This window comes from Gobius niger, assembly GCF_951799975.1.
Source record: "Gobius niger genome assembly, chromosome: 21".
In the NCBI taxonomy this organism is placed as follows: Eukaryota; Metazoa; Chordata; class Actinopteri; order Gobiiformes; family Gobiidae; genus Gobius; species Gobius niger.
In genome coordinates, this window is record NC_136872.1 from 17,553,008 (window position 1) to 17,697,186 (window position 144,179).

At 41.7% G+C, this 144,179-nt stretch overlaps 6 protein-coding genes and 2 long non-coding RNA genes across 9 annotated transcripts; 5 read left to right on the forward strand and 3 right to left on the reverse strand.

The window, feature by feature from the left end:
* The first annotated feature begins 1,827 nt into the window (after positions 1-1,827).
* LOC306980474 (protein translocase subunit SecA-like) lies at positions 1,828-7,831 on the forward strand. Its single transcript, XM_079579869.1, has 2 exons — positions 1,828-1,862; positions 4,182-7,831. Exon 2 carries the CDS (start codon positions 4,204-4,206, stop codon positions 7,747-7,749), a length of 3,546 nt encoding a protein of 1,181 aa, XP_079435995.1. The 5' UTR covers positions 1,828-1,862; positions 4,182-4,203; the 3' UTR covers positions 7,750-7,831.
* Positions 7,832-9,864: 2,033 nt separating this feature from the next.
* Positions 9,865-23,676, forward strand: LOC306980630 (protein translocase subunit SecA-like; the record flags this gene model as incomplete). The annotated part of the gene is made up of 3 exons (XM_079580056.1): positions 9,865-9,921; positions 19,224-22,415; positions 23,667-23,676. Exons 2-3 carry the CDS (start codon positions 19,246-19,248, stop codon positions 23,674-23,676), a joined length of 3,180 nt encoding a protein of 1,059 aa, XP_079436182.1. The 5' UTR covers positions 9,865-9,921; positions 19,224-19,245.
* On the forward strand, positions 16,261-24,158 carry LOC306980569. Its single transcript, XR_013794030.1, has 2 exons — positions 16,261-16,401; positions 24,010-24,158. It is a non-coding gene; the product is annotated as an uncharacterized lncRNA (long non-coding RNA).
* On the reverse strand, positions 16,410-116,906 carry ndrg2 (NDRG family member 2). Of its 2 annotated transcripts, none has more exons than XM_079579959.1 (16): positions 116,902-116,906; positions 36,013-36,099; positions 33,027-33,068; positions 31,426-31,531; positions 30,830-30,950; positions 30,593-30,655; positions 29,261-29,321; positions 29,092-29,178; positions 28,812-28,868; positions 27,954-28,057; positions 27,835-27,873; positions 27,692-27,743; positions 27,505-27,552; positions 27,390-27,425; positions 27,225-27,276; positions 16,410-16,646 (listed from the first exon to the last, which is right to left on the reverse strand). In XM_079579959.1, the coding sequence occupies exons 2-16, from the start codon at positions 36,085-36,087 to the stop codon at positions 16,483-16,485; spliced, it is 1,107 nt and encodes a 368-aa protein (XP_079436085.1). In that variant the 5' UTR covers positions 36,088-36,099; positions 116,902-116,906; the 3' UTR covers positions 16,410-16,482. The 2 variants fall into 2 exon arrangements, with proteins under 2 accessions (XP_079436085.1, XP_079436084.1); XM_079579958.1 differs by lacking the exon at positions 16,410-16,646 and adding an exon at positions 25,229-26,566.
* hnrnpc (heterogeneous nuclear ribonucleoprotein C) lies at positions 111,016-115,432 on the reverse strand. The gene is made up of 7 exons (XM_079579968.1): positions 115,009-115,432; positions 113,714-113,786; positions 113,585-113,632; positions 113,314-113,501; positions 113,107-113,214; positions 111,706-111,845; positions 111,016-111,535 (listed from the first exon to the last, which is right to left on the reverse strand). Exons 1-7 carry the CDS (start codon positions 115,247-115,249, stop codon positions 111,446-111,448), a joined length of 888 nt encoding a protein of 295 aa, XP_079436094.1. The 5' UTR covers positions 115,250-115,432; the 3' UTR covers positions 111,016-111,445.
* Positions 116,907-116,913: 7 nt separating the features above from the next.
* LOC306980567 lies at positions 116,914-120,043 on the reverse strand. The gene is made up of 3 exons (XR_013794028.1): positions 119,920-120,043; positions 118,956-118,989; positions 116,914-116,981 (listed from the first exon to the last, which is right to left on the reverse strand). It is a non-coding gene; the product is annotated as an uncharacterized lncRNA (long non-coding RNA).
* Positions 120,044-123,891: 3,848 nt separating this feature from the next.
* On the forward strand, positions 123,892-124,720 carry LOC306981011 (GTPase IMAP family member 9-like; the record flags this gene model as incomplete). The annotated part of the gene is made up of 1 exon (XM_079580557.1): positions 123,892-124,720. One exon carries the CDS (start codon positions 123,892-123,894, stop codon positions 124,624-124,626), a length of 735 nt encoding a protein of 244 aa, XP_079436683.1. The 3' UTR covers positions 124,627-124,720.
* An 11,927-nt stretch (positions 124,721-136,647) lies between these two features.
* LOC306981012 (GTPase IMAP family member 9-like) lies at positions 136,648-137,340 on the forward strand (the record flags this gene model as incomplete). The annotated part of the gene is made up of 1 exon (XM_079580558.1): positions 136,648-137,340. The coding sequence occupies one exon, from the start codon at positions 136,648-136,650 to the stop codon at positions 137,338-137,340; it is 693 nt and encodes a 230-aa protein (XP_079436684.1).
* Positions 137,341-144,179: the final 6,839 nt, after the last annotated feature.

Here is a 144,179-nt window from a genome sequence, read left to right on the forward strand (position 1 = left end):
CACAGCTGCTGGGTAGTGTTATTGGGCCAATCAGACACAGCTAGCGGCTGTCCAGAGCCAATCAGAGGCATCGCTTCCCCGTCCTGCATTAAATAAAACTCGCCGCCGGTTTACAGGAAAGATTAGTCTCATTGGTCAAAGAGACTGCACTGGGGATTCTGATTAGTGTCTGTGATCAGCAAAAAACAATGTTTGTTTATGTTTATGTTTATTTGTTCATTTGAGCAGTTAAAATTCTGCTCAAAAGGAGTGGGCCGAAGCAAAAGCTTATAGACGCCCACCCCGAAATCATTACAATAAAAGTGTATATCACAACAATAGTACCAAAGAACATATTACAAAGTACTAGAGCCTTGGAACACAGCATGCACACACGTGAACACAACGTACCCGTCTGTGATTTAACACATTATAATACAATGATACATTAAGCAACATCATAATTGGATTTGCCTCCTTAGCAAGGAACCTGTTACATTTCAAAGTGGACCACCCTTACAAAGCACTTAAGGGAATGTTCATGTATTTAACAGAATTTAGCAGAAGAGAAGCGCAGCACAACTACAACAGTCTTGTTACATATACAATGTTTGGTACAAAGCAAGTTACAAACGGTGAACGATTGTCAGTCGAATGGTTATCAATATTATCAATCAATGCCAATAAATTATGTAATATGTAGTAAGTATTTAAGCCCTGCATAGTGTAGTGCGTTAAAAAGCCAGGGTGTCGAGCGGGCTAGTTGAAGAGGGCGTTAGCTCCCCATCAACAAACCCCCACCCAGCTGCCCTAACATCTGTTATTTTTTTTATTTTTTTTAAGAAGATGTTCCTTTACTGTGAGGTGCATTAAAAGACGAGGTTCATGAGCCCGTTGGGAGGGGCCTCTCAGCAGATTTGTAGCTCGCCTGCCCTACTTCTCTATTTGCAATTATAAACAATAATAATACTTAAACAATACTTAAAAGCACTTACATTTAGACAAATTATAGACCCAGGCTGTAATTATATGCAATCTATAGAGTTGTAAAACATTTAAACTTTACCACTGTTACTTTGAAATATCATAAAAACTACTTACTTGGCGATGTCTTGTTCAGGGGTAGTTTTCTTGGTCACGGGCTGATTCTTCTGTCTAGTCAAATGTGGGCCTATCGTGGCCCAAACATGCTTTGAACAAAAAGTCATGCTTTTCCTCGGATATACAGGTCTTTGGGATCCCCAGGACATTTTTAGAAGAACTGCCAACATTTTCAGTATTTTGTCGTATTTTAAAAGTGTTTGTGTTGTGCGTAATTATATTTCTCAAAATCCTTTGGGACCCCGTTGCGGTTTGCAGAATGTCTCTCCCCTCTCTTCCCCTCCTGTCTCGCTGAGGTACCTTATCAAAACAAAAAGTGGTAATGGAATGACTCACAAAAACAAAGCTTTTTGATTCATATTTATTTTCACTTTAACTCTGCTGATTCCGAAGGCAAAAGACGTGGGGATCAACAGCACAAAAAACTGCTGATGCTGCAAAAAAAACAGATTCTATCTTTAGGTGAGTTTAAAAAATTCCATGAGTCTCTTGCCAATATTTGTCTCAATAATAAACTTGTCATGGTTGGGTGAAAGACAAACCAAAAGTGAAAGTACTTCTGTACAGTGTATTGTTTTATGTGGGGTTTACCTACATGTTCGTGCAAACCACATGAACACGTGGTTTATTTGAAACTATGGGCATTATCGTAAGCAGCTCTGTATGTGGCACCATCTCATGATCATGGGGCGGCGCCAGCGATAACCAAAACATCTTATGGCATAAAAAGCAAAGGTTCTTCTGCCAGATGCACTTCAGCTACCTCCACTCTGCAACCACAGGTCAGTAACCATCATATTATATAAAAGAATAAAAGCAATTATATGTTATCAATTTCTAATAAAAAATGCATCATCAAATAAAGAATTATTTTAGATTATAATTATTTATTTGACAACCTAAATAAACCTTTTAATGCTTTTTACTAAAGGGACTATACAGAGTTTAAAAATGCTAAAATTATGTATTTTCCTCCCCCTGCATGTTCCAGCCATGTCCTGATGTGTAGAATGAGCTCAGACTTATCCACCACAACTGCCTCTAAAATACTGCACTATCACTCAAAAAGGTGTTAATTCGGGTTAAGTGCCGTCATTCAAGAGGTTGATATAGAGACTGCAGTTACGCATTAGACCTGAAGTGGCAGTAGTGAGCATAAAATGACGAACTTGCATCTAGCCCCTTTAAGTAAAACATTGAATTTGAGTCCTACAAACCGGCGGAGGTCCACAAATCCAGCCTTCCATGTTGTGTTATGTTGTGTTCAAAGGCAGCTAGCGCTCACTTACATTTACTCAAGTACTTTCTGCAGTAGAGTTGTACCACAGTAGCCTACTTCATACTTTTACTGAATTAATGTTATTCGGAAGTATCAATACTTGAGTATCATGTGAGTGAAGATAGTATTTTGACTTATTCTTTTATTTTTTTTACTCTTTGCCACGCTGCATAACATTTTACCCAATGAATAGAATAAAATACGAGAACTTATTTTTATTACACACATTTCTATTGTTGAAAGATACATTTAAAATATGAACAAATGAAAATGTGTTAACTGTGAGCGGCTCACCTCACCGATAAGGTAACTTTACTGGGTATGTTTCCAGCTTGTTTTCATGGAGATGTTGACTAAACACAGCCAAATATGTCCTCATCCAAATCCATTCTTTGATTACCCACTGCAAAAGTAGCATTTTCTGTGTCAAGCTGGTCATTAGGAGCATGTTTTGTATTGCTGGTAACAGTACAGTTACATAGTGTGCTTTTAAGTAATTATTTAGATGACTACTTCTACTTGAGTAATATTATATAGTAATACGATTATTACCTTGCGTTAATTTTTTTCACTATTCCACTCACCACTCACCTTTATTCACACATTCACTGTGTGTTTAACCTTTTACCCATGTTTTTCTTTCTTTCTTTCTTTCTTTCTTTCTTTCTTTCTTTCTTTCTTTCTTTCTTTCTTTCTTTCTTTCTTTCTTTCTAGCCCAGCAATGTACAGGAACAGGAGGCTTTATGCAAAAAAGAATGGTCAGCTTTACCATCAGAGGAAATAAAGAGGCCCATATAGAAATATCAGAAAAGAATCCAAGCTGTCATTGGTGATAAAAGGGGCAATACACAGTATAAAGAACTGGGGTGTGTAAACTTTTGATCAGATCATTTGATCAGATCAGATCATTTAAGCAGTTTCTTTTGTTTCTTTGTTTATTTATTTATCAGGACAGTGTACAATTACATTTTGCTCGAGAGCAAAGATGACTGTACCAGACTATAGCTTCTCAAGCTAATTTCCATCTGTAGTCCTTAAGGGAAAGTGTCATATACATATTTTGTCATTATGACTTAAAAAGAGAAAACTCAGGTGTTTGACCACAACTGGCTTCGCACAACCACTAACAGTCTGTCTGTCTGTCTGTCTGTCTGTCTGTCTGTCTGTCTGTCTGTCTGTCTGTCTGTCTGTCTGTCTGTCTGTCTGTCTGTCTGTCTGTCTGTCTGTCTGTCTGTCTGTCTGTTCAAAGATAGACAAGGTGTTTGTACTGGTATATGATTATGATCTCTGGCCGGCCTATCCTCATCAACAGAAACAGAAAACAAAAAGCAAAGCACATTAAAGCTCCACCGGGCCGCTCAATTGTTTGCAAATGTACTTTTAGCTGAGCAATGATTTTACTGGAAATCTTAAAAACTTGTTTGTTGCGTATGTGTATAACTACTCAACCTTGTTTAATGACCTTACAAAACATGTTGGTATTCTGTGTGCAGCAAGCCCCAAAAATAGTCCAAAATAATACTTGCCAGCTTTTAACAGGGCATGTTTTTGTAGAGGGGACCATATGAGCACTGAAATTATCTGATGTTGAACTGGTCCATTAACATTGTCTGGACTTCTCAAAGAGGTTGTAACCACAAAGCAGTACTTAGAACCCCTGATCTTTTTGTGAACAATTTTAGCGCATTCTCACTTGTTTACATAAGTAAAGCTTTATGTATAGTAGACATATTAGGTTTCAGAGAATGACTGTTTACTTAAAGATTTCCTTTGTAAGTTATATTTATTACAATAATAATATGTTGTGTCTTGCACTTTTTAGGCACAAAATCAGAGCCTTCAAGATGTCTGACAGAGATCCATTACTCCAGCTCTTAGAAAGAGTCCAAATGGTGGTGCCTCTATCTTCTGACCACACACACGAGATCCTGACCAAGCTCCAAGGACTAGTCTCAAATGTTTCCTGGAGTCCAGCCGAGGTTATTGAGCTGTTTGAGGCTCTGCTGAAGCGGTTTGACTCTAAAATGACAAAAGACAGATCTGACTGTCTCTGCATGGAGCTGTGGATTCTGAAAATGTTGCACTGTATTGAGATCAATTATATCACTCCCAGCTGGAAGTCTGGAAAGACATTAGTGGAGCTGTTGGGAGATACAACTAAAACAGACGACCAACTGGAACAGATTTTAGGTGCTGATCCTGAGAAGACACTTGATGAAATAATTGAGGAAATTGAGCAACAAAAGCAAGTGGACAAAAAGCTTCTTGATGATGTAAAAGAAATCGTATCTGAAACTTCTCTAAACTCGCAGGTCAATAAAAGTAGTTTCAGTAAAAACAAACAGCTAAAGGAAGTCCTTCAAAGTCTGGTCGCAGCAGTGAAGAAGACACAGAAAATAACTCCCAGACTGACTCAGATGGTGAGCTGGAGCCTCATGGCTCTGTCGGCAAAAGGACGGCTGATTCAGGTCAGCACGGGTGAGGGCAAGACCTGCATTGTGGCCATGTACGCTGCTTACAGAGCTCTGCAGGGGCACAAAGTGGACATCATGTCCAGTTCTCCGGTTTTAGCCAAGCGAGACTTTAAAGAGTGGCAAAGCTTCTACAAAGAACTAAAAATAAGCGTGAGCTGTAACATCAGCAAAAGTAATGCAGATCTAAAAAATTTTTATAAATGTCAGGTGGTTTATGGAACTGCACAGGAGTTTGCTGCAGACTGGTTGAGGCACCACTTTGGCAGAGAGGACATCCGCACAGACAGGCCTTTCCAATGTGCCATCGTGGACGAAGTGGACTCTCTAATGCTGGATAAGGGGGACCACACTGTTTATTTGGGCTGTGCAATGCCTGCATTGTCGCACTTGAACTCACTCCTCGCTCACATATGGGACACTGCTAACCAGTACACTAGGGAAGGCCCAATCACACTTGGACCTAAAGTCCTGTTTCATCAGGTTATACTTGACAGACAGTCACCTGGTGAAGATGATCTCATCACTGTCCTGAGAAAGGCAGAGAACACAGGTCTCATAGAAAAGGGTTCTTCTAATGCTCTCAAGAAAGACCCAAGTCTTTTCCCTCAAATAACTGCAAGCATTACCCCTGAGAAACTGGCAACCTTCTTCAAAGCCATAGAAGGTGAATATACGACCTGTCATTTTGTTCTTTACAAACAAGACAATGGCTCAATCAGAAAAGTTGGTCAATTTCCATTAAGTCATGATTCACAAACTCAAATATCCCTGTTGTTACACAACGGAGGCGTCTGTCAGTATATTTACCACGACCAAGAGAGTCTGATCAAAGCAGCCAAATCAGAAATCACAAGCACTCTACATTTTACACCATGTGATGTGAGACACAGAACAAATAACTGCTATGTGCCAGGTTTTCTCCGAGATATGGTTGAGTCCAGAATAGAGCATTGGATAAAAAATGCTTTCCATGCCCAAACCATAACAAAGGACCATCAATATGTTGTAGAGAGCCATGGAGTGGTGCCTGTTGACTTCTGTGGCACTGGTGTATTAGAAAATTCCATGCAGTGGACAGATGGTCTGCACCAGTTTCTACAAATGAAACATCAAAATAAGCTCAGTGACATGTCAGCAGTCACCAACTTCATGTCCAATGTGGGCCTGCTGCACATGTACAGAGACCAGATCTTTGGAGTGACTGGGACTCTAGGCCAAAGAGCAGAGACTGAGACCCTACAGCAGATTTACAACGGCATCACCGCTTGTTACATTCCCACCTTCAAACGCAGGAAGCTTTTTGAGGTGGAAGGAGCAGTTGTCAACAATGAAGAACAATGGCTGCAGAGGATCTGCCAAGTCATAAGAGCTCAAGTCAACCCCACCGCTTACAGGTCTGAGAGAGCTGTGCTGGTCATCTGTGAAACCATCGGCCGCGCCAAGGCCATAGACAAGGCCCTGGGTCCCTCTGTCCAGAACAAAAGACTGTACATAAGCAACAACGAGGACAACAGAGCCATCACTGACAATGAAATCAAAGCAGGACAAGTGATCATTGCCACTAACTTGGCTGGAAGAGGGACGGACCTGCGGGTTTCTGCCCCAGTGAAGTCCGCCGGAGGGCTTCATGTACTGCAGACGTTTCTGCCTGCAAACGCCAGAGTCGAGGCTCAAGCTTTTGGTCGAACTGGGAGACAAGGGAGTCCTGGGTCTGCTCAGCTCGTCATCTGTTCCTCTCATCTCAACAAATTACTCGAACTACTGGTGATGGCCCAGTGTCTCCTGTCTGTACTGGGAGACATGGTCAGTCCCATAAACGTTTATAAAGATCTGTTTAAGATGCAGCTGCGGTTACATTGCAGTGGCCAGAGGGACAATGTCATGTCTGAGACATTGTCTGGGATTCTGATCAGTTCATCCGACACTGAAATAAAGCTGGCTAAAACTGTAAGAGATGAAAGTGTGGCAGAGGAACTGAAGGATTATTTGGAGAGTGGAATTCCAAAGATGAAGATGAAGCAAGAGCTGTTCAGTCAGTATTTGGTCTTTATCAATGTATTCTATCAAGAAAGCAATAATCAGCCTGCACAGTCCGATGTTTCTGCGCTGCACGAGTTCTGGTGCCTGTGGCTTCTCATGAACATCAATGATAAAAGTTCAAGCGACACCCTAAAGACAAAATTGGCTTCAGATCTGGAGACAGCCAGAGAGACTCTCAGACAGAGACGGTCTCCACTGTCAAACCTGCACCACTACACTCTGTTTGGAAATGAGCTCCTGACCAAAGGCCACTTTGAAGCCAGTATCCAAATGTTCACAAAGGCCATAGAGGCGGACAGCTGCTGGGCAGCCATCGCATTTTACAACCGTGCCTTAGTACGTCTGATCCAGCAGAACAGCAACCAGGACCCAGACTGCATAGACCAGGCTCTCAGAGACCTTCATCACGCACTGAGCTCTGTGGAGCTCTACTGCCACCAAAACGACATAGTCTACAGATTCTCCAAACCACACCTGGGGGCTGTGCCACAGGCCGCTCTCACCCGGTTTGACCATCACCAAAACATGAGATGCAAAGTCTTTCTGCATTTTAGACAGAACATTGAAGAAGCCATAGTGAAGCTTACCAGGGCCAAAAATATCGGTGGCCATGTGAAAGTTGAGACAAACCTTGTGCATTTTATGGCCCCCCTTGTCGATTACATTCCACTTTTAATTCTTTCGACAGAGTCGGTGAGTCTTCTCCGATCTGCAGACGAGCTCAGTATTCAACAGTTCAATAATCATTCAGCTCTGGACAAATTCCTCGAATTTGAGTGTCTGAAGTCTTTAGGCCTGACCACAGTGTTTGTGTTAGACACTCGCTTTTCCCTTAGTGGCTTCTTCTCAAAAATAGGAAGGACTATATTACATTAAAGAGTAGGGAGGCATCAGGTACAACTGTTAGTTTCTACAACTATGCAATACAAATCACGTCTACATCTATATCGACTGTATATGTTTTGTGTATATATTTACTGCATTTCTATATTTGCCTTTTTACAATTTAGGAAGCAATATTTTCTCCAAGGCTCATTGCTCATCTGTTTTGTTTGCATTGTTTCAAATTTGCATAATTTCTCTACAATTTCTGTATGTACAATTATATATTTATATGTATATACCGGTCATTTCTTCTTTCTTTTTTTTTGCATTGTAAGCATTTTTATCATTTGTGTAATATTATATGACATTTAAAATGCACACAACTCTATGTGTTATGCCAGATCTAAACAGTGAAGACAAAGACCAAAGTTGTGTTTTCCATAAGCCTTTATTCATATTATAGTTGCTTTTTTGGATGGTCATTGTGTTACACAGAAAAATTAGCCACACAAGTAAATCAGATTTTATTCTCATTTCGTTTCATGTTTTTATTATTATTTATTTATATTATTCTCCCTTATTAGAGCTAATGCTAAAAAAGTTACACAAGAACTAGTTAACTAACTTTGTGAACACATCAGGACAGTAAACATACACTTTTACAGAAAGGAGAAAAATCAAACATGGTGAGCGGAGAATTAACATGATACAAGTAAAAATCTGAAGACGAACGAAAGAAAAACTGGACACAGTTCACAACCGCACTGTCTCGCTCAACACACAACCAGGATGTACCTATAACGTTCTCTACAAAATGTCACTCTTTAGGCTCCTTTCTGTCGTTTTATTCGGCATTAATTCCCAAAATGCAACGTCAGGACTTACAATGTGATGGTACGCAGTGGTTTTATGATATAACCAGTAGCACCATATTAAGTATTGGCTGGTCTTGCAGTGCACCATATAGTCTACAAGAGTAAGTTGCCACTCAAAGTTTCCATCTGTGGTGCCCCTTTATAAGCAGTTGAGGATGTTGATGAGATGACTTTATGTTACTATATTTGAATCACTGGCACCCCCGTCTGTTCACTTGAGGCATAGCTCTTTACAAATGTCTTCAATCAATGGGCTGAAATTAATTCCAACATCACAAGTCTAGTTCAGACCAGTTTTTGTTGTTATGAAGTCAATCAAGGTGAACGAAATACCTTATTCTGGGCTTATCCAATAGCAATCAGTTCATTTGAATAACAAGCTATATCTGAACACTGGTCAACTAAAGCAACCATTGTATTTAATGGAAAAAATAGTGTGCTTCTTCATCTTTCCCTTCTCACCCACTCACTCTCGCTCTCAGCTAAATACCATGTGCTTAATCGAATCATGGTCTTCAACAGGACACCTCCATGGTCTGGGAGGGGCTGGGGGGCATCTGTCCACCCTGTGAGCCCTGGGAGAGCGTGCGGAAGTGAGAGCACCTCCCTTCCATGGAGTAGGAGGACGACATGGAGGTGGTGCGTGAACGGGACAGGCGCGTCATGCACGAAGACGCCACTGTGGAGACAAGCACATTGGGAAAAGTTTTTATGAGGACTGTGCATTACTCAGTTCATTTATTAAAGTTAATTACGTTTTTTGTGTGTGTGCGTGTAAATATTGCATACCTGTGTCTCAAGGTAAAAGGTTAACATGTTCAAATGTCTTCCTCCTTTTCTCGCTGAGGTGCCTTATCAAAACAAAAAGGGGTAATGGAATGACATACAAAAACAAAGCTTTTTCATTCATATTTATTTTCACTTTTTCTCTGTTGATTCCGAAAGCAACAGACATGGGGATCAACGGCACAACAAGCTGTTGATGCTGCAAAAACCCACAGATTCTTTCTGTAGGTGAGTCTGGAAAATCCCATTAGTCTTTTGTCAATATTTGTCTCAATAATAAACATGTCATGGTTGGATGAAAACAAAGAAACAAGCAAAAAGTGAAAGTATTTGCACAGTGCATTGTTCTATGTGGGATTTACCTTTTACATATTTGTGCAAACCACACGGTCACATGATTTATATGAAACTATGGGCATTGTCGTTGTGGCCCCATCTCATGATCATGAGGCGGCGCCAGCGATAACCAAAACATCTTATGGCATAAAAGAGCAAAGGTTCTTCTCATTCTTCATTTGACCTCTGCCAGATGCACTTCCACACCTCCACTCTGCAGCCACAGGTCAGTAACCCTCTTATTATATAAAATAATTAATAATTTGAAAAGAAAAAAAGAGGCCTAAATTACTATTTTTTTTATATATATAGCCAGAATATTGTTCCTTAAACAAAATCATGATTCTCCTTTTTTGTCTATATAATGCCAGTCAAGACGGTTTTAAAGTAAAACATTGAATTTGAGTCCTACAAACCTGCAGAGATCCACAGCAAATCCAGCATTCCATGTTGTTTTATGTTGTGTGTTCAAAGGCAGGTAGCACTCAGTTACATTTAGAGTTGTAGCAGAGTTGTGCAGTGTAGGTACGTTATACTTTTACTTGACTAATGTTATTCTGACGTATCAATACTTGAGTATCATGTGTGGAGAGAAGACAGTATATTGACCTATTCTTTTTTTTAATTTTTTTTTTAACTTAAGCCACACCATGTAACATTTTTACCCAATAATAATTATTTAGATGACTACTTCTACTTGAGAATGAATATGAAGTTATGTGACTATTACCATGTGTCAATATTTTGACTGTTCCACTCACCACTCACCTCTAGCTTGCAACCCTGTGTGAGTTACCTTTTCCCTATGTTAATTTTTGATTGTTTTCTTTCTTTCGTTCTTGCTTTGTTTCTTTGTTTCTCTCTCTCTCTCTCTCTCTCTCTCTCTCTCTCTCTCTCTCTCTCTCTCTCTCTCTCTCCAGCCCAGGAATGTACAGGAACTGGAGGCTTTTTTGCCAAATGGCCAGCTCTACCATCAGAGGACATAAAGAGGCTCATCCACAACTACTACAAACAAATCTAACCTGTCATTGATGATAAAGGCAGCAATACACAGCTTTAAAGGTCATTATGGTAATTTCTTTTGTCATTATGATTTAAAAAGAACAGACTCAGATGTTTGACCATAAATGGCTTCACACAACCACTAACTATGAGTGGAAAAACACTTTTGGTGTTATCTTTATGAAAAATTGCAAAAAAAATAAATAAATAAAAAATTCTGCCAATTTTTGAGCACAACTGTCTGTCTGTCTGTCTGTCTGTCTGTCTGTCTGTCTGTCTAGGGTAAACTTGATTATAATCTCTGGCCGGCCTATCCTCATCAAACAGAAACAAAAAGCATAGAAGATTAAATCTCCGGCAGGCCGCTCAATTGTTTGCAAATTTGCTTTTGGCTTAACAGTGACATTTCATGTTTTACTGGAAATCGTAAAAACATATTTGTTACGTATATGTATAATAACTATTTAACTTTATTTTATGACCTTACAAAACATGTTGGTATTCTGTGTGCAGTGAGGCCCAAAAATAGTCCAAAAATAATACTTGCCAGCCTTTAACAAGCCATGTTTTTGTAGTGGAGGCCATATGAGCACTGAAATGATCTGATGTTGAACTTTTGGTTTCAGGTTGTAGCCACAAAGCCGAACTGAGAACCTCTGATCTTTTTGTTTTTGTGAACGTTTTAACATATTCTCACTTGTTTGTACATAACTAAAGATTTATGAACAGTAGGAATATGAGGTTTATAGAGAATGAGTGTTTATGTACATAAAGATTTCCTTTATAAGTTATATTTAATACAATAATTAGTATTGTCTTTTTGTAGGCACAAGATGACAGCTTCCAAAGTGTCTGACAGAGATCCATTATCCAGCTCCTAGAAAGAGTCCAAATGGGGGTACGTCTATCTTCTCACTACACAGACGAGATCCTGACCAAGCTCCAAGGACTAGTCTCAAATGTTTCCTGGAGTCCAGCCAAGGTTATTGAGCTGTTTGAGGCTCTGCTGAAGCGGTTTGACTCTAAAACATTAAAAGACAGAGTTGACCTAAAGATTCTGAAAATGTTGCACTGTATTGAGATCAACTATATCACTCCCAGCTGGAAGTCTGAACAGACAAAGACATTAGTGGAGCTGTTAGAAGATACAACTAAAACAGACGACCAACTGGAACAGATTTTAGGTGCTGATCCTGAGAAGACACTTGATGAAATAATTGAGGAAATTGAGCGAAAGCAAGTGGACAAAAAGCTTCTTGATGACGTAAAAGAAATAGTATCTGAAACTTCCCTAAACTCACAGGTCAATGAAACTAGTTTCAGTAAAAACAAACAGCTAAAGGAAATCCTTCAGAAGCTGGTCGCAGCAGTGAAGAAGACACAGAAAATAACTCCCAGACTGACTCAGATGGTGAGCTGGAGCCTCATGGCTCTGTCGGCAAAAGGACGGCTGATTCAGGTCAGCACTGGTGAGGGCAAGACCTGCATTGTGGCCATGTACGCTGCTTACAGAGCTCTGCAGGGGCACAAAGTGGACATCATGTCCAGTTCTCCGGTTTTGGCCATTCGAGACTATAAAGAGTGGCATAGCTTCTACAAAGAACTAAAAATAAGTGTGAGCTGCAACATCAGCAAAAGTAGTGCAGATCTAAAAGAATGTTATGAATGTCAGGTGGTTTATGGAACTGCACAGGAGTTTGCTGCAGACTGGTTGAGGCACCACTTTGGCAAAGAGGACATTCGCGCTGACAGGCCTTTCCAATGTGCCATTGTGGATGAAGTGGACTCTCTAATGCTGGATAAGGGGGACCACACTGTTTATTTGAGCTCTGACATGCCTGCATTGTCGCACTTGAACTCACTCCTCGCTCACATATGGGACACTGCTAACCAGTACACTAGGGAAGGTCCAATCACACTTGGACCTAAAGTCCTGTTTCATCAGGTTATACATGAAAGTCTGTCTCTCACAGAAGATGATCTAATCACTGTCCTGAGAAAGGCAGAGAACACAGGTCTCATAGAAAAGGGTTCTTCTAATGCTCTCAAGAAAGACCCAAGTCTTTTTTCTCAAATAACTGCAAGCATTACCCCTGAGAAACTGGCAACCTTCTTCAAAGCCATAGAAGGTGAATATACGACCTGTCATTTTGTTCTTTACAAACAAGATAATGGCTCAATCAGAAAAGTTGGTCAATTTCCATTAGATAGTGATTCACAAACTCAAATATCCCTGTTGTTACACAGCAGAGGCGTCTGTCAGTACATTTACCACGACCAAGAGAGTCTGATCAAAGCAGCCAAGTCAGAAATCACAAGCACTCTGCATTTTACACCATGTGATGTGAAACACGGTACAAATAACTGCTATGTACCAGGTTATCTCCGAGATATGGTTGAGTCCAGAATAGAGCATTGGATAAAAAATGCTTTCTATGCCCAAACCATAACAAAGGACCATCAATATGTTGTAGAGAGCCATGGAGTGGTGCCTGTCGACTTCTGTGGCACTGGTGTATTAGAAAACTCCTCGGAGTGGACAGATGGTCTGCACCAGTTTCTACAAATGAAACATCAAAATAAGCTCAGTGACATGTCAGCAGTCACCAACTTCATGTCCAATGTGGGCCTGCTGCACATGTACAGAGACCAGATCTTTGGAGTGACTGGGACTCTAGGCCAAACAGCAGAGACTGAGACCCTACAGCAGATTTACAACGGCATCACCGCTTGTTACATTCCCACCTTCAAACGCAGGAAGCTTTTTGAGGCAGAAGGAGCAATTGTCAACAATGAAGAACAATGGCTGGAGAGAATCTGCCAAGTCATAAGAGCTCAGGTCAACCCCACCGCTTACAGGTCTGAGAGAGCTGTGCTGGTCATCTGTGAAACCATCGGCCGCGCCAAGGCCATAGACAAGGCCCTGGGTCCCTCTGTCCAGAACAAAAGACTGTACATAAGCAACAACGAGGACAACAGAGCCATCACTGACAATGAAATCAAAGCAGGACAAGTGATCATTGCCACTAACTTAGCTGGAAGAGGGATGGACCTTCGGGTTTCTGCCCCAGTGAGGTCCGCCGGAGGGCTTTTTGTACTGCAGACTTTTCTGCCTGCAAACGCCAGAGTTGAGGCTCAAGCTTTTGGTCGAACTGGGAGACAAGGGAGTCCTGGGTCTGCTCAGCTGGTCATCTGTTCCTCTCATCTCCCCAAAACACTCAAACTACGGTTGAGGGTCCAGGGTCTCCCGTCGCAACTGGAAGACACGGTCAGTCCCATAAAAGTTCATAAAGATCTGTTTAAGATGCAGCTGCGGTTACATTGCAGTGGCCAGAGGGACAATGGCATGTCTGAGACATTGTCTCGAATTCTGATCAGTTCATCCGACACTGAAATAAAGCTGGCTAAAATAGTTAGAGAGGCAAATGTGGCAGGGGAACTGAAGGATTTTTTGGAGAGTGGAATTCCAAAGATGAAGATGAAGCAAGAGCTGTTCAGTCAGTATTTAGAATTTGTCAATGATTTCTATCAAGAAAGCAATAATCAGCCTGCACAGTCCGATGTTTCTGCGCTGCACGAGTTCTGGTGCCTGTGGCTTCTCATGAACGTCAAAGATGACAAAGATCCAAGCGACACCCTAAAGACAAAATTGGCTTCAGATCTGGAGAGAGCCAGAGAGACTCTCAGACAGAGACGGTCTCCCCTGTCAAACCTGCACCACTACACTCTGTTTGGAAATGAGCTCCTGACCAACGGCCACTATGAAGCCAGTATCCAAATGTTCACAAAGGCCATAGAGGCGGACAGCTGCTGGGCAGCCATCGCATTTTACAACCGTGCCTTAGTACGTCTGATTCAGCAGAACAGCAACCAGGACCCAGGCTGCATAGACCAGGCTCTCAGAGACCTTCATCACGCACTGAGCTCTGTGGAGCTCTACTGCCACCAAAACGACGTAGTCTACAGATTCTCCAAACCACACCTGGGGGCCGTGCCACAGGCTGCTCCCAACCGGTTTGACCATCACCAAAATATGAGACGCAAGGTCTTTCTGCATTTTAGACAGAACATTGAAGAAGCCATAGTGAAGCTTTCCAGGGCCAAAAATATTGGTGGCCATGTCAAAGTTGAGACACACCTTGTGCATCATTTGGCCTCCTTTGATGATTACATTCCACTTTTACGTCATTCGACAGAGTCGGAGGGTCTTCTCCAATCCGCAGACCAGCTCAGGATTCAACAGTTCAATAATCATTCAGCTCTCGACATTTTCCTCGAATTTGAGTGTCTGAAGTCTTTAGGCCTGACCACAGTCTTTGTGTTAGACACTCGCTTTTTCCTTCCTGGCTTTTACTCAAGAATAGGAAGGACTCTATTAAAGTAAAGGCTAGGTGGGCGTCAAATTCACAAAACAAATATTAGTTTCTACGTCTATGCAATCCAGATCACGTCTACATCAACTGTATATATTTTGTGTATTTACTGCTTTTCTTTATTTGCCTTTTTACAATAAGGAAGCAATATTTTAACTCTTCTCCAAGGCTCATTGTTGTCGGGAGCACCTCAGGCAGATTCATTAGCTCCACCAAGTGAACATTTGTTTTGTTTGCATTGCAATAAATTTACATATTTTCAGTGCAATTTCTGTATGTACAATATATGTATATACCTGTAATTTCTTTTCTTTTCATTATTAGCATTTTTTTTTAAGGGAAAATTGAATGATGTTCATCATTTGTGTAATATTATAAGACATTTAAAATGCGCAAAACTCTATGTGTTATGCCAGATCTAAACAGTGAAGACAAAGACCAAAGTTGTGTTTTCCATAAGCCTTTATTCATATTATAGTTGCTTTTTTGGATGGTCATTGTGTTACACAGAAAAATTAGCCACACAAGTAAATCAGATTTTATTCTCATTTCGTTTCATGTTTTTATTATTATTTATTTATATTATTCTCCCTTATTAGAGCTAATGCTAAAAAAGTTACACAAGAACTAGCACACAGTTAACTAACTTTGTGAACACATCAGGACAGTAAACATACACTTTTACAGAAAGGAGAAAAATCAAACATGGTGAGCGGAGAATTAACATGATACAAGTAAAAATCTGAAGACGAACGAAAGAAAAAATGGACACAGTTCACAACCGCACTGTCTCGCTCAACACACAATCAGGATGTACCTATAACGTTCTCTACAAAATGTCACTCTTTAGGCTCCTTTCTGTCGTTTTATTCGGCATTAATTCCCAAAATGCAACGTCAGGACTTACAATGTGATGGTACGCAGTGGTTTTATGATATAACCAGTAGCACCATATTAAGTATTGGCTGGTCTTGCAGTGCACCATAAAGTCTACAAGAGTAAGTTGCTACTCAAAGTTTCCATCTGTGGTGCCCCTTTATAAGCAGTTGAGGATGTTGATGAGATGACTTTATGTTTCTATATTTGAATCACTGGCACCCCCGTCTGTTCACTTGAGGCATAGCTCTTTACAAATGTCTTCAATCAATGGGCTGAAATTAATTCCAACATCACAAGTCTAGTTCAGACCAGTTTTTGTTGTTATGAAGTCAATCAAGGTGAACAAAATACCTTATTCTGGGCTTATCCAATAGCAATCAGTTCATTTGAATAACAAGCTATATCTGAACACTGGTCAACTAAAGCAGCCATAGTATTTAATGGAAAAAATAGTGTGCTTCTTCATCTTTCCCTTCTCACCCACTCACTCTCGCTCTCAGCTAAAAACCATGTGCTTAATCAAATCATGGTCTTCAACAGGACACCTCCATGGTCTGGGAGGGGCTGGGGGGCATCTGTCCACCCTGTGAGCCCTGGGAGAGCGTGCGGGAGTGAGAGCACCTCCCTTCCATGGAGTAGGAGGACGACATGGAGGTGGTGCGTGAACGGGACAGGCGCGTCATGCACGAAGACGCCACTGTGGAGACAAGCACATTGGGAAAAGTGTTTATGAGGACTGTGCGTTACTCAGTTCATTTATTAAAGTTAATTACGTGTTTTGTGTGTGTGCGTGTAAATATTGCATACCTGTGTCTCCAGGTAAAAGGTTAACATGTTCAAATGTCTTACTCCTTTTCTCGCTGAGGTGCCTTATCAAAACAAAAAGTGGTAATGGAATGACATACAAAAACAAAGCTTTTTAATTCATATTTATTTTCACATTTTCTCTGTTGATTCCGAAAGCAACAGAGAGGGAGATCAACGGCACAAAAAGCTGTTGATGCTGCAAAAACCCACAGATTCTTTCTGTAGGTGAGTCTGAAAAATTCCATGAGTCTCTTCTCAATATTTGTCTCAATAATAAACATGTCATGGTTGGATGAAAACAAAGAAACAAGCCAAAAGTGAAAGTATTTGCACAGTGCATTGTTTTTATTTACATATTTGTGCAAACCACACGGTCACATGATTTATATGAAACTATGGGCATTATCGTAGGCAGCTCTGTATGTGGCACCATCTCATGATGATGAGGCGGCGCCAGCGATAACCAAAACATCTTATGGCATAAAAAGCAAAGGTTCTTCTCATTCTTCATTTGACCTCTGCCAGATGCACATCCACACCTCCACTCTGCAGCCACAGGTCAGTAACCGTCTTATTATATAAAAGAATAAGCAGTTATATGTTATCAATTTCTAATTAAAGAATTGCATCAAAAAATAAATTATTATTATTAAAGTACTTTCTGCAGTAAGAGTTGTACCACAGGAGCCTACTTAATACTTTTACTTAACTCATGTTATTTGGAAGTATCATGAGAGTTCAGTATTTTCACCTATACTTTTGTTTTTGTTTTACTTGAGCCACACCGCGTAGCATTTCACCCAATAAATAGAATCAATACCAGCATTTATTTTTATTACACACATTTTTATTGTTGAAAAATAGATTAAAATATTAACAAATTATGTGTTAACTGTGGCCGGCTCACCTTTACTAAGAACTGACGGTAACTTTGCTGGGAATCGGGTACGTCTCCAGCTCGTCGCCATGGAGATGTTGACTAAAGGCAATATTGAAGTCTGATCAGAATGGAAAAGAGATGTGAAAAGAGATGTGCCTTGGTGTAAATCTTAAGTACCATGGAGTATTTACTTGATAGTATATTACATTTATGACATTTTTGTATGATCATAAATGATTTCTGTTGATGCACAAGCATAAACTCATGCATCAGTTTCTTGCATGAGTTTATGCTGGAAGTTTATGTGATGTTACTATAAATGAGAGATAAGGGGTAGGTTTTGTATAAGTTTTTGAGCTTCTGTCTACGCCTTTTGAGCACAATAGTCTTGTTTTGTTTTCTTTCTACTGTAAAAATGTTTTGAAACACTTTTCAGCTCAAATAAATTAATCAAATCAATGAACCAAACATGTCCACAAGCAAATCCATTCTTTGATTATCCACAGCAAAAATAGCATTTTCTGTGTCTAGCTGGTCATTAGGAGCATGTTTTGTATTGCTGGTAACAGTTCAATCCGAAATGTTACGCAGTGTGCCTTTAAGTAATTATTCAGATGAGCGCTTCTACTTGAGTAATATTATATATTAATACAACTATTACCTTGCGTTAATATTTTGACTCTTCCACTCACCTCTAGCTTGCAGATTGTGAGTTAAATGTGGACGAACTATTCAAATATTCACTCTGTGATTTACCCTTTCCCCGTTCTTTCTTTCTTTCTTTCTTTCTTTCTTTCTTTCTTTCTTTCTTTCTTTCTTTCTTTCTTTCTTTCTTTCTTTCTTTCTTTCTTTCTTTCTTTCTTTCTTTCTTTCTTTCTTTCTTTCTTTCTTTCTTTCTTTCTTCTTATTTACAGGAACTGGAGGCTTTTGCCAAAAAAAATGGCCAGCTTTAGCATCAGAGGAAATAAAGAGTATTGAGAACTGGGGTATGTAAACTTTTGATTAAGGTCACTTTCTTTTGTAAAAGAGTAAACTGTTGTTGGACAACTAACAGTCTGTCTGTCTGTCTGTCTGTCTGTCTGTCTGTCTGTCTGTCTGTCTGTCTGTCTGTCTGTCTGTCTGTCTGTCTGTCTGTCTGTCTGTCTGTCTGTCTGTCTGTCTCTTTTTCAAAGTGTTCAAAGTGAAAGAGTTTTCTGTGGACAAGGATAAACTTGATCTGGTGTTTGTACTGGTATTTGATTATGATCTCTACCAGGCCTATCCTTGTCAGACAGAAACAGAAACAAAAAGCATAGCATATTAATGCTCTGCCGTTTGTTACGTATATGTATAAGTACTCAACCTTGTTTTATGACCTTACAAATCATGTTGATATTCTGTGTGCAGTGAGCCCCAAAAATAGTCCAAAATAATACTTTTAACAAGGCCATATGAGCACTGAAATGATCTGATGTTGAAACTGGTCCATTCAGGTTATCTAGACTTTTCAAAGAGGTTAAAGCCACAAAGCAGAACTGAGAACCCCTGATCCTTTTGTGAACAATTTACATCATTCATTACAATATTAATGTCTTGCACTTTTTGTAGGCACAAGATCACAGCCTTCAAGATGTCTGTTGGAGAGCCATTACACCAGCTCTTAGAAAGAGTCCAAATGCCTCTATCTTCTGACCACACAGACGGGATCCTGACCAGGCTCCAAGGACTAGTCTCAAATGTTTCCTGGAGTCCAGCCGAGGTAATTGAGCTGTTTGAAGCTCTGCTGAAGCGGTTTGACTCTAAAATGACAAAAGACAGATCTGACTGTCTCTGCATGGAGCTGTGGATTCTGAAAATGTTGCACTGTATTGAGATCAATTATATCACTCCCAGCTGGAAGTCTGGAAAGACATTAGTGGAGCTGTTGGGAGATACAACTAAAACAGACGACCAACTGGAACAGATTTTAGGTGCTGATCCTGAGAAGACACTTGATGAAATAATTGAGGAAATTAGGCAACAAAAGTTAGTGGACAAAAAGCTTCTTGATGAAATAAAAGAAATTGTATCTGAAACTTTCCTAAACTACCAGGTCAATAAAACTAGTTTCAGTGAAAACAAACAGCTAAAGGAAATCCTTCAGAGGGTGATCGCTGCAGTGAAGAAGACACAGAATTTAACTCCCAGACTGACTCAGATGGTGAGCTGGAGCCTCATGGCTCTGTCGGCAAAAGGACGGCTGATTCAGGTCAGCACTGGTGAGGGCAAGACCTGCATTGTGGCCATGTACGCTGCTTATAGAGCTCTGCAGGGGCACAAAGTGGACATCATGTCCAGTTCCCCGGTTTTAGCCAAGCGAGACTTTAAAGAGTGGCAAAGCTTCTACAAAGAACTAAAAATAAGCGTGAGCTGTAACATCAGCAAAAGTAATGCAGATCTAAAAAAATGTTATGAATGTCAGGTGGTTTATGGAACTGCACATGATTTTGCTGCAGACTGGTTAAGGCATCACTTTGGCAGAAAGGACATCCACGCAGACAGGCCTTTCCAATGTGCCATTGTGGATGAAGTGGACTCTCTAATGCTGGATAAGGGGGGACACACTGTTTATTTGAGCTCTGACATGCCTGCATTGTTGCACTTGAACTCACTCCTCGCTCACATATGGGACACTGCTAACCAGTACACTAGGGAAGGTCCAATCACACTTGGACCTAAAGTCCTGTTTCATCAGGTTATACTTGAAAGTCTGTCTCTCACAGAAGATGATCTAATCACTGTCCTGAGAAAGGCAGAGAACACAGGTCTCATAGAAAAGGGTTCTTCTAATGCTCTCAAGAAAGACCCAAGTCTTTTCCCTCAAATAACTGCAAGCATTACCCCTGAGAAACTGGCAACCTTCTTCAAAGCCATAGAAGGTGAATATATGACCTGTCATTTTGTTTTGTACAAACAAGACAATGGCTCAATCAGAAAAGTTGGTCAATTTCCATTAGATAATGATTCACAAACTCAAATATCCCTGTTGTTACACAGCGGAGGCGTCTGTCAGTATATTTACCACGACCAAGAGAGTCTGATCAAAGCAGCCAAATCAGAAATCACAAGCACTCTGCATTTTACACCATGTGATGTGAGACACGGTACAAATAACTGCTATGTGCCAGGTTTTCTCCGAGATATGGTTGAGTCCAGAATAGAGCATTGGATAAAAAATGCTTTCTATGCCCAAACCATAACAAAGGACCATCAATATGTTGTAGAGAGCCATGGAGTGGTGCCTGTTGACTTCCGTGACACTGGTGTTTTAGAAAACTCCATGCAGTGGACAGATGGTCTGCACCAGTTTCTACAAATGAAACATCAAAATAAGCTCAGTGACATGTCAGCAGTCACCAACTTCATGTCCAATGTGGGCCTGCTGCACATGTACAGAGACCAGATCTATGGAGTCACTGGGACTCTAGGCCAAAGAGCAGAGACTGAGACCCTACAGCAGATTTACAAAGGCATCACCGCTTGTAACATTCCCACCTTCAAACGCAGGAAGCTTTTTGAGGTGGAAGGAGCAGTTGTCAACAATGAAGAACAATGGCTGCAGAGGATCTGCCAAGTCATAAGAGCTCAAGTCAACCCCACCGCTTACAGGTCTGAGAGAGCTGTGCTGGTCATCTGTGAAACCATCGGCCGCGCCAAGGCCATAGACAAGGCCCTGGGTCCCTCTGTCCAGAACAAAAGACTGTACATAAGCAACAACGAGGACAACAGAGCCATCACTGACAATGAAATCAAAGCAGGACAAGTGATCATTGCCACTAACTTGGCTGGAAGAGGGACGGACCTGCGGGTTTCTGCCCCAATGAGGTCCGCCGGAGGGCTTCATGTACTGCAGACGTTTCTGCCTGCAAACGCCAGAGTCGAGGCTCAAGCTTTTGGTCGAACTGGGAGACAAGGGAGTCCTGGGTCTGCTCAGCTCGTCATCTGTTCCTCTCATCTCAACAAACCACTCGAACTACTGGTGATGGCCCAGTGTCTCCTGTCTGTACTGGGAGACATGGTCAGTCCCATAAACGTTTATAAAGATCTGTTTAAGATGCAGCTGCGGTTACATTGCAGTGGCCAGAGGGACAATGTCATGTCTGAGACATTGTCTGGGATTCTGAGAAGTACGTCCGACACTGAAATAAAGCTGGCTAAAACTGTAAGAGATGAAAGTGTGGCAGAGGAACTGAAGGATTATTTGGAGAGTAGAATTCCAAAGATGAAGATGAAGCAAGAGCTGTTCAGTCAGTATTTGGTCTTTATCAATGTATTCTATCAAGAAAACAATAATCAGCCTGCACAGTCCGATGTTTCTGCGCTGCATGAGTTCTGGTGCCTGTGGCTTCTCATGAACATCAATGACAAAAGTTCAAGCGACACCCTAAAGACAAAATTGGCTTCAGATCTGGAGAAAGCCAGAGAGACTCTCAGACAGAGACAGTCTCCACTGTCAAACCTTCACCACTACACTCTGTTTGGAAATGAGCTCCTGACCAAAGGCCAGTGTGAAGCCAGTATACAAATGTTCACAAAGGCCATAGAGGCGGACCGCTGCTGGGCAGCCATCGCATTTTACAACCGTGCCTTAGTACGTCTGATTCAGCAGAACAGCAACCAGGACCCAGACTGCATAGACCAGGCTCTTAGAGACCTTCATCACGCACTGAGCTCTGTGGAGCTCTACTGCCACCAAAACGACGTAGTCTACAGATTCTCCAAATCACACCGGGGGGCCGTGCCACAGGCCGCTCTCACCCGGTTTGACCATCACCAAAACATGAGATGCAAAGTCTTTCTGCATTTTAGACAGAACATTGAAGAAGCCATAGTGAAGCTTACCAGGGCCAAAAATATCGGTGGCCATGTCAAAGTTGAGACACACCTTGTGCATTTTATGGCCCACGTTGTCGATTACATTCCACTTTTAATTCTTTCGACAGAGTCGGTAGGTCTTCTCCGATCCGCAGACCAGCTCAGAATTCAGCAGTTCCGCAATCATCCAGCTCTCGACATTATTATCGAATTTGAGTGTCTGAAGTCTTTAGGCCTGACCACAGTGTTTGTGTTAGACACTCGCTTTTCCCTTCCTGGCTTTTTCACAAAAATAGGAAGGAGTCTATTACATTAAATCAATTTAACAAATTTTGGCTTCTACGTCTATGCAATCCAAGTCACATCTACATCAATATAGTGTATATTCTGTGTATTTATTTACTGCATTTCTTTGTTTGCCTATTTGCAACGAGGAGGCAATATTTTAAATCTTCTCCAAGGCTCATTGTTGATGGGAGCACCTCAGGCAGATTCATCACCAAATGTGTATGTATATACCTGTAATTTATTTTCTTTTATTTACATTGCTTTTTTTAAGGGAAAATGGAATCATGTTCATAATTTGTGTAATGTTATATGAAATTTCCAATGCTGAAAACTCTATGTGTTTGCCATATCTAAATAGTGAAGACAAAGACCAAAGCTGTGTTTTCCATAAGCTTTTATTCATATTATAGTTGCTTTTTTGGATGGTCATTGTGTTACACAGAAAAATTAGCCACACAAGTAAATCAGATTTTATTCTCATTACGTTTCATGTTTTTATTATTATTTATTTATATTATTCTCCCTTATTAGAGCTAATGCTAAAAAAGTTACACAAGAACTAGCACACAGTTAACTAACTTTGTGAACACATCAGGACAGTAAACATACACTTTTACAGAAAGGAGAAAAATCAAACATGGTGAGCGGAGAATTAACATGATACAAGTAAAAATCTGAAGACGAACGAAAGAAAAAATGGACACAGTTCACAACCGCACTGTCTCGCTCAACACACAACCAGGATGTACCTATAACGTTCTCTACAAAATGTCACTCTTTAGGCTCCTTTCTGTCGTTTTATTCGGCATTAATTCCCAAAATGCAACGTCAGGACTTACAATGTGATGGTACGCAGTGGTTTTATGATATAACCAGTAGCACCATATTAAGTATTGGCTGGTCTTGCAGTGCACCATAAAGTCTACAAGAGTAAGTTGCTACTCAAAGTTTCCATCTGTGGTGCCCCTTTATAAGCAGATGTTGATGAGATGACTTTATGTTTCTATATTTGAATCACTGGCACCCCCATCTGTTCACTTGAGGCATAGCTCTTTACAAATGTCTTCAATAAACGGGCTGAAACTAATTTTGCATTTCTATTCCAACTCGCAAGTCTAGTTCAGGCCACTTTTTGTTGTTATGAAGTCTATCAGGGTGCACCAAATACCTTATTCTGGGCTTATCCAATCAGTTCATTTGTATATCTGAACACTGGTCAATTAAAGCAGCCATAGTATTTAATGGAAAAAAGAAAATACTGCATTAAGATACAAGAATACGCATGCACTCCAGGGATATCGCCTCGGTCTCTTAAAACTTCAGTATCCGCAAGTCACAGGGCAGTGGTTAGCATTTACTTTAAAAAAAGGAATTCAATTTAGTGACCACATCAAAGGTGCACATTAAAGTCACAGTATTATTTATTGAAAGAAACTCCATTATAAAAGGTAGAATTTTGGCAGTTTTAGTCGCTTCATTGGTTTTGAGCAGATATTGGTAAGACATAACTATCTCAAAGTTTCGGCAGTGTAAAATGGGCTGGTTTATTAGTTTTGGTCTCTGAAAATTCATTTTAAAAAGAACCCTGGGCTTCCATCGCCATCACCACATTCATTTGTGCTTCTAACCAACAAGGGTGTCCATTAGCATTAGCAACAGCTTTGTAGCTCCAACGCCTTTTCATTTACCCTGTCTAAAAATCGGAACTGGGTTTGTTGGGAGGTATCTGTGCACTAGCGAAGAAGTTCAACCACAGTGATCCCAAATGGCCGAGGCTAACGCTGAGGCTAATATCCATGCTAGTTAGCGCTTATGCATGTAAATTAAAACCATACTGCGGAACAATCGAGGCTCCAGGACAAGATCAGCTAAACCTGTGCTCCCACTGCTCAGCAAGACATTGACAATGCCATTTTTGCAAAATAAAGCATTTGGAAGTGTGTTTAAACATCACGTTTGGCTACTAGAATATCAGAGTAAAGCAGTAACCATGGAAACGAGCCGGAGGTGTAAAGACACCATTTTGAAGAGGTATTTTTCACCAGTAAAAATGCTCTGCAGTATGGCTTCGAATTGACTCACGGTGCATAACTTCATAACATAATCAATTACATGATCATAACAACACTACCCAAGAAGTGACTTCCTGTTTCGATCCATCATGCCAAAATAAAAGCACACAGCTCGTCTCATTGATTAGCTTAGCAGGTACTAGCAACATTAAAAGAATATAATGAAATACACACATTTTAAGTGTTTTGTTTGTTAATAGTTAGGCAGAAATGAAGTTGAACTAATGAACTGCTGAACAATTGAATAAGATGGTGCTTTTATTTTGGTGCGCTGGATCAAAACAGGAAGTCACTTCTTGGGTGGCATTGTTTTGACATGGAGTTATGCACAGAGTCAATTGTATAGTAGGCTACATAAGCGTGGATATTGGGGCAAGCAGTGTGAGACCGCCAGCAGTTCCCGAAGCATTATTCAATGCTAAGCTAGCTCAAAGCGCGCCCCCGCCTTTCCGTATGCAAACTTGCCACCTGCAGCTTCTTGAAATCTCCAAGCAAAAGAACAAAAATAACACACACCTTCTTTCACACCCACACACAAAAACAAAAAGAAGAATTAAAAAAGAAAAGAAAGAGAAACATCCAGTCAATATTCACATGGGCATGCAACTTTCAGACAGTCTAGAAAGAAAGAAAAGCTAAACAAAAAAAGCGTCCTGCACGATCAACGCCACTTTTCTAAATTGTGATTGAAATTCCAAAATAAAAATGGATTCCTAAAAAATCCAGCGACAACAATTACCTTGGGTTGCCTGTTAATCACAATGTAGAAAACTGGCTCCTATTTAGACCACCTCCTCAGCATTGGGATAACGAAACAGACAGGGCTAATGGAAGACATAAACAACAAAGCTGCAAATTTACTACAAAATGGCAAGGGAGCAATAGGAACCTCCAACTCTAACCCTGACCACCTTGTGAAAACAAAATTCACAACCTGGCAACATCAAGGAGGAAGTAGTTGCTAAATAGTGGCTCTCATTGGCCAATCAGTAGCTTCGCCCCTCGTCTGAGACATTGAATTAGAAACTAAATGACAGTAAAACTAGCTTGTAAAGTAGACACACATTATTATTATTATAAGTATCTCTGCTATAATTGTTATCTGCTGCTTTAAAGTTATGGCGTAATAAAAGTTTTTCTACACATCATCGCATCATCTTCTTCATCATCAACAACAAGACAGTTTGGAGTGTTATCACTATTGGTTAATACAAGGGGCGTGGTCTCTATAGGTTACACCCCTTTTGTCTAAAATAAAGGGATCTATTGACTGATAGAAGCTGCAACAGAGGGAGTGAGGGAGGACAACACAATTCTCTGTCTTCATCCACTAACACAAGCCCTTTTTGAAAATGGACTACAAATATGTCAGATGGACTACAACGTGTCTGATATCCTGCACTCCCTCTCCCCGTCAGCCTGAACTCCTTTTTTGGGGGGAATGATGGTAGCTGTGTAGTGACAAAAAGGTCTTGATCCTGCATTTTATGGTTATGCTTCTTCATCTTTCCCTTCTCACCCACTCACTCTCGCTCTCAGCTTAAAAACCATGTGCTTAATCGAATCATGGTCTTCAACAGGACACCTCCATGGTCTGGGAGGGGCTGGGGGGCATCTGTCCGCCCTGTGAGCCCTGGGAGAGCGTGCGGGAGCGAGAGCGCGACCCGTCCATGGAGTAGGAGGACGACATGGAGGTGGTGCGCGAACGGGACAGGCGCGTCATGCACGAAGACGCCACTGTGGAGACAAGCACATTGGACAACTGTATGTCAGGACTGTACCTTTTTTTTGGTGTGTGTAAATATTGCATTAACGTGACCGGTTTCTCCAGGTAAAATGTTCAAATGTAGTATTGGTTAGATAACAGTAATGTTGATTTATTCACAAAACACATTATACATGAGCCCCACATTTAGGGTAGCATAATGACACATACATTCAACAGAGCAACTACATTAAAGCAGAACTAAGTAACTCATGCCCCTAGAGGCTATAAGCGCCACTGCAGGTGTCGTAGCAAGTTACGTTTTTTACTCATTAATTGTCCGTGAGAGTAAATACTTCGCTGACAGAAAAGACAAAGGGAGAGAGGGCTATTGTACATCCAATTACACAATGGAGATGTTTGTTTTCACCCAAACTTTGCTGTAAAAACTGTTTAAGTGGTGCTAGCCCGCAGTTAGCTTTGCCCATTAGCCTGTTAGCTTCTTCTTCGTGATTCCATTAGTGTGTATTGGGGCCTCCAAGGCAGGAAAGTTGCAAGAAAGACCCCCCAATAATCCCATTAACACTTGTATTACCCCCAGAGGGACTACGAAAAGGATTAATTCTGGTAAACAAGTTACTTAGTTCTTCTTTAATGTTTGTGAATAAGTGAATGAATGAGCTGACTTACTGTAGCCCATGCCCTGGATGAAATACTTGAACGCCTCAGTCAGTTTGGCTGGCTGCAAGAGGAATAAACAAAAAAACAACTTTGTTACAAAAATACAAAGCTTTAAAAGTAAAACCCCAAACTTCTTATTTTACATTTGGTTTGCACTAAATAGTTCAAATGTACCTGGGTGAGGTGGGGCTGACCACCTGCATCGGCCATCTGTGAAAACAAGGGGGAAAAGGTTTTAATTACTGTATATCAACATTATGAAATAGTTTTAGTAACTATCAGAGCGCACCTTTAGGAAAGAGGTTGTTGTTGGGTCCATCTTGCTGTTGCACTCCACCTGGTGACAAAGCAGAGCCACATGGAAAACATAAGAACAATCGTCTGCTTCTTGTCCATTTGTACTGTATGAAAAGGTTGTTTTGATTCCACATTCTCATTGTCTTTAGAAGTGGACTCTGATAAAAAAAAAAACTTACAGCAGCCTCCTCATATGGAGCCTGGTCTCCCACCACCAACATCACCGGACACCTGCAGAAGGACAGAGCAAAGAGTGTGAAATAGACTGAACGGAATTTGTGTCCAGGTTTGTTTACTGTTTCAATAACATTTACACACTCACTTGAAGGTGTTGGTGCGGTCGAGCTGCAAGTGGCCGCGGCTAGAGTGGGGATAAAAGCATTGCATCGATTAGTCCATTGTGAACCAGTATCGCATTATAAAGCTGTAGCTGACACGCACCTGTTGTAGGCCTTCCAGAAGTGCTCTATGTTGCCCACATGTGGAGCTTTGTTCATGCGCTCTCTGTTGGACTGCACCAGCTCTGTGCTAGAGGACAGTTCCTCCTGGAGAAGAAGAAAAGAAGAAAAAAGAAATTAATCTAGGTGGTGGCAGAACATTAAAGGGATATTTCAGGATTTTTGACATAGGGCCTCATTTCCTAGTTATCCAGAGTGTTGCTGGTACCTGGAGATATTTTTTTTGTAATTCATGCAGTTCTTATATTTGAAGAGCTTCGTGGTGCTAGGCTGGTGCATGTCTATGGTATTGGCTAGCCTGCATTAAAACAGTCTTACGCACTCCACAGTGCACCTGAGGCAAATCATTTGTAATAGATATTATAATATATTTATAATGTCGATAGAATAATTTGAACCATTTTGCATTTAAAATACCTTACATTTGAGCAGCATCAGCTTATTGGTTGTATAAGCTATGCAGCGGCGGAGTGATCTGCTAGAAAATAGTCCCTCAAAATGCGATCATTCATGTGCTGCAAGGTCAGTTATATTCCAAAAATTGTTCTATCGACACAGACATTTATATCGTTTATCTGGTGTTATAAATGATTTGCCTCAGGTGCACTGTGGAGCGGGTCAGACTGTTTTGAATGCAGGCTAGCTGATACCATAGACATGCGCTATCCTAGCACTAGCCTAGCGCCACGAAACTCTTCAAACATAAGAACTGCATGAATTACAAAAAAAAATATCTCCAGGTATCAGCAACACTCTGGATAACTAGGAAATGGGGCCCTATGTCAAAAATCTCGAAATATCCCTTTAAGTGCTAAACTAAACTTTTAAATAACTTCCTTACCTGACTGAAGAGGTGAGTCATGATCTGCTCGGTGAGAGAGTGAGTCACGGAGCTCAGCTGCAAAAAAAAAACAGAACAATCGATGAGGACACTGATTATTTAACCAGATAAACATTGACCTCATTAGCGCAAACATGAGAGCACAGTCCGTGCAGCTCTATAATTTCATATCCACTTCTAAATGTCACTTGATGGAGCGCCCCCATTAGCGCTAACAGGATCAAAATACCAGGTTTCTTTGCACAGCTGAGAAGGAGGAGTAGAGTTCAGGAGTACGTACTTTCTGAGCGGCCCAGTCGATCCATCCTCTGGCGTTAGTGTCGATGTTGACCAGGACGAGCCCCTCCACAGAGTCTGGGTTTGCGAGCTTCATATAGGCAATAAAAGGCAGTTATTAGATGGACTTTGGGAAGAGATACCCAAAATAAATAGTATAAAAATGAACTTACAGTGAACTTGGAGAGGACATAGGCCCCTGCTCCCACTCCTATTCCAATGACAGTACGGAAGCTGAGGAGGGACAGGTTTGACGTTACAGGTGGGATATTATTTACAGCAAAGAAATACAGACTGAAGATACTAAAGAGATTTTTATTTGACCTTTAACAGAAAAGTCCCAATGATATTCTGAATTTGTCCTTTTATTTTTTTTTAAGGCAAGTCTTATTGAGATCTCTGAAATTATTCTTCCTCTTTGTCAGGTGAGTCCTGGTGGCAGATGGGAACAGAAATGATCTGAGAATTTAACCTGGAGCCTTCCTCCTGTGACCGTCCTCTGATGTGACGCTTCACCCTCTACTGAGCAGTAAGTTTTTGTGGCTCCTTTATCTCACTTAAATAAGAAGCTTGAAACTTTTCATTTCCACATATCAGTCAATCTATTAATCTCCTCTTAACCTCCGCCTTAACCCAGCACATTTTCTACAGCTTGGCTTTACCCAAATCTTAAAGCTTCTCGACTTAAGTTTACAGCCTATAGGCCAGAGTAACGCCTAATTTGAAAGCTAAGACTGGTCTAAATTTCTTATGATTGTCATGTTTACGTCCTTTTTGGTTGTGCTTTTGTCATGTTTTTTCTCAATTTTGTGAAAGTGAAAACGTGACAAAAACGTGACAAAAATGTGCCAAAAATGAGACAAAAATGTGCCAAAAATATAACAAAAATTTGACAAAAACCTGAAAAAAAAATCACAAAAATGACAAAAATGACAAAAATGTTGCAAACATTTTACAAAAACGTGACAAAAATACAGCAAAAATGTGACAAAAATGAGACAAAAACATGACAAAAATGTGACAAAAATTAGACAAAAATACAACAAAAATACAACAAAAATGTGACAAAAATGTGACAAAAATATGACAAAAATGTGACAAAAACATGAAAAAAAAATCAGAAAAAAGTGACAAAAATATGACAAAAACGTTGCAAAAATGAGACAAAAAGCAACAAAAATGTGATCAAAAAAGTTTAGATGAGTTTCGTAGGTCTTTCAAATGAGGTGTTATTCCGGGCTATAGGCTGTAGAAATTTTGAGAAATGTTCAGATGTGGGTAAAGCTGGAGGGAATGTGCTCGGTTAAGGCGGGGGTTAAGAGGTTAACACCATTTTATTCACATCTAAAAATGATCTCCAGATGAAGTGTGTAATATCGGCATCTATCTAAAAACGTGAGGCGAGATCATATTATTGCGAGCCTTGGTGTTCTAGCCAGATGCCTCCATTTGCGGCATGAACGCAACTAATGAGGTTTAACATCATAATGAAGGCAGCAACTCACTTGAAAAACTGCAGGACGGCCGGGATCATCTCTGCGATGGTGTCCATGGAGGGATACTGGTAGCTGCGAAGGGAAACAAACAGGTCAATGAACTGATAACATGCAAAGAGATATTTGACGTTGTAGGGTAGACAATAATGGCGGGGGTGACGATGTAAGGATATGAGGTCTGACTGGAGTACAAAGGATCATGTTTTTGTAGTATTAGGTGAGCAGACAGGCAGTTTCCGGTCGTACTTGGCGGGGTAGGCTGCAGCTCCCTCCTCCTGTCCCGGGGCATCGATGTGGATCAGGGTAAAACTCTTCACTATTTCCTGCATCTCCTCGAATTTAAACAGGGTCGAGAAGCAGCTCTTGCCTGGAAGACACAGGGGAAAGTAAAGGATTTGTTCCAGTAGAAAATCATTCCTCACAGAGCTTTATTTTCAAGCAACAGAATCCAAAAAAGGGAAGTTGTACTCTGTAACAAAAATCTTTTATCATTCTAAAAATAACGCACACTAAGTAGCTGCCAGTGACCAATAAATGGAATATGTAGCTTTGGTATATTGTGTGGTTGGATAAAAAAAAAAGAGCTTTTGGGCACTGAAGTGGTATTGTACGTGTTGAAACTTGAGATCATTTCTGTGTATGGAAAGGAGACTGTATCACCCAGGGCTATGTTTGTTTTCCTCTCAAAGTTTGGTTGGAATAAACAAATCGATGGTGCTGTCAAGGCAGTTTGAGTGCAGAACAGCTCCAGTGAAAATGCAGAGGGCACATTTAAAATCAATCTGTGAAATGAAACACAGATTCAGCCGGTTTGGTTGGAGACCAGGGGGTTTTGTACTCACTGTCCAGTCCGACGTCGTGGAAGGTGAGGATGGCCGGTCGCCGAGAGCTGCGAGATCCGTGCAGGGTCACATGGAGGACGCCGTGAGGGGTCTCAATGCTTTGCTCCTGCAAATAAATATAAATATACTATTCATACTGTATCCAATACTAACAATACCATTGAGAAACACAGGAGGCATACAATTAAGGTCACATGTGTGTAATGTGGATGTATGTGCTGATGATGCTTTAGCTTCACTGTAATTTCTGTAACTTCGAAGGAAAGAGTGGTGCACACTAAGGGTGCATCCATCCATCCATCCATCCATCCATCCATCCATCCATCCATCCATCCATCCATCCATCCATCCATCCATCCATCCATCCATCCATCCATCCATCCATCCATCCATCCATCCATCCATCCATCCATCCATCCATCCATCCATCCTCTAATCTAGCTTTGATTACAGGACATATCTGCCGTGGCATTGTTTAAATTAGCTTCTGCAAAGTCAAAAGATCAACTTTTGCATTTGCTTTTCAACAAGATCTTGTATTGATGCTGGGAGAGTGTGACCACTGCGCAAAGCCTTCTCCAGCACATCCCAACGATTCTCAATGGGGTTAAGATCGCTCTTTCTCAATGTGAGCCGCATGAATCCTGGCATTGTCATCTATGCCTGGTCATTCAGGTCGTTCAGGTGATCTCATTCTTTGGGCTCATAGTGTTGCTAAACCTAGACCTGACCAACTGCGGCGACCCCAGACCCCAGAACAGTTACTTTAAATCCAGGTAGCGACTTTTTTTAGTTCAGGTTGTGTAGCCTGTTACTGTTCATAATCAATCAATCCTGTCAAACTGATTTGCACTGCAATCCGCAAAGCCTGTTGACATTGTCTTGTATTTAGAACAAAAGCTGCCTGACTTGAGTGTCTGAGTGTATTGTGCGCGACAGGTGCTGCTGGCGCTGGTGTCAATGCCCATTAATCAAACTGCTCGGCTGTCAGGGAGTCTTAGGAGAAGACGAAACCAAGGCTAGGGTGAACCAAAAAGCAATTAGCTTTGACTCCAAACAGCATCGCTCTAGGTTGAGTGATATCAGGGCAGATGATGACATGGAAACCGTTTCTATGATGGAAAACGCATGCATGACTGACAGCTTGTTTATTGACAAGTTCCTACAAAGACAAAACAAAATGAACACTTTTAAGGGAATTCCTGCCATTCCTGAGTTCAAACTATCATCTAGGACAGTGGTTCCCAACCTTTTTTTGCCTTGCGTATTCCTAGAGTCGTTGATTTAGACTCTGAGTAGCCCCTATCTTGAGGATTTTGCTAATATTATTGCAAAGTCACCAACTAAACTAAAAAATATACAGTATTTAGCAGTGTGTTGTGTTCAGAATTAAGCTAAAATACTCTCAAATCAAACCTTATACTGAAAAACATAATTAAAACTAACTTTCCTTTGAACTTCATATGAAATTCTACTCAATTTCATCCTTTTAAATCTGAAATAATTCCAAGTACCCCCTGCTAAGTGCTCCCCGTACCCCTGGTTGGGAAACACTGATCTAAGAAGTAAAATATTTTGAAATGTTTGTGATTCCCACTTACTTGACCCTGGTCCAGCAGTATCCTCGCGGCCAGCTCCGCATCCTACAAAGACAGACACGATATATAACCAGACAGATCTTTTCATTTGTGTCAGCTTTCGATGAAGTGGGTCCGTAGTTAAAAATAGCAAACGTGATGACTTGAAACAAAGGAAGAACGGTCGGGTGGAAGTGCTCTGTAAAGTGATGCCTGGTTGTTAATTAAAGCCCACGCAGCAGCAGACTGTATGGGAGCAGATGCTTATATGATACTTGAGAGAGTGCTGTATGGGGGAGTGCGGCAGCGTGGGGTCTAAACGGGCGCTTCATTATCGGCCACAGATCCATTTACACAGAGGGGTTAATGAATGAGCGCAGAATCAGAGAGACTTTAGAAAATGATCCGTCTGCGCTCGGAGAGGAGGAGGAGGAGGAGGAGGAGGAAACAAAAGGGGAAGTGCAGCTCTTAGGTTCATTCAGTGACGCAAGAAAATTAATGAAGAGGGTTTTGAAGTACTTTTATTCTGCTCTGACGTCTACATTTGCTGTATCGGAAATCTACAACATGTACTTCACATTCAAAACACTGTCCAGATTATGTGGACCTTCATTATGTAAATATAGAGAAATAACCAAATGATGATGAATGAATGGGAAAAGGCCGCAAAATTTACATCAGATTAATCAAATGGATAATGCAATGAACTGAACTAATAATACAAGAACACAAAGTTAACACTAGAGGTGGGCAATATGTGGGATACAAGATAATATTGGAATTGCTGTTTTGTCAAGAAATGTGGAAAAATTGTGGGGGAAAAAGAAAAAATTGAGAAAATTTGGAAAGAAAATTGGGTCAAAAAGATGGGAAAATATGAGGGAATAAATTGCGAAAATAAGCGGGGGAAAAAAAACATGAAATTGAAAAAAGGGTGAAAAAATAAGCAAAATATGTGGGAATAAATTGGGAAAAATGTGAGAAAATTTTGGGGGGGAAATGGGTAAAAAATATGGCGAAATTAAAGGGAAAAGGCAAAATATGGGAGAATAAATTAGGAAAAAAAAGGTAAAAAATGTGGAATAATATGTGGATAATAATCTTTTTACAAGCAATGTAAATGTAAACGTATATTTCTGATGGTTTGCAAAAATATCGCTTCATCATTGTTATTGAGAAGGTTCCCAAAAATATTGAGATATTAATTTTTGTCAATATCGCCCAGTCCTAGTTTAGTATTATATATTTAGGCTATAAACCACAAAACTCATGAATCTTAAGATGGGAAGATGATAAGAGAGACCTGGGAGTCGATCTCACAGCTCGTATACTGCTGCTTTAACCTTTTGGCCATCTGCACAAGGTTACTAAGAAGATGCTAGTGTCGTGCATTTCCAGTAGGTGTCAGCAGTGAGCAGCACACAGTCTCGAGAGCAGCTGGATCAGATTTGCAGCAGAGGGGCCAGAGTTGAGTCTCGTAGGGGGCTCTGAGGTCGCCTGTCTGCAGAGAGAGGGCCCCGCACATGTGTCTGCAGCACATGGCTTTAGCCTAAGGCTCAAAATCACCGGGACGAAAGTGGACAGGAGCGCAGCGCACAAAGAACTTCCTGCCTCTGATTCAGTTTATGACGAAATGTTTTATGTCGCAAAAGCCTGGGACAAGCTCTGATGTAACGTTACATAAACCCATAAGCATTCATACGCTTCTTGAATTTCTCTTTATTCAAAAATATTACTCCTTTGCTTGATTTGTATCTCTGTATTGCTACCAGTGGTGCTTCTATTCTAGTTTGTACATCTGTAAGGGCAGGTATGGGCAACTTCTTGATGCAAGCGCCACATTGGGTTTCCAGACCAGTTTTGGGGTGTTTCAAAGAAGTACAACTCTCAAATTGACTGCAATAGCCTGCACACATTAAAGCTGCATTATACAACTTTTTTGTGGAAAAAAAAAGAACGTATTCGACCTGTAGTGACCAAGCTGCTGTATGAGTGGTCTGTATGGCGCCTTTTTCTTTTCGTCATAGAGGTCTCAAGGTTGCTCCAGGATCAATTGTTTGTTAGGTTTTCACTGCTGACAGACCCTCTCATCAGAAAACCTACAAAACAAGTGATCCTGGAGCGTTATCGAGACCACTGTGTTGAAAAGTAAAAGCTCCATGATGACCACTCATATAGCCACAGGGTCACTACAAGGTCTAATACGCACAAATATCAACTTTTTTCCCGCATTAAAAGTTGCATAATGCACCTTTAATAAAAGCAACACAATAGCAGCAGTTGTATGTATTATCTTTCCTTATGGCAGTGAAAATAGTGGTGTTGTTCACCCTTTAAACCAATACATATCTAGTTTGGTCATGTTTATCGGGCCAGATTGAAGGGTTTGCTGGTATTTGGTACCAGGGCCAGTATTTGGTTCCTGGGCCTTACTTTGCCCATGTACCTCTGGGTTCAAGGGAAGTCTTTGAGGTAAGGTAAACCTTTTAACTAGTTTATTGGTACTTAAATATGAAAAATCGCTTCAGAAATATGCTTGCTCATGACAAACAACATCAAGTATACAGCCCTATATCAGTAAATGCGTTAAAAGTATGCCATAGTGTGAGGCTTTTACCATAATTAAATAATTTCTCATTCCTCCATTATCTTTCCACCCGCCTTAACCAAGAGCATTTTCTCCATTTTCTTCAGCTATACCCAAATCTAAAAGCTTCTTGACTGGAGCTGACAGCCTACAGAGCAGTTTAACGCCTCATTTGAAAGCTAAGACCTACAAAACTCATCTAAACTGATCTTTTTCCTTGCACCTATATCGCATTTTTGTCACTTTCTTGTAGCTCTTTTGTTGATTTTTGTTGGGGTTTTTTTGCTGCGATTTTGCCACATTTTTGTTGCTCTTTGCTTTTTTTTGGGTCACTTTTTAATGCTTGTTTGTTTTGTCTAAGAACAGCATTTTTTTTTTCATTGGGAACCTCATGCAAGTACTGCATTCTGACCCCATACTGACCTTAGTGGAATCGGCCTGACCCGTGAGTAAAGGCTTGTCCTCCGTGATGGCCACTTCCTGCATCTCTGTCGTCATGGCGTCAGTTCCTGTTAGGGCGGGGGGAAAAAAAACAGAAAGAACAACATGAACACCGGTGCACTCGGATGAACCTGTAATAGCTTCAGCAGGATTCGATAGACAGTAATAAAAAAAACAAGGGGAAGAGTCACAGCAGAGAAAGCCATTAACTACTGTGTGCGTGTGGCCCGTGTCCTCTGGGTCTCCAGGCGCTGGGACCGGGCAAAAGTTAATTAGCAATTAGTGGCAGTAAGAATGAGCAGAGGTTTAGAACGGAAGTTTGAATACAGGGTTTTCTGAGGAATCTGCAATAGATGATGATTCTATACAGAGAGTTTTGGCCTGTTTTAAAGTGGGGAGATCATTACTTCTATATCCTTTTCTTCATCTATCTTTGATGTGCCACTTCAGGAGTTTGCAAATCTAGACTTTCTTTCCCCCAGGCTGAATAGTAAAACAGTTTGTGAACGTCCTTTGTCAATTACACTGACCAATCAGCATTGTGATGATGATCGACTTAAGTGTAATTACTTGGTTAACCTCTTATCCCCCCCCCCCCCCCTGAACCAAGCACATTTTCTCCAGTTTAACTTATCCGAAATCTAAAAGCTCCTCAACTGGAGCTCAACAGCCGAGGCCAGAGCAACGTCTCATTTGGAAGCTAAGACCAACAAAATGAGCTAAGCTTCTTCCTCGTTATGATTGTCACTTTTTGTTCTTTTTTGGTTGTGTTTTCATCATGTTTTGTGGCAAAAAAAAATCAATGAAAACGTGAGAAGAAATGTGACAAAAAACAACTAATGTGATGAGACAAACAAGGTTGAATCTTAGATGACTTTTGTAGGTCTTGGCTTTGGCCTCTAGGCTATAAACTCCCCAAAATCAAGAAGCTTTTTGATTCAGGAAAAACTGGATAAAATGTGTTCGGTTCAGGCGAGGGTTAAGGGGTTAACACAAACACATGGCCGAAAGATGTTGAGTGTCAAGCAAAGTGCACTGAGCATTTCATCGGTAAAAAAAAATGATACTTGGGATGAAGCCAGTGAAAAATAACTTGTTTTGGAGAGATCCACAGGTACATGGGACTAAGGGCTCAGAACTTCAGAGTTAAACTGGCATAGCTGGTCCAGCTTTGTCACCAGTCACAATCGTGGCTTTTGCTGTTAATTCAAGATTCAAAAAGCTTAATGAATTGCTTATTACTTATTATAAATGTTCTTCCTGGCCTTGGGAATTCTATTGAAAAGGAACAGGCCACCGTTTTTCCATACTGAGATATATTCCTACCTGAGCTGTCTGGTCTTTGTGCGTGCGCTCAGTCATGCAAATAGACCAAAGATGTTGCCAGCATTTAGCCTCTCTTCCTCTCCTCTATGGGGTCAAATATGGTTGAAGTCGATTTTCTAAGCAGATAAAAAGGGGAACTATATTGTGAGGCGTAATAACACCTTAGGAGCACTTCAACGTCCACACAGTAAAGTGAAGATACTGCACGGATGTCGAAGTGCTCCTATGGTGTTATCGCGCCTCACAATATAGTTCCCCTTTTTATCCGCTTAGAAAATCGACATGTTTAATTTTGTGTAACTATACTTGGATCATGTAACTACTCACGTAACCGTATTTGAATAGGGAAAACATGGAAGAGTTTGGTCGCTTCTAACGTCACCCCTGTTTGGCCCCAAAGACGAGAGGAGGAAAGGCTGACAACATCTTTGGTCTTTTTGCGTGACTGAGCGCACACGTACAGACCAGACAGGTACGCATCAACTCGTCTAAGCTCAGGTAAGAACGTATCTCAGAATGGAAAAACGGTGGCCTGTTCCTTTAAACTCGCCAGGTAGATATGGCAATAGCTTTTTTACAGTTTAGCTTATTAATTTCTATCGGCTGTCAATAGAAAATATATAAATTGTAACTAGTAACAGAGACACTGACTAATTACTGAATCTACTGTACTCATATACGGTCGTGCCAGGGCTTTGCTTGCCCGGTTAGTTCACTCCATCTGTTTGCCGAGCATGCAGGAGAAATTGAATTGTGTCCCACTGTGCCGCTCTTCTAGATGACAGCTATATTCATACATTTGCATAAAAGACGGAATAGTGAATACTGATTATGCCGCCGAAGTATGGCAACCTCAGAAGGTCAATTTTCAACCTGTGAGTTTTCCCTGGACAAGCATACAAATGAAACGAGAGGTTATAGACCAGATGCAAGGTTTTCAAAGAGTCATGGCCGAGCATTTTTAAGTGAACCCTCAGTCACGCAAAACTACATAGCAAAGGAAAAGGGCATCTTATTTGTATGAGACACACGCCGCCCCCCAAGCACTTCACAAAGAGCAATCAGGCTCAGACCAGATGAAATTTTGGGAAAATATTTGTAGTCATTGCTGCCACATACCGGCTAAACATTCTGCCTGAAGCACTGCCCTGTGTCCGTCTTTTCATCCCGGCGCTTCTGGACCTCTCGCCGTGCGCACAGCCCCTGCTCTCATAATAATCCCTTAAGAGCTTGGCCTGACTTCAGACAGTGTGTTTGTGTGCACTCCTCAAATGTAAAAAGGCAACGCGCCTGGAGGGACGCCGTCTCCAGCCAAAAATGATGAGTCACTGAAGCCACGGCACGGGCACAGGGCTGACTATTGTGGCTCAGTCATGCACTTGATGTTCATGGACAATGAGGTTTTACAGATGTAAGGGGGTGCTTCATTTAGATCAAGCCTTTCTAAGTATTCTATATGCAGACAACTACTACTCCAACATCACAGTGTTTTGTTATATTAAAGGCACACTGCGTAACTTTCTACTGCTGCCACCGATACAAACATGCTGCAAATGACCAGCCTCCTTTATTGGCCTTTGTTGTGTTCTGTGGTTGTAATAGGTCAAATTTAACAAAAGATCAAACTTTTAAAACTTCAAAAGCACAGGTGTTATAATTTGCGGCTCCAAACTACTTTCTTTGGAGGAAGAGGAGGCAAAAGGGCTCTACAGATAATGAAGGTTGCAGACCCCTGACCTTGTTTGAATCTCATATTTGGCTGCCTTTAGTCAACATCCCCATGGAGATGAGCTGGAGACGTCCCGCTCCACGTAAAGTTACAGTCAGGGCTGAGGAGAGGCGAGCTCACTTCATTTTTTAGATAATTTTCAACAATAGAAATATGTTTAATGAAGCAAATGCTTGTTTTTAATCCATTTACTGACTGAAATATTAGTGGACTCACTGCATAAATTGGTACTTACTAGAAAGGAACAAGCTGATGATATTTGAGTCTGTCAAAATGACTAAAACATACAAGGACACGTGATTGTTTAGGCTTATTAAAACTTAAAGTTTTGGTGAACCTCAGTATTGACACTACTTTTTATTCATTTAGAGTGTGTGTGCATGGAAAAGAAAAGGTATTAAAGATCTTGTATGACTTGGAGCGCCCTCTAATGGTAGCAGGGTGAATCGAACATGGGTAAACACGAGCTAAAATCTGCTATTTTAAGTCAATGGCATGCTAACTAATCGATTATAATGATATATGATAAACAGCTTACACAAAGGCTCAGATGATGGTCAATGGGGTGATTGAGAGCGCTACAGCAGCTGAAGAAGAGACAGTCAAACTACTAGTGCAGGGATGTTTTTTATTTGGGTAAAAGCTCAGGAGTGTCCCCTCTTGCATAATTTGTCCCATTTAAAAGACTCATAAAGACAGATAATGTTCCCCTGAATGACAATCGAGTGCTAAACGATTATTGTTGTTGCTAGTTAAGACTAATCCCCGTCTTGGTTGTGCTCTCCCTCATTCCCTCCAACTGTACCCATATGTTTGTGTAATTAGAAGAAGATGATTCTGTATAAGGCATCCATTTTAACTACAGTGGTTCTGGTCATTAGTTTGATGCATCTCTTCCTGTGAAATTATGATTAAGTCTGGGCCATAACTCTTTCACGCCACAACACAAATTTCCTTCGTCCTCTAATGTAAGCGCTGCACGTTCTTTCAGTGTCAGAGGCAGCTTCAGCAGTATACTAAATGATGAATGGCTTCTTTGCACGTCAGGGCTGTACCTCGTGAAGCCGCCGCCGTCTCAAGGTTTCTTTCTAATATTTAAAAGCGCACTAAACTATGCCAAAAACTTTCACAATAAATAACTGTCTGAAAGAGGAACATATATACTCTCTACTAATGTTAAAGCACAGCAATATTCACAAACACTTAAAAGGAAATACCATCACATTTGTTCCAGATGATTTTACATTGTTTATGTCAACTTTTCACTCTGTGTGTGCCCTGAGCAACATGCTACTTTGACCTGTACGACAACTACAACTGAAGTACTTCAACAATCTCCTCTCCTTTGAGGCCGCTTGTTTCTGGACGTGGATTTTGTTGTTGCCCCCCGTGTGTTAACAAATGCCTCGAGCAACATGTTTCTACAGCTACTGCCATGACCAGTACGAGCAGTCTCAGCGGTGAGTGCTTGTTTCTGCTTTCAGCAACATCGGCGGATGGTAGAGCGGGTCATCTCATGATCAGAAGGTCGGGGTTAGAATCCCGGCTCCTGTGGGTGACTCGCTTGGGCTCTTCACCCACATTGCCTCCAGTGTTTGCATTGGTGTATGAATGAGAGAGTGAATGGGTGATTGGTGCCTTGATGTAAAGTGCTTCATACAGTATCCAGTAGGGCTGGGCGATATGGCCAAAACATAACATTCAGTTCAATCGCTCAGCCTGGTCAGCAGCTTTATGGCGGCGTGATGAACACACTTTGAGCACAGGAATTTAAAAATATGGAGGACACTTTTGATAAAGTAAACACTTCGGCAAGAAGAAACGACCAAAGTGAACAGAATTAGCTGAGGATTACTCAAAATTACTCCAGGGATTGTATTGACAAGGGAAAAGTGTAACTTCAGTTCTGCTAAGAAAGTAAATTAGCATGATATATCTCATCTGACTGTAACATGGTAGTGTCTGCTGGCATAAGTACAATTTCTACCACTACAATAACTACAACCACTGTTCTATCTCCTTCTCGGCGACCGCTCATTTCCCGACTTTCTCGAATACTTTAAGTGACCGACTACGCAGTACTATTTCTACTACTGCTCAGTCTCCGTGGCGACCGCTTGTTTCTGGAGAGTGGCTTTAGTGCCCCCAGTGTGTTAATACGCCCTGAGTTCCATGAATGTATGCATGGACACACAGCATACACAGCACTCAACGACACTTGTTCCTTCAATGCACTGAAGCCTCACTATTGAGCCACGGACTTACACTTCAGCGGAGACGACTTGCTCTTCATGTGGAAAGAAGTACAAGGGTCAAGTCATGTTATTTCCCTCACTTTATTTACATTTGGTTGAGAAGAAAGGATGTTATTCAATGTTACCGTCTGGCATATGTTTTCCCGGCTAATTTGGTGAAAACAAGACTTTTAGTATACTCAAATTATGAGTTTGTTGTTTTATTGTCCGTGTCAAACAACCCACCGCTCACAATTTACTGCACCTTAGAGGTCTGTTCATCCTCATTTACAAAACATACAAAACAGGGACAGATTTTTTTTAGATTTGCCACTGCTAGCTTAGCCTCTTAAGTGTAACACCTCACCTACTAAACTCCTTTACTGTATCTTCCGGACTATGAGTCACATTTTTTTTTCATAGCTTGGATAGGGGTGCGACTTATACTCAGGTGCAACTTATATATCAAAATGTATAATTTCACATTTGTTAATTTCACAATGACAGCCGCTAGTGGACGCTCTTGGCTTGTGTACCTGTATCTGCTACTCCTGTACCACTAAAAATGTAGAAAGACTAAAAGCTAGATGGCCACAATTAAAGGAACGAGTTCGCAAATGGGAGCTTGAACAACATGATGCCGGGAGAGGCTTGTCAATGGAGCAGTTACGGCTCCAGGCCCAGGTAGTTGCCAAGGCTGGTGCGATTTAAACTCTAGAGCGACTTATAGTCCGGAAAATACGGTAATAATGGATCTTTTTCCTTATGTTTTTTTTCTTCACTTTTTTGTTGTGTCTTTGTCACTTTTTTGTTGCATTTTTTGTCACTTATTTGTTGGTCTTTTCATCACTTTTTCATCACTTTTCTTCTCCCTTCTTTAGCTTTTTTGTTGCATTTTCGTCACGCACATTTGTCACTTTTCCATCGCTCTTTTGTTGCATTTTTTGTCACTTTTTTATTGCATTTTTGTCATTCTTTTGTTGGTCTTTTCATCAGTTTTTCATCTTTTTCTTCGGTCTTCTTCGGCTTTTTTGTTGCATTTTCATCCATGTTTTTGTCTCATTGTCGTCGCTATTTGACACTTTTTTCAAGAAGCTTTAGATTTGGGTCAAGCCAAACTAAACAAAATGTGCTCGGTTCAGGCAAAGGTAAAGAGGGTAAAGAGGTTAAGTACAAAAACGCTAAAAAAGCTATTAATTGCATTTTACTCTATATATTGAGTGAATTACAATAGGATAGCATTAGATTTTCCTAGTTACTGTATTTCTTAGGCCTTCTTGTGTAGCTGCCACCATCAATAAACATAATTTTTCCGATGAGCAAAATCAAGATAATGCAAGAACAACACTATTGGGGAAACAAACTAATCCCACATAGGTATATAAAAGAAAACTACAAAGTATCCCATGTATAAAAAGCCAAGCGTTGCCATTTATCATATCGTGAATTTCGTTTGACATTATGTTGAACTGAAATACCCCTTGTCCTTAAACTCGCCTGCTCTTTCAGCCCGCCCCGGTTTTTGACAGCCCGCCGTGTGTCCTGACAAGACTCAAGGCCACTTTCTCTCAATGAGTCCAGTGTTTATTAATAGGACAGTTGTTGTTACTACATTTGGGTATTTGGAGGGAGAGGCCCGTGCAGGGAGAAGGGAGACGTGAAACACTGTGGTCAAAAACTAACCATTTTATCCGAGATATCGACTCGAAAGCTTGACGTGTTTTGCAAAGCATTTTGGCACAGCTTTCCTGAAGCGATACAAAGCCATTTCCAAAGTCCAGAGCATCGCAGCCCCTTTAAATGCCACTGGAACAGGAAGATTAGAAAGATTAACTAACTAACAGCTCTGTAGGCCGAAGGGGCACCAAAAATCAACTGAAAATCCGACACAATTAGATTTGATCCGGAAGAAAATGAGGAAAAATGTGATTAACTGCTCTCTCTCTCTCACTTTTGGCTAAATATCAATTAATCCACAGTTTAATGAAAAGAGAAGTGCCACTTTACCCTGACAAAGCCTGCAGATTGGGAGCACATTACCAGGATTGTCCCACGCCCCCAGTCAAATATTAAGCAGCTGCATTGATACCATCCTCACGTAACTCGGCCATTATACCTAATCTTGCCCTCCCTCCCCGTCGTTTTCCCCCGGTGGTGTGGCATTTTATACAGCCCAGCGCCATAGTTTTTCCATCTCCGAGCAGTTTGCTGGGCTTCGGAGCGTGTAATAAGTGCTAAACCGCACAGGAGGCGGCGTCTGTCACTGAGAGGCGAGCGCTGGTCCTGGCCAAATGAAATGGAAGATGGAAAACAGGGGTTCAGAGCACACACACATAAAAAAAAAACCTGCATTCAGAAGTATAATAAAACAATCACAGCAGATCCATATTCTTTCACTTAAGCTCCAATAAAGCTACAGGTGCCTTGGGACAAATGGATGGGAAAGTGGTTGCCAGTCTCGCCGACCACGACTAATCACAACATTGTATTTTCTAGTCAAAGCTAAGGCAGAGTCGGCTTGAAAGATAACGACTAATTCCCCACCATTGGCTGTGCTCGTTCATGTTTATAGCAAACTAACTCATTATGGTATAGTTTAACCTCTTAACTCCGCCTTAAAGCAGTACTAAGTATCTCGTGCCCCTAGAGGCCATAAGCGCCACTGCAGGTGTCGTAGCATGTTGCGTTTTTTCACTCATTTAAGTGTAAATACTATGCTGACAGAAAGGACAAAGGGAGAGAGGGATATTGTACATCCAATTACACAACGGAGATGATGTTTTTCACTCAAACTTGGCTGTAAATACTGTTTTAGTGGCGCTAGCCCGCAGTTAGCTTTGCCCGTTAGCTTGTTAGCTTCTTCTTTGTGATTCAATTAGTGTATATTGGAGGCTCCGACCCGGTGGCAGCAAAGTTGCAGTTGTTCTGGCCAGAGACACCAGGGGAAGATGAAAGACCCCCCAATCATCCCATTAACACTTGTATTACCTCCAGAGGGACTACGGAAAGGATTTATTAAAGTAAACAAGTTACTTAGATCTGCTTTAATTGAGCACATTTTCTCCAGTTGGACATTACCCTTATCCAAAAGCTCCTTGAACAAACAGCAAGGGTGAAAACACAACAAAAAAGTGACACAAACATGAGGAAAAAGTGTCAAAAAAGCATAGGAAAAAGCACCAAAAAAAGCAAAAAAAAGTGCAGAAAAACAACAATAACGATTAAAAAATGTAACAAAGAAGCGACAATGCAACAAAAATTGTATGTGTTCAAATGAGGTGTTACTCTGGCCTATATGCTGTAAAGTCTCTGGTCATGAAGCTTTTAGACTTGGGTAAAGCCGAACTGAAGAAAATGCGCTCAGTTAAGGCGGGGGTTAAAAGGTTAAGATATTTTCCTAAATAGCCTGTGCTTCATTGTATTTCAATTCAATACTGTAACATTAAGTCATTTTTGAACAAAGTTTTAATGACGTTAATGACTCTTTTGTACTTTCCAAGTGCTTGTTTGTGTTTAGTATCTCCAGCTTAGCGCCTCTCCTTGGCTTCCTCTGCGTTCAGCTGCCAGACAACAGTTGTAGTGTTCATCTGTCGCCCCAAACAGGCTCCCCATCTCCGATATCAGCGTGCGCCGGATAATCGCTCCACTGCGTTTAATCCGAGGCTTGAAATAATCACAGTAAACAGATGCTGAGGTGGGTCGAGGAGCCCCACTGCACTTAAGTAACAGTGCCTTTACTGGCTCCATCGGAACAAAACAAACTACAGGAACTCAGATGTGTTGTTGTGGATATCAATAGTACTTTGAACCAGTGATTCTCAGGAGCGAAGTGAGATCATATGGGAGAAAAGGTGCAATATAGGAATTTCAGGGCTCGACATCTGCTTTAAACAATTAAGACTGCAGTGATGTGTTGAGCTGATGCAGTTTATATGTGATTTGAATGGAAATGTGCCCAGCTGAAAAAAGAAATCAACTTCATTTCTGTTTTGCCACTTAAAATTACATGATTTTGTTGCATACTTTCACCTTAAAATTATAATATTCTATCTGATGTTTTGGTCGAAATGGAGTTATTCACATTCTTGTTTCAGGAATCCCATATATTATATACAAATTTTGTTTAGTTTAGAGCAGAAAAACATGACAATTTTGTCATGTGTTCAAAACATCACAAAAATATCTCAAAACAACTATAGATAGAACAATTCCAAGTAGGGGAGAAGCAAAAGACTTCACTCGACACTTCAAAACAACGCCAGTGTTGGGCAAGTTACTTTGAAACTGTAATATATTCTATATAAGAAGTTACAGCTGAATGTGTAATTATTATGTAACTGAGTTGCACTACTTTTACTTACTTCTGAGTTACTTTTGTTACTGATAATAGTAATAATGTCACGAGCAAAAGTGCAGTCACAGATTTCCTTATTCTTTGCTCTTCCCATTCTCTCGTGTATTGTTTTGATGACATTAGTTACAAACAACTGCAAATCGTATAAACCAGTGTAGGGCTGCAACTAACGATAATATTGCAATCGATAAATCTATCGACTATGTTTGCGATTAATTGATTAGTCAATTGGCTGTGAATGTAGGAAAATTGTATATTTTCAATTCTTTTTAATCACGTAGCTGAAGTGGCTCCGCTTGAGGACATATTGATGGAGTAAACTTGAAGATAATGTTTGTAGGAGGCTCTTAGCGCTAATCCTGCTCTGATTGCATGAGACACAGACAGATATTCATGAAATCTACAATGTACAAAACACTACAGGCCGGAACTTAAAAAACATCATCAAAAATACTACATTTTCATGTAATTTTTGCTCTATTTGAGTCTGTGTGGACTAGAAAACAATTAATTGATTACTAAAATAGACGCCGACTATTTCAATACTCGACTAGTTGTTGATTAATCGATTGTTGTTTCAGCCCTAAACCAGTGTCCAGCTTGATTTGGTGCTGCATTTTATTAATGCAATTTCATACATTTAAATGCACTTGCAACTGGAGTTACTTGAATTGTAATGACTAATATATTCTCGTATTTTGTGTGAGTAATGTGTTATGTTCCTAAATTACTATATTTTTGTACCTCATTACTTTTGTATTACGTTACCCCCCACACTGAACAACACATTGCTAAGTAAAAAGTATGGTATGTTGAAAGCACCATTTCTTCACAGTATTTCTCTCCTCTGGACTGGGGCTTTGAAGTCATCCTATGTAAAACTGTCACCGCACATTATCTCCGTCTTTCTGTTGTCATCGCCTCATCCCAGTTCAGTCCCCACGTCCCCCTTTGTCACTGTCTCTGTGTTTTGATGCTGCGTCCTGGCACCACAAAGGAAGACACGGCAAGAAACAGCACTTCAGTGTAACAGTAAGTGAAGCGAACAGAGCTGCCGGGCGAAAACGGAAAAGAATACTTAGTTTGAGAAGAGAAAAGGGGACTGCAAGATAAAGGGAAGCCATGTTAAAGTATTGTCACTGTAAAGACATTTTCCCAATGCATTTGGAGTAGTTTTATCACACAGTACAGCCTGATGAAGGTCAGAGTGACTTTTAATGCCCCGCAGAAACTATGTTATCACTCCTAAAGAGAAGCCAAAGGGACTCCTCCTCAATCAAACCTTTCCTATAGGCTGCACTGTGGGCTGTAAATGTTCCCATATAGCAATACAAACTAATGCCTTTTAAAGCAATGCACAGCCGCTATCTCACTACCACATTCACACAGTGTAAAGGTCAAAATAGCTGTTAAAGCACTTATAGAAACTGACGAAACAAAACTTTTTTTTTTCTGTCTGTGTGGTTTGCTTAATTCAAATTAGTTCAGGACCTTGCATATCTCACAGCACTCTGCTGAATAAACAAGGCATTTTCAAGGTTATGCATTATAGTTGCGAATATTTTAAACGCTGAGTTGGGGAACAGTGGGTTAGGAGGCAGGAGGGGTCATTCTATACTCAGGAAATTGCTAGATCGACTACTTTTCTCCTCTTATATTGCTGTTGGATCCTCGGACATGAAAGTCCGCCCACCTTGCCTAAGAAAATGCTATTGTGACAGTTTGCAATTTGACATCTATCTTTTGCACTTTAATGGCCTCTGATCTAATTTTCCCTCGTTTTCAAACCTGAAAAAGTATCTTGTGTATCCCCATACAAATGAATGGTGAAGCCAGGACCTTTATTAAAGTATGGCGAGGTATGACATGTCCGTTTCATGGCATTTAAATGATCAATTATTTATTTATTTTTATTGTATCCAACCCGATAAAAAGCAGAAACTAAAAGTGCATGTGACTAAAATATAATATAGATTGATAACAACTGTAAATATCCTTTTATTTCAAAAGATGTATTTGAATATTTAAGCTGAAGACAGGAAATGACATAGATAAAGGTAAAGTTCCACTGCTGTTTGACTCCCATTGACGTAACATGGCTGGCACGGCAACAGTTTGTGTGTTTGCCTCCATATGTCACTTCCTGTCAGTGTCCAATATGGAAGCGAAACTATAAACATCACAAAAAATGGTCAAACTAAAGAAAACTGAATATGATTTAGCATTTAGCTGAGATTACACTGATATTACACTGTTTTCTTGTAATTTTATGCAACTCTGAAGCACTTTGAATTGCCTTGTGTATGAATTGTGCTCTACAAATAAACTTGCCTTGCCTTACACTTTTTATGCTAATGCTAATTATGCTAATTCATATCTAATGTAAAATCTTTTTACATTTATTAACGATTTCTAACTCGGCTTTGACCTAAATGTGGTCGATGGGTTGACAACAGCTGAAAACATGTTTGATGGCTAAATGCTAATGATTATAGGAAAAATACATTGAAGAGGCTAACAAGCGCTGAAAAGTAGCCTGCTTGCTAACTGTCCACATACGCTAGGATTGAACAAAGCTTCTCCTTTTCATTTCTATGGTCGAATCGTTTTTACACAAATGTCTCCAAATGAAAAACAGCAAATGAGCAAACTGTATTTCAAGTATGAATATAGATGCGGTCCCTTTAATGCTTGCAATATTATACAAGAATAATATTTGACTGCAGTTCATGTTGGAAAGCCAGCAAAACTCGCTCAAGTCTTGTCTCTCAGCTTAATCTTTGGCCCATCCCAGAGCACCATCCACCATTTCTTAATCTACTGTCTTAGTATTTCAAGGCAAGCCGGCCTTAAATTAAAAGTACTGGGCCACATTTTCTCCCTGACTCTCTGACAAAGTGCTGCTCTAAATGCTAAACCTTTAAAGAACCCCAGGCCGTGCATCAGCCGCAGTCAAAACAAGGCCTTTCTGTGGTATCCAGGAGGAGGTGAAGGCACGCTGGTCCCGGTGCCAGCAGACTGCGATGCCAGTGCGTAGTAGACACTCGGTACAAGCAAGAGAAACACTCAGGGCAACTCGATACATTACACTCTAAAGCAGCTACATTTAATGGGCATAGACCGCAAAGTGTTTTTGTACTATTAAAACACCAAAAAAGGATGTCAATAAGCAACAAAGAAGACTTAAATCAGGAAACGTTGGCCCAGTAGCTTTCATTTACTTCGCCCCAAGTAAGAGAATGTTTTCACACTGGTATCCGCCTAATGCACTTGGTCTTTTTCTCGCACTCTTTTCCTTTGCCTCATGTCACGGCACTGATTTTTCATTTTGAACACCAGTCTGTTTCCGCAGGGCATCATTCTTCTGAGTCTCCTGTCTGGCTTTTTGCATTTCTTTGCCGTCAGTGTTCACCCGAACTCTATTAATGTGACTCCAAAAAGAAGATTGCAGATTAGGAGTAAATTACTTTAAGAGCAAAAGACATTCAATAGACGATTAAAGGGTTTTTACCTGGATTGTAATGAACCGTTTGTGCATTTCCAATAGTGAAATAGACCTTTGTGAGATTCCTTTCTTGAGCTGTAAGGTCGATTACCTTCCTGATCATCACATGTTTCTGAGCTTTAGACTGAAATTGGAATCTTTACTGAAGTGTCAGGACTCAAAAGTGGGTTGCTGGACCATTTTCTTTCATTTCTTTCAAACAGGTTTGTGTCGAGGCACAGATCTGAGGAAGGGGACAGAAAAATTGTTGCAGCATTGAAGGTCCCAGCAATCGAAGGGTCTTGGTCAGGGCGTTGACCAAGAACCCAATGGACATAACATGTCCTTATCGTGACATGTTTCTGAACTTTAGACTGAAATTGGAATCTCTGCTGAAGTGTCGGGACTCAAAAGTGGGTTGCTGGACCATTTTCTTTGCATAAATCATGAGCATCCTCTTTTAATCGCCCTTGAGATGTTTCTACAACTTGACTGTGCTGAATTAAATGGACTGGACTTGATTTGGAAAGCCCTGAAGTCAAAGGAACTGTCTGTAGACCTTCGAAACAGGTTTGTGTCGAGGCACAGATCTGGGGAAGGGGATAGAAAAATTGTTGCAGCATTGAGGTCCCAAAGAGCACAGTGGTCTCCATCGCTCATAAATGGAAGAAGTTCAGAACCACCAGCAATCGGGGCAAAAGGGCCTTGGTCAGGGGGGTGACCAAGGACCTGATGGTCACTGACAGCGCTACATTGAGGAAATAGGAGAACCTCTGCAGCATTCCACCAATGAGGCCTTCATGGTACTGCAGGGATTGTTCATGTACTGCAGGGGTAGGCAAGTTTTCTTAACGGAGGGCCATTTTTTTCATTTTAAAAAGACCGAGGGCCAATTTTAGGCCAAAGTAAAACACTACACTGGAAAAATGACCATCTTAAATTAGATAAATGACTTAAAATTGCTTGAATAAAGGTTCTTTATCTTTGATTAGTCAAAACAGACTCAAATTCAACATAAAGATACAAATGCTGATGCCAATGGAGTGCCTCAGACTTTATTTTGCTTTTTTTGACTGCGTTCGCTACTTAGCACAAGCTACTCTACAAGCCAGTCTCAGCAAATTTATTCTTAAACATAAAACCCACTTTGAAATCAGACAAATGAACTTGTACTTTTAAAAAGATTTGTTTTTCACTTGAAATTATACAATATAATCTGAGTTAAGAGAATAATGACTTGTTCCATTGGCGATAAGATGTTTTATCTGATCTAAAACCAGACCAAATCTACTCTTTCTCTAAACTTTAGATTCAATCTCTTAATACAAGTAGGTTTCTGTCAATTCTTACTTCATATTGTTATTATTTTTCCAGTGCACTTTCTACAAATGCCAGAGTTGTTCATAATATGACCTAATTGGGTGTATTAACAGTATTTCTCCCATTTTACCCTAAAAATGTTAAAGTACTTTCTGATTTGTGTCATAATGTTTCTCAAAATCATCTTGAGGGCCAGAGGTTCTGTGCTGGAGGGCCGGATTTGGCCCCCGGGCCTGACGTTGCCTACCCCTGATGTACTGTATTGTGTGTAAATTTAAGAGGGAAAACTAATTTAATCCATTTTGGAATGAGGCTCTAACATAACAAAATGGGAAATGTGTAGCGGTGTGAATACTTTCCGGATGCTCAGTATTTATTTTGGCCGTGACTCGTGGTTTGTCATGAGAGAGAGAAGGTGAGTGCGTGGTGTTGTGGATTTTCTTACTTAATAAAGCTTAAGAGAAGTTTGTCTAGTCAACATGTGAAGTTTATTACACAATGCATCGCGGAGAGGGTTACCCAGACCGCTGAGATCATGGTAAGCTCTGCTCTGCTCAGCCCTGGCACTACCTTTATAGGTGAGTGCCACAGACAGAGCAGCATGGACAGGGGTCATACACAACAAAGGGAAGCCCAGAAACACAGAGAAATGGTAATACAGTTGGAGATGTTAATGCAGAAGGCACTTTGCATGGTAATGAAATCATGGTGGCGTTTGGAGGCAGAAGGAGATCTTTTGCTGTTGGGGAGATGGGCCATTTGGGACCTTTGTCTAAAGGTGCGAGGGCCTCGTCTGGGGTCCAGGAAAGGCCGGTCTCTCTACCTGGTTTAGTCAAAGGCCCAGCAGGGGACCCAAGACAGGGACGCCAGTGTGGTTACTAATTTAACTAACTAAATACTAAAATGCCATAACACTCCTTTCCCTTGATCATTACAAAAACCAGTTTTTGTATAAATCACATTCAGTTAAGCATCAGAGACATTGAAATCACACCACCGTCAAACTTGTGTTCGGGAGAAACATTGACACAAAGTAAAACAGGAGTTGTTGATGGGCAAAAATGCCGTCACCCAAGTACAGACTCTTCAATAAGGGACAAGTTCACGAGAGAAGAAACACATTTGTCAATAAAAGGAACACATTATAGCTGCAAACATTGTGTCACCGTAAACCTTCAGCCAAAGGCAAAATTAGCAAGAAACCTGTAGAATGTGTGAGGCCTGCATATAGTGCAAGAGTCAATGCCAGCCTTATCTGTCCGAGGCATGCTATGCGGGAGTTCAGCAGTCTTTCCTGTGCAAGGCAAATGTTCACGGCTTGCGACGAGACTCTCTTTGGGGCCTTCCCCACACTCGTTTGGGCCGAGTCTCGGGGGTCAGAGATATGGCCTTGGGCAGGAGAGTTGGACACGTGGGAGTCGGAGCGTTGTGTTCTTCTCGGGGGTGTCTCTCGTTGTTGTTGTTGTTGTTGTTGTTGGCCGGTTCCAGCGTCGGAGGTCGCACAACAGCCCACCCCTTCAGCGTCGGGAGCGTGCCTGCTCCGTCCCCACCATCGGTGTCAGCGTTCTGGGGTCATCTGTGGCAGCATCCCCTAGCAGTGGTTGGCGTGGATCCATGTCGTCCCCTCGGCGCTTCCCTCCAGCGAGGTTCTCCGTGGTCACTTTGTGCCCATGGGCCTTGGCCATGGGCCTCCATTCATTCTGTGAGGCAGATCTTGTGACAAAACAATTTACTTTCTGACAGCATTAAAATATCTTCTTATTCAACCAACACCCAATATCCCCCCTTTTGACACGTATTATGTGTCAAAGCGTTTGTCTGCAGCCGGTCTCCACCTGCTATAGAACAAAAAGTTGTTAGTTTCAGGTTTGTTAGTGGTTAGTGGTTATTATATACGAGGCTCAGCCTGTTGGAAGAATTTTGTCATCATGTTCATATTACAGGTCGCATCTACGCCTGTAATCAGTACCAGAGATGCATGACAAAACAAACAGACACGCGCACGCACACAGCAACCGACAAAGACACCAAACACAACACAGAAGTCGCTTGCGCAGATAGTCGTCAGGTCAGGTAAAAAAAATCAAGTTTTGTGTGATGAGGCCTTCATCAAGTTTTTTTTTTTTTCAACCCACGGAATCTGTTGGAAAATTTCTATTTCCTTTGGGCTGGATTTTCACATTGTTTGCACAGAATTTGGTGAGCGCTCTTATTTTGAAAGCCTGATTGTCTTTCTTGTAGGGATGCATCCATGTACTTCATCATGGGGGACTTAAAAATAAAGAGAAAAAATCAGAGAAAAAACAACCCCAAAGTACACAAAAAGGTAAACTCAAAAGCATCAGAAGTTAGCTGATATCTTGAACAACAACAAAAAGAAGGAAGACGAAGACCCGAGTTACCGACGTGACATAAGTTTTGCACAAAGAAAATGTGAAACCACATTATACAATACGTTGTTTTGTTTTGAAGATGATTAGTCCCATTTTGATTTCACCTGGTTCACGTGACAAATATTTGTAGTAATGCAACCTGTGTTTTTTTTTTTTTTTTTTTTTGCATTATGTAGAAAGAACATTTTAGGTCTTTGTCTAATTCAGTCTGGAAGATCAGCTCTTGGCTGCCAATAAGAGTTTTAATCCTTTAATCGTTCTGAGTTGAGGCGATCCTCAGCATACATTTTGGCATCTGTCCATCAGATTATGAAAAAGATGTCTGTTTGGATAAAATTTCATCACTTCCCATCTTTTTGGTGAAGGTTTCTCTCCAATTTTTTTCTTATCTATCTATTTTTTCCCTAATGCAAACCTGGTGAATAGACAAAATGGGGCATAGCTGACATCAAATCACATTATGTAAAACCGCCTGTACCTCTTAATTTACACCAAACAGTGGAAGTGTTTTTCTATTTCGATCAACCCAAAGACGCAGCAAAATAAAACAAAACAAAAGACTGCGTTTTACTGCGATGCAGCATCTCGCTCTACTCACACCATGTGGATCCTTTCTAAGTCGTCTCATCCTTTCTGGTCTTCTCCACCTCCAACTGCCCAGTGATGTAATGTCCGTATAAAAGCCCACTTCGAGTTGGCTTCACTGCCAGCGTCCTCCACTGAGGATAATAATGCATCTTTGTCCATCTCTCGCTTTGCCTGTTCTTCGGCCACAGTCCTTTACCCAGCTCTCCTGGCTGTGTCCGGTGTCCATGCAGTGTTACACTTTGGTCTCCCAAAGTGTTCCAGACTCTTCTGCTGAAGAGCTGGTTGATGCAGTGTGGACGAGCCACGTGTCCAGTGTGCTGTGGCTGGAGTTGTTGTAGCAGGCAGGCACTTACGAGTTTGTCTGTGTCTTCAGGGCTATTTGAGTGGAGTTTCAGGCACAGTTCAGGCGTGGAGAAGACCGTCCAGTTTGAGCTAGCTCCAGAAGAAAGAAACATCTGTGAAAGACAAAAAGCAAAATCTGCCAGTATGCTGCTCTTTTACACATTGCGTTCAAAATAGTAAAGTATTAAATTTGTTATGGAACATTATCTGTCCATATTAAAGTTCTGCAGTCATTGCTCTCTTAACTTTCCCATTTTATTTCATTTATTTTGTATGGTTTTTGTTTGTTTGTTTTATTTACTACTTACTTATAGGTTGGCAATAACAGTTCCACATTACATTTAACATTTGTTTTTGTCTAACAAAATGTTCACATTACCTCATAATTGTCCAAAAAATAATAAAAAATAAAAACATTTCTAATCACAAAGGAATCCAACTAAAAGAAAGAGGCTTAGATATTTCACTGTGGGACCTATACCTTTGTGTCTAATAACATCATGGCCAAACGTTCTGGACGTGAAATCTCTTTTCTTTTTGCACATTTTTTGTTTTTTGTTTTTAGTATCTCTACATTGACTTTTCCCCATTTTCTTTTTTTTTACAGACAAATACGATCTAACCCGCTTAGCCCTTTTTACCTGCTCTTCCCCACTTTCGGGCGTTCGGATCCCCCCCTGTTAGTTTAACCCCAAAACAGGCGCGCGTTTTTGGATCGAACGGGCCGGCTGAGACGCAAAGAGTTCAGGCTTGCTTTTCAAAGCAATCACTAACGCGCAGCCGCTAGAATATAAGTCTACACACACACGCAACTAAACAAAGTACCGAAAAACATTTCTAACCACAAAGGAACCTACCTCCGTGTCTATAACATCATGGTCAGATGTTCTAGGCGTGCAATGTCTTTCTGCACGTTATTTATTATTATTTTTTTTTAATTGGTTTAGCCTTTGTTCAGCTGTCTTTCAAGCCAAGGCAACCCGTTTTTCTAATGCCATTATAATGGGACTTCTGAAATCCCCCATTGTCTCTTACAGACAAATCGCGCTAACCTCACGTAGCCGCTGCGTTCTATGGATCGGACCGGCCGGCTACACAAATGGCAATGAACAGAAATACCTTAAAATACGAAAATAAATCAAGAAAACGTGTACACTCAAGCGCTGCCCTGGGCTTACACATTTGAAAAGACAACAAAACTCACCACAAGCAGGTTCTTTTAAGGTCCTGTGTTAGCCAAAAACTTGTCCTGCGGGAGACGAACGCGTGCCCTCCTTCGTCTCAAAAGCTGGCTGAGGTACTGAGGCTGGTCTTCCCAGGTCGGCCAAAACGCACCGTCGTCTCCACGCCGAAAACAAATTATAGCTAAAGACTTGCCGACAACGCCAAAATTGTTGTGGATTTTCTTACTTAATAAAGCTTAAGAGAAGTTTGTCTAGTCAACATGTGAAGTTTATTACACAATGCATCGCGGAGAGGGTTACCCAGACCGCTGAGATCATGGTAAGCTCTGCTCTGCTCAGCCCTGGCACTACCTTTATAGGTGAGTGCCACAGACAGAGCAGCATGGACAGGGGTCATACACAACAAAGGGAAGCCCAGAAACACAGAGAAATGGTAATACAGTTGGAGATGTTAATGCAGAAGGCACTTTGCATGGTAATGAAATCATGGTGGCGTTTGGAGGCAGAAGGAGATCTTTTGCTGTTGGGGAGATGGGCCATTTGGGACCTTTGTCTAAAGGTGCGAGGGCCTCGTCTGGGGTCCAGGAAAGGCCGATCTCTCTACCTGGTTTAGTCAAAGGCCCAGCAGGGGACCCAAGACAGGGACGCCAGTGTGGTTACTAATTTAACTAACTAAATACTAAAATGCCATAACAGTGGGCTACTATATCTCACAAAAGAACGGGTTTACAAAGAAAAATCCACCGTCTGTACAGCAAAGGTCAGGGATTTCCGACGCATCCGGTTGACAGGAACACATTACCTTCTATACAGCGCTGCCCTCTTGCTCCCCAGTAAGAAAAGATAAGCCTCTTTTCGACGGTATTCCCCAGCTGACAGCAGTGTTTGCCGCACGAAACAAAGACACAAACCCCGACGCATCAGCCGTGAAGTGGGACAGTGAGCATCGAGGTCAGTCGTATTGAGAAAGTGGGCGGAAAGGCGCACGGCTGAAAGGTTAAACCAGAGTGTTACATACGGCGCGGCCCGACACCCGACTGCATCAGCGGAGAGGCGCTCGAGGTGACGATATCAGCTGGGGAGCACCAGGCAGGGTTAGAAAACACTGATGATGTGGCTGAGAAAGACATTATTATAGCTGGGTTTTAGAGCTTCAGGCAGCATTCTGGCTAGAGCTAATAAAATAAATGAAGTATAACACGAGTTACTGCAGCACAGACATAAGGCCTACATCAGATCTCGATTGGAGTACCGGCGGTGATAAATGAAGTCAGTATGATTGGACAGGTTGGAGTTAGAGCTGTCTTCCCCGGAGCCTGGACACTGGTGGTGGTTGGCTGAATTTGGTCTCCAAGGTTGAATTAACGCCTAGGCTTCATAACATAAATGTTTCGAAAGCCTACAGCGGAGATGTATGGGCATAATTCTCCAGCTGCCATACTGTGCAGAAATAGCACCTGAGCATTACAGAAGGCTGGGTTTGATCACAAGGCAAACAAGACGAAATTTTGCGTTGTCATGCTTTACTTATAAAATGTATCATGGACTTTCACCCAAAGCTTTGGACCAATACCGTTCCACATGTTCCGCCTTATAATGTGCGGCAACAGAACTATGTGTTGCCTGATGGGACGCTGCCTGTGGCTGGTGTAGTGCGGAGGTTGTGTTTTGCTTTGGCTGCACAAGTGCTTAACAGCCTAGACTATGGCTGCGTCACATGGGCCTATGGGGGAATTTAAGGGGTACCTGACAAGCAATTTCAGAAACAAGCTGTTTGTGAATTTCCCATTTTGTACTTTTATATCTGTTTGCTTTTGTTGTCCCTCCTGGAATCGCCACCTTAACGTGGTGGAGAGGTTTGAGCGCCCGAATGTCGGGGGCTTCGTGCCCCTGGAAGGGTCTCCCATGGCAAACTGGTCCTAGTCGACGGGTCAAACAAAGAGCAGTTCAGAAGCCCCTTATGAGAGACCACAGGCCTGAGAATCGTGAGGCCGTCCTTCTGTGGACCCACCACTTGCAGGAGGAGCCATAAGGGGCTGGTGCAATGACCCGGCAACGGACAAGTGGAAGAAAATGGATGGATGGATGTTTTTATTGTACCTGTTTGTACATATTAACTTTCATTTGCAGACATGGAAATAGGGATTTTGATTTGTTTTTTATCGTGCAGCAGCATGGGGCTGAAATTCAACAATCCTTCGTTGAGTACCCAGGGCGGAATGAAAAGTTTGATGCCTCTTGTTCTGTAAAAACGCTCTTATCTTTGCTCAAATAGCTCAAACAGCCGGCCCCTTATTCTCCCAGCTGCAAATCTGTATAGTCAGTAAGTACCCAATGAATTCATTCACATCCTGATTGTGGAAGTGTTGGCTTTGTTTTTTATGTTTCCGAAATAAAGGCTTAAAGAATTTTTGGACATTTTGCTTGTATGAACCTTGTCTACTTTTACAAGCACTGCCTCCTTGTTACAACTGCTTTTGAGTTTCTGACAATGTGGCTCTGCAGGAAGGAGAAAATAGAGGAGACCGCAAATTGTTAGGGCTGCAAGAAAAAGGGAACCTCCAGTATCAAAATAGAGGGTGGACAAAAACAGCTACAAATGCAAGACGGCCGTAAAAGCGAACAGCAATTTCAAGTGTATTTTCGAAACTTCAAGCCAATTAGCCCAACAAGCAACTTTAGAAACACTTGGATGTTCAATAAACATTTCACACATCTTCTCCAACAATCCCTCAGTCAGCACGTCAACAATCACTGTGTCTCTTTTATGCCGACGAAACAGAACTTCGGTTTTCTCTAAAGTTTCCCCACGAGATGCAGCGTTTTTGCTTCAACATGCAAAAAACTGCCAGTGTGCATTCGTGCAGATCCAGACACGATGGTGGCCCAGCTGTGGAGGGTTGATCTCGATGGAGCGAATCTGTCCCGGAGCGAATCGTGTCAGTGAACCGTACACGACACCTCCGGCACACCTGGGACCAGCAAAGCAACACAGTGATACTAATGTGTGGCATATGTTTGTACAAAATCGACCAGAAAACTCACTTAAGAATGCATTTTATTTTAAATCCTTTTCTGTGATCTTTATTAGGGCTACGTACCGTTAAATGATGCCAGTATGGTATTGGCAAAAAAGGTTGGGTACTACTAGTATCTTTGTTCATCTTAATAAATCCTTTTTGTAGTTCCTCTGGGGGCAATACAAGTGTTAATGGGATGATTGGGGGGTCTTTCATCTTCCCGTGGTGTCTTTGGCCAGAAAACCACACTTGCAACCTTTCCTGCTCTGACCCGGAGGCGCTATACACACTAATGGAATCACGAAGAAGAAGCTAACAGTAAACTTAACTTAAACTTAAACAGTATTTACAGCCAATTTTGAGAGAAAAAAAAAAGATGTCCATTGTGTAATTGGATGTACAATATCCCTCTCTCCCTTTTTCTTTTCTGTCAGCGTAGTATTTACTCTCACGGACAATTAGTGAGTAAAAAACCGCAACATGCTACACCTGCAGTGGCGCTTATGGCCTCTAGGGGCACAAGTTACTTAGTATTGCTTTAAAGCATCGAAGGCAGGAACGGAGATAAAGTCTTATATCTTGTTGTTTCAGCACAAATCAATGTTTTTTCCCCAAAGTGTTTTCCTAATTTTGCCCATGTTTTAACCTAATGTTTCCATTTTTTTCTTTCTTATTTTGCCCCAATTATTTCTCCTTTTCCCAATTCCCCCCCCTCATTTTCTATTACTAATATTTTCCCTCCATCTTTACTCATTTCATAGATTTTAGACCCAATTTATTCCTAATTTTTGCCCCTTTTTTTTCTTTTCTTTTTTTTTTTTAACAGAATTTGTCCTTTTTGACACAATTTCCCTCCAACTTTCCCATTTTCTTCCACACATTGCTTGCCAGATGAAGATGAACTGAATATTGCAGATCTTCCAAACATTATTGTTCCATTTTCTGGTTCGAGATGACAAATATACCTTGCCTTGCCGTGCTGGAGAGTCTAAGGACGGGGGACACCCACGCCGCTACCTCCTCTTGGACATTATATTTGCCTGGATTCACCTGAACTTTTAATTGTCATATTTATTGCTCTGTTTTATTGCCTTAATGTTTGGTGCAGCCCTGTGAGGCGACTTCTGTTGTGATATTGGGCTATATAAAACCATTAAACTTGAAACTTGAAATATTTTCATATCGGCATCAAAAAAAGTATTGTTCAGGTATCGGTATCGAAAACCAAGTATCGTTTAAGTACTGGTATAAAAAAAAAACACAATAAACGGTATGCAGCCCTGATCTTTATGAAGCTTCATGGTTGGATTCCATAACTCTGTGACGTGCGTGGTGTTGTGACAAGTTTGGTTAAAGTTAAGGCCGGTAACCAAGTTGGCTCCATGCGGCCTGGCTCCCTGCAGGGTAACCAGACCGGTTCTTTCCTGTACCCCAGACGGACAATAGACAAGGTGGGCCATCTCCTAACGTATCTCAAAAGATCCTGGTTATGGTCGTTTCGCACCTAAAAGACAATAGGCCAAGGTGGCCCAGCTTACAAAACATGACAAAGATCTCCTTCTGTCTCCAAACGCCACCTTGATGCATTACCATGCAAAGCGCCTTTTGGTTGCCTGCATTGACATCCCCAACTGTATTAACATTTCTATGTGTTTCTGTGCTTCCCTTTGTTGTGTATGACCCCTGTCCTGCTGCTCTGTCTTTGGTGCTCACCTTATAAAGGTTTGTTTGTTTGTTTGTTTGTTTGTTTGTTTGTTTGTTTGTTTGTTTGTTGTGGTGCCAAAGCTGACTCGGGCAGAGCTTACAATGAACTCGCGTCATGTGTAACCCTCTCCGCAATGCATTGTGTAATAAACTTCACATCTTGACTAGACAAACATCTCCTAAGCTTTATTCAGCAAGAAAATCCACAACAGTGGTATCATTTTGCATATAGGGGATCCGTTGCCCATCTCTGCCCCGTCTCTGAGCTAAAACTGTGCTGCTACTTCCTCCGCTCGGCTCCGATATACTTATGGAAATGAAGAGAAACCTGTCACCGGGATTCATAATTACCACGTTGGGCTCAGTCACGACGCGGAAAATAAAGTAGAACTTTCTGCAAATGTGAGGTCAATTCAAACTTTTAACCAGTGCTGAGGCAAACACACTGTTAAAACTGGCTCATACAGATAGGGCTGGGTACGATTAAAGATTTTTTTACACTGGTACTTTAACAATACTTGATTTTCGATACCGATGCCTGAACGATACTTTTTTCGATACCTACACTAAATTATGTCATATAGAACCATAAAACAGATTAATAATGTTAATGTATTGCTTTTCCTTTGCATTTGTATCATTTGTTTGAGGTGAAACAACCAAGAAATTTCCTTTAGCGAAAAAAAAAAAGGGCGGAAAAAACATGTTTTCTATACCCCCCATTTCTAACATTTTTTCCATGTTTTTTTTCCAGATTTTACCAATTTTTGTGTGTGTTTTCCTCCATTTTTTAAATTCTTCCCCCCAATTTTTCCCCAAATGTCCCCAGTTTTTATCCACGTTTTTCCCCACTTATTTTTTCCCCAAAATGTTCCCACATCTTTCCACTTTGTCTTTTACTTTTTTTTCTTTAAAACATCATTTTCACACATGGATTGGCCACAGAGTCCAGATCTTGACCCCATTGAGAATCTTTGGCATGTGCTGGAGGAGGCTTTGCACAGTGCTCACACTCTCCCATCACCAGCACAAGATCTTGGTGGAAAATGAACGCAACACTGGATTTTTTGTCAATAGGTACTTTCTAAACATAGCAATAATAATTTGGATAAAAGAAATATTGCAACATCGCATTTTACTTCCCCATCTTTGGAAAAGAGATCAACAGCTGCCAAAAAGAACAAGACGATGATTGGGCAATGTTGCATATTACACAACTGTTATAAAAACCGTTAACTGCATAAAGCGTTATCGGCGCTATCAGCTCTGCCCTGCTCTCCATTTCAGGGCATATCTCTCTGCACTCGTCAAACCATCTGGCCACAAACCTGCACAGAAACCAATGTGTATTATTCACCTCGACTTTCGACACTCAACCACAGAACAAAATAGAAAAGCAAAGTTCATCAAGGTCTCTCTCCTCCTCAGCCATCACTCACAGCACTGGCTCACTTCACCTTCCAATTTCAGAACCACTATTATTCCTTCAGACAACCACTCAGACTGAGGTCATTTGAGAAAAAAGGTGTTTTATCGACGGAGAGTGACATTGCCCCGCAGCGGTTATTGATCTGCAGAGAAATGGTTGGTCAAGGGAAGGAGTAATTAAAAGTTTGATTTCAGTGCCCCTCCTGGAACCGCCACCTTAACGTGGTGGAGGGATTGAGCACCCGAATGATCCTGGGGGCTCTGTTGTTGGGGGGTTTGGGCCCCGGTACGGTCTCCCATGGCAAACAGGTCATAGGTGACGGGTCAGACAAAGAGAGGTTCAGAAGCCCCTTATGAGTGACCAACAGGCCTGGTTAGAAACATGAGGCCGTCCTTCTGTGGACCCACCACCTGCAGGAGGAGCCATAGGGGCTGGTGCAATGTGATATGACCCGGCAACCGAAAAGTGGAAGAAAATGGATGGATGGATGGATGATTTCAGTGCGGTTTCCGGTTGATCCAGTCATAGCACGGCACCACTGTGTGTATGGAAAAACTGTTGGAAGAATTGTCATGGTATTTGTGAGTTCTCAAATGGTAAATGGTCACATTTATATAGCGCCTTTTAACCTGCTTTAGCGCTTTACATGAAAGACCCAGTCACCATTCACACTGTCCTTCATACACCAGTGTACACAGATGCTGGAGGAGGGTGAAGTGTCTTGCCCAAGGACACAACGACAGTGAGCACCAGTGGGATTCGAAACCCCGACCCTCCGATCACAAGACAATAGGAATGGGACGATCCCTATTGTCGACTTTCTCTCGATTAGGGCTATGAAGTACTCAGGTCTCACTCAATATGACATTCATAGCAAACAATGAAAAGGAATTTTTCATTACCCAATCCCTGTCATTTCTGCGGTTTCATTGACATTTTTATTTAAACCAAAGGAAAATAATAAAAAAATAAAAAATAAAATAATAATATTATCTTTTATCGCAATTACGTTGGCCAAGATGACCCAACATTTCATTATCGTCCCATCCCTACAAGACGACCCGCTCCTTCTATCCGCGCCACTGTTGCCCCGAGAATACAAGAGAATCCATGTGGTGCTGCTCGGGCCGATCTGTTTGAATGCTGAACCACCAATGGTTTGGGTTGATCATTTTGCGGTGAGAGTCTGACTTCTGGATATGTTTAAAATGTGCACTGTAAATTTAATCTAGCCTATAAATCGCACATTTAACCTCAACCTCAATGCTTTCTAATTGCTAGGGGAAAAATCATTATCTAGCACCTTCTGTTCTACTTAATCGCATTACTGTAAAGACATAATGGTAAAGTATCATGTGCTTGCCATTTTCTGTGCTCCGCTAATGAGAGACATTCTAATAATGTCCCTTCTGTCTGCACCGATGTTCTATCTGTGGTCGATAATTGCTTATGTACGGCATTCAAAGAACAGCTAATTGGCCATAGCAGCGACATATAACAAGAGGAAGACCAAAACTAAGCGAGAATCCATGACTCGCATCGACCTTTGTTGAAGAAGTTAACATCGAGAGCAGCCGTCTCAAATCAGCCATTGTTTGGGGGAAGATCGAAAGGGCTGAGTGACCTTCGGGCTATGGGGGAGACATGTCATTGATTTGAAGATGAAGGAGATGAATGGCTCGGGGATGGTGTAGTGATACAGCGGATAAATCCATTAAACGCTAACATTTGCTCATGTCAAAACCTAAAGCCATCGCAAAGATTTGGCTCTTTGCACCAACTTCCATCTGAGCTGGTCTGTTGTTGTTCTTAGCTTAAGGGCAGCACTCGACGGAGAGGTTACTCATCAGTGGAAATGACTCAATTATTTCATTAACATTTGGCCACAAAATGTCAAATGCGTAAGAGAGCTCTTCGTTATCTAACACCAAAGACATTTATGCACAGGTTCCTGAACTTCACCGAACCTAAGTGTTTTATTGCTGCGTTGACATTTTTCACCCAAACATCGTGAAATTTGACATCATATACGTTTGTCTCGAATGGTTATTGATAACAAGGTCATGTTAAGTCTGTCGGCACAAATGAATCGCAGACTGAACAGGAATCTCTCATCGAAGCGTGAAGCAAAGACTCATTAGGTCTCACTCCAAATCACTGTTGTTCCTCTGGTTACGTAAAGCTCTATGAAACACAAGGCTTAAAGGTACATTATGAAACTTTTTATCTGAAAAAATGTTGATATTTGCACCGATTGTACCTTGTAGTGACCCATCAGCTGTTTTGATACAGGCGGCATCTCTGGAGTCGCCCTTATAAGGCCATGTTTGAAAACAGTTATGGGGGAAAACAATTTGGAGAAAAATCTAATCTTTCTTTAATTATTCCAAAAATACTTTAACAAATGCTGAATTATTGATATAGGTTTTTCCCCAATAAAGATACAAAGACATGGGGAGGAGCAAAGTGGTTAAACAGCCCATAAACACATAAATAACAGAGAATTCTAATATGATGCTACATGTTAGCATCGTGCTAATGCGAACTCTAGCTAGCACTAGCTATGGCAGCCATTTTTTCGCTTTTACTGAACAATCTGCTGTGAATAAACATCCATATGGACCCGATTTAGACTTGACTTTATTTATATGTGATCAATAAGTTCATATTGCACCAGAAAATGGCTAAATGCCGTGCATCTAGGAGTGGTCCGCATGGCGCCTTTTCTTCCCATCACAGTGGTCTCTACAACACTCCAGGATCAATTGTTCGGAGCGTTTTCACTGCTCTCACCCGAAAACCTACAAAACAATTGATCCTGGAGACTTGTAGAGACCACTGTGATGGGAAGTAAAGGCGCCATGTTGAGCACTCATGGGTGGGTCACTACTTTTTTTTTTTCTCATAAAAATGCTACATAATGCAGCTTTAATATGATGCCTGAGAAGTCATGGGATTCTAAAATGCAAAATCGATTAAATCAGAGCCTATAGGCCTCATTTGAAAGCTGCAAAACTCATCTAAATGGATCTTTATCTGTCACATTTTTCCCCCATCGCTTTCATGTTGTGTTTTCATCCTATTTTTCCAACATTATCATCACGTTTCATTGCTTTTTTGTCACCTTTTTGACGCTCTTTTGTTGCATTTTCCTCCTCATTTCGTCTCATTGTTTTCGCTATTTTGACACTTTTTTCGATTTGGGAAAAGGTAAACTGGGTTTAGGTGTTGGGGGTTAAGAGGCGAGATAGTGTCAACCCTAAAGCATAAAAATGACAGTAAACCTTTGTTCTAAAAGTGCATAATCATATCCAAAATACCATATAAGCTGCAATAAGCACAAAATGTAATGTAACTTATTATCTGTTAGTTATTGAACGATAAGTCGATATAGTACTTATGGTGACAGGCCATACTGTAACATCACAACATGAAAAAGTCAAAATCACAGCATCATTATTGCACCTATGTATCTCTCAATAGTGATCACAAAGGCATCAATAACCAGTACCTCCGATGTGAAGAGCCGATACATAAATGGCCCTGTCGGCGGCTCATGAAGCTGTTTTTTCTGAACGATTAGTTGATGTGCTGCTCGGATAGAAAGCCTAAATGGACGCACATTATCTCCTGGTCTCTGTTACTCTCCAGGGACCCAGGATCCAATCAAAGCCGTGTGAATGAGAGATTATGAGCTATTATTACATCGGCCATCACATTACATTGATAAGGGCTATTCAGAGCGAAGAGCTGAAGTCATAAGCTGCAGTAAAGCTCTGTGAGTGTGTTCTGCTAAACAACATTCAGGTATGTCCATGAACAAAAATAAAAGGTTAATTAACAGTGACTTGAAAACAAGCCTTTACAGGACCTTAATCCTTGTCAAAACGCTTTTGTAAGTCACGTTGAGCTGTTTTGCTGCCGCCACATAATAAGCCATCGTAACCGTATTCTCTTTGAACAATGTCATTCTGCAGCCAAACAACTTAATCTCTATATCCAATTTTGTTTTTGTTTCCTCGGTTATGTTGATGAGTGGACGACCCACAGCGAAGGCGGATCAAGAGCCTAAAATGTGTTTATATTTCCCCCATTTTAGGGAATTCTTCTCTTTTGTCTTAGTCATGGACAAAAATAATGCTGAAGCTGCACTTTCTCCAGTTCAGTGTGACCCAAATCTAAAAGCTTTGAGTTTACAGCCTATAGGCAACAGTAGCGCCAGATTTGAAAGTGAAGACATTTTTGAAGCATTTTTGTCATGATTTTTTTCTGTTTTTTCTCTTGTTCAAGGTTCAAGGTTCAAGGTTCAACTTTATTAATGTCCCGAAGGAAATTATTATGCAGCAGGAGTCCACACATAATTCGTCATGTTTTTATCACTTTTTTGTTGCATTTTCATCCTTGTTTTTCATCCTCGTTTTGTCACTATTTTTACGCTCTTTTCAAGAAGCTTTTAGATTTTGGTAAAGCTAAACTGGACACAATCAGCTCGGTTCGGGTGGGGGTTAAGGGGTTCCAGCCCGAAGTATAGGTGTAGTTACTAGGGCGACACACTTTTGCCCTGAAACAAGACGTACCACGATATGATACGTAAAAAGACTGTCTCTTTTGTTTACACCAATCTGCCCCAAAACAGGTTTTAACACTATCTTTAAACGGACGATACGAGTTTAAAAATGTTAAAATTATGTATTTTCCTTCCCCTACATGTTCCAGCCATGTCCTAATGTGTAGAATGAGCTCAGACCTGTTCACCACAACTGCCTCTAAATCCTGCACTGTCGCTCAAAAAGTTGTTGCTTCGGGTCTGAATTGCCGTCATGCACGAGCCTAATATAGAAACTGCAGTTACATGTGTGACCTGAGGTGGCAGTAGTGAGTATAAAATTACCAACTTGCATCTCAGAACTGAGTTGTATCAAAGCACTGCGATACATTGTGTCCGATACGATATGTGTATCACCACATATTGCAATATATTGCAAAACGATATTTTGCACCAGCCCTTCACCTACACAGTAAACCTCCTGGATAAACAAAAGTGTCAAAATAGCGACAAAAGCGAGGATGAAAAAGTGATGAAAATATGGCAAAAATGTGATGGCAACGTGGCAACAACTCAAGGAAAAAGCTCCACTTTGATGATTTTTGTAGGTCTTAGCTTTCAAATGAGGCGTTTCACTGGCCTATAGGCTGTGACCTTATGGGTTTGGGTCAAGCTAAAGTAGAGAAAATGCCCTTGGTTAAGGCGGGGGGTTAAGACTTTAAAGCTCTACTAAATTAAAATGAAAATGCTCCAAAGTGTGGAGGTGGGGGGGATGGAAATAATATGTGAAAAACTTGATCACAAAACAAACCAAAATACTCTAAATGCATCGAGGTGAAGGTGCACAGCACTGACCCTCACCTGAGACTCTCCACACGGGATACACCTCAATAAGCGGCCCACTCAGACACGGGGCTAAGATGCAAACACAGAAGGGGACTTAAACCTGGGACCTTCAAGGCAAGAGCACAAGCCCCTGCACTAATAAGTACAGCCACTTAAACCAGTGCCCAATACAGCAGAATATAAACACCTGCTTTAACCAGACCCTCTCACTCCCTCTCAATCCCTCCACTCTCTACTGTTCCATATTTATCCGCCCATGTCTCGCTCCTTTTCTTCCATTGTGGCCTGTTGCTAGGAGATACATGCCAGCGCCGCACAGAATGTCCAACACTAAAACATGCTACACACAAGATTACACGCTGCACCGACGGGAGACCGAGCATTTCTCCTGATGGAAATCAGGTGTGTCGAGTTTTGTCTTTTAAACCCTCCTAAAGTATGAGGATGTCCTGGCCAACGACTGAGGTTATGTAACTCGGGAATGCTAACCTTGTGTACGGAAAACACCGCACAAACTTGGAGAGAGCGGTGCATATTTGGATAAATTTAGGTCATCACACGCAGAGTGAAAAAGAGGCACCGAAAAGGATTTGTTTACTTGAGTTTGAGGAGGAATATCACTTTGCTGCATGTGCAAGAGAGAAACACTATAAATAAGTAAGAGCGTCCCATTGGATTACTATGTTATGTACCTGAATACACTGAACGACTGGAGTAAGGTTATTCCATTACTTCCGCTTCTTCATGCTTGCACAATTTTAAAATTCTGTGGTTATTGTCCTTGTAGTGAAATGGGTTAGGGTTAGGTTATCTTCTGCTTTTGAACAAACTTCAATCTCATATCACCATGGAGACGAGCTGCAGACGTCCTGCTTCCATGTGAAGGTACAAGCCAGGTCTTAGGGGAAAAACAAACACATCTTCCCGAGACAATAAAAATACTTGTCATGAAAGAAATGCTTGTGTTTTATTCTGTGTGTGGAGAAAAATGTGTTTACAGCCTATAGGAAAGTGAAACGCCTCATTTGAAAGCTAAGACCCATCTAAGCTTCTTCCTCGTTGTGATTGTCACGTTTTTTGTCCTTTTCAGTTGTGTTTTCATCACGTTTTCGTTGCTTTTTTTGACATCAAGAAACAAAAATGTGACGGTTACAGTATGCTACAAAAAAAAAAAGCATGGAAAAGGTGACAAAAACGTGACAATAATGCGATAAAATGCAACAAAAAAGCAATGAAACGTAACAGAAATGCAACAAAAAAGCAATGATGATAACAAAAATAAGGATGAAGCTTAGATGAGTTTTGTACATGTCTTAGCTTTCAAATGAGGCATTACACTGGTCAATAGCAAACTCCAGTCCAGAAGCTTTTAGATTGGGGTAAGGCGGAGGTTAATGCCCGAATACTACTACTCCAACAAAGGTCGATCTCATCAAGGTAGAACATTGAAAGTTTAAAACATCAATTTTTTTTTTTTACATTTGCCCAACTTTTCGAGAGTCTGCCAACTCTCTTCTTCAAAGGGTCAAAGATGTTAGGTTCCATCAGATGCAACTATGTGAAAAAATGTCCAGTTGACATGAAGCTTCAGTGCAAATTCAACCTTGAAGACGTACCTGCAGCCTTCATTCATCGCCTCATCAACTGCAGCCTTTATCAATGATAATCACGGCTCCAGCTCAAGCCGCACCTTCAGGTCAGCCAGTCATCGCCCGGGATCCCCTTCTTAAAGGGGCTAGATGCAAGTTGGCCATTTTATACTCACTACTGCCACCTCCGGTCATACGTGTAACTGCAGCTTCTATATTAAACTCGTGCATGACGGCAATTCGGACCCGAAGCAACAACTTTTTGAGTGACAGTGCAGGATTTTAGAGGCAGTTGTGGTGAACAGGTCTGGGCTCATTCTACACATTAGGACATGGATGGAACATGTAGGAAAATACATAATTGTATTGTGTTTTTTTTTAACTCAATATAGTCCCTTTAAGCTCCCAGGTCAATCACTTGGCCGTTTCCCAGCTGTGCTGCGACCCTCCTCCGCCCCTCCTCTGCCTGGCCTCTCCTCTCCTCGGCTCTGCTCGTCGTCGTCAACTTGCCGGCTCGGGTCTTGTCCTACTACCACCAGTGTCCATCACTGCCATGTATTCCATATCATTACTGCAGCGTTACTGAGCCCAAATCATGATTCATGTTCAATAAAACTTCCCTAATGCATTCAGTCTTTTCAGGTTGAAATGTTTTAAACTTTCACTGTTACTACATTGTAATGCCACAAACACAAAAACACAGCACAGTTCTTAACAGACAGAGGAAAGATAATTGGACAAAAAATCTATTTCAGCCAAAACTGCAGCTGAACATGTTTTAAGCCATAATTTGGGTATTTTCCATGAACTTGTACAGTAAAAATTGTTGAGAAATGTCATAACTTTCCAATAAATTTCGATTTAATGCAAATTTGAATCCAATTTAATGCTTTTTAATGACATGATTGAGGCACAATTCATTTAATGATTTTTACTTCCCCGCGGAAAGTGAAGTGCGGTCTTTGTGGTCTTGTAACACAGCCCGAGTTTAGACATAACAACGTGCTCACTCCACATATAAAGTGTACAGTATGAATGGATTGTACTGTGCTAAACGTGTCTCTAAATAGTATGGTGTAGATTGTAGGTTGGTTTGCACCCGTGGGAGAGACTGGGCATCGCAGCGTGTTCTATCTGATTCTCGCCCGCAGCGAAACAGCACAGTCCGCGCTCCAGTACACGCTCCTATATCAAACCGGATGTTAACGGCACAACACCTACACAAGCCCAAAAGCCATACGCCGCGAATGACCCAGATATACGCACACACTCCTACGGTCCCACTGAAAGGATGACAAGAAGCCCATATGCTTCTAATAATAAATAAATCCACCCTCGGGCCAAGTTCAATGACGGCAAACGTGGAATTACAATAGACGGGCAGAGGAGGATGCGGCGCAAATAGGGCATTGATCGTTTCAGCTTGTTCTACCAGTCAGCTGCTCCTTTTGCATCAGGAGTGACACAGAAAAAAATGATTCTTTTATATATATCCAGTTTGGTACATTTGTACATTTGTAGAGGCAAAGTTTTTCAGGTTTTGGGCCAATTTTGTCTCTTAGCTGTTAGAAACATTAGCATAAAACTTGGAAACATTAAAACACTTAATCTTCACAGTAAATTCAATGATTCAATGTTTTGCAATAGATTTATATGGGAAATTGTAACATCAAGAGCCATTTTCTCAAAATGCATTTCAACCTGGATGGACTCACATTCAGACTCACACGTTCCAACAATGGCCTAATGTGTAGAATGAGCCCAGACCTGTTCACCACAACTGCCTCTAAAATCCTGCACTGTCGCTCAAAAAGGTGTTACTTCGGGTCCGAAGTGCCGTCATGCATGAGCTTAATATAGAACCTGCAGTTACACGTAAGACCTGAGGTGGCAGTAGTGAGCATAAAATGACCAACTTGCGTCTAGTCCAGACCTGGGCAAAGTACGGAGATGATTCAGTCCGGCCCATAACTTGTAGGGCATAAATTCATAAGCATGTCAAAAAAAAAGTAAGTCTCTAGCTCATTCCTGTGCGGAGTTATGATTTTTTTTTTTTTATTACCAGAATGCTCACTCCAGCCACTAGGGGGCAGATTAAATAAGAATAAAAGTAAAGAATTCCACAGGTGTCCAGCAAAGGGCACTGGCATAATATGATATAAGGATATAAACAACACATTGTGTGACTTGCAAGTGGGAAATGGACAGTCTGCCCCTGGGCAGCTGTGGCTACAATAGTAGCTTACTACCACGGAGTGCGGAGTGAATGAATATTGACTACAATGTAGCAGAGACTTGTGACACAGGCTTGTAAAGTGTAAGCCGTTTTTATGAGGCTACAGTCCTGCCAGGCTCATCATTATAGATTTATTGAAAAAAAGTCCTCAATGTATTTTCCCAATCAACACATTTTTTTTATTTTGGAGCTTTTGTTTATGGACCCCGGCGATACACTCCCGATATATTATACTTATATCCCGATATAAGTTTGTGTTATTGTTGGTGCGGCCCTCCAACTCAATTCAGGCTCCTCATGTGGCCCCTTATGAAAATGAACTGCCCACCCCTGGTCTAGTCCCTTTAACCATTTAACAGATAAAGACATAAATAAACACAAAGTCTGAAATGGAATAGGTATTGCGCCTATCCCAAAGACTCAGAGACAAAAGCAGCGATTAGAAAGATTTATGGACATAAATATTTTGCCGATCACACCCCGGCAGTAAACATGAATATGCGGATTATAGTTAGTATGTGTGTGTAGATTAGAGTTAGGGCCCCAGAGCCTGGACACTGGTGGTGGTCTAGGAGACCCGTGAAGGATGTAACAGGGTGGAGCTCAGGACACAAGAGGCAGTGAAGGGGTGGAGGTGGGTCACAGCACAGCTGGGAAGCGGACGTAGGACTGTCACAATAACAAATTTGAAGTTCGATATATTGAGGCAGGAAAGTATCGCGATAAACAATATTATTGACTCTGACGATACTGTATACTGTCAACTGTCAGGCATTAAAATGACAGTAAACCTTTGTTCTAAAAGTGCTTCATCATATCTTGTGCGGAATCTAAAACACCACACAAGATGCAATAAACATGAAATACAAGTTTTACAAAGAAAAAATAGAGGGGAATTTTGGACATTGTTAGGCATAAAATTCCTTATTTTTATCTGAAAACATAAAATGACAGAAAACTTGCAATACATGTTTTTGTCATATTTATGTGAGTGATCTGCAGCAGAAGTTTCAAAGAATATCTATAAATTTAAAAAGTTTCCCTATTCACCTGCAGCGTCTCGCCTAACCCCAAGACGAGGCTGTTACGTAAAAGCCGGCAGAGGAAATGTGTTAATAGCACCTTTAGAAATAAATGTACCGAGAACGATGATGACGCATCCCATTCTGATTTTGCCCACGTATTCTTAGGCAACAATGTCAAAATAGCAACGTGGCACAAAGAGTGTCACAGACGGGGCATGACTTATTCAGCACCAGCGCCCCAGTCTCGCTCAGGGCACTCGAGAAAAACAACAGGGCCAATTTTCAGAGCAGAGTCGCCAATATATGAACTAAAGTAAGAGCAACGTTACTTTACAATGATTTTACTCAAGTAGAAGAAAAAAGTAGTGGCCCAAATATTTACTCAGTTGTGACGAAACATAATGTGGAAATTGTAATATTTCTCAAATAAAATAATATAAAAACACATAAAAAGTCAGTTTAATCTCATAACCAAGTGCATATTTTCCAGTTTGGTTTTACCGAAATCTAAAAGCTTCTCGACTGGTGTGCAACAGTGTAATGTCTCATTTGCAAGCTAAGACCTACAAAAGTGATCAGAACTTTGTTGTCGCCGCATTTTTGTCATATTTTTGATGTGCATTTATCGTGTTTTCGGCTCCTTTTTGTCCTGTTTCTTTTTGTTGCTTTTTCATTGCTTTTTTGTCCAATTTTCCCACTTTTTCGCCATGTTTTTGTCACTTTCTTTGCGTTTTCATCTTCGTTTGTGTCGCTATTTTGATGCTTTCTTTAAAGCTTTTAGATTAAGGTAAAGCCAAACTGGAGAAAATGTGCTCGGTTGAGGGGGGGGGGGGTAAAGAGGTTTGGTAGGTTTAAGTGAGCAAAACACAAATATTTTAAGCATCAAAATGAAGATTTTTCACTTAAAGATTTACTCATAGAGGCACGAGTAGTTATGTTCTTACTCAAGTGTGCAGACACTACTTTTTAATATTACTCAAGAAGAAGTAAAAAATACTGTATCAAAAACTACAGTGACTTCAAAATGTACCTGAGTAGTACCCACCTCTGCCAATTTTTCACTCAAATTGAACATAAAGTCCCAAGTCTTAGCCACACTTAAACTGTGGCTCTGATTTGAGCTTTTCTAAACATCCACAGATAGAAACTCAATCCTATTCAGCACATGATGCAAACTCCGCCACCTCCACCAGTGTAGAAATACATGAGGCTCGTGTTACAAATACCTAAACTAGTCGTAATGCTAGTACCTCCCAAAATAGCGACAGTCTGATCAAATGAATCCTCAGGTCCCCGCCCGTTTCACATGATTTCCAGCGGCTATTTTAGCTACAGGAGTACATCCAATTGAATGTGGGAAGGGATTTCACCATTGACGGCATAAACAGGAGCGGATCCAGCCACGTTTTATTTGGAGAGTCATTGAGAAGAGGAGGCTGTGGCTCATCGCCCTCCATTCAGAAATGTGAGTGGTTTTCTCTGATTACATTGTCAGGGGCTTTGAATGTGATCACATAAACATACAGCTAATAGGAATTCAAGTGGAGAGTATGCGGCTGTTTGGGGACACATATCTTAAAAACAAGAGCAGAAGCATTGAGGAAACATTTTGGGAAGTGTCCACTATGGGGTTCACAGAGGTTCAAACAGGATGTTCATAAAGTATTTTTCTTTAGGTATCACTATAGCAGAAGAGGAAACACTAAACATCAAGACAGAAACATAAGGCTCTGGTAACTCAACAGAAGTATTTTTAAAAATCCTTGTTTTGAACAAAATGTTCTCCCTCTTGCAAAAGCGCTGATCTCACTGGAGGATAATACAAGTCATTCTATAATCTCATAATCATCTCTTTTTGAGGAGGAACTGAATAATGTGACTATTGATGCGCTCAGAACAAAGAGGGCTCTCAACATGTGATAGGAATAGTACAATGTTCCGAACCAGGAGTACAGCGACTTCAGATTGAAATAGAAACTTAATGTCATCTTCAAAGGGAAGCCGTTTAAATGACATTCTGCAATACAATGTATGAGTCAGACAGTCTTTAAGCCTGGTTTTGAACAGAACACATTGGGCCAGATCTTGTGACTGGTGCAGTCCGTGCACAACTCTAAACGCAACGTGGTGCACGCGCGATCTTGCATGTGGCGCAGGTTTTGCGCTAAAGGCTGCGCCACTAGGGAGAGGGAGTTTTTTAAGAAAAAGAGGCCGACTGAGGCCTGCCCACTTTTCTTGCCAGGTATGAGACCGAAGATTGCAAGGAGCGCCACCCGTCTGCGTACTCGTCTTCTCTACAGCCTGCGCTATGAACCACAAGATCTGGCCCATTGTCTTTTTACTTAGCCTTAGTTGATAATTTTCTCAATAATTGGCAGTAATCTCGACATTGAAATATAAAAGAAACATCCAAGGCAGGGTTAGGCAAGTTTGCTTGGTGGAGAGATGATATTCTTCATCGTCAAAAGTCTAAAGGCTCATTCATACTTCACAAGATGCAAGAATTTCTTGGTCTTGCACCCTGAGCTGCAGAACAAGATGAAGTCACTTTTGACTTGTAGCCATGGAAAAGTTTTGCAACTAATGACAGTTCCATGGCGACAAGGCAAAAGTGACTTCATTTTGCTCTGCAGCTCAGGGTGCAAGAACAAGAACTTCTTTTGTCTTGTGAAGTATTTAAGGACTGGACCGTCCAATTGTCAGCCGAAGTACTTTCTACAAATATAAAAAAAAGTACATGATCTTAACTAATATAGCACTTTTTTACCTTCATTAGATCCAAAGCGTTTTACAGGAAAGGAAACAGTCACCCATTCACGCTCTCATTCATGCAACAATGTACACAGACACTGGAGGCAAGGTGGTTGAAGTGTCTTGCCCAAGGACACAACGACAGTGCACCTGCGGGAGCTGGGATTCAAACCCCTGAACTTCTGATCATGAGACGACCTGCTCTATCACCATTGTCCATCATACATTATATGGCCTATATGGGTGGCCTAAGGGAGGTTCTATGATCGAGGACCAGTTTTGTCCCCCAGGCCTGACGTTGAGACACAACAGGTTGGGAACCACTGGATCAGGCTTATTTTCATTGGTGGAGTCTTGAGTATGTTTCTGTTCATCAAGTAATGAACTCTAACAAACAAACACAGAAAACAATATTTGATTAAAGCCACACTGCAGAACATTCTCGGCGATACAGTATGTTGGCATGTCTCAAAAGCCACGAAACAAGCCGGTGATGTCCTTTTAATGTGACCTTGTTTTCCAACATGAGGGAGGCATAAAACCTAAATAAATCCATGTTTTACACACAGCAATCAGTTGAAAACAGAGCAAAACAAACAACAGCAGCACAATAAAAGGACCAAGTAACATTTGGTTATCTCTTTAAGCTCAATAATTTCCCGACTAAGCCAGAGGTAAACAGCTTCTTCCATGTGGTGCGGTCTCCCTCCCGCCTCTGTATTTGCACAGAGCTGTGAACACACTCCCGGGTTTGTTTTAGCATTTTCAGCTTGGCCTTGTGCGCCTCGCTTGCTTTGGTTATAAAAACACAGCCCAGAGACGCGAGCCAGCAGCGGCGGCGGCGAGCAATGATCGCGGCATTAGCTGCTGTTCGTTACAGCGTGTGCCGGCGCAATGGGCCTGGCAGGATGCAGCTGGAGCAGAAGAAAGTGTCTCTGGAGAGGCTCACACTGGAGGAGAGAGGGGAGATCGAAGATGACAGTCGATAACAAGTGCGAGAGAAAATAAGTGCAGCGACTTCTGGGACGGCTCTGCCAAAATATCTCCACAATAAGATCGTCTCCATTACTTTTCCATGTTGATTTAGCTACAGTGACAGTTGGTGGAGGTCAATGAAGGAGTTGATATGAAGCATTTGATCTAATGTGGCAGCAGCTAAGAGGGAAAGGAACCAAATAATAAAGAACATGCTCAAGTCGATTTTCTACTCAAACGCTGACACCCCAAAGTGCCGGGATTATAATAACCTGAACCTCAAATTAAATGTGGTTTGTTTTCTCGATAAAGAGTCACTTTGAAGCAGTGCTAAATAACTTGTTTACCTTAAAAAATCCTTTCCGTAGTCCCCCCTGGGGGTAATACAAGTGTTAATGGGATGATTGGGGGGGTCTTTCATCTCCCCCTGGTGTCTCTGGCCGGAAAACCACAATTGCAACGTTCCCTGCCACCAAGGCGGAGGCCCCAATACACGCTAATGGAAACACGGAGAAGAAGCTATAAAGCTAACGGGCAAAGCTAACTGCAGGCTAGTGCCACTTAAACAGTATTTACAGCCGTTTGAGTGAAAAAAAAATGCCTCCGTTGTGTAATTGGATGTACAATATCCTTCTCACGTTGTATTTACTCTCATGGACAGCTTATGAGCTATTAAACCGCAACATGCTACGACACCTGCAGTGGTGCTTATGGCCTCTAGGGGCATGAGTTACTTAGTTCTGCTTTAAGAAGATGATTGTGGACATGGCAGCAGCCTAGACAAAGTTTAAGTAAAGCTTAACAACAAATATCTTTAACATAATGATCGGCGAACCATTCTCACTGTAAGACCTACAACCTGCATTTTAGAGCAACAACAAAGTGATTCTTCTCTCCGACACCCAAAATATAGTCTTGGAAGTCAGTACACCATTGATTTAAAATGCCTTGAAATAAGCTTTATTTTAGTTTGTGGACAATCATCTTAAATAAAAATAATAAAAATAATGCATCGTTTTTATATAGCGCTTTTCTGGACACTCAAAGACGCTTTACATTGCACTATTCGTTCACTCCATACTCGGTGGTGGCAAGCTACTATTGTAGCCACAGCTGCCCTGGGGTAGACTGACGGAAGCCAGGCAACCAGTCTGCGCCATCGGCCCCTCCGACCACCACCAACCACTCACTCACACACTACATTCGCTCGGCTTCCTGGTGTTACCAACGGTCTCCCATCCAAGTACCGACCAGGCCCTTCCCTGCTTAGCTTCCAAGGTCTGACGGGATTGGGCAGAGCAAAGGCGGTATGGCCAATCCCTAAATGTGCAGTGTGCGCTGTCAAAAGTCTGCACATTTAATACAATAAAACACTATTACCGAGTAACCCACCCCCACTGGCTTTCCCCACACGATCCAGTCTAAGCACAACCTCTGCCACGGTGGAAATGTGAGCCACAAAATGCGTAGTAAACAAAAGCCCTGACAGTTGGGACTCCATTACACCCACACACAGACGCGGATGTCACCTGCCAGCTCCGAACAATGTGTCCTCAGCCTCCAGGCCACTTCACCTCGGCTGCGTCTTCATTTAACCGCAGCCTGTCAGCGCAACGCCATCGCCCCTGTTCTGCTATAATACTGACGTCTTACACAAGGTTAGTTATTCTATAAACACATGCGTTAGAACTATAGGGCTGCACGATCATTCAATATAACAGATCACCGAGGTCTTCCATCTGACAACAGATTTACATTTGTTTTTGCCAACCCAGTCTAAACAAAAATATTTGAGTCATAACAAGATCCAGCTTTTTTGCTACCGATACTGGGGTTCAAGTATCTGCTGATATCCGATATTAACTGATGCCAACAGACTTCCTTATAAGTGTCTTTCTCTGAGTGAAAAAGTGAATGGTCCTCTTATTTTCATTGTGAGATCAATAAAGTTTGTTCTTGTCATGATTTTACAGATCAACTGTCAATTAGGCTATATCTATTAATAAACTAATAGGATTTTTTTTTTTTTCTACAAGGACCACTGGACTTTTTAATACCCTTGGCTACATGACAGGCTATTCACCTTTTTCCGTAAGTGGAAAATATTTCCCCTTGTTTTCCATTTAAATGAACGGGCTTCGTGCTCTACCAGAAATGTCAATACAATGGAAGTGCCGAGACAAGGCAAAAAGAGGCAAAAGTGGCGGGGTGGAATAAGGTGAATAGAGTTTGGGAAATTCTACAGTTACCATGGAGACCCGCCATCTTTGGAGGAAATAGCCGTGGAACAACTCCGTTAGCTGCTGAGTTACTGCTGGTAAACACATCTAACTCACTGTGGTGTACAAGTGTTTTAATGTGAACAATAACGCGAGTATTTTAACTTTTGAAATCTCCATTAGTTTACAATTGCTGCTATTCCCATAATGCTTAGCGACATGACGTCACATCACATTTACGCAGTATTTCAAATAAAATACAAACAGCATGGACTATTTTATTTTACTAGGCTACTTTAGGTATTTCCATTTTAGCTTCTGTTCCAGTCCTGATTAGTTGCCGCTAGCTTTAGCATGCTATGGCTAGCCGCGGAGGTTAAGACTAACCCATTGATTAAATCGATTAAAATGATATGCAGCATGCCCATATTCACTTAGTTGGTGAAAGTAATATTTTTAAGGCATTGAGAGCCAAAACTGGCATCGATTCAGTATCGGATATTCGTAGCCGTTATCGTATTTTTTCCAGTATCGGCTCCGATACCCGATACCAGTATCCCTAGTTTATAGCTTTCCTTATTTTAGCCATATACTGGTGTTTTCAAGTTGCTCAATGTTTAAATAAGTAAAACTGTCTTGAAATAAGTACATTTGTCCCTGATTTGTGGGCTCGTTACGTTATTTCCGAGTATTTTTTGTCTTCATTGTCTTCTTGATGTCCTCAAACTCCTCCCTTATAAAAAGCCATTGTCTAAATATAGTTGTTTACTGGCCCAGTTGGCAGAAGAGAAAGGAATTTGTCAACGCTTCATCACGTGCTATTTTTAAATTAAAGGCTATAGAGACTTCAGCGCTGAATGAACTAACTGTGATTAGGAAGAGGATGAGAACAACCAGCCAGCGAATACACCTTAATGTCTCTACCATTAGAAGTGAGTATTTTAAAAAGAGGCCACGGCGTTGCTCTAAGCCAGTGATGATGGTTTAGCAAACACAATGGGAGTGAATGCTAATATTGATCAAGTCAACAGGCAGCGTGACAGTCCAGTAGACACAAGTAGGATTTAATAAGAAAACAAAAGCTGTAGGAAAAGAAATCTTATCTGTGTCTTGAATTTTCTTCATATTAACAGTTTTGGATTAGATTATAAGAGCAAAAGATGCTAGCCCAGACACCAAAGATGAGATTTCACAAATAAAGCTAGTTGGAGGGAAGAGATGAGGACGCAGAGAATAGATGAATGCCCCAAAGGGAAATCTGATCTCAGATTATTTGACCAAACTCTTCAATACAAATGCAGCAACCTGCCAAGAGGCGTCTTGGTTGACCTTTACTTGACATTTATTTCGCCAGGAACATTGCGCTGTGGTTTTGAGGCCCTGTTGGGAGACAATTGTACATGTTTTTTCGAGGAAAGGGGAAACCAACAAGGAGGATGTGCAAAGTCCACGTCGAAAGGCCTCACAGTTTGAGGAACTGACAGGGATCTGGCTCGAAATGGTCTTGTTGCGAGGCGAAAAGCGCCAATTAACCAGTACTGCTGCAGCCTGTGTGAATTAGGAAAAACAAAGAAAAATTCTGACAAGGGCTACAATTGCGAATACATTTACAGACTACAGTGTTAGCAGGTTTTAAACATGAAATCCCCATGGAGACGGGACTTAATTACCACGATTTTGGCGAGAATTTAAAATATTCACAGTGCCATCAGTGTAATATACGTCCATGTTGTCTCATCACCCTTTTAGATTATGCAAGCAGACGCTATCGACTGTTTTCCCCATTAGCTTCCGTTCGTCACTGTCGTCACTGTCTGGGCTGAGCTGTATCAGAGGTGATCTAGCTGAGCAGGCTGACATAAAAGTGTAAGGGATCGATCGGGTCAATAGACTCCGAGGCAGTACGGTGCTCAGTGGGGCGGAGGCGATGCTGCACCACCGCGGTCATTAGGTCAGCAAACATCGCCACTGTACATGTTCCTGTACATTAGCGAGCTCCTGGATGGAGACGGACGCGCTGGCAGTGGAGGTGTTGACTTTGCGTGACCGGCTGCTTTTAGCTGCAGAGTTTGAGTTTCCATATTGGTTATTTCCTACACAGACGAATTGTGCAGTCCATGTGAGGTTCTCAGGCTGCGGCACATGGACTGCAGGAGTTACGGGGTTTGGATGTAGGTGCAAGGTCTTTTAAAGGGACTAGACGCAAGTTGGTAATTTTATACTCACTACTGCCACCTCAGGTCTTATGCGTAACTGCAGCTTCTATACTAAGCTCATACATGACGGCACTTCTGGCCCGAATTAACACCTTTCTGACAGTGCAGGATTTTCGAGGCAGTTGTGGTGAATAGGTCTGGGCTCATTCTACATATTAAGACATTGCTAAAACATGTAGGGAGAGGAAAATACATAATTTTAACAGTTTTCATTTCCATATAGTCCCTTTAAGGCTCGTCCAATTGTGCAATATCAAAATTCAAAAGCTTAGGGTAGTATTTGGATTTTCTTTTCCCATTCTAAACCATAAAACACTTCAAACTAGGAACTAGAAATAATTTCTGCACGATATGCTCCATTCTAATTAAACAATAGTAAGTAACTAGTTATTCAGCAAATTGTGTCAAGGTAAGACTTAAAAAACCCTACATCAGCACCACAACAAAGTGTTGATCTCAGGCTGATGAACTTTAGTAATGTTGCGATATATTGTGGCTTCTCGCGATACAGATATCGCATCACCTAATATCGCGATACGATATTTGCTGCGATATATTGTGCAGCTCTACTTTAAACATCTACTGTCAATGATATGGTCCAATCAGCACTGAGATAGACATTTTGAGTAAGCCTGTCATGATAACAAATAGGAAGTTCGATGTATTGAGAAAAGTATCACGATAAAAGCACTGAACATGAAATATATTGTAGCTCTATTTGTTAAAAAGTTTTACAAATGTAGAGACAATAAACATCAAGCCCAAAAATATATCGTTTATCTGTTATTTATTGAACGATAAGTTGATACAGTAATTATCGTGACAGCCCTAGTTTTGAGTGTTTTTTATAGTTTTTTATACTTATTAGCCCATAGACACTTGAGATGGAGCTTGTGTAAGGGTAAGGGTGAAAAATGGGAACTGTCTGGGGTAAATGGGGCTGTCCGGTCACCTCTGTTGTTCAGAACTCCACAAACCTACTCTGAGATGCTTGTTTTCGTCCAGAAGTTTATAATTCTGCTTGTGTTACTGCTTGAGGAAAGAAATACTTAGCAGAAATATTGCAATTTTCCACATTTGTTCAGCCCTATGAGTTTAAATTGTTTTGGTTTAGAGCAGGTTTGGTCCAGGTTTAGTTAGATGTGGTCACTTTGGTCACTTTTATCCATAAAAAGGCCAGTTTAAAGTTATATAATTTGATACAGCATTCAGCCCACTCGTCTTCACAATGAACTCTGGCCTGAAGCTTTTAGATCCAGATGTTATGGGCATGACTTACTGTCCTCTGGTACACCTTGCCTCCATATGTTGTTGTTTAATAATGTTGATATCCTTGGATTATTGGCTTCACAGTCTAAACCCAAACGCTAAAAACTGCTGCATCAATTTTAGTAGGTGAAGAGTTTATTTTAGGCCGTGACAGACGCATACGCCGACCCCCCCGGAGACTCTTCCCATCTCGTTGTGACGCACAAACACTCGCCCCGTTATGAGGGATACGACCGCCGCGCCGCCAGTAAAAGCAACACGGAACAAACAATCACCGTTTTATGGCACGACCGTGTCCAAAATCTCACCTATCGTTTTGGATTTTACGGCACCCATCTGGCTGCCGGGTCTTTAAATAAACAGTTTGGCAAAGTGCAGCCGTTTTTATAGATATAGGAAAACGTTTTAATAAACCGCAGACACTCGTGAGGCCTCGGGTAAGACCCAGGGTAGATACAAAATATTACAAAACTATTACTTACTTTACTCACCAGTCTTATTACTTGTTATTTGTAGCCTTGCAAACAAAACAATCAGCAAACTCGCACCTATAAAATGTAGATAAAACAATTTTAAAGGCATACTGCATAACATTTTGGACTGTACTGTTGCCATCAATACAAAACCTGCTCCAAAGAATGTAGTCAAAGGATGGATTTAGATGAGGACCAAACCTATTTCATAGCCTACTCATATTCGGCTGACTTTAGTCAACATCTCCATGGAGACGAGTGTGGCATCTCCATGGAAACGTCCCGCTACCAGTGAAGTTAGGTCTTGAGCCGGGTGTAAACTGCACGATTTTGGCCGTCTGTGACAAACGATCACTCAAAATCGCAGGTTGTAGGTCATACAGTGAGACAGGGACAAAGATTTAAAGCAGGACTAAGTAACTTCTTTACCTTAATACATCCTTCCCATAGTCCCTCTGAGGGTAATACAAGTGTTAATGGTGTGATGGGGGGGTCTTTCAACTCCCCCTGGTGTCTCTGGCCAGAAAACCACAATTGCAACTTCGCTGCCCACTGGTCAGAGGCCCAAACAGGCTAACAGGCTAATGGGTAAAGCTAACTGCGGGCTAGCACCACTTAAACAGTATTTACAGCCAAGTTTGAGTGAAAAAAGTGATCTCCATTGTGTAATTGGATGTACAATGTCCCTCTCTCCCTTTGTCTTTTCTGTCCGCATAGTATTTACTCTCACAGACAATTATTGAGTAAAAAACCACAACATGCTACAACACCTGCTGTGGCATTTATGGCTTCTAGGAGCATGAGTTACTTAGTAGGGCTTTAAAATAGAACCGTCATACGACCAAAGACCGAAGACTGTGACCGACATCAGAAAGTCCTAAGCATCAGAGGCCAGACTCGAGCGGGTCTGACTACGCTTTTTACAGGACTTTCCCTGCACTTTTCCGCCAAAATAAACCCCGCTAACATGCAGCACTTGTCTCAGCTAAACACACGCCATCTGAAGCATGAAACTACTATGCTAAGAGCCATAACTACGATTCTAACTAATCTTTTGAGTAACATCACCATGTTAGCTGTATTAAAGTAGGGCTGTCAAAGCTAAAGATACACAAATTAAACTTCATGCTTTGGCCAAACACACTCCTTTATCTCGATCAGTCGTGCCCTGAAAGACACAGCACTAACATTACAAGCAGTTGGGCTTTTCACATAGATTCAATAATAGTTTAATTTAAATGGATTGTGATCTCATTTCAAAAGTGTGACAAATCTGATTCAAAAATCAATCCATTGACAGCGCTGATTAAATGTGACCGTTTTTATGTAGCACAAACAGTGTGGAGAAAACCTGCACAGCCTTCTTCCTACAAATGTGAGAACAAACAAAGCAATGTCTGATTTCTGAAGTTCATCCATAATTGTAGAACTAGAGGCATTCTACCAAATGTGCAAAATGGATAGCAGCAGCACAACTAGATTTCACACTGGTTTATAACGCGAAGCTATCGAGAAAGATGAAGAAAATAATCTGCCAATGAATTATGAAATTTGCTGTATCCATAACAATAAGACTCCCAAAGTTTCCGCTGTATTTAGAAGGTTATCAGACTCAGAAACCCGTGACATTTCTCAGAGAGGCTTTACTCCTGAAAGACGTTGTGAAAGTGACATTTAGAGTTTCGGTTTACATTGGAGCGGCACTTCCTCTCCATTTTCGCTCCAGAGTAAACAGATGCCAGCGAGGTATTCTCCAGAGCCCCGCGGAGCTGACCTGCTCAACTTTATCTGCCGGCTCATAATAGTCTGAGCGGCACAATGTGACAATGATCTCAACAAGGTGACTCTGCACTTCAGTTTTACTGTCAACAGTTTCCATATGATTTGGAGGGTTTTAAAGTAGGACGCCTCCATGTCACAACAACGCTCTCCAGTCTCTCCAGCCATTACACCTTAGAACACCTTTGCCTTGGTGCTTTGTTGTATAACTTAAAATAACTAGAATGTCTAAAACTTACACTGTTATTACTTATAAATATAGAAAAATGTCAGAAGAACGGCCAGTGATTTTGACCCTTGACACTAGGATTAGAATAAGTTTGGTAAAAGCTCATATAAACTTGGATTTCAACATCACTAGCTGGAGGAATGAGTTGAATCTTTGTTATGAGTCTTTAATCCCAATAACGCTTCAAAACCTCTTTTATAGACACACTCACTCTGTAAGTATCATGTGCTCTATATTTCTTTTGTTATGTGTAATGCATGTAATAAACAATGAGCCCCTTAGTTCTTATACTCGTACTTTAACGATACTTGGTTTCCTATGCCTGAATGATGATACTTCAGTACTTCAGTTATGGCCATACCACTGCTCAGCCCGATACCGTCAGGCCTTAAAAAGCTAAGCAGGGAAGGGCCTGGTCGGTACTTGGATGGGAGACTGTTGGGCAACACCAGGAAGCCTGGCGAATGTTGTGAGTGGGTGAGTGGTTGGTTGTGGTCAGAGGGGCCAATGGCACAGACTGGTTGCCTTGCTTCTGTCAGTCTACCCCAGGGCAGTTGTGGCTACATTAGTAACTTACCACCACCAAGTATGGAGTGAAGGAATAGTGCAATGCAAAGCGTCTTTGAGTGTCCAGAAAAGCGCTATATAAAACTGATGCATTACTATTATTGTTAAAATATTTGTCAGACTATTTCTTTTACATTTGTATCATTTGTTTGAGCTGAAACAACCACTTCCTTTAATGCTGTCCCAACACTTGGTTTCTAAAGATATAATGAAGGCTTTCACTTGTGTTACCAAGCTTCTCAAAGCTCAAACTGTCGTCATTATTCATTCACTCCATACTCAGTGGGGATAAGCTGGTGGTAGCCACAGCTGCCCTTAGGGTAGACTGACTGAAGCACCAGTGGCCCCTCCGCCCACCACCAACCACTCACTCACTCATGCATTCTGGCCTATTGTACATGTGTTTGGCGTGCAAGATATGACATGTTTTTGTTTTTTGTGGTGCTCCTGATTTGGTTGCATTTACTTAAAAAACAAAACAACCAGAACATAAATTACTCCGTATGACATTTGCTGGAGTGTGGGCTGGAGTTTTGATAGCGGAAAAACAACATACTAAGCAGGATTACAGAGACAAATAAAACACCACGCCTGGTATTAGGGCTGAAAGACATATCGATATCGTTTCTGAGTTTTCACCTAACCCATAGTTATATCGTATCGTATCGATATCGAGATATCTGGCATGAATATCGAGATATGAAATTTTGTCCATATCGTTCAGCCTTACCAGGTAGGTTTCTGATGAGAATATAACATAGAACAAACATTGCAGCAAAGGCTATTAAAGCAGTACTAAGTAACTCTTCCCCCTAGAGGCCATAAGCGCAACTGCAGGTGTAGTGGCAAGCTACGATTTTTTAATTTATTAATTGTCTTGGAGAGTAAGACAGGAAGGACGAAGAGGGTTACTGTGCATCCAATTATACAATGGAAATATTTTTTTTCACTCAAACTTGGCTGTAAATACTTTTTAAAGTGACGTTAGCCCGCAGTTAGCTTTGCCCGTTAGCATGTTAGCTTCTTCTTCGTGATTACATTAGTGTGTATTGCTTTCTCCGCCCCGGTGGCAGTCAAGTTGCAAACATGGTTTTCTGGCCAGAGACACCAGGGGGAGATGAAAGACCCTCCAATCATCCCATAAACACTTGTATTACCCCCACAGGGACTACGAAACGGATTTATTAAGGTAAACATGTTACTTAGTACTGCTTTAAAGAGTCTTTTTGCTCAAAAAGCATATAAGAGCAGAACATATAGTTGTGTCTCTTTGTTCTTTGCTCATTTAAACGCCGACGACGCTTCCACGGCTTTAAATTAAACCAATACATCACCTGTTCTATGAGCAAAAACAAATGTTCAAAGTTAGCGCTGCCTCCAATCAGCTCTAACTGGCTCATGTTTATTCATAAAACAACCTTTCAAGCGCACAGCTGTTAATCGCTGGCCTCATCCTTCACAGAAACTCATTTGCATCGTTTGGAGTGAAGGAGGCTTTCTCTAAACCACAGCACATTACGACTGAGCCACTAAACGCTTTCGTAAACAAGTGATGGCAGGTTGACAGAAAAGTGACAAGACTTATTGAGTGTAATGTTATGGAAATGGTTCACACAAAAAACAAAGTAGCCCTGGCAAATGTTCATGTTTAGATAAATGTTATTAGGACTTAGGTACCGAGACAAAGTGCTGCACAATTTGGTTCTTTACACTCGATAGAATCATAGCCACCGCTGCCGTGAGACAAAGCCCCAGAAGCGAGGCAGCCCATCTGCTTTTGTAAACTCCCGGTCACACACAACACATTTATTCAGGAAAGCTGCTGTGACAAGTCAGGCTCAAGGACACATGATCAGAGCTGGGATCATACTGTCCATCACTGCAAATGTCACCACTGCAGACAGTAATTATTGCCCTGCAGGGACACACGTTACCACTGTAAGCGTGTACATTCAGCATTTATAAATAAATGAAATCTGTAAAGTGTCCAAGGTCACGGCAGATTCATGCATCCCCAATGGAAGCGCAAATTGCTTTCTCCTTCCTCCCAGCCGCATTCGTCCTGACTCGCTCTGGTGTGGTTTTGCTTTTGTTACACTGTGTTTATACAAAGAACAGCCTCACTTCAATCCAATCCACAATTTGAATGGTCGAACTCTGCAAATTGGAAGCTTTGCATTCAGGAAAAATACAAATACTACTGGGCGGCACGGTAGCATAGACCTTCTCGTGCTTCACAACTAGAAGGTCCGGGTTCGATTCCCACCTGGACGGGGCCTTTCCTTGTGGAGTTTGCATGTTCTCCCCGTGTCTGCATAGGTTTCCCTTATCACTAAAAACATGTACAAGAATACATGAATAAGAGTGTGTTTGTCCCCCATCAGTCGTCCGCATGGGGGACGACGGATTGAAATTATCCCAAAACTACAATCCGGTGTGGCTTGTTCATTTAAGGGGCTAGATGCAAGTTGGCCATTTTATACTCACTTCTGCCACCTCAGGTCGTACGTGTAACTGCAGCTGCTATATTAAGCTCGTGCATGACGGCACTTTGGACCCGAATAAACACCTTTTTGAGTGACAGTGCAGGATTTTAGAGGCAGTTGTAGTGAAAAGGTCTGGGCTCATTCTACACATTGGGACATTGTTGGAACATGTAGGGGGAGGAAAATACATAATTTTAACATTTTTAAACTCTTTATAGTCCCTTTAACTTGCACTGTCCCGACCAAATAAACCAATAAATAATAATGAACAGTTGTAGAGGCCCTATAGCTAATTTGCTTTTTAATTACAAAGAAAGAGGAAACACTTGCAAAGAGCAGGTAGTTGAGAGTACACTTACTCCACAACCCAAGGCAAGTTTCTTCTACCTCTAATGAAAGAGGAAACTAAATTAAACTGCTAGTTGTGGTTCAAGGTCATTCATAACTCCTAACCTACTTGTAGCATCCCACTTCTTCACAGGGACTGGTTTATCGGCACATTTCACGACTTGCAAGGTCACTTTTCAGAGTCATTTTCACAGAGATGCTAGAAAGCCTGCAAGTCCATGAAATGTATATGTTTTCCCCACAGATGTCTAGAGTTTACAAAACACTTGAGGACAACATTTTTCTTCCACCACTAATCAGGTATAGTGCCTTTAAGACCTCCACAATCGTATCCTGAGATGCAGGCAGTTCATGTGGGAGTGGATCTCTCCTTCAGAGCTGTTCTTCGAGATTTCTCATGTTTCCCTGAGGATCTAATGAGGACAATTATCCATCTGCTGCTTCACAGTCCACTGTTTAATATTACATTTGCTTAAGTCTATTTCACTGTCTGATATATGTTTCATGATCGCTCTCCAAACTGTTCTTCGGTTTTGATCAAACACACTGCAAAAAGTGTTTAACTAGATCAGTATAAACATCTCAATTTGAGCACAATAATCCAAATTTTAGTTGTTTTGACGAGTTAAGAAGTTCTTGGGCATTTGTCCTAGATTATTTCACTTGTTCTGAGATGTTTCTGACTCGTTTCAATACATTTCGTCCGTATTTCAGGTAATTTTCTTTGCCAATGGGGTAAGAAAATTGGTCTTATCTCATTGGCAATTTTACTTTCTTATTTCAAGCGAGATTTACCTTAGAACTGGTCTTAAATGTCCTCAAACAAGCAAAGTAAACTTGGTCCAATCAGGAAAAGTGTCTAAATGAGTGAAAACCGCTCAAAACAAGATACATTTCCTCAATTCAAGTCATTTAAGCCAATGCTTGATATTTACTTTTTGTAGTGCAGGTACATTTTGCAAAGCCCTGTTGTGCTCTTCGGCTTTTACAAAAACAAACTGATTGAACTGATCCAAGGCATATTTTTCTTTTACCACACAGCTCTCCTTCTCAGTGGATTTGTGCAGCCACAGCACAACACTGTCCCTCAGCTCATCCAAAGAAGCCTCAGCCGGATTCCTACTCTGCTTTCTCCATCTCGGCACAAGGCTATCATCTCCACAGAGACCTGAAAATATGCAGGTGTGGGGTTTTGTCTATTGTGAATCTAAAGTCTACGATTGGCTGTAATTCTAATGGTTATAACTGGCAAATCACCACCAATGTCAGACCCAATACCTCTACAAGCAGCTCATTCAGACACTTTGATGGAGGAGTGCTCTACAAACTGCTTCATGACACTGACAACATTATGTGGTTCATGTATTAGTTGAACAATCCATATTTCAGTCTGCTAAGGATTTTTAACTTGCCACAAAATCATAATTGTGCATTTCGCCAAAACCGCTCGGCCCTACACATCTCTACTGCAGTGGATTTGTGCCGTCAGCTGGAAAAAACCCCACGCTTCTCCGTCTGAACATGAGGCTATCATCTCCACAGAGACCTGACAGTTTGCAGTTCTCCTCTACCTGTGGGATTGTGTATGTGCAGTGAATTCATGCTTCTGTGCCTCGAAGAGAATAGCAATCGCTTGACAATCTGAATTGGAACGGTTGCGATCATCGAATTAAAAATAGGCTGTAATTATTTTGGTAACAAAATGTCCTCTGCACAAAATTATTATGTAAAAGAGCTGATAATCCTGTCTGCAAACACGCTCTGAAATGCCTTTAGCAGTTGATGTTTCCGTCTCGTCTCCAAGGTCAATGTGGATTGTGGATTTTAAGACATAGATCTCAAACATTTTACACGTCTTTTCCTCTCACAGGCGTTGGATTTCGCCTTTTGTCCGTGGCCTAGAATCGTGGAACAATGCGCACTGCAAAAAAAGACATCCAGCGAAGTCTTGTGTGGTGGTGCGCGTTATCGGCAGCGGGAGAGCGCCACTTTCACTCACAGAGCACTGAGGCCAAGTCTCCAAAATGTGCCGTGACTCACTCCGGCAGGAGCGTGCACGAGAGGGAGGAGGGGCGTGCACGTGGGGGCTTACAGAAGGAGCAGCACAAAAAGATTCTTAGGACTGGGTAGAGTGTAGGGCTCGGAGAAGCGGTAATAGGCTTGGTTTTATCTGCAAGATATCAATGACTATAGCCTACTTATGTGTCTGTTGTAGCGATGAAAAATGTATTGCAATCGAATCAAAATAGCAGTTTTAATGGTTGCAACTAAGAAATCACTTATTTAGGTGATAGGTGATATAATGTCCAAAAAACTCTCCCCATGCATGTGATTCTTGTACCAGTACAGTTTTCTTTCAAATGCTAACCTCTTACTCCCCGCCTTAAAGCAGCACTAAGTAACTTGTTTACCTAAATAAATCCTCTCCGTAGTCCCTCTGGGGGTAATACAAGTGTTAATGGGATGATTGGGGGGTCTTTCATCTCCCCCGATGTCTCTAGCTGGAAAACCACACTTGCAGCTTTCCTGCACCGGGTCGGAGGCCCCAATACACACTAATGGAATCACGAAGTAGAAGCTAGCAGGCTAACGGGCAAAGCTAACTGTGGGCTAGCACCACCAAAACAGTATTTACAGCCAAGTTTGAGTGAACAAAATGATCTCCGTTGTGTAGTTGGATGTACAATATCCCTCTCTCCCTTTGTCTTTTCTGTCAGCGTAGTATTTACTCTCACAGGCAATAATGTGTAAAAAAAACACAACATGCTACAACACCTGCAGTGGCGCTTATGGCCTCTAGGGGCATGAGTTACTTAGTACAGCTTTAGCCAAGCACATTTTCTCCAGTTTGGCTTGACCAAAATCTAAAAGCTTCGCGACTGGAGAGCAACAGTGTAGCGCCTCATTTGAAAGCTAAGACCTACAAAACTGATCCTCACGTTTTTGGTGTATTATTGTTTTCTGGCTGTTTTTTGTCGCTCTTTTCTTGCTTCTTTGTCGCTTTGTTGTCACATTTTTGTTTTGCGTTTTCCTCTTCGTTTTTGGTGCTATATTGATGCCTTTTTCCAAGAATTTTATAGACTTGGGTAAAGCCAAACCGGAGACAATGTGCTTGGTCAAGAGGTTAATGGCCCTACATGTAATCGAAATGCGCATCTTCATTATTTGCATTACCAACAGCAAATCTAAACACACACCGTTTTCCAGAATGTGCCAAATTCTTCAAAGCTTTCTACATGTTAATGTCCTTTCCAGTAGTGAATAACCTGTGTCCATAAAGCAGAATTTAATTTGTTAAGAGAATGCTCGGGCTTTCCCCAATGCCTCTAAACAGCAACTCAATGCAACATTCCCACACAATGTTCACTCAGTTTCAAATGTACTAATCTATTCATGAAGCTATTCTTACAGGCTACAAGGATGTGTTTCCTCAGCGCTGGGAGAGATGCCCTTGATCCGCGTCCAAAAACCGTCCCACCTCCACTCCGCTTTGAGGCGATCCTTTCGGGACAGCCTCGCAAACAGCTGCCTTTTTCCCCCCCCTACTCGGCCCTGTTGCATTTTGTTGCGTTTATTGAGCCAAGCCAATCGAGGCCCGGCGAGCGCATTTTACCCCCGGAGACACACCTCCCTTTGACATTGACACACATTTCATCTAAGACCCTCCTCTGGCGCGCCAAGATCCAAAACAACAACCCCTGCTTTCGCCCCCCTCTCTCTCTCTCTCTCTCTCTCTCTCTCTCTCCTTGGGCCATTCAACTCCGAAACGCAACCATTTCTCAGGAAGAAGAAGTTAATATCGGGGAAAGACGAGCTCCTGCCGCGCGCTGCCCAACTATCACATCCTCACCACATGTCTTTGGGGAGGTTTTACGCGCGCGAGCCACAAAGGAAGGAAGCTCCACTGGTGCTTCTTTTAGCTGAAATACAAGAACGTGAGGAGGGGGGGGGGGGGGGGGCACGTACAGGATTCGTGCGCCAATATCGATAGTGGCCTATATTCTTTGGGTCGTGCGCGTTTGAGAGGCACAGATGAGCTGTCATGCCGAGCCCGATTATCGTCACGGCGTTGTTGGGGGAGAGAGAGAGAGAGGGGGGGGGGGAGAGAAGGGGGGGATGAACAAAGAGCCGCTGGCGATGGCACATGTGCACGTCAATAACACGCACTCCTCGGACAGCGCATGCACTTTGGGGGGGAGCACGCGCGAGAAACTGGGCACGCTTTTTTTCGATGCGACATTTCAATATTGATACGGGGGGGGGGGGGGGGAGTTTGGTGTTTGCAAACAAGCGCTACTTGGCTCCGTTGAAATGCACGGAGTGAAAGCGCAGGGGAATGGCTGCAGCGGCAAAATCGAGACTCATACGGGACATTTCATGACAAAGATAAAGCAGATATTATTTTCAATCAAAGAGGCAAACCCAGCGCTCCGGCACACACGCTTTTTCCACATTGCATTTCTCAACACTACTCTGCAAAATGAATTGAAAGCAATGCACAGATATGAAACTTACCTTGTGTGGGAAAATATCTTCTCTCAAAAAAAAATCTTTTCAAGAGTCAACTCCGTGGCGCGCTCGCTCTGAATGTTCCCCAAACTGTTCCTCCGAGCGCTTCTTGTGTTAAATTCTCTGTACTCCTCCTTCTCCACGCTGCGTTTAATGCTGCTCCTCGACTCCTTTCTCTCTCTCTCCGCGCGCGTGTGTGTGTGTGTGCGTGTGTCCGCCGCTCTGAACAGTTGTTTTTTCTCCTTTTCTCCAGCAGGAGGAAGATTCGGCGGCGAGCAGTGCACGTAGAGGGGAAACAAAATATGGAGCGGTCAATCACGAGCGAGAGGCGAGGAGAGAATTTCGCGTTGGAGTTACAGGGGTAGCGAAAGAGTCGTGGAGATTATGTCGCTTTCACATGAAGAAAACAAACGGTGTATTTGTGTTGTTTTAGGGGAAGTTGTAAAAAGCGACCGTGCAGTGTTGCTTCAGAGAGAAATGAAACTGGTAAAGCCTGCAGTATGCGCTTAAAACGGGTCCCCGGCGCCTGACAGGGCTCCCCCCCCCCCATTCTTAACGCGCCCTTGGTACGGTCCAACGCTGTGCATGTGGAGGAAAGCCAAAACACGACCCCCCCCCCCCCCCCCTTTTCGTCCCTCGTCTCTCGGGCCCGAAGCAGCAGGTAAATAAACACACCTGCACGTTCAAAAGCAGTCGGGAAGTCGAGGGAAAGGGGGCAGGAGGGCGATGAGGTCAAGCTTCAATGAGGCTGGTTATGAACTCCCATCCGCCGGCTCCACAGTGGGCCAGACTCTGTGACCTCCAGCGGGGTCATTTCCAAGAGGCGGCGCGCGCTGTCTCCATAGTAATCTGTGGGCTTCAGGGATTTATATATGGCCTCATGTGGCCTATAGTTGCAATGAAGATGATGGTCCTGTACAGCATCTTGTTTACTTTTCTTCTACAAGTGGGCTGATATTGTAGTCATAGGGGGGCGTAGATATAGTATGAATGAAATTTGACTAGGGTGAGCACATCAAATAGTAGTGAAAGTGGGACAAGTCATGCGATGTTTGCTATTTTGGCCCAAAATCATGCATACAATATAGAGATATTCTAATCCGGAAAGTTAGGACACAAAATTGTACATTTGATGCAAAATTAAGGGCTTTTGAATGCCTTAAATGCAACAAATCTATTGGATTATTTAGCAAAGCAAAGGAGGGGTGGCTTTTTGGTATTTGACAAATCAGGTAAATGGTAAATGGTTTCAACTTATAGAACGCTTTCATACATCAGGCGCTCAAACCACTCACCCATTCACACTCATTGTTGCGCCAATGTACGCAGACACTGGAGGCAAGGTGGGTGAAGTGTCTTGCCCAGTGTGCACATTCAGGAGGTGGGATTCGAACCGCCGACCGTCCGATCACGAGACGACCCGCTCTACCATCTGCACTTCTGCAAAATTGTGTAAAACATGCAAAGTAACTACTTAAAATGTCATCAAAACATGCTGTGGAATGTGCATTGGACCATACTTTTTGTATTTTCTATGAATGCATGGCTTAAAAGATCAAGAGATCTAGATTTTATGCCGACTTAAAACAACTGTAATGTTTTTCAGTGACATTTTTTGCCTTGATTTTGGTACAAATCCTTTAATGACTGAATAAAAAACTTAGAGAATAACATTATCCACCAGTGTTCTATGTAAATCTAACTTTATTGAAAAAGAGGGACATTATCTGATTAGTCTTTGTGGGTTTCTTCATGTGAGTGGTCCTCAAAATGGCATCCATAACAGGAAAGGGTCATGTGATTGCAATCCAAGAATAAATCAATGCAGGAATGTTGGCTAATGTCGCCATCGGCATATTGTAAAATCTGAAAACAACATTGGCTCCACAAAATCTGAACACTATATATAGTCCATTATCCTGGTATTGATCTAACCATCAAACTTTGGCATTAACAATAGACATTTTCACTATCTCAACAATCGGTCTATAGAATATTTTCCATCCCGTCAATATCTGCATTACATTCCACTCGAATAACTCATTGGAAATGGCTGATGTAACAGACTCCTGCTTGTTACTCGCTGCATACTTTAGCTGTTTTTGTCGATGCCACTTGTTCCACAGTTCACGCCAGATTCAGTGCGATTTCATAATAAGGGCTTTCATGCGAGAGCAAAGGGAAACTACAAGTCCACTCGTCCTGATTTATATCTGTAACGCTGTGTTTGCTATATTTCCTCAAAACAAAAGTGTCGTTTTAATCATGTGGAGACCAAAACCGATATTGATTACTATTTTAATAAGAAAAGTCATGTGTTGCAGTAAAGAGGGGAGTTTTGGGAGAATTTTAGGTTTATTTTAGAACACAACATTGTCTTACCTACCTTACCTGCTTTAAGCTCTAAAGAGCCATATTTGGCTCCGCACCCCTTGTGTCTGCATCTCCGGGACCATAACTTTCGCATACAAATACTGACTGTCATATTTTTCACCTCTCCGTGTTCAGAGGACTCTCAGCAACTAATTCATCCACTCCAATTTCAAATCAACAGATCCTAGCTCAAACAGCAAGCCACAATATGTCAATTCGTCATATTTCGTTGGACATATTTGCTATTGTGTAATGTTTTTGAAAAAAATGGTGTTCATTTTTTAGACAGGGAATACAATTTTGTGACCCGATATGTCCCTATGGCTAAAATGTTTATTTTCTGCAAAAAAGAAAAAAAAAGTTGTAAAAAAATTTTGACCTACTGGTATTTTGTTGACTACAGGGAGCACACATTACATAGATTATTTCCATTTCTGTTCTTATTTGCTTCGTCACAGACAGAGAAAGAGCATTTTTAGGTGCAAATATGTGTTTTGCATTCAGGCGGAATTTAGATTTTTCTGTTTCAAACTAATTTTTACTGTAATTTTTTGAAATTATTTTTCACTTCAACAAAAAGTCCCAAGGAAAAACTTTATTTTGGTACCAAGATTAGCCATCTACCCCTTGTAGAGGCTGAGTTAAACCCAAATAAACACATGTATAGCATTTTGGGGAAAAGAGCCCTAAACAAGAAAGGGTTTTGTAATTGCTTTCTAAATAAACTGCAACACACTTGAGATGGGAGTACTCAGACTACCACTGAAAGGTCCGCAAGACAAAAAGAGGTTGCGTTATAAGATTGTGTTTCAGCTCTGACCAATGCATGCTATCTAATCCTTAAAAGGGGAGGAAAGGATGTTTTCTTTATTACGCAATGTCCCTACCTGATGCAGCCTATAAATAATCTCGATCTCACAATCAGCAAAAATCACTTGTACTTGATATAACAGCTCATCAAACATAACAACAAAGGTGGAAAGAAAACTATGCAATCAAAGAAAAGTATGCCATCAAAATGTATTAGAGGTCGAACAATGCCCGGCCGTTTTGGGGGATTTTACAATCGACTATCGTCCAATCTCTAGGACCGAAAGTGATAGAGACTTCCCGTGTTTTGCATTGAAAAGAGGCTTCAAAACGAGTCCTCCCACAACTCCCTAGGCCTCAGAGGAACTGAGAAACATCGCGATGAAAATTGGTTAGCTACGAGTTTGTTAAATATAAGTTTCACTAAACCTCAGTGAACATGAACACGCTGTATGTCATTTTGAAAGTCAGAATCTGGAGAATTCAATCGCTGAGTTATCTTTAACCTCCACAACCTCGGCTAGCAACAGTAATGCGCTAAAGCTAGCGGCAACTAATCAAAGGTGGGACAGAAAATATGATTGACTCACCTAAAGTAATAAAATAAAATCGGCCACTGTTGAAGTGGTCACGTATTTATGTTTTTACAGGATTATGGACCAGACATTTTGAAAAATCAGCCAAAAATATCGGCCGAGCAAATCGGCATAAGGCAATAGAAATCCCCCAAAATCTGCATTGGCCTGAGAACAACCCATATCGATTGACCTCTTGCAGCAGTGCTAAGTAACTCATGCCCCTAGAGGCCATAAGCGCCATTGCAGGTGTCGTAGCATGTTGTGGTTTTTACTCATTAATTGTCCATGAGAGTAAACACTACGCTGACAGAAAAGACAAAGGGAGAAAGGGATATTGTACATCCAATTACACAATGGAGATCATTTTTTTTCACTCAAACTTGGCTGTAAATACTGTTTAGTAGCAGTTAGCTTTGACCGTTAGCCTGTTAGCTTCTTCTTCGTGATTCTATTAGTGTGTATTGGTGACTCCGGAGACACCAGGGGGAGATGAAAGACCCCCAATCATCCAATCAAAAGGAATTATTAAGGTAAACAAGTTACTTAGTACTGCTTTAACGCAAACTTGGTAAAACAATAGAAGACAAGATAAAGACAACAAAGACGAGGCCTACATAAGCGCCCGTGTGGCTGTAAAACGCAATGAGAAAACCAGTCCCGGTCTCCCCTACAAACACACTAAATCAAACTGCTTTACTTTTCACCGCGGCCAGGAGTGTAGCCCAGGTCTGGAGCATCACTCAACAACACAGTGCTGTTGCATAAGCCATGTCAGACTCCGCTGAACCCTCTCTCATTTATCGCATTAGGAGTATGTTTGCTGCAATGAGGCTGTTTTTGGAAGCAGTGGAGCGAGCAAATGACAAAATGTTTTGCCGTAGACCGCTCTGTGCATCACTTTTTCTCCTCTGTGTCGGGTCTGGCGTTGCAAGTGTTCGGAAAGCAAAGTGGGCAATTTCACACAGGCTGAAGATGATGATGAGTGTTGCGAGTGTTGTATAGGCCCATTCTCATCTCTAGTTTAATGTAGCCCGAGCACAAAGATGGCAACTGTCAAGATGGAAACTGGGGTTGTAGCTGGAGAAGGCGCATAACGTGAAAAATGGAGACGAGCGGAACAGTTTGTGAAAGTTAGAAACGAGAAATGGTGTACCTTCTTGTGTTGCTGTTTGAAAATGGGATCTGATATTTCAATGGGGGGAAAAAAAGAAAGGGCTGGTTGTAATAAAGTTGTTCCCTTCGCTGAATGATTTCTGATTCCAGTGAAGGGGTGAGCGATGTGCCAAGGAATTCATACCACTAGATCAGTTTACATTTGATCACGGTGCACACTTAAAGGGGCTAGATGCAAGTTGGCTATTTTATGCTCACTACTGCCACCTCAGGTCATACGTCTAACTGCACTCTATATTAAGCTCGTGCATGACGGCACTTCGGACCCGAATTAACACCTTTTTGAGTGACAGTGCAGGATTTTAGAGGCAGTTGTGGTGAACAGGTCTGGGCTCACACATTACACATTAGGACATTGTTGAGAAAAATGCATCATTTTGACATTTTTAAACTCTGTATTCACCTTATTCCGGAGGCTCGCGTGGGCACCGCCATGAATTGTGCCCGCCCCTTTTCTCCTATGTGTTAACATGGGACTGGAGAAGTCCACATAAAATCAGTCACTACACGAAAACAAAGCCGTTTTCAGGCCGCACAGAGAAACGCTGCAGTGTTGACATGTCGGTGCAAATGAACATTGGCCATTTTACAGAAATCAATCGACTAAACATCAGATTTGAGCGGAGAATATTTTCCCTCGTTCTCCGTTAAAATGAACGGGCTTCGCGCTCGACCGCAAGTGTCTGGACAACGGAAGTGCCGAGACAACGCAAAAAGTGGCAAAAGTGGGCGGGGCGGAATAAGGTGAATAGTCCCTTTAAGTATAGAGCCAGCTAGGGTTGTAATGGTACACAGGAAATATTGAACCGTTTTGGTTCAGCACGTTCAGTTCGGTCCAATTGTGAACCGTTTCGGTACAATTTTGGTCCATTTATTTAGTTTACAAGTGTTGATGGGGTGATTGGGGGGTCTTTCATCTCCCCCTGGTGTCTCTGGCCAGAACAACTGCAACTCCCCTGCATCGGGTCGGAGCCACCAATACACACACATAGAATCACGAAGAAGAAGCTAACAGGCTAACGGGCAAAGCTAATTGCAGGCTAGTGCCACTTACAGTGTTTTGTCTTCTGTGTCAGCATAGTATTTACTCTTATGGGCAATTAATGAGTAAAAAATGATGGCCTCTAGGGGTATGAGTTACTTAGTACTGCTTTAAGTGCAGCCGAACAAATGTTTCACTTGTTTCATACGGACGCTATTGAGTGATGCACTTTGGCTTTTTGTGGTGCATTATCAATCGGCGCCATGAGATCTCCAGGATATTGCAGGCATTTACTCCCTTGTGGTTTTGTTGTTGTCTTGTGCTCTGCCTGTCATTGCTCTTATCTAATGACACACAGCTTGATGTGTATGAATCACTGAGCAAAAGCGTGGTTCAACACTTTTTATTGATAAAGTTTGAAATCAAGTTGATTGAAGAAGAGCCAGCTGTGTTCTTCAGGTAGCTATCTAAAATAAATATTACAGTAAAAGATTCCTATCACTAACAAATCAACCCACTTCATTTGAAATTGTTTTACAGTAGCTCCATGTACAGTATTTAAACCGTGCTGCTTTAAATACCTCCACACTAAGTACTTTCCAGCGGTCCCTGAGGCCTCTGTTGCCCCGGCGGCTGCAGTTTAAGTGATTTGTGATGTTGTTTGCGTTGTACAAAGAGCCGGTGGATGTGTGGGCTCGCTCTGTGGTAACAGCAGCATCTGCATGGTCAGGACTTATCTAAAACCACAGCTGTGCGCCGCAGCTGTGCACCGCCAAGGGATTAGCGGGGCTTTCCTCTGACGCGACGTGGCCCTTTGGAACCTGAACTGGACTCACCACCATCAGGCAAAGACTTCAGGGGCGGCTTTTGGAGATGTGACACAGCATTTTAGTTTCACTTTTGAAGAGTTTGGAAAGATTTAGAGGATATTTTTCAACAAAAGTTTTGAACAAAAGCTGTAACTTTACTTGCTTTTACCATCTGCAACTCTCTTAAAATTAGGACCAGAACAATGAACAAACTCACACCTTTGTTGAAAGAGATTACATATTGTCAAAATGTAGAATGTGTGTAAACTATAGATTTTGTTTAATGTTTTAATGTTTGCTCAGCTCTGTCAACATGCATTTCTAACATTTCTCAGTGCCACAAAGCCATGCCCTATCAGCATTCAGGATATGCAGCCTTTTGACCTCAAAATAACTTTATGCATATCTGGGAATGTGTAATCGACGACGCACTTTGTTGCTCACACATGCACAATATGGGTAAGATCAGCAATGTCTTTGTCTTAAAATATTCTTGCAGTAACTTTATTCTTACTTTGGCACATACATGGATGTGCTATTTGACCAGACCAGACTATTTTGCTTTAAATCTAGAATAGTTCATTTGTTTGTATAATGTCCAAGTCTCTGAGTTTTCCTATCTATCACAGAAGAGGTTTCAATAGACTGCGGGGCTTGTAAAGTAATAGATTTACTTTAATGCTTTTATCGAGCCATTCCTTCTTTACCAAAAACACTAAACTCTAGTTTCAAATGAACTCCAATAAACTAGTATTTCTAAACCTATCATGAGTCCAAGTAGTTTTTCTGCAGTGCTGCCAAAAGCTAGACAATGTCCACGTACCTCAAATAACCTTGGCCAACTACGAAGCACAATCAACCTGGAAATGCTTCTGTTTGTCTTCTGATATAAAAATCTGGCTCGTGGTTCTATAAAAACAAAGCTCGGGCAAACACAGTCTTTCCTGGTAGTGTTGTTTTCATGAGGGCCTGAACTGTGTTCAGGTGAAATGGTGATTATGCTGATTGTGTAAGATGCTGCTGAAGCCGCCCACTCGGTTTCAGTCGAGTTGACCCTCAGAGTCATGGTGCAATCTGACATAGTGCTGTTAAAGTGATGAGATTTGAAGGGAATGATAATTGAACTGATGTATGAAGCCATGACGGGTCAGGAGTAGACATCCATCCGTCCGTCCGTCCGTCCATCCATCCATCCATCCATCCATCCATCCATCCATCCATCCATCCATCCATCCATCCATCCATCCATCCATCCATCCATCCATCCATCCATCCATCCACAGTACTTACCTACCCACGCATCAACCTACCTACAGTTTCTTAATGAGATTTCTCACATTTTCAATGCCTGAACTCGTTGCAAGCTAAGCAGGGTTGGACCTGGTTAGTACCAGGGGCCTGAGTCAGCGGTTGATGATTTAAGGGTCCGATGGCACAGATATGTGCTACCCCAGGGCAGCTGTGGCTTCAGCATGTTGGATGTGTGTAAAAAATACTATACTGACACAATTCCCTCTCTCCTCCCTTTGCCATAGTCTAGTTTCAACCTGGTTTAGTCACAATAAGTAACATGGATGTGGATATGTTTCCTCTCCGCTCTGTTTTCGGTCACTTAAAAAATACATTTTCATTTGATCAGATTGTTATTGATTAATTAATTGATTGCAATACATCGCAGTTGTCCAGGTCATTTTCGGTCTCTATTCTCGAGTTTGACATTTATCTTGGAGTCAATAATACGATCTGCTTGTAGAAACTCGCTGTGTGTCTGTGTATAAGTGAATGTTGTATTTGCCGATGACATTTGGGTAAGTGGCTCTTTAATCCTGCTGGTGGCGCCAGAGAAAAAAAGTCAGAGCAGTCAACAAGTCAGTCTGCTGCACTGAGCCCCGTCCACCGCTCCATATTTATCCATGGCAATCAAAGCTCAGCCGACAGATGAGATATTCCTACCTTTGCCTGGTTTCCTTTTTTCTACTGACTCATTTATTTTGTGCACAATGTCTGACAATTACTGCTGTTTTTGTAAACGTTCCGTGTTTCATTCTTATTGGCTATATGACAATCTTCATGTGAGGTCCCCGAAGCCTCCGTCCCTCACATCTGATCCTCATTTGTTAAACAGGGCTTGTTTTAATGACTGTATTTGACCTTAAGACCTTCAGCCCCCATAGGCGCCCTCCTGCTGCCGCCGTCCGACCGAGTTAATGTCGACCGGCGAAGTGGGCCAAAAGAGCGAGGGGGGAAACTAAGCATCTTCTGAAGGGAGCGAAAAGGTTAAATGGTATTCACAGATTTAAGGGGCACAAAGTGAGGCCTGCGGTCCAAATTTGACCCCTTAATGAGTTTGATTTGGTCTGCAAAGGGGGTGTTGAGATTTCCCATGGGTATATGGACTATGATTCGAAAGTTGGACCAAAACAGTCCTTCCATGTACAAATAATGGTGGATCAAAATACTACATTGGGAAATACTTTGCGTTTGCCAAGTTCTCTGTCTAACCATTCATTCAGATTCAGTGGATTCTAAGCCAAATTATCAAGACTATCAGACTCACCTCCCCATACCTTTAGTATTCATAAGCCAGTAGTTTTTCTGTGTGTTTTTCCTGCTCAACTTCTTCCATTCCCCCACAATTATCACGGAACATCTACCTGCATTTTCCTTTGCTCTTATCTTCTGTGATTAGTCTTCCTTTGCACCATCCATCTCCTGATTACCCCGTTGTAATATCCTCCGTGAGCAGAACGGCTTGTGACTCAGTGAAGACATGACTGAACGCAGGCCGGCACACTTAGAGCTGCTGAAATCATCCCGGGAACACTTTCTTCTGCCTTTTGAAAACTCGGAATGTCACGCTGTACCATTATGCGCCCATTTATGTTCAGGAATGGCGCTGCAAAGGGAGTCATTATTTAGCAACGCATAAGGAGGGCGCGTGGTTTCAGACCTTGTCAAAGCTTCTGGAATATCCATGACTTGGACATGGCTTCAGCGTGAGTGTTGTAGATGTAAACAGCCTTTCTGTAGTTGTGCACGATGTTTTTCTCATGTCATGTGCAGGACCATTACACTATTGTACATTTAATCGATTTGCTTTGAAACAATCAATGCTAGCAGTGCAACGTTAGCGCCATGACACATAAGTTCCGGGTTGGATTCCAGGAAGATGGAGTCACAGGACAAGGCTATAGTTCTGATCAAATCCCTCAAAAAGGATCAAAATGAATTGCGCTAGGTTACAAAGTAGGGCAATGTCGTCGTCCAAAAAGGCGGAACACAAAATGCAAAATGCTTCCTCGTCTCCCGCAGATGCTTCCACTTACGAAACAATGACTTTTGATTGTTGCACCTCTGTTGTCATTCGGTTTAATTTGCACTTCTGCGGTCGCTCGCTTCCAAAACAGGCTCATTTTTACACTCGGAGTGAAAATGAGGGCCACGTAATGTCAGACAGTTAGAAACACCATCCAAATCAAATGTCTAAATATGTACGCACAGTGTCCCTGCTCATCTGCAAATACTATTTCTCCTTCGGGATCCTTTCAAACTACCTTCACTACATTGTTTCCAGACTCATTTCATCCACTCCAGTCAGCATACAAAGAAATAACAGGTGAAGATATACTCCTATAAGCATGAAATGGCAACGTTAAATGAAATTCCTGTGAGATTTCGTTCTGCACGGAGGATTCTTGGTGCAATAAGAACAGACTGGACTCAAGAGCACATTGGAAGGACATAGCTACAACATGTCCGCCTCGTTCTCTTGTAGCTTCAGGGGGCCGCCGTTACAAGTGACCTGTCTCCGTCTGCGCAGTGATTCGTGTATTGATTTGGCTTTGGTTTTCAGGTCGTGCCCTTGAAACGTCTCTCAGTCGAGTCTCGTGTGCTCATCCGAACTGGCCTGAAATCCTTTGAGGCTGGATCACATCGTCACAGCTATTCCGGGGAGTGAATGTAATTGAAGCTAATGCTAGAGTACATGCTTGTTTGCCCAGAAAGCAGAATTAACAACAAAATTCACAGACCTTTTTCACGGCAAGCAAGTTTGTTTGTAGAACACGATGCATAATGAAATTTAGAGAGCTTCGCAGTTACATAAGCAGGTGAATCCATAAAACATCAATATAATCATGAATTACTAACAGTAAACGCAAAGAGTGCAAATAAAATACTATGCAGGGCTAAAAGGATCTGTTTTCTGCCTGGATTTGAGACTGTTTTGGATTTTAGCTGCATGAAATTGAAACACAGCCTCACCATTTATTATTGACTCCCTGAAGTTCTCAGGGCCTGAGACGGTTCATACGGCTCTAGCATGTCAGAGATGTACTTTGCTTAAGCAGGAAAAGACTTGTACACAAGCACATTCTCTGAGCAACAGGAAGCCAGTGCAGAGACCAAAGCGCTGGACTAATATGGTCGTATTTCCTGGTTCTTGTCAGGACTCGAGCAGCAGCGTTCTGGATGTGCTGCAGCTGTCTAACAGTGAGCAGGGCGTTACAGTCGTCTAACCTGCTGGAGACAAATGGATAAGTCTGGTTTCGACACTATATCTCTGATCTTAGCAATGTTTTTCAGATGGTAAAAAGCTGCTAATGTTATTGCTTTAAAGCAGTACTAAGTAACTCATGCCCCTAGAGGCCATAAACGCCACAGCAGGTGTCGTAGCATGTTGCATTTTTTACTCATTAATCGTCCATGAGAGTAAATACTACACTGACAGAAAAGACAAAGGGAAAGAGGGATATTGTTCATCCAATTACACAATGAAGATCATTTTTTTCACTCAAACTTGGCTGTAAATACTGTTTAAGTGGCGCTAGCCTGCAGTTAGCTTTGCCCGTTAGCATGTTAGCTTCTTCTTCGTGATTCCATTACTGTGTATTGGTGGCTCCGAACCGGAGCAGGGAAGTTGCAATTGTGGTTTTCTGGCCAGAGACACCAGGGGAGATGAAAGATCCCCCCAATCATCCCATCAACACTTGTATTACCCCCAGAGGGATAGGAACGAAAAGGATTTATTATGGTAAACAAGTTACTTTAATTTCAGGTCCGTAATTACTCTGAATTTCTAGCTTGATTTTTTTTAAAGATGAGGTGTCTGATAACACGTTATCTTTGTTTCTGTGGGCCATAAGCAATGATTTCACTTTATTGAGTTTAGTTGGAAAAAGATGTTTTGCATCCTCAAATTTATCTGTTGGATGCCGCGGCAGAGTGAATCTACATACCCACGATTTCAAGTCCTTTCATTTCTGTGGAGTTTTTATTGTGTGGGTTTTACTCTGCATGCTCCTGTTTATCCCAACAACCCAAAACATGCAGAATAGGTTAAGCTTCCAGTTATTCTAGACCTAATGTACAGCTGAAAATCTGGATATTGTCACCGGGAAGGTTTACCCAAGAGGTATGCGGGAAAATGCAGATAGTTAAGCTTCTATTTTAAAAAGAGCATTATCAGATTTTGCACTAAGTTGGACAATAGAATTTCCCCTTCCTCATACGGGACTTTGCAAAGAATTGAACGTCTCCAGCAGTGAGCCACATAAAAAGAGTGAAAATCTAAGTATTCCCACACTTTAAGCCTGGAACACAGCAGCACTTTCAAGTCTGGACGGGGGACAGGCGTGTTTATTTCACGCCGATGATCAAAAGCTTTATTCAAAACAGCTCCACTTTTAGCCGCATCAAAAAAACATCTGAGTCAGGAGAAAAGTTGCCACAATCTTAAACACATTAAGGCGCGTGTATTGTCACTGATACCATAGTGACTAAATAATAAGCGGCAGTTGCATAAAGGGGGGGCGGTGGAGGGGTGCAGGGGGATTTATACTGCGCTTAGGGGGAGGGGGCGGGGTTTCAGGCCGTGACATCACAACTTGACCTAGTTTGAACGCGCTCTGACGTCAAACACCGGTCTCCTCTCGTCTGTCTTCCCTATTTTTGAAACCGTTACACAACATTTCCTGCTTTATTTCTATTCCAACCCCCTAATCCCCGTTTTGTGAATTATCCAGTCGTGTTTTCCCCCATAAGAAACATAGGCAAAACCAGGCTATAGGGCTTCACTGGCAATAGCAGCATCCGAGCCAGCACTAACCCAGCTTCTGTGGATTAGATGAATATTAATGAGGAGAAAGTAGCACTGGCCTCGGTGACACGACAAAACAGCAACATGGAGGGCATATAGGGCATGTTATCTCTCCCAAGTGGGACTTTTTGATCTCTACAAACAAGCTTACCAGTATGGAGAGCGAGTGAATAATGCATGAAATTGTAAAGCAACTTTAACCGTCTGGGAAAATGCTATAAGAGGTTTATGCATTATTATTATTATACTTCAAAGTTAGTCTTAGTATAGGCCGGTAGGTTGGCCGACATATCGCACCGGTATTTTCAACGTTAAGCCATTTTCAAGCACAGCATTTTGAGGAGGCTCATATGGCTTTTTGAGTTTGAATGCTTTATGTCAGAAATAACCAAAGCATAGCAGGATTTTGATATGAGCCGAGGAGGGATGAGAATGAGTCACTTTAGCTGATGATTCCTTTGATTTCTACCTTGAAGGTTTATTCATTTTTTTATTTTCAAATGTATGGGACTCCATTTTACGCAGAAATACACCTGTTCTAGTATTTGGTTGGACGCCTATAGCTTTGGTTACAGCACACAATCGCTGTGGTATTTTTCAATAAGCTTCTGCAATGGACTGCACGGTAGCACAGCGGTTAGCGCTTGTGCTTCACAGCAAGAAGGGACGGGGCCTTTCTGTGTGGAGTTTGCATGTTCTCCCCATGGTTTCCTCCAGGTAGTCCGGTTTTCCCCTATACCACTGAAAACATGTACAATAGGCCAGGATGAATGGAGTGTGTGTGAGAGTGCGAGTGTGGGACAATGGATGCAAATTATCCCAAGGTTATACTTATTCATTTATTTGATAGGGACCTGTGTGAACAATAAACATGTACCACACTACAACATTTATAGCCAAGGATAATTTGCAATGTCCGTCCCTAGATTACAATCAGGCGCGCCGTGTTTACATGCATGAGTCCCATGTATGTTCATTAACATGCACTGTTCCGACCAAATAAACAAATAAATAAAAAAATGTCACAAGATCCAGTGTTGTCTTTCATTTTTAACCAGGATTGATGACGGGGGAGTGTGACCACTGCACAAAGCCTTCTCCAGCACATCCCAAAGATCTTCAACGGGGTTAAGATCTGGACTCTGGCGGCCAGTCCATGTGTGAAAATGATGTCTCCCTGAACCACTCTTTCACAATGTGAACCCCATGAACCCTGGCATTGTCGTCTAGAGATTTGGCCGTGTCATCAGGAAAGAAGAAATACATGGCTGGAATAACCTGGTCAACAGGATGTTCAGTTTGTTGCTTGTTTGCACTGGTCAGCTATGGGATAGAAGCAGCAACCTTCCAGTTTTAAGATAATTCTGCTCTATTGAACTACTGTCGTCAAATAGAAGCATCATTCACATCATTATTTCAAATCCTTCATTTACTTTGTTTGTGTGTGTATTATGCTGCAGTAGTAAGTTTTATACTCGAAAACCAATCTTGAAAGGAGCGAAAGATCTGAGCCAGCACTAACCCACTTTCTGAGGATTAAATGAATATTTATGAGACACAAGAAACACTGGCCTCCGTGACACGACAACAACACAGGCAGGACACAGGGACGTGTTTTTACAAGATCTTTGCCAAATGGAATCACTGCAAAGTCATAACTGCATTAGGGTTCGAAACAGATGCACAGGCAGATTTTTTTTTGCTATTGAGCAGAAAAGGATTAAGGGAAGAGTGAGAGAGATACGGAGATACAGAGAGGGGCTGATTACTGCTGCAGGGGCATCTCTAATCTCATCTCCAACATCAGACCCACAAAGCACAGGGTTTGAGGCTGATGGGGATAAGACCTAATCCTATATGAGAAATATACAGTGGTAAGTGATACGGCCAGGCAGAAAAAGACCTTTACAGCTTTGATGTTTTGGAAATGAGATGAATGACATGGACAAGATTAGCTGTAACTATATATTGAAGAAAAGAAATCCTCAAATAGAGAGAAATATAAAAAGCAACTAAATTAAAATCTTGTTTTGCCCAATGCGCCTTCTGAGGTTGCCGCTGACTTCAATGTCAAAGACCCTTAAGACCCTTTACAGATCTTAACCTCTTAACCCCCACCTGAACCAAGCACATTTTCTCTAGTGTGGCTTTACTCATATCTAAGAGCTTCTTGAAAAGAGTGTCAAAATAGCAACAAAAATGATACATAAACGAGGACGAAAATGCAACAAGAGTGACAAAAACATGACAGAAAAAGCCAAAAAGAGCAACAAAAAAGCAACAATAGACCATACCATACCAACTTTATTTATAAAGCACTTTAAGAACTGTACAGCTGGCCAAAGTGCCGCACACAGAAACATGTACAAATATTTACAGTAAAAAATATGAGGAAAAAAGTACACCCAGAAAAAGCCACAAAAGAGCAACAAAAAGCAACAAAAAGCGATTAAAATATGTCAAAAATATGATGAAAACCCAACAATAAAGTGATGGAAAAAAATGTCAAGAAAGTGATGACAACGAAAGGAAAAAATCGGGTGTTACACTGGCCTTTAGGCTTTACCTTATGGATTTGGGTAAAGCTCAACTGGAAAAAAGCACTGTTAAGGCGGGTGTTAAGAGGTTAAAGCCATGCCAAGCTAGTCTATTGTGCAAGTTTTGGGTTCTTTGGGAACACTAGAGCGCTCATCGTCCTGTATTCAACCGTTATTTAAAAACCTTTGTTTTAGTAAAATGATCTAAGTAAGCCTGACTAATCTGAGTGCAAATATTTCTCCACTCTCCCCGAGCAGAGTGATGAGAGGAGTTACAATTTTGTGGGGGAACCTGAACACATCGTCTAAAACAGTGTTTCTCACCTGGCGGATCGCGGAACCATTTTCCGTGGGTTGCGAGCCTATTGGATTCCCCAATCTTTTCCATCTGAAACTGCATGAAAACACTACCGGAGTCTGCTCAAAGTATTGTTATTGGGTTGTTTTGATCATAACTAAGTCTTAAAGGCCTAGCTACTGCATGTTCAATAAAACCTTTTTGGATCACGGCTTGTCCTTTTAGGGTAATGGGTCCTGAAGGTATCCCACTTGAGAACCACCCATCTATTAGCTACAAGCAAAATCAAACAAATGAGAAAAGGGGACACGAGAGTGCCAGTATTCTATATCTATATTTGTTAAAGAAAAAACCTCTTTCCCCATGAAGAAGACTTGGATTGATGATGACACAAGCCTGAGATCTACAGAGGCCAGACCGGCCATCTTTCATGATGGATCCTTCCAACACTGCACCTTTGAATAAAACAGAGCTCCCAGTGGGAAAGTAAATCTATTTATCTCTGTCACCCCAGTCGTCTCTTCTTTCACCTCCCTCTGCCTTACAGCGAGAACAGCATCACCTGGCCCAACTCTCACTATCACCCAATCTTTTTTTGTCGCTTTTTACTGCACTACTATGCGCAATTAGCCATCTGTTGAATAATGGACGCTTTGATTGCAAACACGTCAGTGACAAGTCGAGCTAATGGCATTGTTGAGGTGCCAGCTGAACGCTCTGCAGGGACACAGGTGCTGGGAACAAATGGATGGCAATTATAGCCTTCAGACCGGTCACACTGAACGTCCGTCAAAGGAGATTTACGACGAGAGAGCGTAATCAAGCCCGAGTTTATTAGCCCCGTAAAAAGTTCCTCTGCGTTTGACCCATCCCTCAAGCATGTCCAAACATAAAGCTATTCACAAGCAAAACATGTTCAGTGGGTGAAAAAGTGTGTAAACCCTTTGGACTTTCTTACATTTCTGCCTAAATTGGTCATAAAATGTGGTCTGATCTTTATTAAAATCACAAGAATGAGTAAACAGTGTCTGCTTAAACTAATACCACCCAAACATTTCCATTTTATCATGTTTTATTGGCTGCAACATTCACAGGACAGCGAGGGATAAGTGAGTGAACCCAGGAATCTCGCTGAACTGCAACAGTTTTGTAAAGAGGAAGAGGTCCAAGATTCATCCTGATCGTTGTGCACGACTAATCTGAAACCACAGTTATTGCTGCAAAAGAAGGTCAGCCAGCCATTTAATCCAGGGGTTCACTTACTTATTCCGCACTGTCCTGTGAATGTCTTAGATTTTTCTGCAAAATATATTGATATTTTTCTATTGATAAGCATGTTGTCCAGGCCCTGAGGCACCAAAACAGCCCCACACCATGATTCTCCCTGCTTCATACTTCACAGTGGGGAGAGGGTTTAGATGTCAGTGTGCTTTTCCATTTTTACTCCACACATGACGTTGTGTGTTCCGCCCAAACAATTCAACTTTGATTTCATAAGACGGCAGAATATTTTGGAGCATCTTTCGCAAACTTCAAACGTGCAGCAATGGGGATTTTTTAGACAGCATTAGCGTTCATCCATGAACCCCATTCTTGTTCAATGTTTTACATATTGTAGACGTGTCAACAGCAATGTTGGGGGGTAGGCGCTCATAAGCTTCTTGCTTCAGCCCACTCCAGAATGTATCCTGCTCAAATAAACAAATAAACTAAACTAAATGTGCCAGTGATTTCTGCAAGTCTTTAGCTGACACTCTAGGGTTCTTTTTTACCTCATTGAATATTCTGCTCTGTGCCCTTGGAGTCATCTTTACAGGACGGCCCCTCCTTGGAGTCAGAGTTTTTCTGACCGTGGATTCACAAACATCAAGACTTTTAGAGATGGCTCTGCAACCTTTTTCACCTTTATACAATTCAACATTTCTTGATGGTAGGTCTTCAGAGAGCTCTTTTGAGCGAGGCATCAGACAATGCTTCTCAACAAGAGACAATTGTTGCCACATCTCAGTGATTGTTACTTCAGGTTGGCTCACAACTGACTTTAAATGTCTACAAACACTTGTCTAATAAGCTCTTGGAGGATTTTGATAAAGATCAGCCCACATTTGATGACCAATTTAGGCAGAAATGAGAGAAATTCTAAAGGGTTCACAACCTTTTCCTCCCACTGTTGGAAGCCTGTTAAAAGATATTGATTTTCCTCCTTTAGTGTGTCGTAAACACAGATATTCGCGGCAATGAAAAAACAACATTTAAAACACACACCAGAGGCTGTTTTGAGCTCACCCAAGTCTGCCATTGTGTGCTTTGGCAAGACACTTCTACATTCTACAACCACTCCTGCTCTCATGGCTTAATGAGGAAGGATAGCAGGCATATAGTGTGTTAGGGCCTGATGCAGAGATGTTAAAGAAAACAGGGGTCCATTCACGCACAGCTCTGTTTGTCCACACCACTCCATTAGAGATGAACTAACAGAATTGATTTTCCTGCCTCATTAATACACATTACAGTGGTGTTCTATGGAGGCCGTGGAGCGCCGTAATGAATGCACAATCAGGGAGGGAGAAAACGCGTGGATCAATAAGGCCGTCTTCTGAACCGTGGCGGGAGCTGCGGGACATGCTAAAGGGCGAATGGCAACGGACCATGGCGAGTCACATGATGGTTCACACAAATGGGCCACAGACGGATGGGGGGGGGGACAGGAGGACTTTTGATTAATATTGCACAGACGTATCTTTCATCATGTATGGATGGAAGAATAATCAGATTTTGTGGAGGAGGTGCTGCAGGCCTTTGACAAATACAGCGAGATATCCACAAATGAAACTGCCCAAACCTAGAGTCACCACAAAAAAGCAAGATGTGACTGTAACTGGCACTATCTCAGCTCCCATAGAAAAACGCCTATACAATGTCATTGTGTCTCTGGGCAAGTCACTTCATCCACTTCGACCGCTGAGTGGTGTGGCTACAAAATAGTTTGCCATCCCCAGAGTGTGGAGAGTGGATGAATAATACAATATCCTATTAAATGTAATTGAAGCCAAATTGGAAACGGAATTGTGCCTTTGTGCTTCAGGACACGACTCTTTAGCTTTTCAGGGAAATGCATTCACTAAAATGTTATGGCAAGTTTAACCTCTTAAAGGAATAGAACACCGTTTTTACATATGGAGATATGTTCTTACCTGAGCTTAGACGAGTTCATTTGTAACTCTCGGGTCTTTATGTCTGCCCTCAGTCACGGAAACACTGCAGACGGCATTAGCATTTAGCCTCTACTCCTCTCCTCTATAACTCCAAACGAGGTGAAGATAGAAGCTACGAAGCTCTTCCATGTTTTCCCTATTTACATATGGTTACGTGAAGTGTTACACGATCCAAGTAAAGTTACACAAAATAAAACCATGTGGATTTTCTAACGCTTAACTATATTGTTAGGCGTAATCATACCAGGAGTAGTTCGACATATCCGATATATAAGGATGTCAGATGTCAAAGTACTCCTGATATTATTACGCCTATTAAGCATTAGCTCCAGTTTTAAAAGCTTCTTGAAAAATAGGGGGAAAAATAAGAAAACAAGGACGAAAATGCAACAAAAAGTTTCAAAAAGTGACCCAAAAAAACCTGACAAAAATGCAATAAAAAAGCAAAAAAACGAAACATCAAAAGAGCAACAAGAAAGGGGCAAAAATGTGACAAAAAAGTGATGATAATGCAGCAAAAATGTGACAAAAAAGCAACAAAATAGCTGCAAAAATGAGATGAAAAAGAAAGTGATAAAAGTGACAACACGGCAACAGGGAAAAGATCTGTTTAACTCCATTTTGTAGGTCTTAGCTTTCAAATGAGACGTTACCCTGGCCTATAGGCTGTAAGCTCCAGTCGAGAAGCTTTTAGATTGGGATAAAGCTGAACTGGATAAAATGTACTCGGTTAAGTAAGAGGCTAATGGTGTGGGGGTTATCGCCCAATAGATGAAACTACAGATACAGTGAAACATGTTTACTGTTTTAAAATGTCAGCTTTTGTTAGCGTCAAAATAAATTCAGATAATAATTAGATAATTTCTGATAAAAACATACATATAAAACTGGTGGATGTCATAAAGAGATGTCAAAACACTGCTAACTTAGAAACATATTTATTGAGTTTAACCAGTGCTTTTGATACAAACATGAAAACGACAGATAAACATTTATTCGCACTGCCTTACAGTAAAATAAACGGTAAAAGTCATAACAAAAAACCCTTTCAAAACCTTTTCATCTTCACGTGAGTAATGATCCATGCTCGGGGAAGTTGTATTTGTGAAATGGCATTTAACGTTTCAATCTTTTCCTTTTTTTTCTTTTTTTTTTTACAGACGCACTGCCCTCTGCTGGTCACGGCGCAGCACTACAACAGTTTCCTTTACCGAATCAGCTCCAGTCATTTTACTTACAACCGACAAATGCAAAAGTAATTGAGGTAAAAATATCAAAGATCTCAAAATGGCGTCCGCTTGGTCTCGTCTGGGGATTTGACCGTAGTGTGTGATGCGAAGTCAACATCGTCACATCGCTGTTAATAATAATGTTTATGACTCGTCTCCGTTGGCGCTGTCCCCGTCGTCCTCGCCTTCCTCGCGTTCAACTTCCTCCTCTTCCTCGGCATCGTTGGCCTTTAGCTGCAGGAGATAAAAACAAAGCAGATGATATGTGCGTCGGTAAATCAAAATATGACTTTTAAGGGCCGGGTTGTGTTTATGGGAGAAGGAGAGAGGACAGAGAGGGAAAACAACAGGTCATGAAGTTAGGCAGAACACTGTCTAAGTTTGGGGTTTTAGCTGGAGCTCACCTCTTGTGGCTCTTCCATCAGCAGGTCCGCCTCCTCCTCGGAGTTCAGGTCGTGGGTCTCATCCTGGTGTGGCCCGTCCTCGCGTTTATACGAAGAGGATGGAGACACCTCGCCGGGTTCTGCGGCCGTAGTCCTCGCATCTGTTTGAAACAAGACGTCATTTTTTAAACATTTCTTTCAAGTGTTTAAAAACCTCTTAAACCTGAACCGAGCAGGCAAACAAAAAGTGACAAAAAAGTTGGATGAGAACGCAAGAACGAAAGACAAAAGCTACCAACAAAAACTACAAAAACACAACAAAAACGTGACATAAAAAGAGATGAATGAAAAAATAGAAGCAACGCACACCAGAAGTACTCTCAGAGGTGCAGATGTTGAGGAAAATCTTCAGAAATCAAAACAGCATCTCACACTCAAGTAGCCGATGTCCAATTTTTAATCAGGATGATAACGTTTCGGCATGAGAACCACATGATGTGGTTCTAAGATGAAAAAAGAATGATCTGATGAAGGCTCACGCCGAAACGTTATCACCATCCTGATTAAAAATTGGACATCGGCTACTTGAGTGGGCAATGCTTTTTTGATTTATAAAAAGAGATGAACACATGCCAAAAATGTGACAAAACAAAAATTCTAATCAGTTTTCTTTCAAATGAGGTATTACACTGATGCTCTCCAATCAAGAAGCTTTATTTGGGTAAAGTCCAACTGGAGACAATGCGCTCAGTTGAGGCAGGTGGTAAGAGATAAAATCCTTCTAAATGCCAGTATGTACATTTTAATCATCAGAGGCAACAAAGATATAACCTAATTTCACCTCGATTAAAAGTATGTTCCGAACTATAAGTAGCACTTTTCATAATTTGGCTGGGGGTGCGTCTTATACTCCACAGCGATTAATGCCACATGCCACTAGAGGGCACTGCAGGCTAATCGAGCAGGAGAAAAAGTTTGGGACTGGTAAAAAGCGGAGGTTGCTCTTACGGCAATGAACAAAACAGATCAAAGCTAATCATGGGCTAAAAGCTAGATGGCCCCAGCTGGAGGAAGGGGTTTGCAAATGAGAGCTTGAAAAAGGTGCTGCCGGGAGAGGCTTGTCAACGACGCAGTTACCATGGCGATTGTTCAGAAGTGACACCGAGGTTGAAGATATTTGGAGTGAGATCGTGGGTTTGGTATGTTCTTTATGCTATAGTTATCTGTTTATGTGACATTGGTGTTTATGCTTCATGTAGCTAACCATCAATGTGTTATGTTAGCATTCCGTGCGCCTATTCAGCCTGTTGTTTTTATCTTCATTAGGCAATTTATGGCTAGTGCATCTTATACTTTGTCGCGACTTATAGTCCGGAAAATACGGTAAACGTATTCTACAAAAGTGCAAGCTTGTCCGCTGACCTGACTTCTTGCTGTTTTCCATTCGCTCCAAACTCTCCAGGAGATAGTCCACTTTGAGTTTGATCTGAGTGAGTTCTCTTTTCACGGACTTCAAGTCGTCTATCCTTACTGGAAAGAGAGAAGAATCATCAGAAACGTATGAGGATGTACGTTTGCGGGAGTTTCTTTTCACACCTTGAGGTTAAAGCGTGTAATAGAATACTTTACTTGGGGTGTGTGAGATGCGAGGGCTCCCCCTGGAGGACGACGAGAAGCTGTTTCTGATTCGCCGGCTCCTTTCTGCTGCTGCTGCTCCTCCTCCTCCGCTCATGCTGACTCTGGGGCGCTTGGACGGGATCACGGAGCGGGACAGGGGCAGAGAGGGCACGGGGGGCAGGGACGGGTAGGTGTACACGCTGAAATACAAGAGAAAGGAACAATGCAACTGAATACACAATGAATTCAGGGTGAAAAATAGGAAATACTATGTGTTACCTACCGATCGTAATAGTCTCGTTGAAAGTCGTAGTCATAATCGAGGGAGGAGCTGTGGGCAGAGAACTTTATTTTAAAGGTGATAATGATAAAAAAAAAAAAAACTGTTGATGTTGCAGGAGGTCAAACCCACCTGTACATGTCTGATGCAGAGCGCTTCCCTGTCTTTGGTCTCACCGGCTTGGGCTCTCCGGCCAAATTAATGTCTGCAGAGGGACAGAAAGCACAGAAAATATAGAAATCAGTGGAAACGAAAAGCTTGCATTGGCTTCATTTGTAAAACAATTTGGCTTATACAGGTAGAATTAAGTCAGATTTAAAGGAACAGGCCACCGTTTTTCAAGGTCTTGTTCACGAGTGAGGGATGGAGCATGAGATCGATAGACGGATCGGTGCGGCGTCAGCAGTGACGCGGTCGCTGTATCGGACTGTTGGGGTGAAGAGAGAGCTGAGTCGGGGGGAAAGCTCTTGATTTACAGATCGATCTACGTTCCCACCCTCACCTATGGTCATGAGATTTGGGTAATGACCGAAAGGGCAAGACCGAAATGAGTTTCCTTCGCAGGGTGGCTGGGCGCACCCTTCGAGATCGGGTGAGGAGCTCAGTTACCCGGAAGGAGCTTGGAGTAGAGTCGCTGCACCTTCACGTCGAAAGAAGCCAGCAGAGGTGGCTCGGGCATCTGTTTCGGATGCCTCCTGGTCGCCTCCCGCAGGAGGTGTTCCAGGCATGTCCTATTAAGACAAGGCCTCATGGAAGGCCCAGGACACGCTGGTGGGACTATGTCTCCGAGCTGGCCTGGTGTCGCTGGAGGTGGTGTGCGTGGATCGGGAAGTCTGGGCAAGACTGCTGGCCCCGGATAAAGCAGAAGAAAATGGATGGATGGGCACCGTTTTTCCATATGGAGATATGTTCTTACCTGAGCTTAGACAAGTTGATGCGTAACTGTCTAGTCTTTGCGCGTGCGCTCAGTCATGCAAAAACAACAACGATGTTGTTAGCGTTTGTGCAAAAAAATCGACATGTTTAATTTTGTGTAACTACACTTGGATTGTGTAACTACTCACGTAACCGTACTTAACTAGGGGAAACATGGAACAGCTTGGTCGCTTGTAACTTCACTCCTGTTTGGGCCCCATTGAGGAGAAGAGAAGAGGCCATATGCTAACAACATCTTTGGTCTTTTTGTGTGACTGAGCGCAAGCACAAAGACCAGACAGGTACATATCAACTTGTCTAAACTCAGGTAAGAACATATGTCCGTATGGATAAATGGTGGCAGAATTCCTTTAAAGGCCTTCAGTTCGACACACTGCCAGGCATTAGCCACAAAGACAAGATGGCTGAAGAGGAGATTTTCCCAACAATATGCCAGTAGTTTTTTTTGCAAATGTCTATGCGAAATGAGCTGCTGTCCCGCTTCCTCTCACCTAGCACCTGTCCAACGATGACCCGCCCGTCCTCCCCGGCCACGGCGCACCGGGCGTTCCTCTCGTTGGCGTACTGCACAAACGCATAACCCTTGTGCACGGAGCAGCCCACGATCTTCCCGTACTTGGCGAAGATGTTCTCCACGTCCGTCTTGGTGACCAGCAGCGTGTTGAGGTTCCCGATGAACACGCGGGAGTTCAAGGAGTGCTGGTCGTTCTTGTTGGTGACGTTGCTTGCCATGAGGCTGGACTGGATGGATCTCCTACGAACAGTGAATAGGTTGAAAGATGCTCTGACATTTGCCTAAATTGTGATCTCTTGGTTACAGGTTGGATGCCTAAAAGAGAACAGCAGTTTAATTGTTAAACACAAACAGCTATTTAAACCCATTGTAGCTTCAGTAGTCAAGCAGGCTTTACTTTTGAGTAAAATGTGAATGTCTAAAGTTTATCTGCAGAGTGGTAAATGGACAAGACTAGTACTAATAATCAAAATTGGTCAAACTTTTTTCCCATGTTGAAGTGTTAACATGTGTTTATGAGAGGTTTAAACTGTTCTCCATACCTTTATTTAGGCTTGGATCCTTAAAAAGGTACATTATGGAACTTTGTATGTGAAAAGCTTACTTTCCAACACAGTGGCTCCAGGGTCAATTGTTTTTAGAGTTTCTGGTAGGTTTGTAATGCTGACAGACACTCTAACCAGAGAACCTACGGAACAATTGATCCTGGAAGGTTCTAGAGGTCACCGAGATCGAAAGTAAAGGTGACCACATATTCAGCCACTGGGTCACAAAAACGTACACATCTATATCAGTTTGTTTGTGTTTTGCATAATCAGTTGCATAATGCACCTTAAATGAACCATTTTCCCATACAAGATAAGTTCTTACCTGAGCTTAGATGAGTTGATGTGTACCTGGCGTATTTAAATAGGGACAACGTGGAAGAGCTTAGTCGCTACTAACTTCACCCCCTTTGACCAAATAGAGGAGAGGAGGAAAGGCTAAATGCTAACAACATCTTTGGTCTTTTTGCATGACTGAGCGCACATGTAAAGACCAGACAGGTACACATCAACTCGTCTAAGCTCAGGTAAGAACATATCTCAGTATGGAAAAATGGTGGCCTGTTCTTGTAAATGCAGCTCTGTCTCACAATAAAATTTTAGTTTTTGATGTATGAATTGAGTGGAATAAGTAAACTTGTAGTAAAAAGCCTGAGGGCCACCCTTTATCTTACCATTTCTGATACACATATATCACTGCTATGACTATTGGCACTTCATCCAGAACATGCAAAGATACTAGTAATAATCATAATGCAGTGCAGTGGTGCTCAACTGGTCGGGAGTCCCAAATTTCCATTGTTGAATCATTTTCAGTGGGTTGCAGTTTCTTTCATTATTTTAACCTCTTATCCCCCACTTTAAAGGAGATTTTCTCGATTTCGGCTTTACCCAAATCTAAAAACTTCTTACAGCCTATAGGCCAGAATAACAACAAAACTGATCCTTGTTGTGTTTCCATGTGTTGTCAAGTTTTTGACGCTTTTTCATCTTCGTTTATGTCTCGTTTTCAGCATATTTTGACAGTTTATTTAGCTTATAGATTTTGGATATTGCCCCGATACCTGGAGAAAATGTGCTTGGTTCAGGTGGGGGTTAAGAGGTCAAACACTAAGATCCCAGCTTGTCATCAAAAGGTGACAGTGGCTCCAGTTGAGAACCACTGTGTTGTCTATGCCTGTTTACTGAAGCCTTCACTGGCCACAACCGTTTAGTCGCCACTGTTGAAATAAACACACTACTCCAGCTCTACGTCTAGAGTAGTATTGTCAGATCAAAGTCAGAACATTTTTCAGGGAGGGAACAACACTTGAACTTGGTTAGGGTTGTGTAGAAACTCACTCCATTGTGTCTGTTTGGGGGTTGGTGGAGAAGTCTGTCTGAATCGGTTGAAGGTGGCCACAGGCTAAAAAGAAAAGACTGCTATGATGAATTCCTCATCTTATTAGACATTTTGTCTGGGGGGAAAACTCCAGACAAGAGAAGCAGAATAGAATAGATAGAATGTAGAACAAAGCCTGCAAGGAAATTATAGAGTTTTCCTTTGCAGTGATAAAGACATAAGCTCCATGAGGTGCCGTCACTGGTTGGTCTAGTGCACCTGTACATCCATTCACGCTGTTCTGTGTCAAATAGTTGTTATTTATCATATTGTTTTGTATTGTAATCTACTTTATGTATGCCCATCCCTTTTGAGGCCATGTAAGCACTTCCTATGTCCACCAGGGGGCTGTATCAGTCCATAATTTTTTACATGTTTGCCCTCAAAACATTGGGGCTTATTTGGAATCATGACAGGCAGGGCAAACCTGTCTTGAGAGCTCTAATTCTCCATTTCCTGGGAGCTTTTTCCCCCTCTTAAGTTAATTCCACCGCCCAGATGCTAAAAGCGTCTGCAGTGGCATCTGTGGCTCCCGGTGTAGATTACACAGGCTTTGGCTGTATCTGTTAGAATGCTGGCCTGTGGTATCTAAGCTGGACGTGTTGAGTGCTTGGTGACTGACAGCGAGGAAGAAGATCTGCTCTAACACTCGGGGAATAGTTGTCATTCATTGTGGTGAGGAGGTGGAATTTGCCTGTAGAGAATAAGCAGACAGGGCCTTTTATTCTAAACTTCTCTGACCATTTTGGCACAATATTTGCAAAACTAGCTGTCAGAACAAGTCTTTACAAGTACAATTTCTTCCTGTTCCTCTGGGTTGGCAGATTCAGTCCTGTCTATGTTCCTTTCTCAGTCAGCTTAGGGGCTTATTATTAAAGGACCTATACCTGATTTCTTTTCTAGTTATGGAATGAAATTTGTTTTGTCTTCATCAAGTATATTGTAAGCTGAGACATGTGTGGGGAAAACACTGTAGATCTAATTATAAAGCATTTGTATCAATTTCATGAACTTGGAGGTGAGTTTTCCAGCATTCTTGTGAAAGTGACCCTGAAAAGTGACCCTGCAAGTCGTGAAATGTGCCTATAAACATGTCCCTGTTAAGAATTGGGATGCTACAAATGTTAGGAAGATTAGGGATGAGTTTGTATCCCCAACATTTCAATTTAGTGGCTTCCACTTTCATTGTTTGAAATGAAAAAAATAAATAAAATCAGGTATAGGGCCTTTCACTTTTATAGTAAAATAATATCTGAATAAGGATTCTAAAGCTTCATGAACAACCCAATAAGACGAGACGCCAATGTTTCACATAAGGGGAAATGCTTTTTCATAAAGGTTGATATACTTTTATTAAGCTAATTCTAATTATGTGTTTGTGTTGGTGTTTTGACTGAAGCACAATCCTCTGCGTCATTTATATTTAGGCAGAGAACCACAGTGTATATTTGCTCCAATAAAAAAGAAAGAAAAAAATGACTCTTAAAAGAGGAATTGATAAAAAGTCTATTAAAGCTTTAGTGTGTGATAATAGTTTATCTGTGGATTGTGCTTGTCCTGGAGTTAGTAGTAGCCACTGACGCAGCAAAGTCATGCTTGAGTAATATGGGGGAGCACCACAAACTCACTGCCAGGGAGAAAAAAATGCTGCAAAACCCCAGCAGTAGAGAGCATCATTAAATTAGATGTGGTTCAGGTTTCATGCACACTGGTTATAAAAAGATGTGTCTACAAAATAGAAATGAAAAACACTCCTAGGCCAATCAGAGTCTGGATGAAGGAGGAAGAAGACCGCCTGAAAAATGTAGATATTCTTTTGTTAAGACCTAAAAAAGAAAAAAAGAAAAAGGCAGCTGCATTTCTACAGCAAAAGTACTACATGCTACTAGTGGCTTGTAAAAGTACAAGGGGAAATGGTACAAAATCAGGAGAGGAGAAAACAGTTGTTTCCAAAAAGTAAAAGTTGTGGGGGGGGAAAAAAGGTAGAGATCAACTTACGATTCGCCGATTCTCAAAAAAGTGGCTTCAAAAACTACACAGAAAAAACAAAAAAAAGATCAAATTAGAAGTTTGATAATGGCAAGACTCGCTGAAAAGAGGTAGAAAATGGTTAAAAAAATGTACTAGCTCTTTCATTTCAAAGACCAGATGAGATATGGGTGAATATACATAAGAGGGTGGTTTTGTTGTCTCTGTGGTATTGGACTCACATTACACATAAAGCCACAGAGATGTTACTATTAAAAGTCAGGTCCAAAACTCCAGGGAGCTGCAGCTTAAACAGGCTTATTCAGAAGGACACTGGGACAGGTACAACTGCAGCAGGGGTTCAAAAGGTTTATTCAAATTGCATCTAAACTCAGCACTGCAGATATATAGGATGTAAAAAAAATATACAACATAATGTTTGGAATTACCCAATGCAAAGAAAAACGATTCATGCTTCAGTTCAGGGATAAAAAGAAACAATCAAAATGACATCACCCTCCATCTGCACCAAGTAAAAATAAAAATACGTTTCATGTGACTCATAGTTGTCAAGGCGTCGTGTTAAACGTGCAAAAACCTAAAAGATGTCAGAAAAAAGCGTTAAAAATGATGTTAAAAAACGTAGGCTGCGACGTGTGCAAAGAAACATCTAGAACAAGAGGCTCCATGTTTTTCGCCCTGCAAAATAATGCTAGCATAAAAAGACTTCACAGTGATGGAAAATTCCGAAAATATACAGACACACAACTAAAAAAGGAAAAAAAAACAAGCCAAAAATGTTTAAAAATCGACACTGGGAAGCTCACATTTGCTAGCACAAAATGAACGCAACAAAAGCAACAGTCAAGAAGAGTAGCTACCAGCCAAGAGGAGAAAAAAAAGCATAAAAATGTAAACAAAAATGCTCCAAAGAGACTCAAAGTCTGGAAAAATTAAAAATAGTGGGAAAAAATCTCGTTGGAAAAATACTCACCAGGAGCTAAGATTAAAAATGGGCAAATTTCAGCGGTGTTTTACTAGCATGAGAAAAGGTCCGCATGGAGTTTAGGAGCTGATCGTATCACCTTGAGCAGTAGGCACAAAATGGCGGCGGCGCAGACACACAGGAAAATGGACCCGCCCACGACTGGATCCTCTCGTTCTCATTGGACAGTGAGGTAGAGAATGGTGATCACGGATTGGTCGAAGACGATGTCCAATAATCGATCTCCACAGTCCCGCCTCGTCTCCGGTCCGGAAGTAAAATTCCCCATCCTTTGAGACCGTATTGATTTCGAATAAAGTCTTTAACTCCGTAACTACGTCAGCTTGGGCTGAATCCAGCTATGTGGCTATAAAGCGACCTCAAAGTCAGATGCAGGTGAAAATAGCACGTATGAGATCGATCTAGTTTATGAAAAAATACAGTTTAACTGCGAGCCTTCGTACTAGAACTACATTACCCAGAATGCTCGGTAGTCACATGACCTACTACGAGGCTTTTGATTGGTGGAGCTTCACGTTCCCACATGTGTTTATTTATTGTAATGTAGACAACATATTATAAAGAATTTATTAAAACATAATGAAGAATAATAGAAGTGACGACAGAGACAAACGTATAAAGGTAAAAGAAACAACAACATGTAAATAAACTATCATTTATTTACATTATAATAATAAGCATCATCATATCAATCATTATAATAATAAAGACAAAGACTGTGACAAAAGCAAGGGTTTCATTCCTTCAAATCAGCGAGAGAATCAAGACAACCTGCAATGATTCCATCAGAAAGTGAGACAAACAGAATTTGCTCATTGAAAACAGGCCCAAAGCAAAACAACAAGCACTTCAGCAACTGAGGGTAAAATGGAAAAAAAAAAAAAAAAAATCCATGGCAAGTCTCCCCATAGAGTAAACCAGGCAGGAGAAGACCAAAAACTGAATCAACAATGATCTGAACAATTGTATTAACATTTAAATAAGATAAATTGGAATGGCAAAATTATTGATTCATTAGACAATCTTTTAAGAGCAATGGATGTCCAATGTCACGAAAGTAAAGTTTGCGGACCTCAAGCTGATTTAGCTGGGGGCCCCTGGTGTAGATTGTGTGGTAAATTCAATGAAACCATTGTTGTAACTGGAAGATTACAGCAAATAGGCCTGACATAGTGCTGAAGAATGAGAACGAATAAACCTGCCTCCTCATAGACATGGCTGTGCCTCTTCACATCAACACCTCTGTCAAAACTTCAGAGAAGATCAACAAATATACAGATCTTGAAATCAAGGCTGAGAGAATGTGGGAATTTAAAACATCAACTATTCCAGTGAATGTTAGAGCCCTTGGAACCACCAAGAAGGGAATGAATAACTGAATAACTAAATACATAAATAAATAAATATAAAGAACAAACACCAGGCAACATCAACATTCATGAAGTCCAAAAAACAACCCTCCCTGGCACAGCACAAATCCTCAGGAGGGCTCTGTTAATGAACTTTGCAATATCCTAAAGTCCACGGAGAGGACGCTGGAAGATTAAAGACTAGAATACTAGTTTATTATTATTATTATGATAATAATTTAATGCACATTTCGATATCTATAGACATGTAATATTTGGCATGATTGTCAACATTTAGACAGGACTTTCATGATCACTATTATCTTGATTCTAGCAAAATTTTATATCCATAACATTTAGCTTTAAATATTCATTGATTGATTGATTGATTGTTTGATTGACTGATGGATGGATTTTAACTCATTCTTTCACTCTCTCAACTGATTTGGCACACATTACCCGAGCAAATTTTAATCATAAATAAATCTGTATCAAAAATAAAAATCTACATTTTTGCAGTATAAAAATGAACTTTAGGGGTTTCATCCTTAATATTATTATTTTACTTGTAAAAAAGTGTTTAAGGAGAACATTGAGAGGCAGATACAGTGACCGATGGCCGTATTGACCCAGTGCTCTTGGGCCACCGGCTCTTCCAGATTAACATATGGCCAGTCTGCCCCGATTACTCACTTTACTTCAAAATGTAAGACCAGGTGGTTGATTTTTGCACATTGTCATACATTTAGACTTCCAGACTATCACTTTAAGACCAGGCCCCACCTCTCAGCGACATCACCAAGTGCAAAAGAGAAACTGCATCTAACTCAGTAGCTGCGCCACTAGACAAAAGACAGTCTATGCAAAAGACTGTTGCTGCACTTCACATACGCTTCACATAAATCATGGAGGGTGAGTTAGACACTGTCATATTTGTCTGTGCTGATGTATTTAAAGGTTGTATAAGTAATAACATGAACTGATGGAGAATCATATATATATATATATATATATAAATATCTACTGACCTTTCACCGCACTGTCAAATTGGAACATTTGACACGACTTGTGGCCTCTGGTCAACGAGTTACATTGTCTGTGCGTTGATTGTTAGTGCTTCATGTAGCCGAGGTTATTCAACTCTCTTCATGTGGAAGTTTCGCCAGACTCTGAATGATCAACGCCCTGAAAACTGTATTGACTGTTCAAATGTCTCCAGGCCTGTTTGCGCTCATAAACTTCCTCCACTTTACATCCAGACTGTGACAGACATGAACTACCAAATGTTTGTATTTTGTGAACTCAAACATTTTCACTTTGTTTGATTGGATTTTGTGCCTAACCTAGATTTATACCAAATTGATTAGAAAGTAAAAATACTATATATCATATCTTATGGTGAAAACCATTTGAACCATGGGAATGTGAAAAAACAAAGCAAAAACATTGTTTGGCATAAATATACTCTATATGTCAAGCTCTATTACGGTCATAAACACATTAACAAAATATATATATATATTTTTTTAAATGTATACAGATTTGTCATGCTATATTTAACTTATCTATCTGTACTTTCTAGAAAAACAAACGTTGAGGATTGTGATACTTGGTAAAACTGGAGCGGGAAAAAGCAGCCTGGCGAATACTATATATGGAGAGAAAGGCAGGTTCAAGGAGAGTGCGCTCCCAAATTATGAAACTAAAGAATGTCGTGCTGAAACCACTAAAATAAATGGAAGAAACCTCCGTTTGATCGACACTCCAGGTTTATTTGACACTGACCTGGAAAGGCCTGACCTGAGTCATAGCATACTGAAGTGTATCAAAGAGTGTGCCCCTGGACCTCACACTTTTCTCAACGTGCACAAAGTGGAGAGATACTCAAAACAGGAGCAGGACGTGGTAGATCAGATTCTTAAGTGTTTCTCTGAGGAGGCTCTGAGCTACACAACTGTGGTCTTCACTCATGGAGATGACCTTCCAGAAGGAGGGAATATAAAAGACTGGGCCAGTGAGAATAAGGCTCTGAAGACCCTGGTACAGAAATGTGGAGGACGCGTTCATGTGTTTGATAATAAACACTGGAACAACAGCCAGGACCCGTACAGGAACAACCAGCACCAGATCCAAGAGCTGCTCAAGACCATTGAAGAAACTGAGAGAGAAAAGGATGGGAAATACTACACAAACAAGTTCCTAGAATTTTTGATAAAGAGTGTCAAGAAAATGCAGTCAGTTATTACAGATCCAGCAGGGGTCCTGTTGGGAGCTTTACTCGGTGCAGAAGAATTAGCACAAGATTTGTTTGAAAGAAATCACTCCAGACCATGTACAGATGAAGACCCCAGCCAAGAGCAAGGTATGATTTATCATTTTAACCGTTTTTTTCCTGGGTTGTAATGCATGAAAATAAACTAATAATTAAACAGATAACATATTATAACTTTTGTAGAGAATCTAATCATGGAATTAAAATGTTTCCATGATACCAACATCAAATATCAGTATACTGACAATTATGTGACAATAGCCCAATATGTCATATATTTTTGTTAGTGTCTACACAAATCTAAACAAAAAAACATTGATGTTTTCTACATTTTGCATTATGGATAAACTGAGGATCGTCTTGTTGGGAAAAACTGGATCTGGGAAAAGCAGTTTGGCAAATACTATCTTTGGGGACAGACAATGTTTTAAAGTTAATAATGGTGCATATAGCAGAACAAATCTGTGTCAGTCCGAAACCAGACGAGTCAATGGGAGAAACATACAACTGATCGACACCCCAGGTTTATTTGACCCTGACCCCAACTGCAAACAGTCTGAGATCCTCAAGTGTCTTGTAGAATGTTCCCCTGGGCCCCATGCTTTTCTACTTGTGCTCAAAGTGGAGAGGTTAACATCGCAGGAGCAGGCCATGGTAGATGAAATACTGAAATATTTCTCTGCAGAGGCTCTAAAATACACCACAGTGGTCTTCACTCACGGAGACGATCTACCAGAGGAGATGAGGGTTGAACAGTGGGTTAATGAGAATAAAGCTCTGCGGACCCTGGTGCAGAAATGTGGAGGCCGTGTTCATGTGTTTGATAATATTTACTGGAACCACAGCCAAGAGGATCCATACAGAAATAACCAGTACCAAGTCCAACAACTGCTCCAGACCATCGACCAAACTGTGAGAAAGAATGGAGGAGGAATCTACACCAATGAGATGCTGCAGAAAATCGCAAATAAAATAAATGACGAGCGAAACACTGTCCGCCAATTATCACCAGCAGGATCCTCACACTCAAAGAGACCATTATTTCGTTGGATAAAAGAATGGTTTTCTAAATAGATGCATTTATAGAAACTCCAACCATTGTAGAAAACAGGATAAATAATGTTATACATGCATCAAATTCCTAATTAGTGTAATGTAATGATAGCATTCACATATTTATAACTCAATTTATATTTTCTATACTGTTTTGGCTATTGTTACTCTAGGGACGTTGTTGCCTTTTACCAACCAAATGGCAGATTGGTCGTTACGTTTAAAGCATTCAACCCTGAACTCTACAGGTTTAGCAAGATTCATGAGTTCACACGTTAACATTGAATATATAGAGTTGTTTCAGTAACTTTTCAGATTCACAGATGTCACAGCCCGACGTCTAACAGGTCATTTTCAATCTCTTGTGCACATATGTGAGAGATTTTTCTTTTCATTTTTTTTCCAGAGATTTATTCTGTTCTATTTATTTATTACTTTTACTTTAATGACAGTAGATAAATAGTAGAGGACTCAAAGCTCAGGCATCTTTTTTTTTAAAGTGAAGACAGATCAATTTACAAAGAGGTCACAATAATATTTTTGCCTGTTTTGTTACACTACACTACATTACTGGGATGTGCTTACCTTTCACAGAGCTTTGGGTTTAGCCTGTTCATCAAGTCCACAGCAGCAATGTCTTATCACATTGAACATCTGCACATTTGACTTGTGTATAACTTACTAAATGAATATACCTGCTTAAATAAAGGGGGAAAAAACGTATATGCACGCTCAGCACTCGCAGTTTATTGTTTTAGTACAAAGCACTGTATTTTTTACTTGTAATACTGTTAATAAAATGAAAGAAAACTTGTGTAAAACAGGATAATGAAGCCAGTTTGACAACAGAGACATGTTTAAGAATCTAGATCACTGAATAAAAGCAGTCATTTAATATAGCTTAGTGAATATCAAATGCTAAAACAAGTTATACGGCATGAATAACAATAATATTTAGCAATTGACCTCTCCCCTGTATTCAGGATATGTCTTCTCATCTCACCCGTAAAGCCATGTTCAATATTTGCCATCAGGGTGGAGACTGCTGCCAGGTCCAGCCGACTGAAAGACAATCTCTCCCTCATGTTTATTTTAATGGTCTTAAATGTTTGTGCAGACGGAGTACAGAGAGTAACACACTTTTGATTGTATAGGATCAGGATGTATTATGTAGAATTGATGATTATTGTTATGAAAATTGACATTGTTTTTTAATAGGTCTACACCAAGTCAAAGTAAAATGGAACAACATTGATAATATATATAGACAAACTTAGATAGTATAGATCAATAAAAGTAATCTTACAAACCAACAGCAATTGAAGCCGTGAATCATAACAGCGGCTTCAATTGCTGGGACAATAATGAATGAATGAATTACTAATATTGCTGACTATTAATTAAATATATGCATCCTGGGAATAACGGAGTATGTACATTTATGGTGGTGAGGTTGTATAATTCAGTTACCCTTGACTATTGAAAAAAATAATTCAACTTGATTGTCATTCCTTCCAGTCATTTTTATCTGGGATCAGTGTGGGCTATCTGTGCATTTTGGATGACTGTTCTTCTGTTATGATCGCCTTTTTATGATGAGCAAACAAACTTTTTTGATGACTGAAGCACTCTGCAATTGTGTTGTTGTTGTTTTTTTACCCAAAAGATGTGATTCATGATACTGAAATATATTCTCACAATTTTTAGTTTCCTTTTCAACCCCTTAACTCCCACCTGAACCGAGCACATTTTCTCCAGTTTGGCTTTACCCCAGTCCAAAAGCTTCTGGAAAAAAGCTGAAAATAGCGACAAAACTGAGACGAAAACAATGATGGAAATGTGACAAAAAAGTGAGAAAACATTTATGAAAAAGTGGCAAAAATGTCACAAGAAATTGACGAAAAAATTACAAAAATTTGACAAAATTTGACCAAAAAAATTACAAAAATGTGACAAAAAAGTGACAAAAAATTGACGGAAAAATGTGATAAAAAATGACAAAAAAATGACAAAAAAAGTTACAAAAATGAGTTGAATACCCAACAAAAAAAATGATGGGAAAAAAATCTGATGACGTGAGGAAAAAGATCCTCTTGGTTCCTCTTGGTTCTTGTTCACACGTTAACACAGAAGCAGAAGTAGTTAGACAGGAAACTGGTCATTGCATGTCATTTGTGATTTTTGATTAGAACTGTTTAGCTGAAAAAGAAAAAAAAATGCACATATTGATTATGTTTCTATGTCAGCAAACAGACAAAGCAAGAGAAAACGCAGTAAAAATGTATATTAATAAACATGTAGGCAGGCTATGGTTACATACAGATGCGTTAAGAAATGACCTGCAGTACAACCAAAAATCCACTAGTGGGAGCTCTAACACTATAAATGAGCTTACACAAATGCCACAACTCTCCAAATGGTGAAAAGTGCCAAAACAGGCGAAATAGGCTATACATTAATTATAATATTTGCAGGTATTACAAGGCCTTAACTGAAGTACATACAGCGGTGGCTACTTTTGGAGCGCATGTGGAGCGCGGGGGGGAATAACACGAGTATAACAACTTCACCACCTGGGTTAATAACTCAGAAATAAACACACCATTCATGCAAAAAGCTATACTTACAACTTATGGACGCACACGGCACTCATACGCACAAGATTAGCGCAGGCTTGACAAAGGATGACAATTCTCTGCGCCGTGGATGCTGCTCTCATGGCACCGGACAACACCGAAGTGAAAGCACGAGCGAGGAGAACTACAAGTGAACACATTATGGCAGTCTATGTCAGGGCTCGGACTAAGCTATCACAACAATAAGTAGGTGGTACAGTATAGAAAAGGTTTAGATAGTCTTTGCTTGTAGTCATAGTGAGTGATTGACGCAAATGTGTGGAAAGGGGAAACAGAAAGGAGCCACCACACCTCTCACAGCCAGAAAACGGAAGAGAAGGGCACAACAACAAGATTTCTCAACAGACACACTGATACGTGGAGGGTGAGTAGAAAACAATATATTTAGCTAAATAAGTGGAGATCGTATTGCTGTGGACGAGCGTTTAATCTGTACCCACCTGTAGACACCTCACTATAGAATGATCAGCTGTTGATTGACGTAAATGCCCTGGTGCAGCTTTTTACTCGTCTGAAAACAATAACAAACAAGTTTCATGTCAAATCAGTCCTGCAACTGAATTGAACAGGACATAAGTTATCCAACGAGATTAATTATGGCTTTATGATTGTTAACTTGGAACTTGTGTATGTGTTGCAGTCTGCAAAAAAACAAAACAAGGTGCTGGTGTTCGTGCAGGGCCCCGATGTGAAAGATAAACAATGGGTGACGTCATGTAATGCACAGTAACATTAACCCTTGTGTGAAGGAGGTGTCGGGAAGGAGACCCAAACTTGTGACCTCAGATAATGACTGTATTTAGAACTGGTTCCAAATCTTCAATCTCCCCAGGTTGTCCGGTTAGAACAATAAGAAACAATGGATTCACTCATTTGCCACTCTTTATTGACTGAATTGGTGATTCATGTGATTCATGGATCATGGTTGATGTTCATGTTCATGTGATTCATGGTTCATGGTTTCTATAAACACAAATAAATGAATAATGAGTGATGATATTTGAGAAATGCAATAATAGGAAATCTGAATAGCTACTTTCTGTCTAAATAATAAATTATCTAAAGTATAAAATGACATAAATAAGAGATGGCTGAACTACATTCAAAGAAGCATTAAACAAACAGTGATAACTAATCCAAACTACAAAACCGGAATATAATTAGAGAAACAGAGACAGTTAACTTTGGCTGGATGCTGGCGCATGGCTGGGATGCATGCGCATAACACGTGTTTCACGTGAGTAGAGAGAGAGTGGTGCGCGTAACACGTGCACCACGTGGATAGAGCGAGGCCTGCGCGTAACGCGCGCTCATAAGAAAACACCATGAAACTATAAAACACAACTAGATTACGGACTATGATGAATACTATTACTATAAAACAATACACAGGCAATATAGGACATGACTTACTTTCTAATGGACGCATGAACACATAATTGAAGAATAGATGAGGTTTTCACGGAATTGCGGGAGGGAGGATGGAGCGTGTGTTCCCGAGGGATGATACCTGCGCACTGACTTGACTGAAAGTTGGGATGGGGGATACCAACTCCTGATTGGTGGAGAGACTAGGGGGAGGTGAATGGTGGTTGGTTGCTAGGCCGTTGCTGGGGCTCTTAATATAGATATGGGAATGGAAAGTGAAACTAGTAATAATACGAAATAGTACTTTGATACATTAATGACACAGAAAATTCAACATAAATCAGAACCTTGTTAACAGCCGCCCCCAACTTTGGGCAGCAAAGTTGAACACAAGTCAATCGGGAATGTCTTGAGGTAGTGCAGGTAGCTTGATGAGCTTAGCGACAGGTCTGGTGTAGGATTTGTCTTTGACCTGGACTTGAGCAGTGCGAATCCTACCGTCAACTCCAGGGAAAACGGCTGTGACCTTACCAACGAGCCACAAGGCACGCGGAAGCTGCTGGTCAACAACAAGAACAATGTCGTCAATACAGATGTCCTCTTGTTCCTGTTGCCACTTGGAGCGGCTCTGGAGGGATGGTAAGTAGTTCCTGATGAAATGGATCCAAAACTGGTCCGCTAAGACTTGGCAATGTCGCCATCTGCGGCGACTGAGGAGCTCTGTACCTGAGTACACAACTTGAGGAGTGGATGGATCTGGCCGCCCCATCAGCAACACATTTGGAGTGATTGGATCTGGGTCTGCCACATCGGAAGAGGTGTAGCCGAGGGGCTTGGAGTTGATGATGCTCTCCACTTCAATAAGGATGGTTCGGAGGACCTCCTCGGTGACCGTTTGTGATCCAAGTATGGTATGCAGCGCTGATTTTATGGTGCGGATTTCTCGCTCCCAGGAACCCCCAAAATGAGGTGCACTAGGTGGATTGAAGCGGAAATGGATTTGCTGGCTGGCGAGTTGTGACTGCAGAGCGGGGGCAAGGGAGTTGAAGGCCTCTAGAAGTTCTGAGCTGCCACCTTTGAAGTTTGTGCCTTGATCAGACAGCAATTCGTGAGGCTTTCCCCGTCTAGAGATGAAACGACGTAGACTCATGAGGAACGAGTCAGTGTCCATGCTGGCCAGCAGATCTAGGTACACTGCATGTGTGGTGAGGCATTTGAAGATTATACCCCATCGCTTCTCATTGCGCCTCCCTATCTTGATGAGGAAGGGACCAAAGCAGTCCATTCCAGTCGAGTAGAAGGCTGGATGGTGTAACCTTAAACTGGAAGGTGGGAGGTCGGCCATTTTGGGAATGATGGGTTGGCTGCGCCACTTGCGGCACTCTGGACAGTGGTGTTGGTGCTTGCGGACAGCCTCTCGGCCCCGTAAGATCCAGAATCTTCTGCGCAGCTCAGCGAAGACTCTCTCAGGGCCTGGATGAGCTAGCTTGCTGTCGTAATCTGCAATGATCAGCTTTGTGATGGGATGATGAGAGTCTAGGACAAAGGGATGCAAAGTGTCTGAACTGAGGGATTCACAGCGTCTTAGTCGGCCCCCGACGCGGATTAACTGAGTCTCTGGGTCATATTCTGGGGCCAAAGTGATGAGCCTACTGCTGGATGGAATGGGCTTTTGGGAGGAGATGAGAGCGAACTCCTCTGGAAAACAGTTGCTTTGCACTTGTCTGATGAGAGAGAGTTCAGCTTGTCTGAAGGACTCAGCTGTGGGTTTAGAGTCTGGGGCCGCCCCGTGACATGCTCGAACTGTGGCTTCCAGTAGTTCTTGGAAGCTGTTAAACTGGCTCACGTCAGGCAAAGGTGGATGAGGAGGAGCGGAGATGAGGCCACAGAACTTGGCTCTTCGCAGCTCGGCTGAATCAACAGGGCCGGTGATGTCTGGACAGGAAGGCCAGGTTGACTCACTGTCGTGAAGGAAGGCGGGTCCGGATCTCCAGCGGCTGTGACTCTGGATCTGTGAGAGGGTCAGTCCACGAGTTATATCATCAGCAGGATTCTCACTGGAGTGGACATAGCGCCATGAGCTGCTCTCGGTTAACTCCTGGATATCTGCAACTCTGGCACCGACGAACACCTTGTAGCGGCAGGAAGGAGACAGCAACCAAGCTAGCACGGTGGTGGAGTCGGTCCAGTAGGTGATGGATGAGATGGAAATGGTGAGCTCTCGTTTCAGGACTGCACCAAGCTGGGCTCCGACGTGGGCAGCGCAGAGTTCCAGCCTCGGGATGGACTGCTGGCGGACTGGAGCCACACGGGAGCGGGCCGCGAGGAACGCCACCTGGACATCACCATCGGCGCTGACGGTACGTAGGTAGGCGACCGACCCATAGGCCCTCTCTGATGCATCTGAGAAAACGTGGATGCTCTGGGAGGCAGCTGGGAGGTCGGTGTCTGAGTGAACATAACAACGATTAACAGTAACATTAGGAAGTAACGGAAGTTCACTCACCCACGCTTGCCACAGTTTGAGCAGATCCTCGGGAAGATTAGGATCGTCCCAGTCCCGTTTCTTTCCCCAGAGGCTCTGCACCAGGATTTTGGCTCGAGTGGTGTAGGGGATGAGCAGCCCCAGGGGGTCATATTGTTGGGCTAGGACTCTGTAGATGTTGCGCATTGTGGGCTCAGGTTGCTCTGTGTGGCGAAGGCGATAGGTGAGAGTGTCTGTTCTGCAGTGCCAATGCAGACCAAGGGTCCGTTCTGGTGGATCTGCACCCTCCATTGACAGCCACAGATCTCTGCTCTCGGATGTGAGTTCTGGTGGCAGGTGGCTGATGATGTCTGGCACGTTGGTGGCCCATTGACGCAGCTCAAAGCCACCCGATTGGAGCAGAGTCTGAAGTTTGTGGACGAGCTGCTTTGCTTCTGAGATGGATGAGAAGCTTTGAAGAAGATTGTCCACATAAAAACAGTTCTCGACTGACAACCGAGTGTCTTCATCAGGGCTGCTGTGGTCAATAACATGCTTTTGGAGGGCAAAGGTCGCGCAGCAGGGACTGCAGGTGGTGCCGAAAGGGAGCACCTGCCACTGGTAGATGTCGGGCTTGTTGCTGCGGTTCATGTCCCTCCAGAGGAAGCGGAGGAAGGGCTGATCCTCAGACAGGAGGCGGACCTGATGAAACATGCCCTTGATGTCGCTGCTCACCGCTGTGGGATACTGCCTGAAACGGAGCAGGACACCGAGGAGACTGGAGCCTAGGGTTGGCCCTGGAAGGAGATGTTCATTCAAGCTGGAAGTTTGGAAGGTGAATGAGCAGTTGAAAACGATGCGGTCCTTGCCATTGTGATGGACCATGTGATGTGGGATGTACCAGGATTGTCTGCTCTGATCTTCAGGTGATGTGAGCTTCCTGATGTAGCCTGAGTCTGCCAGCTTCTTGATTTCCTGGCTGTATGATGCAGCCTTGACTGGGTCTTTGGTGAGACGACTCTCTGTGCCTCGTAGGTGACTGAGGACAGCTTCCTTTGGGGCACTGAGCGGAGGAAGACCTTCCTTCCACAGCAGAGGGGTGGCATATCTCTGGACGTCATCAATATTAACTCTGACTGTCTTCTCCTCCAGCAGTTTGACAGCTGCATTATCCTGTTTGGACCTGGTGATGAGCTTCTCGTTACGATAAGGAAGAATGTCCATCTGCCATAATCTGGACACATGACTGAGAAGGTCAGTAGAGGAAGGAGGAGTGTTGATGAGGAGACACTGAGGGGTGGAGGTCTGGTGCAGCAGGACTTTGGCAGGACCTTGTAGAGTCCAGCCAAGACGAGTCTTCAACGCTGCAGGGCCACCTGGTGGACCTAGGTGTACAGGCTCAACTGGAGAGAGAAGATGAGGGTAGTCTGACCCGATGAGGAGAAGTGGCTGCGCTTGGTTGATTGAATGTAGCGGGAGGCCTCTGAGGTGGCGGTACGTTCTCTGCAGGGCCTCGACTGGATGGGAGTGTTTGGAAAGACCAAGCTCTGCCGCGGTGAAGGCTTTGTGAATGCGAAACCGTTTCTGAGGATGGGCAGATGAAGATATAGAGAATGACACTGACTTTCCTGACACAGTTTTCACATCTTGACGGATAGTTCTGAGCGCCAAGTCTTCACTCTGTCCCTTGAGATGCAGCTCTTGAGCAGCACTGTGAAGCAAGATCGTGCGCTCGGAGCCGTCATCGAGGATGGCGTAAGTCTCTAGCTTGTGTTTGCCATTGTGGAGGAGAACTTTGACCATCTTCAGCAATACACAGCTAGTCCTGAGATCTGGATCGAGGTAGTAGGTAGCTGGTTGTCCAGTCTCTGCGACTGAACGTGCTGATTTGCTTGCAGGAGTGTTGACCTCATGCAGTATGTCAAGGTGAGTCTGATTACACTGCTGACACTTAGCCTTGAGGTAGCATTGAGCAGCGAGGTGATTTCTGCCACATCTCCAGCAGCGCTTCCCAGTTTTGATCCATGACACTCTCTGATCAGTAGAAAACTTCTTAAACTCTGGACACTGATTGAAGTAATGCTGGATGTCATCACAAAAGGGGCAATACTTTTTAGGTTTCTCAAGTTTGGCGCTGCTAGGTCGAACTTGTGACGAAGACTCAGATGACTTAGGAGCAGGATCAAAGCCGAGCAAAACTGTAGTAGAGCGTGCACTAGACTTCTGTGACTTGGGCTTGAAAGCTTTCTGGCGTTCATCTCGTGGAGGCCGGGAATGGTAAGGCTGGTAGTCCTCATCCTGAACACGGACCTCATATTCGAGCCAATCAGAGAAGTGCACCAAGGTTGGTATCGGAGTGCGGATGGGGTCTATGTAGCGCTTGAACTGTGCTCTGAGTTCATGCGGCAACTTGGACAGAAGTCGTGAGGTGTGTGACCCGCAGTCCAGCTCAGTCTTGCCCTCCTTGCCCAGTTGATCTAACATGCCGACCAGAGCTCTGACTTTGAGGCCGAAGAGGCGAAAGCTTCGACTGTCCCCACTTCTGATTGGAGGCTCGGCCAGGACTTCGTTGATGCGCTGCAGGGCTAGTTTGTGAGGTTGCCCATACATTTCAGTCAGTGATGCCATCGTCTTGGAGTAGGGAGTTGAACTATTGCTATAGGAGTCTGCAATGAGGAGCGCATCTTCGAGCTTGAGGTGGTCAACTAGTATTTGGTATTTGAATCGCTCAGTTGCGTCTCTGGGCAAGAGGTTGTCGAGCGCTATCTTGAGGCGGGCAAATTGACGTGGATCATCCTCTGTGAAACATGGAACGTCAGGCTTTGGCCCTCTGTATGTCGCCTCCACCGAAGGTGGGTTGTGAGGGAGAGTGTACGGCTCCACATACGCTGGAGTGGACTGAAACCCTACATCATATGACGGCAGATATGACACCGGTGGCGGTGGCGGAGGTAGCGGCATGTCAACTGGAGGTGGAGGAGGTAGAGGCGCGCTCCAGGGCGGAGGTGGTAAAGCATCCGGCCAGGGTGGAAGATCATCCACTGGTGCTTGAAGATTGCGATTAGGAGTGGATGTTCTCTCAGGAGGATGATAAGGCACATATGAGGAGGCGCTGTCCTCAAACTGAACAGAATGCCTTGGATCGACGCGTTGAGGCTGAGGCGCTGTTCTCAGGGAGAGAGAATTGAGAAGGCTTTGCATATCTCGCCTGAGCTGGTTGTTGTCCTCTTTCATCTCCTGCAGAGCTGACATGACTGCTTCGGAGCTGAGGTTCTGAGGCGCAGGTACGAATTGAGCTGGAGTGATGATTGGAGCAGGAGGTGGAAGAGCTGCTCCCTCGGTGGAGTGGCCATGGAGTGTGAGAGAGGGAAGATTACGTGGCGGGAGAGTCACCAAGAAATCATCGAGGTAGCGAGGCCGACGGACATCACGGCGAGGTCGAGTGGGATCCATTGTAGAGCTGAGGAAACTGAAGATCCGGCTCGAAGGACCATGTGAAGGAGGTGTCGGGAAGGAGACCCAAACTTGTGACCTCAGATAATGACTGTATTTAGAACTGGTTCCAAATCTTCAATCTCCCCAGGTTGTCCGGTTAGAACAATAAGAAACAATGGATTCACTCATTTGCCACTCTTTATTGACTGAATTGGTGATTCATGTGATTCATGGATCATGGTTGATGTTCATGTTCATGTGATTCATGGTTCATGGTTTCTATAAACACAAATAAATGAATAATGAGTGATGATATTTGAGAAATGCAATAATAGGAAATCTGAATAGCTACTTTCTGTCTAAATAATAAATTATCTAAAGTATAAAATGACATAAATAAGAGATGGCTGAACTACATTCAAAGAAGCATTAAACAAACAGTGATAACTAATCCAAACTACAAAACCGGAATATAATTAGAGAAACAGAGACAGTTAACTTTGGCTGGATGCTGGCGCATGGCTGGGATGCATGCGCATAACACGTGAATCACGTGAGTAGAGAGAGAGTGGTGCGCGTAACACGTGCACCACGTGGATAGAGCGAGGCCTGCGCGTAACGCGCGCTCATAAGAAAACACCATGAAACTATAAAACACAACTAGATTACGGACTATGATGAATACTATTACTATAAAACAATACACAGGCAATATAGGACATGACTTACTTTCTAATGGACGCATGAACACATAATTGAAGAATAGATGAGGTTTTCACGGAATTGCGGGAGGGAGGATGGAGCGTGTGTTCCCGAGGGATGATACCTGCGCACTGACTTGACTGAAAGTTGGGATGGGGGATACCAACTCCTGATTGGTGGAGAGACTAGGGGGAGGTGAATGGTGGTTGGTTGCTAGGCCGTTGCTGGGGCTCTTAATATAGATATGGGAATGGAAAGTGAAACTAGTAATAATACGAAATAGTACTTTGATACATTAATGACACAGAAAATTCAACATAAATCAGAACCTTGTTAACACCTTGTGTCGTCCGTGGGGGCAATAATGACCCCAGGACCACTTTGTCGATGCGTATCTCTGTCATAGTTTTATCAAATGGTCTGAATTTTCGGATATGCGTTAACTTCCATGACTTTTACCAGTATTTTTTTTTTTTTTTTACATTTTTTGATTAAGTGATTACAATGTTATGAGACAGAGTTACACTCGTGGTCACCTGGGGTCATTTTTGACCCCATTTTGTTTCTCTAATATCTGTCATAAAATAACCTTTTTCAATAAGTTTGGGTTCTGTCTTTAGTGTAGCTTCAGACTAATGGCCTGATACAAAAAAAAATGTTTTTTTTTGTTTTTTTTTCAGTGTGTAGGCCTCGTTTATGTAAAAAAAAACACCAAATCCTGAACAAACAACAGTTATAAAAAAAAATCGAATTCTGAGGATTACTCGGACTATCTGGTCAGTTTCCAAGTGGAAATAGTCCAACTTTTGTGTTAATGCAATTTTAAAATTTTCTCATACATTTGAATGAGAACAAATAGTTACACTCGTGGTCACCTGGGGTCATTTTTGACCCCATTTTGTTTCTCTAATATTTCACTCATAAAATAACATTTTGAAATAAATGTGGGTTCTATCTATAGTTTGACTACGATAGGATTTTGTGTTTTTTTTACATAAACAAGGCCTACACACTGAAAAAAAAAAAAAACACATTTTTTTGTATCAGGCCATTAGTCTGAAGCTACACTAAAGATAGAACCCAAACCTATTGAAAAAGGTTATTTTTTGGCTGAGATATTAGAGAAACAAAATGGGGTCAAAAATGACCCCAGGTGACCACGAGTGTAACTCTGAATTATGGGGCACACAAGGGTTAAATCTGTTGAAACTTTGCTTTCCATTGAAATAAGTCACAATGGCTTAGTTATATTAGTTATACATTGCATCATAGCCCTAAAATGAACAAACAAACCTAAAACATATGATGAGAAATTAATTTTATATTTTAAAGCTGTCATTTGTTTTGAAGCGGTCAGAGGCATTTTTATTTACATATGTTACAATTGTTCTTGTCACCACCATAAACAATAACGCTTTCTTAATTCTCTTCTTAGAAATGGATGCACTGAGGATAGTCCTGCTGGGAAAGGTTGGATCAGGGAAAAGCAGTCTGGCAAACACTCTCTTTGGAGACAGACGAATCTTCACGGTGCATCACACTGCTTCATCACGCTCCAAAGACCTGTGGTCGACCTTCACCAGAGAAGTCAATGGGAGAAACGTCCAACTGATCGACACCCCTGGTTTCTTCGACCCTGACCCCAGAGGCACTGAGTTCAGTCTTCAAAGGTGTATCAAAGAGTCTGCCCCTGGACCCCACGCTTTCTTACTTGTGCTCAAAGTGGAGAGGTTCACAAGTCAGGAGCTGGAGATGATAGATGGTATACAGGAGTATTTCTCTGAAGAAGTGCCAAAATTCACCACAGTGGTCTTCACTCACGGAGATGACCTTCCAGAGGGGATGAGTGTAGAAGAGTGGGTTAATAAAAATGAAGCTCTGAAGACCCTGGTGCAGAAATGTGGAGGCCGTGTTCATGTGTTTGATAATAAATACTGGAAAAACAACCAGGATCCATCCAGAAACAACCAGGACCAGGTGAGAGAGCTGATCCAGACCATCGACCAAACTGTGAGAGAGAATGGAGGAGGATACTACTCCAAAGAGATGCTGCAAAAGGTCCATCAAGTAAACAATCCACAACCAAGATCAATCTTCAGCTGGTTATCTGAGCTGTTTGAGGGGGTTTAGACGTTGATGAAGAAGAAGAAAATGTCTCTTGTACAATACTACAATCCTAAAACTGAGGGAAAAAAGTTACCTATTGCTTTTTAAATCACAGCCTTCAAACAACTGCACTCATACAGTAGGTCATCATGGCTTTTTACTTTATTTTATGATTTATTTTTATTAATATTTTGTTTGTAAAATGTTTCTTTTTTTTGTTAAATCCAGGCAAGTTCTACGCATGTATAAATCAGCACTTAAACAGAGCACTACTGTACAGACTGTATATAAGTGCAACAATAAAAAAGTGGTATGGAAAAATTAACAAGTCTAAAATAATTTACACAGAAAGGTAAAAACGGTCCACATTGAATTAAAAGCCAACTCAAAAAAACTAAAATTTGATTATAAACTATTCCAAAGACTGAACTGAGCTTGAGCACAGTGTTGTGTTTGCAACAACAACAATGTCTGTTTTGAGTAAATACATTTTTGCCACCTCAGAGTATGTTGTGTGGACACAGCAAAAACGCACACAGATAGAAGTACAATCTAAATTAGTGAAATTTATTTTTTGGCTCCCTGTGCTTCACAAGCTATACATGGGTGTGAAATGTGCATATAATAGATGTGTTTGAACAATTCTGATGTGCAGCAGAGATTGTGAAAGCTAGAAATGAATTATGGCCAAAACTGAAAATGTAACGTCTTTGCAGCCTGATGAAGGCCACGTATTTTACATTTTTAGTAACGGAAAGAGCCCCTTGAGTTTTTGCTGTTAATGAGCACTTTATCACTTTGAGAGTTTAACCCTACAGACCAAACATGTCCAGTATCAGAGCTCCACTTAAGTTACTGAAATATACATAAGGATTCTTAAATAAAGGCAATATTATAAGAGACTATAATACACTATAATAAGAGACAGTAAGTATACTGTCTCTTAGCACCTGCATTTCATTGTTTCAGCAATGCAATTTTTGTTTGTTACTTATGATTTATCTGCTACACTTTATGGACCCACTTTCATTTTATTTCTTGTTACATTGCAGTTTGATAAGCTTCATCCAATTTAGACAGACTGTACTTTCTCATAGACCATTAGATAAAGCCAAGGAGAGAGAAAACAAAATCATCACATCTCACTGTCTGCAGGAGGATGGGACTTCTGTCAGCGACTGTAATGACATCTGTACTTTGTCAAAGAGGGTATATGAATGTAATACCTGTGTAAATACTCTGAATGACTGTATGCTACTGTCTCAATAAATCTGGCTTTTGACTTGAGCTTGAAGATGCTTCTCTGTTTATTGATTTCCAACGAAGACATACTGTTAATAAAATGCAAGAAAGTTTGGTAAGAGGCAAAGAAAAACAAAACAAGAAAATCAAACCAACATCTAGTTCAACAAAATACAAATATTTTCATCTTCATTTCACTGATTAGTGGATATCAGTTGATAAATCACTGGTCAGTCCTGGTTCCCTCACCTTGTCTGTAAAAAAGAAAATAGTTGTTTAGAAAATACATAAAATAGGCATGCATCTAAACAGAACAAGTAAACATAACATTTTTTGGGCTTGATTATTTAATGATTAACTCTGGAAGGAATAGATTAAACACACTTGTTTACAGTTAATCTGTCAATTTGTAACATTTGTCACGTGACTTGAGGGGCTAAAACTGCAACGATCCCTTCTCGTCCTCATACAGACTTTGTCAGAACATGGAGAACACTTCCCTCCACTCAGCTGAGGAGACCCCTATAACCTGTCCCTCAGATATCTGCACAGTGCTCAGAGAATTAAGAGTTGCACAGGCTGAGCAGAAGGTGAAGATCGAGCAGCTACAGGCAGAGAACCGAGGTAAACCTCTATATACGGAATATTTTTGTGAATAGGTTTTTGTCACCCCTTTATTCCTGGATGAATAATTCATGATTTTTACTGTCTTCTTTATGATTGATTTACAAAGTCAAATGTGGTCATTTATCATCTTCTGAGTCATTTCTTATGTATTTTGACCCATAGTGCAGGCAGCCAGACTGAGGGAAGCTGAAGCGCGGCTGCAACAACATCAGCACGTGCAAGAGGATATAAAAGGCTGGTTTGAATATATATATTGTAGCATGATTGAAATGCAAGTAACATTTGCTGTGTGTTAGCTCAAGCTGCTGAGCTGAAGACTTTGAAGGCCAGCTCCGCAATCACTGAGAGCAAAGTAGAGGCTCTGACCCAAGCCAGAACAGGTAATGTTTCAAAACACAGAGACCTTCAACCCGCTAGAAGCTGTTGCATTGTATTATTAGGAATCAATGTAATCTTTGCTGTGAGCGGCTCAGCTCCCCTAAGACCTGACTGTAACCTTACCCGGAGTGGGTACGTCTCCAGCTCGTTGCCATGAAGATGTGACTAAAATCAGCAGAATTTGAGATTTAAAAGGTTAGGTTCTTATCCAAATCCATTCTTTGATTTCCCACTACAGTAATAGCATTTTCTGAGTCGAGCCGGACATTGGGAGCATGTTTTGTACTGAGGGCGACAGTATAGTCCATAATGTTACGGGGTGTTCCTTTAAAAGAAGAATGTAATGAAATTCATAATTATTAATACTTTGGCTCTCTGTTCCATTGCTGGATTGTGGAAGTCAGACATTTGGACCTCATAGTGCTGAGATTACTCTTGTCTTCAAACATGTTGTCTCGAATATTGAAAATGCCTACAATCCACAGACAGGTGAATGAACTCAAACTATACTCAAAGTCATGTGCATGTGGAAAGTCATGTGCATATGATGCTGCCCAACATTTTTTGCAGGGATTTTCGTTGCCCCGGTCAGAGGAGTGTACCACTTTGAGATGTTTGCAATGGCTCCGCAATTTACTACAGCAGGTGTGTACCTGAAGAAGAATGGGCAGGGCATTTTCATGGCATATGAAGATCAGTCTTCTTCTGGGCACGGCACAGCGGGAAACGCAGTCACACTGCTCCTTGAGCAGAGAGATGTGGTGTATGTCACTTTGCTTGCTAACCGTGTGCTCTTTGACAACACAAATCACCACAACACGTTCAGTGGTCATCTGCTGTTCACAATGTGAGACAAACAAACAACAAATACAGGAATTTGTCCTGTGTTGCTTTTTCATTAAAGTAAGTCCATTGTCATTGTCCGTTTTATTTCTTGAAAAGTCAAAGTGGTCAGTGCTACTAAAACACTATGGTGAATTCTGTATATTCAGTAAATCAGTACAGATTATACAACTAGCTTCATACCTCACTGCCATTACTGGAGAATTGCCGTTGGATCAGACACAAAGTGGGGACCATTATAATATATTATATATAATTGTAATGTACAACTTGAAGAAGAAGAAAAAAGTTGGGCAATAACTCCAACAGCCTTAATTTGTAACACGGATGAGTAATATATTCAATATCATCCAACTGCAGCCAAAATGAGGTGTTCTCTCTTTCTCTATAACCAAGTGGCTGGTATAGTGTACAGGAACATCTGTGTGGAAACCCCAAGGTCAAAGTCAAAGTAGGAAACACCTCCAAAGGTGGTCGAGAATGACCGAGCCAAGATCCACATTGTGATCGACATAGCAATACCAAGCGACTTCAACATCAGGAAAAAGGAACACGAGAAACTAGAGAAATACCAGGGGCTCAGAGAAGAGCTGGAGAAAACCTGGAGGGTGAAGGCATCAGTGGTGCCCGACCGTGGTCGTTGGGGCACTCGGGGCAGTGACCCCCAAACTGGAGGAGTGGCTCCAGCAGATCCCAGGAAATACATCAGACATCTCGGTCCAGAAAAGTGCAGTTCTAGGAACAGCAAAGATACTGCGCAGAACCCTCAAGCTCCCAGGCCTCTGGTAGCTTGGAGGAAAAAGAGACCGCCCGCAGAGGGTGAGGAAGAGTTTTTTTTTTTCTTCTTAAAAACACATTAACAGCACCATAAAGACAACATAAGCAACACAAAGTAGAATTTATAAAACGCAGTTCTTTTCTGGAAATAATTCAAACCCTATGACTGGAAGAAAACAAAACAGAAAGTGAAAAGAAGATATCTTTTTTTGGGACAATTCCTTAAAAATAAAATAATGAAGATGGAAACTTGGTTTTTGGTCCACCCATTCCTGGGATATGTGAGACTTCTCTGGTGAAGCTCAGTGTCCTTGGTACACAAACAGCCACAGGAGAGAGAAACAAAATATGTCATATTTTGAATGTGTATAAATGACCAGCTGACTAAAATAACTATGTGCTCCTCACTTACTGGGAGGCCAGAGACACCGAACTCTGTGACAGGGGCAAAGCTGTGGTTGAAGTCGCAAAATAAATGTGGCAGCCCTGAATGTCAACCTTGAAAACCTACTATACCTTCTATCACTATAGAACATGTGCCTGTTGGAAAAAGTGTGTTTTGGATTAGGAAAACACCCAGGCCATCAAAGATGTCAAAGACAATGCTGAAGCTCCTCAGAGACCCAGGACACTCAGATAAACGCAGCATAATGAAAATCACATAAATGTATTTGCTCGGGTGAAAAGACACCTGGCAATGGTGTTCTAGGGTTAAATATATTACAATGCTGAGTGAATCTGCCAATAATATATATAGACAAACGTTATAGATCAATAAAAATAATCTTACAAACCGACAGCAGCAATTGTTTAGCTGGAAAAAAATGTTTATCATATAGTTATTATGTTTCTATGTCAGCAAACAGACAAAGCAACACACAAGAGATTTTCCTCCAAAAACCACACCTCCTATTTCACAAGACAGTATCTCCTGGAATTAAAAGCAAAATTAAGGAACTAACGCGTGTGACCTGTCCACGAGACTGCAGCGCCTACAAAATACTAAAATCTCTTCGAGCAAACAAACGATAAGAAAAGCATTATTATGGCAACAACGGAGGATATTCCTCTTCTTGAAGACATGCAGCAAAATGCTGAAGATGGCGGCGGAGGTGAGTTATTTATTTATTTATTTAATCAATGTGAAAAGTTGTACATAATTTCATATATAAAAAAAATAATTCTTCCTCAGGAACAAATGTTCTGCAAATTGTGCTTCTGGGTAGAACTGGATCAGGAAAAAGCAGCCTTGCAAACACTATATTTGGAGGGCAAGCTCAGTTTAAAGTTGACCATTTTGGAGGTTCAGTTACCAAAGACTGTCAGTGTGAAACAAAGACGGTAAATGGGAAAAAGCTGCGACTGATCGACACTCCAGGATTACTCGACACTGTGCTCAACAACACAGAGATAAAGCCTGAGCATCTGAGGTTTCTTCTAGAGTGTGCTCCTGGAATTCACGCTTTTCTCATTCTGCTCAAAGTGGAGAGGTTTACAAAGCACAAGGAGGCAGAGACAATATTTAAACAATTTGGCAAAGAGTCTCTGAAATACAGCACAGTGATCTTCACTCAGGGAGAACAGCTTCCAGAGGGGATGACAATTGAAGAGTGGGTTGAAGGAAATGATGGAGTGAAAAACCTGGTGCAGAAATGTGGAGGCCGCTGTCACGTGTTTGATAATAAATACTGGAAACAAGAGCACCCATACAGAAACAACCAAGTCCAAACTGAGAATCTGCTCAACAGCATTGAGGAAACTGTGAGAAGAAATGGGGGAAGATGTTACACCAATGAGGCACTGCTAAGGTTTCAAAGAGAAATACAAGAGGCCATTTTACAAATGAATGAGTCTTCAGAAGATGATGCACAGAGCAAACGAAACAAGGCTAAAAAGTTTGTCCACAGCAAGATTTGGCCCAAAATAAAACACGTGACTGTAGGAAGTGTAATCGGTCTATTAGTTGGTGGGGTAACACTGGCAGCATTGAGCATTTTCTTTATTCCATGTGTGATAACAGGAGGGGTGGTGGCGGGGGTAGCTGCAGTTGCTTCAGGCACAGTGGGTGGACTAGCAGGAAAAGTGTCCAAACTGAAGAAAGAAAAGAAGAAGGAGTTATGAGAGGACACTTCAGCCTCATCATCACTTTGTTTTTTCATGTTCGTTCATATCGGCTTTGAAAGGCAAATACTGTAGCATGCACTTTCCTGATTAATAAATACACTGTTTTTTCACAATTGAATTCTTCTCTACCACTGTGCAACCTGTGCCACCTGTTTAAACCTTAAAATGTTATGCATTATGTCACATATTCTTACAAGTTAAATTGTTGTATTAAAAATTCCTCTGTATTTGAACCTTCTGTAAATCTTCATCATGAACTACAACCCACAGCACCTGTACAAAAATAAATCAATGGACTGTTTAAGACACTTAACATAAGTATACAATTTCTAATACTACATGTTTCTTGACTACATATGATTTTATATGTTTTCTTTCATTTTGAGTCAATCAAAGTTAAGACTACATGTAACCTTGATTTGAGTGTGGTATAGGCCCTATGGCAGCGGTAGCGCACGGCACGGTAGCGCAGCGGTTAGTGCTCTCGCTTCACAGAAGGTCCCGGGTTCGATTCCGTGGACGGGCCTTTCTGTGTGGAGTTTACATGTTCTCCCCGTGTCTGCGTAGGTTTCCTCCGGGTACTCTGGTTTCCCCTACGGCTAAAAACATGCACAATAGGCCAGGGTGAATGATGTGTGTGAGTGAATGTATGGTGGTGGTCAGAGGGTCCGTTGGCGCAGACGTGTGTAGTCGCGAAAGCGCCTCTGACAGTCTCCCCCAGGGGAAACTGAAGCTACAAACGTAGTTCACCACCATCACCGAGTGTGGAGTGAATGTACAACTGTCTCATGTAAAGCGCTTTGTGACTATATGTCTGATAAAGGCGCTATATAAATAAAGATCTTCTTCTTCTATGTATATATATTCTATAA

Bases quoted from the DNA above. Each gene is read 5' to 3' on its own strand.
- LOC306980474 (XM_079579869.1), top strand. From the start codon at position 4,204: ATGTCTGACAGAGATCCATTACTCCAGCTCTTAGAAAGAGTCCAAATG.
- ndrg2 (XM_079579959.1), bottom strand. From the start codon at position 36,087: ATGACGACAGAGATGCAGGAAGTGGCCATCACGGAGGACAAGCCTTTA. The intron at 27,874-27,953 runs GTGCGTGTCAGC...TCCCCACTCTAG, and splicing joins TTCTGGAAGGCCTACAACAG to CCGCGGCCACTTGCAGCTCG. The intron at 16,647-27,224 runs GTAAGTCAGCTC...TTGTCTCCACAG, and splicing joins CATCCAGGGCATGGGCTACA to TGGCGTCTTCGTGCATGACG.
- hnrnpc (XM_079579968.1), bottom strand. From the start codon at position 115,249: ATGGCAAGCAACGTCACCAACAAGAACGACCAGCACTCCTTGAACTCC. The intron at 113,633-113,713 runs GTGGGTTTGACC...CTCTGCCCACAG, and splicing joins TCTGCATCAGACATGTACAG to CTCCTCCCTCGATTATGACT. The intron at 113,502-113,584 runs GTAGGTAACACA...CTTGTATTTCAG, and splicing joins CAACGAGACTATTACGATCG to CGTGTACACCTACCCGTCCC.